The following is a 141,151-nucleotide window of genomic DNA, read 5'->3' on the forward strand; positions in this document are numbered from 1 at the left end:
GAGGAGAATGGCCAGACTGGTTCGAGACTACAGAAAGGCTACAGTCAGCCAGATAACCACTCGCTATAACCGAGGTATGCAGACGAGCATCTCCGAACGGACGACTCGTCGAATTTTGAAAAAGATGGGCTACAGAAGCCGAAGACTGTGCCGGACGCCGTTCCTGTCAGGTAACAACCGGAGGCTGATGAGCCAATGGGCCCCGTCTCACCGAAATTGGACCACACAGGGGCTGGACGACAGCTTTCGCCCTGCTGCGGGTGCTCCGATCTAGGCAAAAGGGGGTCCAACCCGGTACTAGCAAGGTGTACCTAATAAAGTGACCGGTGAGTATATATATATATATATATATACACTCTCGTTACAAACAACACTTCATAAATGGGTATAAAAGTCACTACAACTGTCTATTCTCAGCATAGTGTACACTGCAAATCAACATACAGTTGTACGATGGTATTGCATCACATGAAAGTGCTCTATAAAAGGCTCAAAACATTCTTCAAATATCTTCAACTTCCTTGGTTCTAAGGCAAAGAATCATTTGCTGCAGCCAAAGTCTGCTTTGGGTCGCGGTGTTAATTAAGAATTGTTTTTTTTTTACAGAGCTGTGTCTCAAAATCACACACTTATAGGTACAAAAATGAAATTGAAATACCCATGCTGCTATTGCCTAATGTTATGAGCTGACACTATTAAGAAATTATATTTATTTTCTGTGTGCAGGATATACATTTTCATGTACTTCCTTTAAGTTGACCAGCAGAAGTTGATAAATGATAAATAGGGGTCCATAATCATTAAACTCCACTACTCTGATTTCCCATGTCTAGGGCTCTGGCGACATTGTCTAGAGTGAGTATGCTGTGTGAAGCATTGCACTTGAGTGTGTGGGCTGTACAGATCTGTCCTCTACTCACTACACTTTTTACACAGATTAACTGGATCCAGCCCATGTCTGCTGGTCTTCACAATCTCCTCTGGAGATTTGTGGATGAAACAAAAGCTAATTTAAACCTTGAACTCGAAGCACAAGAAAAATCAACAAGTTCATAAATTTGCCTTCTTTTGGGAGGCAGGCAGACCTGTGTCTGGTGTGCTGAAAACCAAAGATGGAGGTACAGACAGAGAACATTCATCATTTTCAGACATTTTGAGCAAATTTTGTTTTTGATTTTCTAGGTAGTTCTGAGCAAGGCATGAAGCAGGCCACATGACCTGATCTCTGGAGGGCTGGAACAAATATCGACAAGTAGTAGAAACTTTTGACCACAGAAGAAATCTCTGGCGTTTTGGCCAAAATAAGGGAGACATCAAAGAGAATATTATTGCTCAAATTCAGGAAGTCCAAAACACGGAGTACAAAAAAAATCAGCTTGTGTTGATACTTAAAAATGTGTAAAAAGTGTTCGAAACGCTGTGCTGATGACAGAATCCTGCCTGTTCTGTCCGTTTGAGGGCAAGCTCGGCCGTCCGAAAGTTCGTGTACCTTTGGGGTGACAAGGCACTGACAAAAACAAGTCAAGTAATCAAAGACAAGCTTGCACGCTGGGCTCTCCTCCAACCAACTGCCACACTGTTTGGCACCTTCAGACAGAATACGGGTTTGTACCCCCAGTCTCTCTCTCAGGAAAATGGCGCCATTTTTGTCAGTTGTTGGTTTCAGCGCACCGACAGACGTGGCAGAACAGAGAGTTTCTGAGGGAGGTCAGCCAGGCTCGTAGCAGAGGAACACACCACCAGGAGCACACTTCACCTTTCTTCAGGAAGTCAGGAAGGCTTCAACGGTAGAAGAAGAGCAGAGGGACTTCAAAAACACTCTCACCCCTCCCCCAGCTCCTCAGCACTGTCCACTTCAACAGCCAGGACACGTCTTTGGCATTTTTAAAGCTTCCAGGTCCAATTTAAATGGACCATCTGGCCCAGGATGGGGATGTTATGATTATAATGTACCGGAGAACCCAGAATACTCTTCAGGATCTTTGAAATATGTGAACTAAACGCAGTTGCTGTCAGTTGGAAATGAACCCAACTGTCCCCCTTAGATTCTTCAAGCCCCATATCTGTCCTTTCCTCGTCTCATAATCTGCAGTTGGGCCTGGACTCTCTGCAGAGAGCCGTATCTTGTGTTCCACGGCAGTAATGGGAACAAGCTTTCCTCGCTTGTTTGTTTTTTGACCCTCGAGCTGCTTCTCTTGAAAGACAACAAATGTTCTGTTTCCTTTCCTCGGAAGTGTCCCGCCATCCAAGTTTCCCTCAGGCACCCCCTCCCCTCCCCCCTCCCCCCTCGTGTTCGGGAAGCTCTGCTCTTTCGCCCTCCCCAGTGGGGGCGGGGCAGGGGGGGCAGGCGGGGTTCAGCAGCTGGGCAGGGTGGCCATGGGGCCCTGCAGGTAGGGCTGCCCGTGCGTCACCACGGAAACGGGGAAGCTGAAGACGAAGGGCGAGGGTGGGACGGGGGGGCCTTGGGACCCGCGGGGGGCGCCCGAGGGGCTGCCGGCCCCCACCCCCGCCCCCGCCGAGCAGGTGGCGGCCAGCACCTGCGCCTCAAACTGCAGCAGCTGCCCCATGAAGCTGAAGTTGGGCGAGATGATGCTGCGGCGTTGGCGCACGAACTCGAAGGCCTCGTCCAGACGCACCCGCTTCCTCTTCATCAGGTACGCCAGGCAGATGGTGGCCGAACGCGAGATGCCCGCCTGGCAGTGCACCAGCACGCGGCCCCTCGAGTCCCGCACCGAGTCTGCGCCAGGAGGGAGGGAGAGAGAGAGGGAGGGGTGAGTGGCAGAGCAGCAAGGGGCGGAGCTAGCCTGTCATTCATACAGGCATGTGAGGCATGATGGGAAATGGAGCGTCATGATTAGAACAATGCAAAGGAAGAGCAAGTCCATTTCAAAGATACAGTACATTTCAACATCAACTCTGATTTAAAAATATATGATGATTATTATTTTTTAATGCAAACAATGTGCAATATTACTTGTCAACGTTCATTTAACTATGTTTTTCCTGATTTTGGCTGTAGTTAGTGTCTATGTTTGGGTAAAGTATTCTACACCAGGGATGTATGTTTAAAAAGTTTGCTCCTTGCCAAGCTGTGCTTTTGAACACACAACAATGGGACCGAACTGCAAATATCCGTGTAATTGCAGTAATAAAGGCATCGCATCCTGAGTCCGAGCAGAACAGGAAGCGCACTGGGCCCCCTGGGGCCGCAATCACAGATCCCGTGTAATTAAATTATCCCCAGGATTGCTCTCCAGCACAAATACTGCCCCAAGAAATGCCCCCATTTCAATGGAAATTACCACTTCTACACACTGAGATGAAAGAGAGCATTTCACAGATCCTGAACAGCACTAATCTAGGTCTGGGGGCCTCTCCATAGTCTAACTGCAGTCTGTTTTTTCCCTTAACTTGCAACAACAAAAAAGACCTTTAAGTTTTCTCTTTTTTACATGTCATCTTGCACAACATTTGTTTTAACTTTCAGTGCTCAGATTATTGTTGTATATGTAGAATCTAAAATCTTGTGTAAAGTTCAGCTTTGATTAGCACTTCCCAACAGAAGTCCCTCACAATCCACATTAAATTATTTATTTACTTTGGACGTGATGCTACAGAACGAACTGAAAGCTGCATACGGCCTGTATGGTGATGCCAGAGGAAAAGTAGGCCATGCAAGTATAACTTCTAATTAATAATAACTCCTGACCATCTGTCCCTCATTATCAACACACAGTACCCGAAGGCCATTCTAATGCCTCCCCTTTTACCGTTAACTGAGCGTGCACTCATTGTCGTCTTTATACAGTCAGGCAAACAAACAGGGAAATTCACAGACCTGCCGAAAAAATGGCAAAAATCACAGAATCCGTGACACCCGGGACTTCTGTGACAAACACCCAGTCCAGCCATGCTGATAATAAATCCAACTGACTCTGAATGACTGACTTGTGCAGTACAGTGCACACGAGGGCCCGTAGAACCATCACCACATTCCACCCCGCCCGCGTCGACCCTGCGGACACCTACCGATGTATTCGATGGCCTCGGCGAACCAGGAGCTGATGTCTGCTTTGTGGTTGTCTTCCACAGGGATGCACTTGTACTGGTACAGGCCCTCGAAGTGGTTCGGGCAGTTTGAGGACACGTTCAGCAGGGCTGAGATCCCCATGGCATCCAGCATGTCTTTTCTGGAGGCGTGATAGGCACTGCCAAGGAACAGGAAGGGAAGGATCTCGACCGGACCCCCCTAAAGGAGACACAAACATGGTATGTAACCAGAGGGCTGCTGGGTAAAATCCCAGGTGGGCGAGGGCTCCTGGCTTTTTGCATTCACAGAGCACTCTGGAACATTACAGGATTATGTTGAACTAAATTGTCTGTTTTTATTGAAAATGAGACTTTCTTGAGACCCGACAGAAAAAAGTTTGTGTACTTTCATTTTTTTTGTCATAATAGGCTACAATTATGTCTTGGATGACAAAAACATGTTGCAGTAAAAATATTTTCAAAAATATTATTTTATTTTTATTGAATGCTCCTAGTTTGTAGCGTGTTTCAGCATATGGAATATATGGTTCTGGAAATTCAGACGAGCCTCACGACCCTTACAGGAGACTTTGCAAGTAGTAGCTGATTACTTGAGAGGAAGAACATCATTCAGCAATGACATTACGTTATTTCGGTTAAATTATGTCAAGTGTTAACTTAAGGTGCCGTTTTTAAGAATCATTGACAGTATTGATATGTCTGACCACTTGACGCACTATATGGGGTTGTGGGTGAAATTTAAACGCTTTATTTGTAATGTATCATAAGACGTGACAGTTCATTTTAGCTTCTATTTTTGACGCAAATGTGTCTTGCCGTCAAAATTGTCTTTAACGTAGGAGGGAATGGTCAGGTAATTTAGATGTCAACATATAACATGATAGGTCTGTTTATTGATTGATGGTCTCTGTTATGTACCAAGTCTCCCGCGGGTTTAAACGGCAGGAAGCGGTCAATGCGTAAAATACGAATGCAGATGATTAGCCTACAAATACAGCAGGCGGTCAGTTATGGACTAGAGTCTCCAAGTCTCTTTAGAACAGTAAAAAAGAAATAACTGAAGTCATATGTAACCCCCTAATTCAGGTGTTGCTGTTTGAGATATTAAATTGACATATTCATTATTTGAACTCCACATAGAAGAGTTACCTGGTCGTGGTGATGAGGTGTACCACACGTTAAGCAGCTGGACTCGGAGGCATCGAAACTGGACGAAGACGTTGACAGCATTTTGGTTTTTAAGCAGAATTCGGGGTATTCGGAGAAAAATCTGTCATATCCTCCTGCCACACAAAACATAAACATCCAGAGAAGGAAATTAAAAGCGTGCAACAGTCCACATCACAAATTTCAGGCAATTGTGGGCTACTAGTCCGTAATACTATAAATACTTTCAATGCAAATATAGCCTACGTTGTTGTTACCCTTTCTTAGAAACATTGAACGTCTAAATTTTTCATGCGTTGTCATTGGTTTTTAATCCAGTTTTCACAAACGTTTTTCTTGCTGCGAATGTACAGTTCAGGCCAATGCTGCATGTTAATTGCGTGGTTAGTGAATCACGTAATCACGCAAACTGATTTCTTCAAAATGCATGGCCTTTTATTGTATTACGTGTCAAATTAAATACATATTATATTAAAAATATGTGTCCATACTACTGATTTAAAATTTGAGTAAAAATCCCAAGGCCTTGCATAGGATATTATAACAGAAACAACTATAAATCCACGCATTTAAAGCCACATTAAATAGGCCACCAGTCTATCCGAAAAATATCCTGTTACGTTTTGAATGTAACCCTCTAAGTGTTTATACATTTATTAGCCAAAATGTAGCCTACATATCTTTCATCTCAGATTAAGAATGTTTAAATAAATGTGATTTCTGTTACGTTTAATGACTATGATAATTCCCGGGTCTAGGTCTTGATGAAACAATATATTTTTGACAGTTATTCAGGCCTGGAACCGCCTCTGCAGAGCTGATTTGGTGTGGGCTAGAAGGACTCGCTGGGACATTACATCATCGTTAGCTAGGCTACTATGCGCATTGGTTTGGTGATTGACGTATTGCACATTACAAACGAATGTACCTTTTTCAAGGTATACGATAAGCCTGTTTGCCCATTGAGTATTTTAGGGCAGACTGAAATCTAAATTAAAATGAATTGAAATAAGATTTAAAGGCTGCATCGCCATTATTTGCTTTCTATATTATATGACGACTATACAGATAGACATAGACCCTAGCCAAAATTCTATATAGTACCCATATAATATTTTAAGCTAAAGTAGTACATTATTAAATGAAATATTATATCGCCTTCATTTTGTCAGAGACCAACATCAGACTATTGCCACGGTATTTACCTTTCAACAGATAGATGTCACTCCCAAAAGAATCTTTATACAGTGCATTTAGAACCAAAGTCATTGTGCTGTCGTCTTTTATTGTGTCCGCATGCGGCGTTCTCTCGTCGTACAAAATAACTGCAGAGTAAAGTCCGGATTTGAGTCGGGCTTTGACCTCGTCATCGCCCGACAGAATCTGGTCTAAGCTGACGGTGCCCTTCGCTCTCCTCCGAACGATCGTGTTACATCGGATATTCACCGAGCCCCTGATGTGCCCGGCACTGAACGCCAAAAAGGATCTGCAGTCCAGCACAAGGCATTTTTCGCCGTCTTCATTCAGTAATCGTTTCAAAACGTTACATTCCATTTCGTAAAGTTCATCCATTGTAACCATTTCACCCATGTAGGCTATTAATAGCGGCAAAAAATAAAAATGTTTGGGTTAAATGTGTACGGAACACACGTGAAACATCCAGTCGTTCATATAGCCGTTTCTACTCTGTGCTGAAAGCTGTTTTATTCTCCGGAGAGGATTACTATCGCAAGCAGTCACCTCTCCCTTTTTTATGAATGAGCTCAAGTCACCAGTTCCATAAAAGGAGAGCGGCGTCATAAGCACGCTGACGTCATCTGATAGTATCATTCATTGACTCGCGTTTCATTCATAAAGCCAATGTCAAATTGAGGCTGGAGTGGCAGAAAAGGAAGCAACCAATGTCAAGCATTCTAAATAAATTTGGTTTAGATTTGAGGCTATTTTTAATAGGTATGCTGTATCCCACCTCCGCGAGCTTGAGTAATAGGCCTCCGCTCGTACCACACAATATTAGCCCACTTGGATTTGATTTAAATATGTCATAGTAGTGTCATAGAACCCCTGCTCCAATTTCATAGCTGTTTTCCTGTTACTGTGGATGTGCGAACAGTGCCACATCTAGCTAAAAAAAGTAATCTGTTCATTCTCAACCATTGTTTAAATTGTGTTGACATTGCGACCGGAAAAATGTTTTTTTTTTTAATTTAATTTTTTATTTTATTTAAATATGCATTGATCAATTTGGTTACCTTGTTTGACAACTACAGACCTATGCATAATTCAAGCCTAAGCAATGCATTAGCATTCTAAAGGGAAACAACTGTGACATTGCCCTGCTTGCTAGCTGAAGCTGATGAGGGCTATGCCTGGTTAATATGTGGATAGGAGACCAAACAGGAAAAGGGCCAGTGAGGGACTAGTAAGTCTTCCTTCTGTATTGAGCAGAAAGCCAACGCCCAATGCAGCGATGGGGCACTGTCCCCAGGGAAACGCTTTCCTTTCGGACGGGACGCTAAACTGAGGGTCACGCCTCCATGGTCATTGAGGATCCTTTGGCTCTTATCTTTCCTAATTCCCAATATGGCCCTCTCCATCTGTCTGGCTAATCATGCCCCAGTTTCATTGGCTCAATAAATCCCTCTGCCCTCTCCTCAGCTGAAATGTGATTAGCACTCTGGCACAGAAGGAGGTGCAACACATGGTGGTGGTTTGGGATGGGATGGGTTGGGTTGGGTTGCGTACACCCCCACCCCCCTCTGTAAAACTGCTCTGATACACTGAAATTAGATGGTGGGTGATTGTTGTCTGTGAAGAAGATAGCATAACTATAAGAACAAACAGGAGAGGGAAGGAGGGAAACCTTCATGCCAACATCACTACCAACACAACGATGTCTACCAGCCAAATCTCAGGGTTTATTTATCTTTTTTTTTGTCCTGGGGGAGTGAGAAGTTGTGTGTGAGGGGGGTCTGGGGGGCAGGCCTGCTCAGGGAATAACTGAGTAACGTACCACCTTCACTGCATATATTTTGAAACACTCAGACTGGCTGTAGTGAGATCTGGATTAATGCATATAAATCCGTTGTTGGAAAAAAAATATAAGACTAGTTTCGTGGCTGTGAAATGGTTTGTGTGAGGACTGTGGCAGGCCTGAGCGATGGCGCTGGCGTATTTCAGCAGGGTTTCAGGTGATCCCGTCTTTTGGCTGTGTGGGCTCTCCTGGCACGTGTGTAATGCACGAGGGGCCGCAGGCCACGCCCTTCTTGGTTCGGCGGCGTATGATTGGTGGACCGTGCGCTGGCGGAGGGAGGGTCAGTGAGGAGAAGCCTCAGGGGTGTTATGGGAAGGCGCTGACGTCAGTCCCCCATGAGCGGCCTGGCGTCTGGAACAGCCCTCGGCACCGGGGAGAAGGAGTCCTTCTGCTGCGAACTTCTCAAACAGAAACAAGGGCGCGCTCTTTCCTGCTGATTGATTGGGCTCTCTTTAGAGTGATAAATAAAGTGCCTCGCAACCCCTCGGTGGAGGATGAGTCACTCCGTTCTCTGATGGAGGACGGGGCCGACGTCATCGTCCTCGGGAGATTTCGGCAGAAGCTGCTTTGAAGGCGCAGCTCTTTCCCGACACGGCTCACCCTCGCTCCACGGCTGCTGGGCCTCGCTGGGGTTCTGTTGGTGGGTCACAGAACCGTCTGTTGTCAGGCGCGGACGGGCCCCAGAGTCCGGGGTGAAATCCCGCCTGTACCGGTGCCGACGGTGGCTGGTAGCCCAGCAGGGTGACGCGTAATTAGCGGTAGCGCTGCCCAGGGTTAGGGAGGGTTAAGCTGGGTTTAGGATCTGCATCTCACCGCTCTCCAGAGGCCCCCTGCTGGTCATTGACCACCTGCAGGGTCTGGTCAGTTTTAGGAAGGCTTCTCTTCAGCCATCGTCTCCATGACAGCTAGAATGGAACATTATTAGGGTACTGCCTGCAAAGGCTGTTCACACTCAAGACTGGACTCTGGAATTGCTGTAATTCTGTCAAGCTCGTGTTCACACACACAACTGTGTTCAAACACTTCCTTTAGCCCTCTTCTTTATCATTTCATTATAAAGTATTTTACTTATCTGCAGCGGTTTTTGATAAGAATAAGTACATTTTCCCACGGCATTATCCCGTCTGTATTACTGCATTACATCATAGCCCAGCTGATCTAAAAGCACTGTCTGTACAAGGCAGCTGTTCTCAGAGATGGAGATTAGTCATTTTGCCCAAAGACAATATTTTATTCATGATTTCTATGCTCATAATTGCTTAACCCCAGGTGTCCCAGCTGATAGGAAGGATCCTCAAACTACGAAGGTTTGCTGATACTTCTGCTGAGTTTTCGCATTTAAAAAGCTGCTTTGCGCCAGTTTGTTACCAGGCAACAGGAGATCCTTCCTCTGTGAATGGAAGGTTCTCCAGGGAAGGGTGTGTGTGTTTGGGTGTTCACAGAGATCCGTGCTCTGTGAATGGAAGGTTCTCCAGGGAAGGGTGTGTGTGTTTGGGTGTTCACAGAGATCCGTGCTCTGTGAATGGAAGGTTCTCCAGGGAAGGTGTGTGTGTGTTTGGGTGTTCACAGAGCGCATGCTCTCACACACCCCTTCTCCGAGCGGCTCAGGTGGCTCAGGGCTCCTGTCCGTTTCCTGACGACTAACCGGAGAGCTAAAGAGCAACATCCAGCCTGGACTAACCGGTGGAAAGATCTGCTTGGGCACATCCTCGGTATTTCAGGGTAAATCCCCCATGAGCATTTATGTGTTTCACTTGACGGTTCCGTGTCACTTGGAAGATTAACGGGGGAAACGTGGTTCTGACGTGTACACGACTCACCGATAGCACCTGCAAAACTAACCGCACGTGTGCAAACCTAACCGCACGTGTGCCACGCTCTCCTAATGAAGCTAAGGCTCGGAGGCAGTGCTCAGGCACAGCACCTGCAAACCTAACCGCACGTGTGCCACGCTCTCCTAATGAAGCTAAAGCTCGGAGGCAGTGCTCAGGCACACACCTTCTGTGCTTTGAATACTAATCCTCATCTCCGCCTGTTTCATGGCAGGTGGTGATCATCTTTTCTCTCGGGCGTCATATTTCACGTGGGACTTGGCGGTGGCGGCAGGTTTATAATCTAAATGTACAGTTGAGAAGGAAGCTGTGTAAACTTCCCAGGTATGCGTTGGACTGTGTGCTCCTTAATATGACACTATGACCATGATCTCCAGAGGAAAAACTGCAGGGCAGTAAACTCCAGGCACGCACTTAAGCTGACCACACCAGTAACTGAATGTAAATGGCGAGCGCTGACCCAAAGCACTGGCATGCTGCTTGCAAGCTGTAAAGGTTGTCATTGTCAACATAATTTTGCAAATAATAACAATTGAAATATTGGGGCTACTGTGTGCACATATTACTTCATCTCAACAGAAGCTTAAAATATAATTCATATTAATTAGTTTTTGATTAGTGCTAGTGTAGTTCCTTTCCATTTTGCCCTTCTCGTCTGCAGTAATAGGGCTGTTGTGATCTGTGAGCCAGTGACCCTGTTTTTGGGTAAAATCATTAAGTCAAATGAAATTACCGTGTTGAGCCTGATGTGATGGAGGTCACATTTGGCCGCTCCCGTCTCTGCTCTGAGGTAATGACACTTTTCTAATCAGCCCTTAGCCGTTTGTCTGTGCAGCCACATGTGGTCTATTTGCTGGCTTCCTGTGGAGGGGATTAAACAGGAAGAGGGCTGTCAGCTCGCTGATATATAGATCAGTGCGTCATCGCATCTCTCTGTGTGTCATGTGACCAGCGGTGTTCCGAGTGCCTCCACAGCTGATGTGGGGAGACGGCCTGACCTGCATCTCTGTGGCCACACCCCCTCCCCTCTGTAGCCACACCCCCTGCCCTCCCCCTCGCTGGCTGGAGGTCACAAGGGACATCTGAACGGCAAATCCATTATGAAAGCTATTGGGTGTCAAAATATCGCAGGACCACATGATCTGAGGGCTTGCTGTGTGTGTATGTGTGTGTGTGTGTGCATCTCTATGTCTGTGTGTCCGTGCGCGTGTGTCACTCTTGCATTCTGTCACCCAACTCTGCTCTGTCCTCCATCTACACACACAGAAGGACACTCAACTCTGTGAGGCCTGCTGTTGACACGACGCAGCAATTTGCATCTCATGCAACTGTAATACATTTTGCAAACAGAAAATAGATTTTTCGGGATGAATGAATCTCAGATGAAGGTTATTTTCCGTTGAGTTCCCTGGTGCTCTCCCCGCGGTCCCTCTCTAGTGCGTGCTTCAGCGCCTGAAAGGGGGCAGTTTAGGTCTCAGCGGCCATTTCCGCCAGGCACTCGGGCTGTCGAGTCTCTCGTCACTGTCGGTCAGACAGTGTCATAATCATCATCAGGGCCTGGGGGTGGAACACGGAGTTTCTTTTTCTGCAGTATTTTTCGGGAACGGTGATTCTGAAACTTCCCGGAACTGTCTCAACTTATAATTTTTTTTCCCCCTTACTATGGAGATCCAATATATTGGCTCTCTTGATTTGGCTTTTTTTTGTGACAATGGAACAGCCATTTTGAATATATTTTCAGCATTTCACTACCCATCATAGTTAAAACATATCATAATATGAACATGATGTAGACAGAGAGCCCATCCTCTACAGGCCAACTTGGTGTAGTGGTAGAATGGATGTAACAGAAAAGTAATAAGGGATCTATCAGAGCAAATAAAATGTGTTGAGCAGGTCACAGTTGAGTAGTACCGATGCAGACCTGCCGGGTTTGAGCCAGCACTGCCCAGTCCCAGCCCTCTGTCCCACTCCGTTTCCCTGGAATTCTGCTTACCGGGGAAAGATGACGAGAACAGCCACGCAAAGGAAGTGCATCCGCAGGTCTTCCCACACAACAGACCAACATGCATCATGAGCAGTTCTCTGAACATGGAAACACAGTGTCAGAAGCTGAAGCAACACAAAAAAAGCCCAAAAAACAAGAATGAGTGCAACACTAGCTTTATTGTTAGTCATGGATTAAGAGAGCGAGAGAGAGAGAGACCGAGACAGACCATTTCCATTGTATTTCCAGTTTTAATACAGATCTGAATATCCTTTTTGCTTTATTATAGCGCTATTATACAAGTTGTATAAGCGCATGTATGATTTTTAGCGAGCTTCCCTTCCTCCGCCTTCCCTTCCTGTCCGTGTGACGGTGTGTTCAGCGGGAGGTCTGACGTGGCAGAGGCACTTCCTGAAACAGAGCAGTCTAATCCGGCGATTACCTGCCAAGCATGATAACACACGCACCTCACAGCTCCTCTGGGTAATCAATAGCCCGAATCCCAGAGACATTTCCAGTAAGGTGGAGAGGAGGTTAGCCATAGGAGGGGAAGTGGGGCGGGGGGGGGTGTGTGCACCCACTGTTTCCCTCTGAGACGTGTACCCTTCTGTTTAATCAGCAGGCCGTGTGCCTGAGGTATTTCCGGTGAGGGGGCGGTGGTGAGGGAGGGTGAGCGCAGCTCATGATTTCCATGGAGACGCACCTGAAATAATGAATTGCTACACAAAGAGGTGTGATCTGTGTGTGTGCGCGCGTGTCTATATGAATGTGCACGTATATCGCATGTGAACCTCAGTGTGTGTTTGTGTGTGAACACATAAATGCTCAGCTCCTGTGTTTCTGTGTATTCACATATTTCCTTGGATTAAGTGCATCTGACTGTAGCGAATGGTAGAGCACATATAATTGCCCACATTTAAATATTTCAGGAACACCTCTGATTAGTGTATTAATTACTGTAAAAAAAATAAATAATAAAAGCTTGCATCAGGCTAACATTATCTATTTGGACTTCCATGTGAAAGATTCATTTTCATTTTCAATGTCTGTAAGAGTTACAATAGTTATTTCAGAGTGGGTTTGAAATTGGCTGTAAGGTACCATGCTAGGAGAAACTGTAGCATAGCTGAGCAAGGTGCTCTGGGAAATGGAGTCCCACAAGGATCAGTATTGGGACCGGTTTTTCTTATTTACACAAATGCTCTTCATAGGGATGTTAGCAAATTAGTTGGATCTGTGGTTGATACTGAACTCAGGGGTCTAATGAACGCTTTGAAATTCCATTTTCTTTTACCAGTGATTTATAAATTGAGTGCAGTGTGTGCTATATTGAAAGGGTTTATTGCAGTACAAGTGATGAACGAAGACAGATTTGGCTTTCACAAACGAACGGTTGGATTAATGAGGCTTGTCATTCCTGTTCTCTTCAGCTCATTAACTGCTGGCTCTGTCCGGCGTCCCCCGGGTGATTTTAACAGGAGCTTATTTGTGTAACTGCAGTCTTTGCTAAATCAGAATTTTTTTTGGGAGGTCTGAGGATGCTCCTTGTTTACATGGGGACTATAAAACTAGTAAGAACATTACTGTAAATTACTGTAATGAGCCTCAACAGTGACCCTTGCTCCCCCCCACACACACACACACGCACACACACACACACACACACACACACACACACACGTGCACACACACACACGCACACACGCACACGCACACGCACACGCACACGCACACACACACACACACAGGTTTATTGTGATAGTGGCGGAGCTGGAGGTCCAGACGCAGGGCAGATTAATGCTAATGGCAGGGCTAAGAGAATAACACGCGGCCTTCGGCTGTCCCTGAGCCCTAATGGGCCTGTTTAATGGCATCCTCTGTGATGCAATGACTAGAAAAACAGAGATTATCCTTCGCGCAAGATAAATATTATGTTTCATTTATGGAACGGATCCATTAGAGACATCAGTCAGTGGGTCGAGCCGTTTGCTGAATAGCTTTGTGGAATTTTTGTTGAAACTGCATCAGTCTATACTTGAAGTTCAAACTCACAGTATACTGGCTGATGTAAATATCATTTCCTGCTTGAATTTAAGATAGAATGCTGAAAGGGTATCATTCTGTAGATTTGTGCTATTATATTAATTTACACTTCAGTTTATTGAGAAGGCAAGAGAGCACCCAGTCACAGGGGGAACGTCACAGGGGAAAATGGCGTTCCCAGCCTGGCATGAGCAGCGTTTGTTTCGTTTTTTTTCCCTTGGAGGTGCCCGGTGCTCTCCTCTCTGGCAGGCAGGCCCATTTGTTTTGGTGTTTCAGATGAACGGCGAGTTTCACCACATTTTTCCGACCGGCTCTCGCTGCTGGCACAGCACACATTTGGTGTTTGTGTGAGTGTTGTGAGGGTGCTCGGGCATGACTGATGAACCCGTCACTGAGCCGAGACGTACCTACGAGGACTGTAAATAACGTGGTGTTTCCACATCAGATGCACAGCAGCCTTACCACCTTTATTTACACTCCCATTATCTCCATAACATTTCACATTTGAAACATTATCAATTTCATGGGTGGTTTGATGGGAAAATGTTGTCAATGCAAGGTACAGTGGGTTGAAACTCAAATAAGTTTCTTAAGTGTGTGTGTGTGTGTGTGTGTGTGTGTGTGTGCGTGCGTGGGCGTGTGTGTGTTTCCATCCATAGGGTACAGTTTTAAGGTTAATGACTTTTCCATATCAAGCTCCAGGCCTCCAATCAAATATAATGTGAAAGGATCCTTGGAAGTAGTACTTAGAACTTAGATTTCCCTTTAACACCAAATTTGTATTTGTGCACCTTTTATGTAGTTATCATGTATGTTCCAGTTTTACCCAGAGAAATGAGAGCCATACCATTGCATGCACTGTTTTCCAAACATACTGACTATAGGGATCGTCTACGAATCATTGTTATTGATTGTAAACTGCGAATGTATTGTAACGGTGTTCCAAGAACAAGCACTTCCTGTGACAAATGACATATTTGTTCCCCATGGCTGAATGCTTCAGTATAAGTGGTTCAGAGTGACACACTGAAGAGGCTGGGAGGTAATGGACTGAAACGCAATGACTGGATGTTCTCCCGTGTGTTTTGTCGGCTGTGCGCTGTACAGAGACAGACCGCACAGCACTCTGTGTGCCTGCACAGAGCAGAGGAAAACATGACTTCATCAACACATAGTTTATTCCCGAAGGACGTGAGAAAAGAAATCCCTTATTGTGATGTCATATCTCCCTCTCATTTGGTACTCTGTATGAAAGAAAGGTATTTTCAAATTAGTAATAGGAATAATATTATGACAATGATTTGTTATTGGACTTGTGGTCTAATAGAGATATTGTGAAATAAATTGGATATTACTCAAGTATACCATTAACCAGATGTTAAAATAATGTGAAATACACAACTGATAGAATTATGCAGAACTGGGAGCTACCTTTAGTTAACTACACTGCTCACGTACAGATATCTGCGTGAGTCAACATCACTGGTTGACAGTGTGAGTGCTTACAGCTTAGGTAATGCACTTCACTGTGGTTGTGGTTCTTGCTGTTGCTAAGCAATGGCAGTTGCTAAGCAATTGCAAGTAAAAGGTGATCTTGGCGCTTCTCGCTGCAGTCCTGAAATTTGAGGTGTATTATTTAAGCTGAGATCGGGTGAGCGTTCACGGCAAAGTTTAAACAGCTAGTGATTCTGTTTCTGAACAGTACGCATTTACCTCTGTAGAAGCACCCGGTACACTAATCCCAGGATCTGCAGGTCTCATAGTATTTCAGCCCATTATACTGTTCTTCAGCAAACACATGCTGTATCTAGTTTATTATACTTTCAAATAAATTAATTATTTGCAGAGGTGCCACAAAAGTGGCTGTTTGCCAAAAAACATTTTTAAGGGCTTTTGTATTCACTCCTGCACGACAGAAATGAGATATGTAGCTTATCCAAACACACAAATTCAATCTGGCCGTTTGTTAAATTACTGTGTGGACATTTGCCCCGATAAGATTGGCTTTGAAGAATGAAAGTGATTTGAGCATTAAGGCCTGCTGTCTAAATGAAGCCTCAGCCACTGTGGGACCAGAATCCAGTCTCAGCCTTTTACTTCAGTGGAATGAGTCCACATTTTCAATCTGCCATTGCACATTTGCTGTGAGCTATAATATTAATATGAGAAAACAAAACAACTCTGTTGACTTTCTCACTATCTTTACCCTGCTTGCCATGTCTGTACACAAGTCATTTAAAACCGAATTTGTTTGCAGAGGAGAACTGCCAAAGAACTGGCTCATTAAGATAATGTCTTCTAAAATGGAAAATAAACTGAGTAAATCAAATATGTTCTACAAAGCTGTTATTTACAGTGTACATAAGTAAGTTTGTGAAGTTCCAGAAATACCTCAGATGTTCCATTTATTTCTGAATAGAGCACAAATGCATAACTTTCATACTAGAATGAAATGTAAATATTCTTATGATATTGCAAAGTATTCAATCAGACTTCAGCAACCAAGGATAATGCAGTCATAGTGTTGCAATCGCAGGAAGGCTACTGGCCCCTGACCCCTGATCCCTGACCCCTGACCCCCAGCCCCAGCCCTCAGCCCAGCGATACGCTGAATGACGCACCATACGCACCTGACGTCCACAGGAAATGAAACCAACATGAGTCTGCAGGAATTCCCTGGTGGGGAAACTGAAAGCTGAAAACTGTGAAGTCTCATCCATCACAGACCGGCCTGCTCACCCCCCTCAGGTTCCTGGACGAGCCCGTGTCAGTGTGACGTCTGGAGGCTCCAGGCGTTAGCGTTAGCGATAGAGCTGACCCACATTCCCGACGTCTTCAGCGTGTTTCTCTGATCTCTCTCACTCTCTGAAAAGACCACCGCACTAGACAAGAGCGCTCCGGTCCCCCTTCCACAGATCATTTCAGAAAGCGGTTTCACACTCTTTGCGTTTTTCACAAACTGTGGCGGTTTGGCGGATACATCGGAGTGATGAATGTTCTACGCGGCTTGTTTATGCATCATTTAGCGCTCAGTCCTGTCGGGTGCCTCCAGGCATGCCAGGAGCGACTTCACAGATGAGATTTTGGGGTTTGGTTGCCCTAAATGTGGTGCTTCAGGAGATGACATCTGTTCTATGTAGTTTTGATTATTTTCAATTACCAGAAAGTACAATAAATAAATAAATACATTTTTAAAATGAGCAGTAATGACTCGTGTCACCCGTTCTCACCCACACTGATTAACCAGCTCAGTGCACTCATCCATGATCCAGTAATGAAGTGATACCCTACAGGTCACACTAATATCACAGGGGACTTAGCGCTGACTGGGGGAGGGGCATATTGACAGCTTCTGGTAGGTCCTTGGTTTGGTCCTTGGCCCCCTCCTCCCCTCTCTGGGGTGTGTAAATCCCCCCCCATGGCCTGTCTGATCACTGCTATGCTGATGACGCACACGTTTTTCTCTCCTTCCTCCAACACACTGATCTCTGCATGCATATCAGCACGCCTCCAAGACTCGCCAAGGCTGGATGGCAAAACATTGCTTGAAGCTCATCTTGGCCAAAACTGAGTTGCTGCACTTCTCGGCCAAGTTAACTCGTTTGGCCTCCCGTTCACCCGGGATGGCACAGCAGTGTCAATCTCTCCATCTGCTAGGAATCTGCCAGGAGGGGCGCTGGACCGAAAACGCACTAGGAACACCAGAACCAAACAGAATCCCCCCTGTGTGCAGATTCATCTGCAAAAAGATTGCTACTGCATTGGGGAAAACATTATGCTGCCAAGTTATCCATATGGTGCTTTGATTCTCTGTCCGTGCCTGTGCAATACTGTGCATCTCCAAATCAGCATCTCATTTGCACGGTTCCACATACAGGCCTGTCGTTAACAAGAGCTGTAGCAATGAAACTCAAATCAACTACAAGGCTTTGTGTCCTTAAGCTGTGGCAGATTAAACATTAGGCTACTATTTGTAATGAGAACACACAGAGTTGACCTTGTCCTGCTGTTGTATGAATTAGACGATAAAGTCCTTTTTTTATTACATTACCAGGATGACAGAAAGTCATCTTGAAGTTGCAAACGTGTATTAGCAGTGATTTGATGTCTTCCTGTGCTATGGGGAAAACAGAATTTAGCATGCTGGAAATTTGCAACCAGTGCAAGTTTAAGCTTAAGCACCACAGTTAAATATGTCAGACCGCTATCAGCATCCAGCACCATTTAACTGATGTGCCTGAGTTGGGCACATCCAATCAGATTACAGTTTGCCATGCCAAAAAAAAAAAAAAAAAGGTTATTTTTTTCTCTCAGACTTTGAGTCTGTAACAGAGACTAATAATTAAAAGAAAAATGCACTGGAAAAGTAGACAAAATACCCATTTACACTAGCAAAATATGATAAGGTGTATTATTGAGCAGTCTTAAACCTACAGATGGTTGGATTTTATTAATATTCATTACAATTGTCGTGAACAATTAAATAGGCTTAGTATAACACTATCCCAAATCGTTGTAACTCAGTTATGAAATGAAATATTAAGATGAATTAAGGTCAAAATAAATGCGAGCATAAAGAAAAGCCTTTTAGAAAGTCTCCATTTTGCAGTCTCCTCCTGTAGCCCTGAAATGGCCTGTGGCCTGCAGCGCTACTTGACCGTTGAAAACGCAGCGAATGCCCCCAGCGGAGCAGCGTTGCATCATGTGACATGCGCCCGCACTTAATGCCTCATGTTATTGTGCCCCCTCCTGTTAATTTTAGATTCCTTTTATTCCCTCTTTTCAGGTCAAACAATTATGCGCTGTACATCTAGGACGTCATGTTTTGTTCTCTAAGTGTGTCTGTGAGGGCAACGTTTTTTTTTGCCTTCACGTATAACAGCGTTAACACAAAAGTATAATTGTAATATTATACTTACGCAAGAAAATAGAACGCATAACGCAAGGCTTGAGCACTTCAGTTTATTGGTGGCCGAGTTGGACCCTGCCAGGAAGCTGGAGTTTGAGGATGGCCTGTTGTGACCGCCTTTGCTTGCTGTACATCGAGGAAGAAGAGGTCTCAGCGTGAGACCTTTTATTTACGTCATGGTGGCGGTGTTTTGCATAGCCTCGTGTATAACTGGTGATGCTTTGTCTTTGCCTTTTGTTCTCTTCCTGTAAGCGAGTAGGCCAGACAGTGCGTGTTATTGCTACGAGCACAGCCCCAGCCACCATGCGGTTTCTCCACTGAGTCGCAATAAACCTGGGTGGTATCGTTTTATTTTGAAAGTTAGGCTACTGTGTAAATTATCTCAGTGGATTTGTTTGTGCAGACGACGCTGATTCTATAATAATAATGTTGACGTCAGTTTGTGTTCGAGTCAGTTGTTGGATGTGACTTAGGCCTAAGCAGTCCACAAAGCCTCTACTTCATGACTTCTGTTGCTGCTGCGACCGTAGTCCATGTAAATGCCTGGAGTTGATCAGGTTATTTGCTTGTGCTGCTGTGTGTGTTTGAGTGTTGCGTCTCTTCCAACAGGATTTCCGCCCCATCATTTCCCTAAATCAAAGCAATTCTAAAGTGGTTATTTTGTCATGGTGTCACATTAGCCATGCCACCTTGTTCAGTGCTAACGCAGTTCGATATTGTCTGTCCACTGTGTTTTTCACCAACCATAGAATGCGTGGGTGGCTTCAACAGTCATGATTAATGCAACAGTCAAAAGCCATGTGCTTACCTCTATAACTGCTGCACTACTGAAAAAGAACACCTTAATGGGAATGTTAGTGAGAAACAGCCAGGCTTGGAAGCAGCGCAACACTGCTGACACTGGGATCTCGAACCTGCGACCGCGTGCACGTTCTACACAGGAGAGAGACTCTTTGAGCTATTCCCGTCTGGATCAAAGGCAGCCTCCTCCCCCTTGGACTGAGAGAGAAGGAACGAGGCCTTCTCTTAAGCTGCCCCCTGCCAACATCAATGCCACGCTCTTATTTTAGGCACTGGCTCATCGGTTGCTCCTGGGAAGATGGCCGACTGTCTGCTGTATCACCACAGAAACACGTAAAATATGACATTTCGCAAGCTCACAAACAACCACACATCCATCTATCCATCATCTATACCCGATAATCCTGGGCAGGGTCGCAGGGGGTGCTGGAGCCGATAGCTCACAAACAGACCAAAGACGTTTCTGTGAAGACACGGGCCTAAGAGAATTATTGGGAATTTTAGTTTGGGCAACAAAGCTAAAAGAGGTACAAACAAAATATATGAAAAACCAAGTTAGACTGTACCTTCGAGCCCAAAGGGTCACTTTACTCCGCTCCTTCCTGTGGACCTGAGAGTGAGTCAGCGCCGTTAGCTAGGCTAATCTCTCACTCGCAGTATAGATCCAGATTAGTCCAGGGTCACTTTGTTACAGCAGCCTCTCTCGGCTCAGTCCTCCATTAGGTTACCTCAGCACTAAACCCTAATGATGCTGTTCAGCAGAGTGACAGAGCCTGGCTCGTGTCTATAAAGACCGGATGACTTCATTTCCAGAGACTTACGGTGGTGTGATAGGAGCTGATGTCCGGGATATTTCGTTAATGATATTGACTCAGCGGTGTGTTAGCCAGTCCTCCTCTTAGGAGCCCCCCTATGTCCCCCTCAAGACCGGCAGGAAATTTAATTACCTGTGTGAAGCCTTGTCACAGCCCTGGGTTCTTATTTACCTGTGTGAAGCCTGTCACAGCCCTGGCTTCATATTTACCTGTGTGAAGCCTGTCACAGGCCCTGGGTTCATATTTACCTGTGTGAAGCCTGTCACAGCCCTGGGTTCTTATTTACCTGTGTGAAGCCTGTCACAGGCCTGGGTTCATATTTACCTGTGTGAAGCCTGTCACAGGCCTGGGTTTGTATTTACCTGTGTGAAGCCTGTCACAGGCCTGGGTAAAAGGGCCAAACACACTCACACACTGACTGACAGCGGTCACACCGGATCTGCTAAGCCACCTGTGGAGAACATTAACCAAGACATCCTGCACAGACCCACAAGGAGCAATACTGCGGTTGGTTTTTCAACTTTAATCAAACCAAGAAAGGTTCTCTGAAGTCATCCTGGATAGGTTTCCACGAAACGTACAAATAAGTTAAAATTAAACCCTGTCACACAGCATAAATGCGATGATAGTTTTTTTGTACCCAAAATTATGCTAAATTCCTATCTGTCCTATCTGACTATTTATCTCATTTATGGAATTCACAGCCAGTCTAAAGGGGAAGCCCCCCCCCCCCCCCCCCATGCCCCCCCGTTAAATCTCAACAGCAGACACAAGTCCTCATGGAGCAGGTCACCAGTACTAAGCCCCTTTTTCTCTTTTTTTTTTTCCAGCGACAGCCGCATCCCTTCCTGTCTCTGCGAGCAGATGTTAATGTTTTATGCATCGCGTCCCTTACGAGCTCGCCAGTCAGGCCAGGTTCGGACCTGCGCTTCAGGTCCTCGCGAAAAAACAAACAAACACACAGCCAGCTGATTCCTGGAATCCAGTGGTTATGGAAACTTACCGTTGTGCACGGTGGAAAAACAGGTGTGACTTTTTTGACCTCGGAGTTAATGCTGCACTTCAGAGGTGCGAAAGCAGACGCTCAGAATTATCCAGACACACGTTCTGTTCCGCATGGAGAGGCCGCTCGGATTTTTCCATCTGCTGGTGAATCCTAATGATGCCAGACTCACCCAACAGAACGCTGATGCTTCTGATGCTTTCTCCTGTTGCCTTTTTTTTCATTCCCAAAATGTCCTGTGTGATTAGTGATGGGATTGATCCCCGTCTGACCACAAATCTCGATAACCTTCACTTTAGGAACTGTGACAATCCAAATTCCACGTAAGAAATCCTTTTGAGGAATTCTGAGCAACATTTTTATAGATTTCATATTTCTTGCATGTCATATGTGCCTAATTTTTATATAGTTGCCTCTGCCAAATGAAAATCAATCTGAATGTATAATCACAGCCCAAAACAGGCCTATTCTGGAAAATAACAGTTGCGATTTTGCGTGCCTCCATCTGGATACCTGTCACTTTGACAGCTCACTCTGCAGGATCTATTAATATTTATACTTGTTTTTCTGAAATGTGAGTCAGTTCTCTCTCGTTACAGCTGGACTAATTGCAACGCTTGTAAGTACACTTTCATCCTCATACTGGCTGCAGATTCACCCGCACATACCGCCTCGTTTACAAGACGATCTTACCATCAGAATTTAATTTAAACTGCGGCTTATGCAGAAATCCACGACCAAGTGGTTATTTATAAGATCAGAATGTGGTGTGCATGCGATCTCATCTCTACACAATGTTTACACCAGATGTAAGTCAGTTACCTGCTGGTTATGTCACGGTTGAGGGCTGTGGGGTGAACACTCAAAATGGGCTGTGCGCATGTTTAAAGAACAACATTGATTATCAATTTTTGATATGAAGAGATATCTTTTTTTTTAGTCCTTAAACATTGATAAAAAATGTATATGAGAAAAACAAGTTAAATTAGGCTGAGTAAGAAATGGTGAGTCTGTTGCATTACACTGAACAGAAAGGTTCAGTCTCATCACCCTGAATGAGTATCCACTGCCATCCCAGATAAAACTCGGCTTGGCCTCCTGCAAAGAGCTCGGAATAGCAACAGACACAACCGCTGATGTCATCACTTCCACTGCCCTGCCCTTGGACAGAGATCAATCAGCCACAGAGCGATCAATCGGCCACAGAGCGATCGATCACCCTGATGGGCTGATGGGTAAAGAGAGACTGAGGTCACCGCGAATGCGTGCCATCGCTCCCGGGTCACATGACATCTGAGACCGTGAGGAACAGGCCCGGTTTCCGCGGGTTACCGCTGCTTCCTGTGTGTCGATCAGGAATCAATAGGCAGTTGCCCACTGGGCTCTGTTCACTGGGGAAAAACAATGGCATGATACAATGGCCATAAAATGGCCGTCGCTGCATTAGTATGAAGCTATTGGCAGGAGCGTTAATTGCTTGTGCGGAACATTGCTGAAATAAGGCCATCCTCATCTAAATCAGCCCACATCCTGGGTGTTTATCGGTGACAGGTGGCCGCTGGGTTATTACACGAGTAAATACACGAAGAGTTGGAAAACATGGAGCTGCTCGGCTGTTTCTCCGCAACTCATTAACTTTTCACTGACTAATGAAAGTGGGCTGCAGTTACTTTATTCAGTCCTTTAATGTTATGAGTTCAGGATCTGCAGCGATTAACAGAAAACAATAGTGTACACGCTGAAAAAAAATTAACCAAAATTAACAAATGTAAAATATGAGGACCAAACATACAAGCAAAATTTGATAGTTGCAAAAAGTAAGAGCGTTGTTGGCAGGGTTGGAGCCAATTCCTGGTCAATTTGGGAAATGAATTGAAATTCAGTTAATGAAGGGATCTTTTAATTAATTACTTAAATTGAATTTCTGTTCGTTTCCTTAATTGTCTGGACTGAAATTAATGCTTATCTCTATTTGATTTGCAAAATCTACTATGAGGAGTGTGCAATGAAAAATACGTATGAAAAAAAATGTTTCTCGGTTTCTCAGCTAAAACTGGACCTTTTTTGGACTAGACTGGGGTTCCCTGTGTTGGGGTTGGATGGAAGCGTTTGAGTGAGTCAGTGAGGAGCTAAGGTGCAGTTATTGTTGGTAAAAATGGCCCCACGGTAAACCAACACGTTACCTTGTTTTTTAAGATGGTTCAATGAGAGCCTGTGCATGATCAGCACTCTCTGAAACATAACACATGCACTTCTACTAGTACATGTCATTTCCAAGAACCCTTGTAGCCTTGCGTTAAATCTTTAAAGGAGATCCACGCTGCGAGCAGGGTTCGAACCTGCGCGGGGAAACCCCATTGGATTTCGAGTCCAACGCCTTAACCTCTCGGCCATCGCAGCCCTGATGGTGGTTTCAAAGTAGCTCAAAGTACAATCTACCCTGTGGTATGTTAGGCTGACTAACTTACAGGTGCCTGGTGTAGTGGTTGTCATGTCTGCTTGACAAAACAAAGCCCTTAGTTCGAACTCCAGTGACATCATGCCCTTCTCCTACAGGAGGGCCACGCAGCTCAGGTCCTGGAGGGCTGGTCTGTGTACTGGTTTTGGTTCCAACCAATTATGTTAGCTTTAGTTTTCTGACATCTCTGTGAACTAAATTGGTTCACTCCTGTCCTTGAACACAGGAAAATCTTCCGGAAAAACGTGTAGTTTGTGGCTGTAGCGGGTGTTCGTACAAATGTCGGATTAAGGTATGATTGAGATATATAATTAACAGCATAAGTTGGCACGAGATCCTGAAATGGATTGACTCTTGTGCTCCCTTGTCTTGCAGTCAGTGTTACACGCGGAGACCTACTTCATGAGATCATGTTATTCAAGAAACCTTTAGAAGACGAGCCACGCTCGAACCTGCGCAGGTAAATCCCAGTGGATTTTAAGTCCAACGGCTTCACCACTCAGCCATCACAGTCAGCTGAGACGTTAGCTTGGCTCAATGAAAGCACGTGATTGATTGACATTCTGTTCACTTCTATAAGATCGTTAAAGACAGCGTACGCTGCGAGCAGGGTTCGAACCTGCGCGGGGAAACCCCATTGGATTTCGAGTCCAACGCCTTAACCTCTCGGCCATCACAGCTACGAGAACTGCACTGTTGTTTGAAGATGATCCAAATTACAGTCTGTATGGTGGTATGGCAGGACAGCTGGCATGCTGCACCCCTTTTCCAGCTATCTGTAGGTACAGGCCATAATGCAATCCCATGCTCACTAAACACTGTATGGCTTCTGAATTATTGTTATTATTACTGTACAGTGGAGAATCTGATCCATAAAAATACAATTTGACAATAAACGCACATTCCTGTTTGAAGGTATGTGTGTGTGTATGTGGTAAATTGATGCTTGTGAGCAAGGGTGCTAAAGTACTACTTTTAACCTATTTATGGCCCTGTGTTTTGCCTGATTCACAGATTCTACCCCACGACATCTGCTTGCTTGCTTATAAATTATCGGCATCTGAAATGGTGCATTATCCATGTTACCTGCTTTCTTGTGATAAAAATGAACTGTATCTGACTATCTGATGTAATTCAACCTGAAACAGACAAAAGCAATGCTGGATGGATTATTCTTATCTAACATGACTCGCTTTTTAATCACATAATGTGTGATATAAAAAGAGAGAGAGATTCTAGGCAGCTGGCCATTTCAGAGTACCTTTCTCAGTCCCAATTTCAAACTCATCAGCTTTACTTGTGCTTTAAAACAGAATGGTGATAGTGAGACAGGTATACATCTTTTTTGAGCTGTCACTGCCATCTAGTGGTGCAAAGCAGGAATGCATTTAATGGAATTGTATTGCATTTAAATGAAATGCATTCCTGCTTTGCGCCACTAGATGGCAGTGGGCAAATTAAAAGATGCAAACTATTCTTTTACGTTTACAATTAAGTATGGATTTACCTCGTCGTCATTATTTCATATTAAAATCTGGTTTTGGGATTTCAGGAAACTAGAGGAACTGAAGCCTGTGATTTGAATGTAGTTTGAGTGCACAGGACCACTGGCTCCCACATATTTGGACAAAACATCTCAATGTAGAGCTGAGCATTTCTACTAAAAACATCTTGACTGACTGAAAAAATCATGATGACTTCATTTTTGGACAGAATTTCCTTTAACTTGTCCAGACACTTTCTAAATGTTATGCCAAAGATAAAAGAGGCAAAAGCTTCAAATTCACTTTACAAAACAGAAGTATCACGTAAAATGCAATATTTACATATTTATTTGAAAACAAAAAATGATGCAGACAGACAAAACAAATCAAGTAACAGGGTTTTCAGAAGAGAACGGCACCAATCAATGTTGCCTAAAAGAATAAAATGTATGAACACCTCTTTTCAAGGGCCAGAATACGTACAAAGACTGGAGCATGCCCGAAGATTAAATCACAGGGTAAAAAAAAGTCTGGTTCTGAGGATAAAAGTAAAACTTTTAAAAGCTAAATATGCCTTCTGAGCATGCGATACAAACTCTGGAAATGATGTTTAATAAAATGGTTAAAAACTAACAGCAACAACTGAGAGCACATCTGAAAACAAAATGTTCATTTAAAAATAATAAACGGGTTCAAGCTGCTTTCATTACTGAACCTGAGAACCTCCAGACTCTGCAGCAATTCATCCCTGTATGCTTGCTTTACTTAAGAAACAGCAAACTCCTGCAGAAGCAGCAGAGCTTTTACACACTGCTATACCACTATGACCACAATTTGGTAAAAAAAAAAAACAAAACAAACCCCCTTTCCAATCACAATCATGACAGACGATACACTAATTCAAAATTCTCTCAAAGTTCTCTCAAAAAAATGATCATCCCTAAAAAAGCAAAGGCTAAAATAAATTATCATCCCTGTATTAGACTGACTCGGATAAAGGCACTTCTGAACTGTATTAGACTGACTCGGATAAAGGCACTTCTGAACTGAGGAACAGCGTAAGGCGGCCATCACAGGATGTCCTTGGCTGTGGAGTTCAGGATCGCGTCTCCGCTCACCTTCCTGGACAGTTCACTCTGAAACAGGAGGACACACACGGTTAAACTCCCATAATGCAACATAATTATGCATTTCTTCATTTCTTTTTATTTTGTTCTTAGAACTGCACACACACACACACACACACACACACACACACACACACACACACACAAATGCCACATGCAGGCACAAACACACACACAGACCTTTTTACTTCAAGGCAAGCACATTCACAATTTTACATTTTATCTAAAAAAATAAAAAAAATGACTGCACCTACAAACATCCCTACACACACTGTACTGGAGCAGTAAGAAGCATATTAAGGGCAGTTAAATTCGCACTGCTAATGCAGAACTCGGTTAGCAGAAGTGAAATACTGGACTGAGGGCACCCAGAGGGTGGGAGGAGGGCGGGAGGAGGGCTCACGGTGAACTCCGAGTAGCTGCCGACCCTCGAGTGCTTCTTTTCGCTGCTGAACTCCTGCAGGGGGGTGCGCTGGCTCACGTCCAGAGTCCTGTTCTTCTGCTGGGTCTGAGGAGGGGGGGGGGGGCACGGGGAAAGGCGTGGGGAGATCCACACATGACTCTGGAGCCTTAGGCTCGCATCCATAAGACACCAAAATCAAATGAATCCCCCTGATCCCCCTGTACACAAGGCAGACGCTCTGTGTCTCTCACGATGATCACGGGTTCCGTGAGGGACATCCTTCTGTAATGCTTTTCTCAGTTTAAAAAGGTTAAAAAAAAAGCACCAATTATATTCTTTATATTCAAAATGGAGCTGGTCTGAACTTTGAGCTAATGTAAAACTTCAATGTTTACACTGCTAGCGTAGGATAGCGTAAAGCTGACTTCAGTATTTACACTGCTAGCGTAGGATAGCGTAAAGCTGACTTCAGTATTTACACTGCTAGCGTAGGATAGCGTAAAGCTGACTTCAGTATTTACACTGCTAGCGTAGGATAGCGTAAAGCTGACTTCAGTATTTACACTGCTAGTGTAGGATAGCGTAAAGCTGACTTCAGTGTTTACACTGCTAGCGTAGGATAGCGTAAAGCTGACTTCAGTGTTTACACTGCTAGCGTAGGATAGCGTAAAGCTGACTTCAGTGTTTACACTGCTAGCGTAGGATAGCGTAAAGCTGACTTCAGTGTTTACACTGCTAGCGTAGGATAGCGTAAAGCTGACTTCAGTGTTTACACTGCTAGCGTAGGATAGCGTAAAGCTGACTTCAGTATTTACACTGCTAGCGTAGGATAGCGTAAAGCTGACTTCAGTGTTTACACTGCTAGCGTAGGATAGCGTAAAGCTGACTTCAGTGTTTACACTGCTAGCGTAGGATAGCGTAAAGCTGACTTCAGTATTTACACTGCTAGCGTAGGATAGCGTAAAGCTGACTTCAGTATTTACACTGCTAGCGTAGGATAGCGTAAAGCTGACTTCAGTATTTACACTGCTAGCGTAGGATAGCGTAGAACGCTCAGAGGGCTCTTACCTTCTGAGAGGACAGTGTGGGCCTGATGGACACACTGAGGAAGGCGCTGGGGGTGCTGCTGCTGGAGCTGGACGAGCTGATGCTGTTCGTACGCAGCATCGTCTGGTTGGGCCCCTGCAGGGAGAAACAGGAGAGCAGACTGTTTCAGTTTGAAAGGCAGCCTTCAAAATGCTTAACTGAACTAATGTGTGTAACATTTGGGTCTGGTAAAAGGAACTCAAATTTTCATATGCAAGTATGCGGCATTGGGTTAAAATGGCGCCGTCAAGAGATGCTACCTTTCTAGTTTTGCTGGGTGTCACACCTCCACTGGCTCCAGTTTGGGATCTCTTCCCCTGAGCTTTCACTGGAGTGCTCTCTCCTTTCTTTGTCATCTGGAATTAAACCAAAATTAAACCAAATTACCCTTTTCACAGAAATCACCGCTAGAGGAAATGAACATGGCCTTTGCCTTTCCACAGTAAAACAGATCACAGCAGGTTCTGTAACGCCATTTTGAACGGCCTGAACAGTGCAGGTTAAGTGGGACTCAGCTGGGCTGAACGCACGCGCTCAGTCTTCTCCTTCCCCCGCTGCAGCTGGAGCTCCTCCCACTGGCTGGTGATGCGGTCAGCGGCCCTCTCGCCCCACACCAGGAAAACCGTCCCATGATCCTTCTCCCAGGCCGTCGCCCCGCTCCTCAGCTCCTCCTCCAGCTGCCCAGGTACAGCCCCAGTATTACTCAACCCACTCAACCCATCACCATTAAAAACTCAACCCACTCACCCCATCACCATTAAAAACTCAACCCACTCATCACATCACCATTAAAAACTCAACATATAGCACGCTTATATAGGAGTCTATATAAAGAACTCGGTTTAAAAATATTATATCAACATGCATGGTTACTGTTAAAATGGAATAATAATAACTGTAGCACACAGGAAAAAGAAAGATACTTATTGTTCGTCACTTTAGATAAAAGCATCTGCCAAATAAATGCAGTGTAATGAAAGACAGTTGAGTTCTGTGGTACCTTGGGAAGCAGCTTCTGAACTCTCACCCTCTCCTTGGCCTCTTTGAGCAGAGCGCCCCCTCTGTTGGAGAAGCGATTGGGATCGGACGCTTTTTTCTATCGGAGAGAAGGGACAGACATGGCTACACACAAGACACTGCACCTACGCCACCTTCATAAGACCTGGTGTTATTCCACTCAAATTAAAACGGAGCGCTAAAATGTTTGCCAGCTAGCCAAGCTTTGACCTTTGCCCTTTGTACTGGCCACACCTCAAAATCGTGGAAGAGCACCCAGTTTTTGTTCCACCTCTCCACGGTTTCCAGCAGGGGGCGAGCTTTCTCGTAGAAGGCCTTCACTTTCAGCAGCTCCTCGTCGTGGCGGGACAGCAGCTCCTCTGTGAAGCTACCTGTGGGTCACAGGTGAGCGGGATCACACGCAGCAGTTTTAAAAGCAGCCAGCAGAGGGCAGTAGTGCTTGCAAGTGCGGCACTCACTGCTGCAGAAGTGGGTGTTGAAGGGCTCTCTCTGCTTGGGCCCGAACATGCACCGGTCCCACAGCGCCACCAGCTCCTGCCGAATCTTGTCGATCACCTCCTCCATCTTGGCCTTCTGCAGCAGGGCGAGCCGATCCACCTCCGTTTGCCACTGCGCGGAGATGACGGGGGTCAGAGGTCGCCAGCGCGCTGGGGCGTGGCCGGACTCAGGTGAGGTCACAGGTGAGGGAAGAGAGGCTGACCTGCGTAATCTCCTCAGACAGGGTCCTGGGGAGGGCGTCCCGAAACGCCCTCTGCTCCTGCTCCGGGCTCTCCAACCGGGCCCACAGGCACAAGGCCTTTCCCCTCAGCTCATCTCTGAGCGCCGTGAGCGACTTTCTCTTCATCTCCAGCTGTCCAAATAATACACACACACACACACACACACGTTAATCTACCTGGATCTGCTAATGTCTACAAGCAATAGCACAGATGTCCCACAGTACCACAGACGTTCCGCAGTACCACAGACGTCCCGCACTACCACAGACGTCCCGCACTACCACAGACGTCCCGCACTACCACAGACGTCCCGCATTACCACAGACGTTCCGCACTACCACAGACGTCCCGCACTACCACAGACGTCCCGCACTACCACAGACGTCCCGCACTACCACAGACGTCCCGCACTACCACAGACGTCCCGCACTACCACAGACGTCCTGCACTACCACAGACGTCCCACGCTACCTGGCACAGCAGCAGCTGCAGGGCTTTGATGTTGTCGTGCGTGAGCAGGAAGGTGTCGGTGTCGTCACACACGGCCTCCTTCTCCAGACTGGTCTCCGGCTCGTGGCCCATCTCCGCCATGACACCCCGGATGTCCTCCCTGAGACCCGAGAACACCACCACCCTGCTCCTCTAGGGGGCGGCAGAGGAAACAGTCCATCCATCAATCACGCTGGAAGGTAGCTAAAATCAAACTCTGATAAATACCATCATACTGGGATGCCAATGTTTGTGCACATGCAGGGCACACACACGCAGGGCACACAGTGAGCACACACGCAGGGCACACACTGGGCACACCTTCTCCTGGCCCAGGGTGTGGATGTGCAGGCGCAGCTCCTGCAGCTGAGCGCGGGTGGGCAGGCTGCCGGGGGGGAGGTAGAAGGGCGTGGCGCTCAGCTCCTCGCACAGCTCCTCGTCCTGCTCCTGCAGGGTCCGGAGCTCCCTCAGACGCTCGCCCCGCTCCTTCTCCAGCACCTCCACCCGCAGGCGCAGGTTCTTCTCCATCTGCAGCACGGTGAGGTCATCCTCCAGCTGAGGGGCGCGAGAAATGCGTCAGCGAAACGGACCACGCAGCGCGAAAACCGTCACACAACGCTAAAACAATCACACAGTGCTAAAACCATCACGCAGCGCTAAAACCATCACACAGCGGTAAAACAATCACACAGCGGTAACACAATCACACGGCACTGAAACAATCACACAGCGTTAAAAACCATCACAAAGCGCTAAAACCATCACCATTTCTGCCTTGAGCCGAAACAAAATCAGTCTTAACTTACTTCAAAAGGTTCCACAGACATCTCCATACTCAAGATCTCCAGCTGCTTCTGGAAAGTGTTGATATTGTTTCCAATGCGTTTCTTCAAATATTCCTCCTCTGAAATCATTTGATTCAGAAGACCCTTCAAGAAAGGCCAAAACGGGAAAACATTTATTTTAGAACTAACGGTGAAATGCAGGAAATTCTTCTCAGTTATGCAAAATAGAACATTTCCCATTCAATTTTTTTGGAGCAAGATAATCATCTAGGCTAAGCAGCAACAACAACAACAACAACAAAAACAAAGTATGACTGAAGACAAGAAAATGTTAACGTCTTCAGTGATGACAGGAGAAGGGCGAGCCGCAGCCGGCATTACTCAGACTCCGTATACATACTCTGCAGGTAATGTCAAACAAGAGCGCTTCCTACCTCAATGTGCTTCTTCACAGTCTGCATGCGCTCCACCCGCTGGTCCTCCATGATTCCGATGCTATCCCAAATGTCCGCTAGTCGTGCCATTGCCAGATTGATCCCTGACACAAGGGAAAATGCAAGAGCTTCGCTACAGATAGAGAATAAATACTAGGTTAGTCCATCGAACTTGCATTTCCCCTCAAATGAGCAGTTAACAAACCATTCATAAGTAACTATTTTATAGTCTATTTCTGACATATCGTAGGCCCATCCCGCCCCGACTTTGCTCGTACAGTTCACTTTTGATCTTAAAACGAGATTTGCTTGCTTTTAACCCGAGATTTGATTTGACGTGTACTGCTTATTTCAACTGTTACATAGTTAACCGCAACTAAACGCAAAAGTATCGTCTCGAAATCGTTAATGGTACACATCATCTGGTCTGTAACAAAACTAATCAAGTTAATGAATCAGTGCTCGTGCCCCTTACCTCTTCCGACCAGGCATAATAATAAGCGCCCGATCAAATGCTGCGATGGACGACAAACAAGGTAACTAATCTTCAGCGAAGAAAATATTTGGTAAACTTCTTATTGGTTTTCCCGGGCCGCTTTGCAGGCTGAAATGTTCCCAGTAGCCTACTGATCAGAGTTGTACGGTTGTCTCCGAGAAACTGGCACCTTTCTTTCCGCTTATTAACTGAAATTCTAAATGTTTGCTTCTTTCCGATCACGTCGACATCAAGGTGATTGGCTCATGGATGTCTCCACCTGCTGAACAATAGTACGACATAAAACCGGCGATCTGCTGATTGGGATGATGCGCGCAGAGATCTGCTCGTGCGTGCATGATTACAGGGGAAATATCCGTTAATACACATTGAGCATCATCCTAACCACATCATGCCAAATCATTGTTGGTGACCGTAGCCTATGCATCCCTTTTTGGCTGCAGTCTACCCGTTTGCAACGTGAATACGCTGGCTCCACGAACATGACAGTGACTTCAGTTTGCTTTGGTTTAACTGAGTGAAACTCTTCCCACACTGTCTGGGAGAAGTGGGCAAGATGTCACCCTGTTGCTCTTCGCCGGTGGTCGTGCTATCCCATGGAACGCTGTATCTTTGGAACTCAGGGCATTTCCAGAATCTGCGTTTTACACTGATTCACTCGCGTTCTGATCAAAGCTGTTTTAGCCCTAATATGTCAGCTCGCAAAAAATAAATGAATTATTAATTCAAAATTACAAACATTCAAAATTAAAGCCAGAATGCGTTCTTTTTTGTTTTTAGAATAACATCTTAAAGGCAAGCTTCATTTTTTGGATACTTCTCAATAAGAAAATGTTGAAAAACACCACAGAGAAAATTTTGAAGCAGGGCACGTCTTGTTCTACAGGTGTTAAGTGTTTCTGGAAAATGCAATTTTTCACAGAAGTCAAGAAGAACAAGATACCAAAATGCACAGAGATGTGCATTTGCGATAATGTTTCGTTAATTTTGGTTAACAATGCGGAAAAATAAATTCTGGCTTTTATTTTGATTTTATTTCTGCCCTGGCTATATCGAGAAATGTGCGACAAGCTAGAGCTAAAAGTTGTGAGCCTGTCACATGACCGGGTCACCTGATCAAGAAAGCAAGCGAGCCTAAATAGATCAAATGCGTGTTTTCCGAGATTTGTAGCTGTTGTTTACGTTTCCGTCCATTATGAAGAAGTTTTTATTTGGCTTGTGTAGAGAACGCAATCCGTTTTTAAAAAGTATAATATGAATGCATTGACAAATATACGTGTAAAGGAGACACCGTTTCTGATCAGATCACGATAGTTGCTACAGTCTCAAACCAGTGCACTTTCAGCATGGAAGTGACACAGCATAACATTGAATTGCTACTGCTGTTTTCGGTATTGTTTTCAACATATCCGAATGTTTCCGCAACTTCCTTCGTGATCACAGTGGACGCAAAAACTCCACTGAGGGATCTGAAACATTTTTGGAGGAGCACAGGGTTTTGGTAGGTTAGCTTTCCAGATGCATCTCTATTGCCAACCGTTGCCGTCTTTGTGGCTGCATTTTAAACTGTCACTAATCGAGCCAGGCTGTCTGGAATCAAATCTCGTCTGTCTGTGGCAACTCGCTCGGGCAGTTCTGCAGTATCGAACCGGCCCCATAGAGCAAGAGTGACTTCTCTGCTCAGTTGGACGTTCATATTCTGCCACATCAGCTAGACTGCACATAAATGGTACTTTTTCCGATGTGGGCGGACGGCAGCTTGAAAAGGAGCTGTTTTTTTTATTCCATACTTCTAAGCGATTATGGAACATACATATGGAGTGATGTCACTTTATTCTCTTGACATATGGGCACTTGGTTTTTTAAGCTGTTATTGATGATTAATAATTGCATTTAAAAAACTTGTTGTTTAAGCTGTGAGCCCTCCGTAAAAGTGTTCTGGTGTGCGTTTCCTTCCTCAGCCCTCCTCTTCCTCACACGCGTGCAGACCAGTATGACCTGAGCAGGGACGAGCAGCTGAACATGGCCTATGTGGGTTCGGTTCCCCACGGGGGACTCGAGCAGGTTCGGATCCACTGGCTGCTGGAGCTCCTCACAGCTCGGTAAGTGCAGGAGCTCCAGAGCTCCGGGTGATTCTGAAGTGCTGGGCTTTCGGTCCTGAACTACATTCTCCACCGGGAGTGAAACTGGAAGCATTATTGCTGCCTTACAGTTTGGTTATACTGTCATCATAATTTTAATTTTTCGTGTTTAATGAATGAATCCTTTTGTGCAATGTCTTTGCAGAGTTGTAAATGGAGTACCCCATTACAACTTTACAAAGTTGGACCAACTGATAGATCTCCTGTGGCAAAACGGACTTAGACCAGGTAACGTTGGCCTTGGAAGACATTTTTGATCTCACATCCAGGTGCTTACAACAAAATGTGTGCACCTGACTTCTTAACTTTTGACTTTTGGGTGTGTTCATTCATTTTGAAACAACATTTTATGTGTGTTTTTCAGGTTTTGAGCTGATGGGCAGTGTGTCCAACTACTTCACTGACTTTGAAGATAAGCAGCAAGTGGTGGAGTGGAGAAAGCTGGTTTGTCTTACTGCAAAGAGATATATCGGTGGGTTCACCATGGCAACATGCTGTAGATTGATCTGGATTCTGGATTTTCCCTCTCATGTTTAATGATGTGGATCACTTGAACTGCACGTTGAGTTTTCTTCCTTCCTTTGACAACTTATTGTGTCTGCTGCCCATGTCTGTCCTACTGACGCAACGTTCACGCTTGCTTGTAGAGAAATACGGCCTCGGGTATGTCTCTCAGTGGAACTTTGAAACCTGGAATGAACCGAACAATCATGACTTTGACAACGTGACCATGTCAATTCAAGGTAAACTCTGAAATGCCAAATGGCTTTGTGAACTTGGAATAACTGTAAAACTTGAACAACTGTATTGCATTTTTTACAATATACAGTACAATATTGTATCTGTGATCTCCCCAGGGTTCTTAAATTATTACGATGCCTGTTCTGAGGGGCTACGGGACGCCAGCCCCGCGTTGCGTTTTGGGGGCCCAGGGGACTCCTGCCACACGCCCCCCCATTCCCCATACTGCTGGGCCATGCTGGAGCACTGCCACAATGGCACCAACTTCTTCACCGGGGAGACGGGCGTGCGGCTCGACTACATCGCCCTCCACAAGAAGGTACTGCACCCCTCGGAAAAAGCAGGTCTTATACTGCAGCTCTCAGGTGCAAAATATAAGAAATACAATTTACTCAATGTGTTGAGACATTGTATTTCTATATTTATATGTTTCCATGTCTCCATGGAGACTTGTACTGAGAGAGCTTTTTTTTTTTTTTCAGGGAGGTGGCGGGTCCCTTCCCATCATGCTGCAGGAAATTGAGACGGTTCGGGAGATCCAGGAGCGCTTCCCCCGCTTCCGATCCACACCGGTGTTCAACGACGAGGCGGACCCGCTGGTGGGCTGGTCCAGGCCCCAGACCTGGAGGGCGGACGTGACGTACGCAGCCATGGTGCTGAAGGTGAGGAGGGGAAGAGTGCCCTTTACCGTCAAGAGATTAAGATTCTGCAATCTTAGTGCACAATATACACGTATTATTATTATTATTATTTAGGTGATCTCCCAGCATCAGAACCAGCTCATGGCTGACGCTAACAGCACCATAAACTACGCCCTGCTGAGCAACGACAACGCCTTCCTCAGCTACCACCCGCACCAGTTCACCCAGCGCACCCTGACCGCACGTTTCCAGGTCAACAACACCCGCCCGCCGCACGTCCAGCTGCTGCGGAAGCCCGTCCTGACTGCGTTTGGGCTCCTGGCGCTGCTAGGTGACTGTGTCCCGACATTTTTTAACTTCTGGTTGTTCCTGCTACATCATCCTTTCTTTATAGACTAATGCTGTTTCACTTTGTAGGCGCTGTGGTTTTCTTCTGTGCAGAATTGTACAAAGACCAGGACTACTGCATCTGACCTAATTAGTGATCTAATAATATATATTAAACATGGACTCTGGTTCACAAACAACCAGTTTATTTTTTAAACAGGAGAGGAACGACTTGATCATATAACCATTTTCAGACTGAAACACTGGAGGGCGCTGTGGGGCTGCAGTACGTTCCCGGGGAATAATAACGTTCTGTCTCATCCACAGGAGAAAGGCAGGTGTTTGCGCAGGTTTCAGCGGGGGGGAACTTGGAGGATGACACGGTGGGTGTCCTGGCCAGCGTCCATGAGCCCCTGGTCCCTGGGACCTCAGACAGCTGGCAGGCCACAGCACTGATCTACAGCAGCATGGACAACCGAACCTCAGCCTCTACCAACGATGTCACCGTCCAGCTCAATGGCTTCTCCAGTCAGAAGGGTGAGAGATTCATACGCTGTTATTCTTTTCACTGTAAACATTCAAAACGCATTATCTTTAGGAAGATTAACTTTTCTATCTGAGCGATGGTGTCACAACAAAACTATGTAATTTTCTCATATTGCTGAGCATAGAAAGCATTTGATGAGCAATACAGCGACTGTTCGTCCAGCATTTTTGCTCGTGTTAATAGAAGGATCCGGTAATCCTGGAGGCCAGTGTAACTGCTTCATGTTCGGTTTTGCAGGCCTGGTGTATGTCACGTACTACCTGGACAACAACGCCACCAGCCCCTATCAGCTGTGGGAGAGCTTTGGAAGCCCAGACTTCCCCACAGCAGAGCAGTTCAGGGAGCTGAGGAGGCAGGAGGTACGGTACAGCGAGCGGGCGCTAACTCCGTTTCCCTGCAGGAAGATTTAACCAGGGGGATTACACGTTTTACAGGCATTAGTCCACTCATCACTTATGCGGAAAAAGTGAGCGTTAAACAAATACAAGTGACTCTTTCCAGGGAAAAAGAAACAGGAAATGCACACCTCTCACTCTGTAACAGTTATTATTATGCTGTCTGTGCTGTGTGTCTCAGAAGGCCACTGTAGGCAGGGCTGGAGCTAAGGGGTGTAACATGGAATACATTCTCAGGGACTAGCGGGTGTGTGTGTGCGTCTCTCAATCTCACTCTTTCTCTCTCTCTCTGTCTCTCTCTCTCTCTCACACACACACACACACACACACGCACACAGGATGCCCGGGTGGCTGGACCTTTGCCCTTCCCGTCTGAAGGCACGCTGTCGCTGAAGGTGGTGCTTCCGGTGCCTTCCATCCTCCTGGTGCACGTGTGTGCGCTGGCTGCTGCTCAGCCCGACCAGGTGAGTGGAGAAAGGCTTCCACAACTGTCGGAATTGTGGGTAAATGCTCCCAGAATGGTCTAACCTGTTTGGAGTCTTTGCAAATGTGCGATGATTTTAATAGTGCAGATTTTAGGAAATTATAGCTGCCTTTAGCTCAGAAATTCAACTCCAAAGGTCAATATTAAATGAACTTATTTATTGTTATTGTTTATTACTGCATATGATATTGTGTGTTCACCCCATTTACGGTGTCTTTTTTTTATCATGCTAATAATGCAACTTCAAAAAAAATGGTTTGTGAGTCTACAAGTTGTCTTCAGTCTAATTCCTCCCATCCTAGGTAAATGGTTTGAACTTCATTGCCGTCACCCAAGGCCAAGTTCTGATAACGTGGAGCGATCATTGCGTTAATTCCAAGTTAGTATTAATTGCATTCAAACCTCTGATTGTTTAAGCAAACATGCACTTGACAAAGTTCAAATTGAAAGCATCCATTTATTGACCAGCCTTGTGGCCTGTCTGTTTTTCTTCAAAGATGTATAATAACCTATGAAGTAGAATTTTCCAATGGCCAGAACATGTTCCAAAGGATAAATTCTCAAGATACCATTTTTACATCGTATGTGTTTAGCCCAGGTAAGAATGCAAAGTTGATTATACATCAAAAAAATGATTTGCTGTAGTACTCATTTGAAACTCATAGTTTCATAGTTTGCACGTTGCTGATGGTAGACATTTGTCATTTCCTCACAGAAAACTTGGACGTTTGTGGGTTCTACAGAGTTCGAGCTGTGGATTACTGGGGAAGATCTGGAGAATATTCTCAGATTAAAAAGTACTCTGAAGAGTGCTGATCAGTTCGGTACTAATTACAGACTTCGGTGCTGAAAGGTACTCGTATTGTGTAAATATACATATTTTTATTTTAAACTTCTGGGTGTTATGCCAGAAGTGCCCCAGGGAATTCCATTGCAATACTGAAATTTTATAACGAGTGGCAAATCGCTTGTGTGTACGTGCAACCAAATTGCTCTCCTGAGTTCAATTTTCAAAGATGCATTTATAAATGTTCGGAGAACAACACTAGGAACCTTTAAAAACTTTTATAATTTTCTAAAATTAAAAACTATTCTCAGAATCTCTATTATTGCTGTTTTTTTTAATGACACATGGAACACTAAACATGACTTTTTCAGAAAAGCTTTGTGAAAGAGGGCCAGTGTTCTGACACTGAAGCAGGTCATATAACAGGCATGCATGTCCTATTCAGAGATTTCATTCATTTTGGATTTGATAATGGCTTACTTTAATTTTTGCAACATTTGTATAGCTTGATTAAATAATAATAGTACATTTTTGTGATCTACGTTTAGAGCTATTGGTAAATACAGTATTGCATATCCTTAGGATTTATTTAACCTGGATCCAGAAATATCAATATTGAATGTCTCTAGTGTTTAAGGCAGATTATTTCATTCTTAAATCTTTAACTCCATCTGTGCTCCAGTGTGTACTGGATCAAGGTTCCATACAACAGAGTGATGGAGGATTATGTCATAGCCCTGGGATGAAAAGTCATTTGTTTTGAATCCTTATTGTTTAAAGATAAACAAAAATGATAGTATTTTCAGATGATCCCCTTGTAATTGTTCTCTCTAATCTTCTGAAACAAGGACATGGAAAGGAAAACCTGGTGGGAGGGGCACCTGAGAAAATTCTGACTCATTTATCAAAGAAATTATCCCATTTTCGTAACGCCTGTTCTACTGTACAGAATGTACTGCACACAATTAGGCAGCCTCGTTCTGGCTCATGTCCCTCCCTCAGAAACTGGTTTCCCTCAAAGATTCTGCTTCTTGCCAGAATGACGCACCAGTCAGTGATTGTGCCAATTACTGATTGTACTGCAGAAATAAGGAAGGGACAAACAGGTTTCTTTAACCTCGGATGATCACACCCTTTTAATCAGACACACCCTCTTTCAATGTGACAGAGGCGGGAAAAATGAAGAACATAATATTGGACAATATGAATATACATGGAGAAAACTGAGAAAGCAGAAAGAGGATACATATTTATTGAAATATAAATTATTGATCCAGTGGTGATTTATTTCAGGATGGTGTCTTCATTGGCTGTTGAAAAAGCAGAGAGTTGGCCATCACATACAGCAATAACACTTCTTCACAATATGCATTCATCACTAAGCTAATGCCAAAATCATCTCTTCAAGCCATTCTCTTGAGGTCCACTGAAGCAAAAATACCCATATAAAATGCAAAACATCCACAACACCCACAAAATAAATGACTATATAAAGGCTCCAAATCATTAACAAGTGTGAGATCTAACTGACAGTGACCTTTATTTAAGCTTCAAATCTGTTCCCCAAGGTGCAGTGTATTTATGTTTCTGCTCTCAGTGATATAGTTATTTTCTGTAATGAGCTGTAAACAAAACTACTCATTTCTAATTCCAAAACTTAAATAACAAACTGCATTTATTCTTGCAGGAAAATATTAATATGCAAATGAACATTTGCTACAGTATTTGTCTGATTTCATACAGTATTGTAAGGTATGCAGCTACTCTTTATTACAGATTAATAAATATATTGTGCACATGCAGGAACACAGGTAAACAGGGATGGCAGATTTAGTAAGGGTTATGTGGTACGGAAGGTTCCAGACCCTACCTTCTGCCAGCTCCTTGGCGATGCGCTCCTGTTCCTCTCTCACCTTCTTCTCCGCCTCCTCTACCCTCCTCTCCTCCTCAGCGATGGGCTTAAGGTGGTCTGAGAATCACACCACAACAGACACAATGAAGGGGAAGACGTAATATTTATTATTTTCTTTATTTTACTTACCGGCCCACAAAATAGCAGAACATTCGTTATTTTACTCACTAAAAGTAAGCCTGCGGGTTGATAATCACAACTAACATTGCGACTCACCATATCTCCTTTTCCCGTAGATGATCCCAACCAGCAAGGCTGACCACCTCGCTGTCTGGAATTAGAAGTAGAAATGATGTAATATGCAAGAAAGCATGTAAACTGCACAGCAAACATCCCAGGGTAAACACACCACATAAATTTGTGCAAGTTACACAATTTCATTCTGTATTCTGACAGAAGCACTGATGGGCAGGGGATAGAACACCTGTGCGGATCATACGATATGTAGATGATGCAGGCTTCTGAGCCTCCTACTCCAGAGAATACAGTCTGGGGTATTCCTCTGTGTAATGTTACTATTTTTGCTTTAAGTCCGAACTCCAGAACACCAAACAGAGGGGCCACGCGTTGTACTGATTCTGAACTAAAATTATGAAATTATTTCAGCTTCTAGGTCATCATATTCATTTCCTAATATCACAGTCTCTATTGTGGAGGGCAAGTCCCACTAGAGCATGGACACTCAAATCTGGACCTCAAATTGTGCACCCCTGCCCACATGCAATCTAGTCAAGACTACTTGAGAATAAAACAAAATAATTAAAATAAAACCTTCCATGGTTCAAGCTGCAATGCAGACCTAAAAGTAGCTAGAAATGACCTCGACCTTTGTTAAGCGTTGTAAATACCCAATTGTAAGATTAACCAAATACTTCAGAAACTCCTTCAGAAAGCTCGTAAGGCCTTACAATCTCGGTAGTCAGTTAATATTAGACAATTTCCAGTTTACTATAAATGTTGACGGCAAATATGGAGTCCAAGATAGATAGCTAACGCTGACAGTGACCTTCATGCACGCCGCACAGAGCAGGCACATTGAAAATAGGTTTTTTTTAACTTAAGCTGGCCATTAGCGTTACCATATAGCTAGAACTGCTAACGGTGTGGCGATCGACTTTGAGATAGACAACGTTCAATTTGCCTACAACAACCCGCAACTTCGACTGATCAATAACTACAAAGAGTTAATATTGTAGTAAACAATTTATTTATTACTTACAAGCTGAAACTTGAAAGCATTTACCTTAATGAGTGGTGAGACTTGCACTGGAGGAACCATTTTGCAGAAGGACAGTAGAAGGTTGTGACGCAGAACGCATCACGGATATTATGTAATTCTTCTTCTTCTGCTTCCCATTTCAGACTGGTTGGTTGCCATATGGAAAATTGCTGCCTCCTGCAGTCCGGAATGTGAATTACAGCGTATTACACACTTGCCGCTTCATGGAAAGGTGTCAGTCGATGGAGGCTATGAAACTAAGCACTGCTTTTACTAATTACATGTTGATTCTCCATCGTGACTGCCTGTATTCCTTATTACACCCCACGAGGACACGTTTTATTGTTTCTGGCGATCCACACACTCCACACAAGTGCAGCGCTTTCCAGTACGTTCCAATAGATCGCATGCCAATCCACAGTGCCCAAATCTGTTCATGACTAGTTGGTCCTTGATTCCTGTCTCTGACTGCTTTATCAAATGCTAAGTTACACCAAGGAACGCTTACTCCCTGTTTACAAATGGCTGATTCAGCAAAATTTGAGCAAAAAGAAGGTTAGGGTAGAGGGCGAACTGCATGATTCAGCATGAAGAAGGTTGGGGTAGAGGGCAAACTGGTTGTGACATAAGCTTCCTAACAGGAAGTGATTATGCCCCCAGAGGCCATCCAGCAGAGGATTAGGGCTCGCAGTAATAACCATCCAGATGCCAAACAGAAATCATCCGTAGGAAATCTGTATCTAAAGAACAATAACTAGAGATTAACATGGTTCATTTTTATATGAAGCACTTGGAGATTTCTGAAAGCCAATAGGTCAAAACCCTGGCAAGCGTATATCATTTATCATGTGCAAGAGCACCCATATTAACACCCATAACTCATATGTAAAGTGTAAATTTACAAAAATGTACAAATGAAGTCTATAAAAAGCACAGGTATGCATGCTCCAGAGGTATGTACAGTACTTGCTATAGCGAGTAGTTGTAGAGCAATTTATTTGTATTCCACATACAAAATTTGTTTTGACTCGGTCTGTGCTGATGATTTTTGTTTTTGTTTTTAAGGATACAGCACATAATTTGCGCAGCTTGCGCATCTGTAGCATTATAAGTCTGGTTTGTTTCTGTGTCTTAAGGACAGTGCCAGCTGCTGTTGTGACATGATTTAATCAGCAAGCTTCCAGTCCAGTCTTTACTCTTGACCGGATCTAGACTCTCGGGCACTGCAAGGAGTGAGAGGTTAGACAGAATCCTGTTTTAGGTACAGTTAAAACACAATTACACAGCACGCCAGCATATGTGAGCGAGAGCTTTGTAAATTGTCTTTTAATACATGCACAGTAGTTTTCTATAATCCTCAGTCACTGTTGATAAAGATTCTTAAGGCTAGCTTCTAACATTTGATAATTATATGACACAAGCTTGCTTGTTACTTTACATAAAAATGACATTATATTCAGATTTGATGATGGCATATGTTTACACTGAACAACATAGGTTGTCAACTGGACCATTTTAAATCTTACAGTAGCAGATGCACTGAAAACTGTCACACCCTGAGCCACCATGGCGATTAACAGTGTGATATTTTGGCTGTTTGTGGTAAATGTGAGAAGGATGACTCACTGCTCTAATACTCATGAGCTGAGTTAAATATTTTATTTGTCTTTTTTTTTTTTTAATCCATTATTTCTTTTACAAATTAAGGATTTTTATTTTCTTTGTCTCTGTAGATATTTCTGTAGCTTTTCATTGCATGCAAATAGAGATCAGTTTTGATTCAGACGACCCGATTAAGTGAACATCATCCAAAGATTGTCATTTACATTTGTGGCATGGCAATGTAACACCTACTTACAACATGTACACCAGCACTATGTCTTTTTTTTTCATACAGTATTTTCAAAGTGACTCATCAGTTAGCTCTTATATGTTGTTTTTATTGTATCTGTATGTTACTAAAACGTTTGATGTGCCTGAGATGCAGACCCCTACCTAGTTCCCATGCTGTAGTGGTTTACTGCATAAAAGCGTAGCAGATAAATACACAAGACCACCATAAAGGAACATGTTGAATCAAATATGAATATGAATCCATCCAGTAATTGGCTGCTTTTTTGGTTATTTTTTTGAAATGATGGCAGAAAAGTGGTGATATTGAATACACTGTTGATCAGAGTTAGTTGTATATAAATCTCCTGCAGTGCTTTACTGTATGTGACTGTGCATTGTACAGTATATGACTTTATCCTCTAATCTGCTCTTAAGCACTGAAACATGTAGCTTGAGGAAAGCTGTTTATAAATTCATAAATCGGCTTCGATAATTTCAATCTTTTGCACACGCTCCTAGGCAAAAAGAAATAATTGAACCATTTTTTCCCCTAACATTCAGCCAGATGCTGCATCTTGTATCGGGATTATTTCAAACACTGTTTCACAACAGATCGTTTCCCTTGGTTATTGGGATTATTTCAAACGCTGTTTCACAACAGATCGTTTCCCTTGGTTCAAGAGGACATTTCTGTCCTCTTGACATATCAGTACAGTATGTTGATGGTTATGTGAAATTTCTGATAGAGATAATTGTTTATAAAGCAATCATAAAGCATTAATTGTTATGAAAGTGGTGATGCCATACGTTCCAATGCCTAGTATGAATAAATTCATGGAGCTTTGCAGCAGTTAAATGAAAGAAACCACTTTTCTGGCGGAGGAAAGCTGCAAGTCAGTCAGTTTTGACCAGAACGTGACCAGAGGGTTTATTCACTTCTCTTCACAGATATTTGGCAAAGAAACAAGACAATTATATTCTAAACACCATCATACAGTTAAATATAAATCAAAATAATTAAAGTTTTAAAAAAAGTCATTCAAAAAATAAGTTTACAATGATCTGGCTGAACTATAGAACAGGGTTTGAAAAGAACACAAAAAAAAAATCCTGAATTTGAATCAAGAAAATGAAATTCGTCCCACACACAGGTGAAAAATCCAGGATCAGAAACTAGATTTGAACTAACTTGTGTATTCAGCTGGCTGAGTTCATAGGTGGTAGAAACACAAGGCAGGACTTTAACTTTCTGACCTTTGGACTTTCTACCTCTGATCCCACCCTATGCTTGAACAATATTCCCCTGATATACTGGGGCAGATTTACAACTTCAGGCTATAGCTGAGTGAAAGCCAACAATGAAAATACTTCCCTCTTCTTATCGGACCAGTGGCACACAAAAGTTTCCCGGTTATCACGTTTGGCTCAGATTCTTTGTACTGTCTAGGCTTGTTATGGACATTGCACAACAGTATACTAAATGCAGCTCAGCTTACAGTCTATGTAGTGATAAAAAAGTATAGCATTTTAGTTATGCTTTCCCTTCACATACAGTACATTCTTCAGGAGAGCGGGGCGGCTGTTGATTGGTCAGGAGTGGCGAGTGCCCCCACAGCACTCTGCCATTTTCCTGGCCGCCCTTTTGGCGAACCGCACCTTGCCGCGGTTCTTGAAATTGGACATGCACTCGTTGGCCTTCAGCTTGGCGTAGTAGTCGGAGAACTTGTTGTACAGGATGGAGATGGGCATGCCGTTCAGGATGATCCCGAAGGATATGCAGGTGAAGGCGAACAGTCGGCCCAGGTGCGTCTCCGGAAACATGTCCCCGTATCCCACTGTGGATATACTGACCTGGGGCACAGGGGGAATTCAAATTAACCATGACTGCCTTTCCATAACCAAGCTCACCTGTGCACTATGTAGTGAGAAATGCACACACAAACATTACATTTCATTACATTACAGGCAATTAGTGGACGCTCTTATACAGAGCGACTTACGCAGCACTGTTGTCATTCTTTTAAGTTGTATATCATATGGAAAGTTGATCAGAACCTCTAGAAGAGATACAAGAGACACAAAGTGGCCTGTTACTTCAGATACAGCTTTACTCACCGCTGCCCACCACCAGGCGTGGGGTATGCTGGTGAAGTTGGTCTGGTGCACGTCATGCTCCACGGTGTAGACCATGGCGGAGAAGGTGAAGACGCCCATGGCGATGAAGAGGAAGAGGCAGCCCACCTGCTGGTAGCACTGGCGCAGGGTGAAGCCGAAGGCCCGCAGGCCCGTGGAGTGGCGCGCCAGCTTCAGAATGCGGAAGATGCGCATCAGGCGCATGATGCGCAGCACCTGGCCCACCTTGCCCACCTGCCCCACCGTCTTCAGGTCGCTGTCCTGCACCCCGTAGTCCTCGGTCTCCAGCAGCTCCAGCCCCACCTGCAGGTACTGCGGCAGGATGGCGATCAGGTCCACGGCGTTGAGCACGCTCCGGCCGAATCGGCGCAGGTCGGGTGTGGACAGCAGCCGCAGCAGGTACTCTACGGTGAAGAAGGCGATGCAGAAGCTCTCCACGCACTCCCCGTAGGTCCTCCCGCGCTGCCTACCAGCGGGCGGCTCGTTCTGCATCTCCTCCACCGTGTTGAGCGACATGGCCACCAGCGACACCAGCACGAAGAAGCTGGAGGCCACCGCCATCAGCTTGGCCTTGATGGAGGAGAAGGGCTTCTCCATCAGGTGCCAGACGGCTCGCCGGACCTGGCCCATGGCCATGTTCTCGAACAGCTCGTCGTTCTCCTCCATCTCCACCTCGTCCTGCAGCTCCTGCTGCACCTTCAGGTGGTCGTTGAGCTCGTCGTGCCGCTCCTCGAAGGAGATCCGGCAGCAGCGGTGGGCGTTCTTGATGCGGACGCCCCAGTAGTTGATCTCCTCCAGGAAGTTCCGGGGACACAGCTCATCCTTAATCCAGAGCATGCCCGTCCTGTAGAAGTTGAAGATGTTGTGGAAGATGTCCGGGTCCCGGTCAAAGAAGTACTCGTTGTTCTGGACGGTGTAGTCATCACAGAGGTCCAGCTTCCTGTTGTGATCTGTGTAGATAGCCAGCCGCCCAATCCTGGTTTTGGGGTACCTTGCTGCCTCCCTGGAGGAGATCTGGTACACCTTTCCCCCTACGTTGAGGTTGAGCATGTAATTCTTGGCAGGCAAGGAGAGTCTGAAAGGTGACTGGTTCTCCTCTTCCTCATACTCGGCGTAGATGTCGTAAATGTCCCTGCTCACATCCTCCATGGAATTCCACTGCTTGACCCAGCTGTCCTTAGCGAATGGGATGCTGTAGTCCCCCCCGGAGTCTCTGCCATCGCACGCGCTCAGCCCAACTTTGTAGTTAGGGAAAAGGCTTGCCCTCCTGCTCCTGAGGCTCAGCATTTTTCACTCCCGTTGGCTGGCAGAAGAAGCCGCAAAGCGTTAAGCAGGTGGGACCTCTAAATCTGGCAGCATTGCGTGTCTCCAGTACCGCTACACCAGAACGGAGGAGGCTAGCAAGAGGCAGCGCTGACCCTGTAACGCCACTGACTGAAAGGATCTGTGCACTGACAGGCTGTTTATACATTATTATCCTCTTGCATGCACTCTCCCGCTCTCAACTTCCTTTTGCCTTGTCTACGTAAATCTCCTGGGTGGACCCTGACATCCTGTAATACTGCTCTGATTGAAAATAACTCAGCAGTTGACAGGATGAACATGGTTTATATTCTTTTGTTTAAATATCGAATCTTAATATTTTGACGCCAAATTTATGTCCTTCCCCATTTCTGTTTCTGCCATAATTTTCTGGTCAACATTGCACATGAAAGAAAACAGATAAGAACCTTAGAAAACAACACCAATATTAATGGAAACAAGTGCCACTGATTTAGGAGCTATAGTGAAGATACGATACTTTTCTGTTGATGAGTTCTCAGGTGAGTTCTCATTGTGACTTAGTTCTGGTGCCCTAATCTGAATTGTACCCTTTGTGTTTTTAGGCTGGAGCGCTTTAACACTTCCTGTTCCTCTCAACCAAGGAGGTAGCAAGGAAACAGATTCATGAATATAAATGAAGTGACAATGCAGTGACAATTAAGAAAATTTGAATATAAACGGTTTTATCTCTCGAATGCAGCCAGACAATGACAAAGTCTGTTTATAAAGCTTCTAGATTGCATTGGTTAGTATACACTGAATTATATACGTATTCGCTAAATAAAAATGAAAAAAGAACATTGTCCTTGCCCTCTATACAAATATGTAGAAGTTCATTTTACTATCATTGATGCTTTTGCTAAAGGCATTGCCTTGGACAGGCGGGGTCCTCTTGCATATAGAATAATCTGTGGGTAATCCGTTATCCATTAAGAATAGGGAGATTAAGGCACTTTATCCATGGAGGAAGAAATGAACAATTACTGCAGCAGAATTATTTTTCATTGTTTATCACGAATACGGGAAAACATGCACAGTGAGGGCAATAAATATTGCTACTTGGGTGCTGATGATCAGAAATTAGACACAATAAATCCCAAGCAATTAAACTTTATGGGAGGGTGAACAAATCATTTGCATTCAATATGCTAATTTATACCAATGCAATTGGCATATAATTAATTTGGGTAAATAAAGGTATCATAGAATAACACATTTACAATCTCTGCAGGCATAATGCTTTAGTACAAGGTGCTTTGTTGTTACATGAAGTGCTTTAGATCACGAACACCTGAATCCCCAGTACCTGCCATTGTACAGCTGGCAGGTTGTCAGAAACTTCTGTGTTTAAAATAATCACTGCACACGAAAACTCTCTGTCCCAATTGAAAACACACGCCAAAGGTGAAATATTCCAAAGAAAGAAATACATAAAATAAAACTCTAGAAAATGAGCTATCCCTTTAACATCAAATGTGAAATGAACTCCAGAAAGTGAAATTGGAGTTGGAGTGGGCTTAACCAACTACTGTTCACGTCCACTACTTGTGGACCAAATTACTAACCTCATCGCATATTATAGGCTAGTCTTGCTACTTCTATATATTCCAAGCCAAGTCACGCTTTACCTTTAAACGCCTAGACTAATTACTTCCGCGGAAATATTTGGATGGGACACCAGCATAAAAATGGCTGCTTCTGAGTCTGGATGTGTCCATTATGTGCGCAGCTGTTTACTAAAAGTAAGGCATATTCTGTTTTTATTTTATGTACAAAATGCGTTCTGAAAAATATGTAAGCGCTGTAGTCTAGGCATATGACCAACTGTCGAGTCTAACGTTGTGCAGCGAAGTAGATCACTGTGGTATAAAACTACATAATGCTAACTACGTAGCTGGTGAACTAGGGAGTCTTGTAATAATTTAGGTCTAGTCTATGACATTTTCGTAACGTTAACCCAGTGTGTTGCGCAATGAGTTTATTGCTGCTTGCTAGTTAGGTAGACATTTCTGCACTTCTGTTGCTGGGAGCGGGTGTATTTCGCGTAAACACGTTAATAAGCTGTTCAAAAATGAGTCGCTAAGTTAGCTAGCTAATGTAACGGTGAGCTAGCTAAATTAACTGGGTACTCTGGAGTCTGGTAAAATTTTGTCTTGCGTTCTGCTAGCGTTAGCGTCAGAACTAGTAGCATGCAAAAGCAGAAAGCTGCCAGGGCTACGCCTTGCCTCGGAAAATTTTGAGGAGTTTACCTAGAAAGCTAGCAAGCTAACTCGTATGTTGTGGCTCATTGTCCGGGTCAAATTCAACAGTCAGCTCCAACATTTGTTACTTGATTTGTCGGGCAGACACAATGGTCAACGTATTTGATTATTTGCCAATTCGCATCCTTCATACGGAGGCAATGTAGCTGGATAAAAAGCAATTGCCACCCATGTTTTTATTTCCCTGAACAGCTAGCTTGAACTGCGAGGCTTACACCTAGTTTTCAGACACAATCAAAATCTTGTCTGCTCTGATCTTTTATTCCCATTGCTCTCGGAGAATGTTAATGTTCAGAAATTGTCTTGCTGAACAGGGTAATTATACTTGACACGTACGTATGTATGTAAATGGACTGCATTTATATAGCGCTTTTATCCAAAGCACTTTACAATTGATGCCTCATTCGCCAGAGCAGTTAGGGATTAGGTGTCTTGCTCAAGGACACTTCAACATGCCCAGGGCGGGGTTTGAACCTGCAACCCTCCAACTGCCAGACAATCGCTCTTACCTCCTGAGCTATGTCGCCCCTTGTATGTATTGGCTACCACCCATTGAATGTTTAAAGACGAGAGAAGTTATACAACTTTTGGATTAAGTTTAGTCATTTAAATGTAATTGGCCCGAGGTAAATTAATGGAGTTATTGTCTTCTGAAATATTCAGTCCCAAAGGCCAGGGCAGAGTCAGCCTTTAATTCAAAACGTTTCTTGATTCTTTGCCATGTCAGTATTTAAAGGCGTCGATGACAGACATTTCACCGGGCTGGTTGTGCCACTTTGAATAGTTGGCTGGCTGCTGTGCACTTGCAGTCCACCTTACGTTACACTCACAGGTGTTATGATTTGAGTTTGTTCGTACATGCAGCCTGTCTGGGTGCTCACTGAAAACTTGGGAGCCTCTGTGGTCACTTTGATTTGTCTGATTTAGGAATCGCTCTGAACTGAGCAGAGGCCATAATTTAGTCGAAAGATGGAGGTTTTTTGGTTGGTTGGGATAAAAGTGAGTCAAATCGCACAGTCTGAGATACAGGCTATAGTCTGAGTTTAGGCCTCTGGTTTAGGCCCTAATTCTAAATGGTTCGAGATAGGAAGTTGCAATTAAGGTTTACAATTATCATATTTTATTGAGGCCATGTTTTCAGATATAATTTCTTGTTGTGTGGGTGCAATAGAGATATCAGTCTCATTTTTATGGTTACTAAGTTAACCACTGAGAGCTTACAAATGACGAAACATTATGGTTCAAATGCAGTGTGCTTAGCTGGACTTAAACCCGGTTCTAATCGCTTGATTCCACCTGCGCTGTTCCAGGCTCCCTGCTGCGGGAAGTTCTATGTTTGTCGACTGTGCCACGATGCTGAAGAAAACCATCAGATGGATCGCTTCCAGGTTAAAGAGGTCAAATGCTCTGTGTGTAACACGGTCCAAACGGTAAGCTCTCGCTGCCGCCCCACACACAGTAGGGTCCTAAGAAATCTGTGTTTGCTGCTCAGTGACAATGTCAAAGTACAAAGCGAGGCTAAAGAGAGATATGGCTGGTATTCTAGGCTGAAGAGCAAGTCGTGTTCTGTGCTGAATGCCATCAACACAACATATAATGACGAGAACGTGCCATTCAGACCAACAATACTCGCCATTTTCCTTCCACAAAAGTGTACCTAGTGCTCAGTTTACCTACAAACGACAAGCCTGGTCTTGAATACCCCAGAGTTTCTGTCTCTGCTACATGACCTGGCAAGCTTTGTGACCCCAAAAAGTCACTGCTCACCTGAGTGACGTGTGTTTTAAGTTTTATTACAGATGAAGCTCTAAGGTTGTCAGCCTGGCTTTCATTACAGAAAAAAGGCAAAATATTGTATTTACTATTGTTTGTTCATTTAATCGCTTTGTGAAATCTGTTTTTACAAAGCATGCTCATGCATTTCAGTGATTCTCATTTTCATATTGTGCGGAAAAAAAAGAAAGTGTCTGGACAGTGGCTGGTTCAACAGCAAGTCAATTATCGTAGTTCATGGAGGGTGTTTACCATCTTTACAGGTCAGACCTCTTTGTGGAGCATACAGTAGCAGAGCTTTAAATACCACTTCCAGGTCATAGCTGTTTTGTTCGTTCAAACTGTAACTGGAGGCAGATTAGTCTTAATTCTTTAAAAGTGCCAACAAGCAACTTTTATGGCACAATAACCTTTTGTGTGGAAATCCTGGGATGACTCGGTCCAGCGTGCATTGCGCGTGCTGTTTCTGTTTCTGTGTAGCGTGTTGGTCAGTGTTCACAGAGCTGCCTCTTTAAACACCCAGTCTGACCCACAGAATGACCGCCGGGTACCGTGATGTGAAAACACCCCCCTGCAGTGTTGATGTGGCTTTCTCCTTTACCCGTGCAGGCACAGCAGACATGCCAGCAGTGCGGTGTGAAATTCGGGGAGTACTACTGCGACGTCTGTCACCTGTTTGACAAGGATAAGAAGCAGTACCACTGTCAGCCGTGTGGCATATGTCGGTGAGCTTTTCCCCGAGCCCTGCGGCTACTGCACACGCCTCCTTCCAGGCAGCTCCTTCTGTACCGTCGATCAGCAGGCGACAGTTACTTGGTGCTGCCTAATAATTCCTGGAAAGCATACGCGACAGTCAGAGTTACGGTGCATGCAGTGTGTGCACCGCTTGTAAACCAGCTCAGAAAGCCATTTGTGTGTGTTTACACCAGTTCTGTTTTGTTTTGTGCAAGTGGTAGCTCAAGAAGCTGAAATGGCGTGAGCTGGTAACATGGCTCTACATTTCACTGACTGTTTGTTTCTTTGAGTGTTTCAGCAGTGTTTTGCTAAAACATTTTTTTTGTCCCTTGTAAGGATTTCAAAAGTAATGTTTTAATCTTTAGAATTAGGCCAGGATAGATATCTCAGTTTGCATATACTGTCTTTTTGACATTTTCTGCTGACAGAATGAATCTGGGGTATAATTAGTTCTGCCACAAGCAGTTCTGTTTCAGCTGAAGGACGTGTCAAACAGGTATGGAAAGTGCTTTACTTTGCACCATCCGGATTTACCTGTAGTCAGCTTATTCATATTCAGAAGGATTTTAAATATTAATCCTGATTTTAGGGATCCAAACTGAATGTCAGATAACACCCTTTATTTTCTGTTTCAGGATTGGACCAAGAGAAAAGTACTTCCATTGTGCGAAGTGTAATCTATGCTTGGTTAGCGATCTGCAAGGAAATCACAAGGTGCTTTTCTGCAAATAATTTGTCATTATTTAAAATTATTTTCAGTGTGCATGTATGGCTAACCAGATCATTAGCTCCTGTATGTTAATGGCTTCATCCACCCTTATGATGAGGAAAAAAATAAATCAAAGGTACCTTTGCGTAAAAATAAGTGTCCTTGATTATTTGATAGTAATTATAATTTCTTGGTTTCAGTGTGTTGAGAATGTCTCGCGACAGAACTGCCCGGTGTGTATGGAGGTAAGCTTGGGCAATCCCACGTATCGATAGTAGTCCGTCTGTGTGAATGGCTTAGGCTCCTGTGATTACTGGTTATGTTGCCCCCCAAAAGTATTGCCTTGTATACATCATACAATATATACATCTGGTTTCAATTGAAGATCGGCATTCGAACTTTGATTGGACCCGGGTTTTACGCACAGATGAGACTGAGATACTCGCTCCCGAAACTTTGATAAAGTCAGAAAAATATGGGTGTCAATTACGGTCAGCCCTGTTTTCAGTAGTTTGTGCATCCTCCTGCAGGTATCTGCTCCAACCATACACTACACCACCAGATTTCACTAACGTCCTGAACCAATCAACGCACATCATTTTGGAGGGCACTCATCTGATTATGTGAAATAAAAAATGCGTGATGAAGTGTGTATGCATTCAAAGTTCTTAAAAGATGATATACCTTACAGTACTGTTAAGGCATTAACCAGATTTACAAACCGCACGTGTTTCTGAAGCACTAGGTGATCCTTTATACAGCCTGTATCTGAGGCTGTGTAATCAGTAACCAAGCCTAACCAGCTTGCACAGCAGAAATTGTGGTTTAACTGACTTGGCAAACAAAATTGACCGTGTAGGTATTTTTCCCCTCACAAGGGGCTTTAAATAGAAGGAAAATGTAGCATAAATTAACTGAGAAAATTGACAGGTTGACAAATCATTTAAAGCAGTTTGAATTATCCTGCAAGTGGGTGCCTCTGCACCACTTAGAGTTATCAGTCTAACCTAAATCTCTGTTTGTTTTTGTTGTTTTCAAATGAAGGATATCCACACCTCCAGAATAGGAGCTCATGTTCTTCCTTGTGGTCACCTTCTACACAAGTAGGTTTTTTTTTTTGTCATTACTGATGCAATATTGTCAGATTCTTAAGTCCATAGAAGCAATTGTTTGGGGAAAAACTGTATATTTTTACAGGTGAATGCAGTATTTGTTTTTCCAAAAGCTTCTTAAAGATGAGTATCTCGAAGCTTCAAAGACATATTCAGACCGCTCACTTTAATACCCTTAAAGAGCCGCCCTGTTTAGGCAGCCATCTTGAATACTCTACTTAACATTTATTATTTTTTTACAGAACCTGTTTCGAAGACATGTGTAAAACTGGGTAAGATTTACCACTTTTTTTTTTGTAGTTGGTGACTTGTTTCTTTTTTATTTTTTATTTTTGTACTGTAAAAATTATTCAAGGTTTTGCTTCCCTCTTGAATATTGAGTTAATCTATAGAAGGGGTCTCCAAACTTTCCAGATGATCAGTGTAATTTATACAAACAAGACGGTTAAATCTAAATGAGGGTGGATCACTTGTAAAAAGTAACTTCATGCATAATAACCAGTGAAGTGTTCAATTTGATTCAAGTGAATGTGGAAAGTATATATAGTACCATAGCTTGTGTGTAGCACCTGAGTAGGGTTGCAGTATATGGTGCAGGAAGTAGTATTTTTAACAGAAGTTCACTTCCTTTCCAGCGCGTACCGCTGCCCGCTGTGCATGCGCTCGGCCTGGAACATGGAGGACTGCTGGGAGGACATGGACAAGGAGATCTCCCAGACCCCCATGCCCAGCGAGTACCAGGACGCCACCGTTAAGGTAGTGCTGTGGACCGTCTGGGACGGGTCGTTCGTGGATGGTGGTGGGGTGGTTGGGGGGTGGGGGGGTGGGGGGTGGGGCAGTCTGTTAACCCAGACACAGGAGGGCTGTGACCCAGCCACTCCTGGAATATCCAGCTCATTGCACTCAAAGAAATGCATGCGTTGGAAAAGGACCGCCCTCCATGCTGGGGTTAGGAATTTGCCCTCTGACCTCTGGGAAGGGTCTGGCTCCAGCCATGTCACTTGACTACTGTAGCGTGTCAAAATAAGAGCTCGCTTTTACATTTTCCAAACCAGTTTCTAACAGCTGCCAGACTTATGTAATTGGTGTGACTAATCTTTATTGTTGGCTGATTATAAAGCGCTTTTGGCGGTGTTCTGACTGGTGTCCTCTGTGTGACTGCAGATCATCTGTAACGACTGCCAGTCACACTGCACAGTGCCCTTCCACGTCCTGGGCATGAAGTGCAGCAACTGCGGCTCCTACAACACTGCCCAGGATGGGGGGCTGGAGCCACGGCAACCGCAGCCACAGCAACAGCAGCAGTCGCCGTAGTGACACAGGAGGAGGACACGCCCGCATTCCGCTGCCTGCACCAATCCCGGACTCTGTTCCTGCCACCCAGTCTCCAGCTTCCCGGAGGAAGTCCCAGAACTTCAGGCTGCTCCAATTAATTTTGTTTGTTGCTTATTGTATACAATTGGTTTGTTCACAAGGGGTGATTTGATTTGTCAATATTACTAACTAAACCGTTGCTTATAATTGTGTTAAAGGACATTTTCACCACAGTTGGCTCTATCCTTTTGTTGCTACTTATGTTTGCTGTGGGAGTAATCTTTCAAATATTTGAATATATAGCTGTACCAAATATAGCCTGATTGGTATTCGTAAATTATAAATCAGATTTTTATTAAATTCTGTTGTGGTCTTCAAAAGGGGTCTTCCAGTGTAGCATTGTAGTACTGTTTCAGCAGCATCTGGTGAACATTGACGGTGATGTTGCAGTGAACTCTTTCGAGATGAAGCTGACGAGATGGGGAGCCTCCTGTTGACGCTGAATCGCTTGATTGGCAGACGCGTACCTGCAGCTTCACAGATGATGAAGATGATGGCAGGTAGCAGAAAGTGTAATCTTCGGCTGGCAGTTAGGGTTGCGCTAACGTGGGAGCCGTGTCATCGCATGTGATGTATCAGAATCTTAGGAGTACTCTGACAGAGTATCAAATGCATCACATTCTGGGTTTAGTATTGCCATCTAAACATGGTAAATACATTTTTGGGTGACTTCTTCCTTTATTATTTTAGTTGCCACGTGTCGGTGAAATGGAGCCTACACGTTTTAGAATGTGAAGTGTTCTGCATGGAGTCAGTCTCTCTGAGTCTACTCGGATTGATCCTTGAATATCGTTCTTTTAAATCCTCTTCCATCCGTGTCGGAAATTGCCTGAAATTTCACTTTCTCCGATCCGACCTTCGAATCGCGCCCATCTCTTGGGTTTTGAGTGCCTGCGGTGGTGTAGCGGTTTGTGTTGGTCCCTCGCAGCTGTTGGAGCTTTATTCTGCAATATTTCACATAGTCTTTCACAGAGAGCTTTTCGCCCAGCGTCCTACTGTAGTCTTCGATCCCGAAATGAAGAATCGTAGTGGTTCAGCAGAAATGCAGATTGAGTGGGGAGCGTTTCTGTCTGTGGGCTGGCTGGAGCAGTGGTGTTCGAACATGGTGGACTGAACCATAACCAGGGCGGTGGGGGAGGACCTACAGACTGGGCCCTCCCCTCTGGTCATGTGACCACCTGCTGTCTGCAATACTAACATTGGGGCAATGAAGGTGATTTAATTCACCACTCATTTCAGTTAGGATTCTTTCCAGCTTCTTTATAATCTGCAAGTATATATTTTTATTTACCTTGTTACAGCTTCTGTGTTGAATCATATGGTGGTCTTTACGTGCATTAGTTGCTTGTAATTTATTGTAATTTTTTCCATTCTCGAGAAACTCAGGAAAGTCAAGTATATATTGATATTAAATGTGTAATGACATGCAATCTGTCAAAATTACAAGTGTTGTTGAACTTAATTTTTGTTTGTGAACTTGCATAAAACCAAGCCGATTCACGTGACTTCCCAATGCAGCCTGATGACAACTAGTTATTTAATTAGCTTTAGCTAATTGAACCATTTTGTACAAAAAGTCACATTTGTATAGAACAATTATATTATCTCTCTTCCTGCTGGGCTTATATTGAACAACTTGGTATTGCTGAGAGAGGAATCGTAGACAGAGTGCTTCTTGTATGGTTTATTCTGTAGGTAATGCTTTATTTGTAAAAGAAAGACAAATGTAAATAAATGTTCTAGAGAGTGGTGATATTCTTATTGGTCTGCTAATTCCAGTGCTAAAATTGGCAATCCTCTTGATTGGTCTTTTTTTAATTTTTTTTTTTTACAGTGAACCACACACACTTGTTACAATTACAACACATAATCCTCTCTAAAGCATGTGAGAGAAGGTTTAGAATATGCACAAAATGAGTGCTGTAATTTTAGGTTTAGTCAAAATGTGTGAGCAGTTTGTTTTGTTATTCTATTCTGCAGTTTGTACTGTTCTACAGTAACGTGTAGTTGAGCTGGACAAAATGTGAATGTAATGTTGGGCAGTTTGGCAATTGAATACCATATAAATAACCAGGTGTATCTTAAACACACTCATCCAGACAAAAAAACATTTAAAAAAACTGGGCCTATAAAAATTAATTGTAAAATTGATCCATAGCAATAGCATTTAATCATGTTACCCAAAATCCCAAGATTTTGCATGTCATGAGCTATAAGCTATCCCCTCTACTCTCTGTAACTTTAGGGTCCCTTACCTTATCTGCTCTAACAGTATAACACAGCATAGTGACAGGCTCTGCCACAGCTGTTCTGCCAGCCTCTGTTTGACTGTTTGTCTCTGCAGTTATTGGTGCCATTGTTGTCATGACGACTGTGGGAGGAGTTCTCTCATCTGTAACTTCCTGAGGAGTGGTGTTGGCAATGAGAAGTCGAACTGCTGCCATGGTGATGGTTAGGGGCGGGGCTGTGTCTGCCACGGCTGGCTGAGGTGTGGTTTCTGCGATGACGGGCACCACTGTCCCTGAAAAGTCTGGGGGGGTCGTCCGATCTGCAGTGATCGGCTGTCGCGTTGTCTCTCGAACCAAAGTCTCTTCTGAAGAAAAACTTGAATCGCTGGATTCTGAGGATTCAGATAATTCAGATGACTCAGACGAGCTGCTGTCGATCGTGTTCACAAAATGGTATTTAAAACGGCGGACCTGTTGATGAGAAATAACAGACAGTATAATGGGCCCTGCTGCTGTCTTTTGTCCTGATATTCTGTTCTTGCTGTCATGCATAAGGAGTATGATAACAAAATAGTACCTAGTTGCCGTGTACTGTATGTATAGTGGAAAACAACCATTGACATTCTTACTGGTTTTGAAGATGTCGTCACTATTATGAAAATGACGATTGTGATCTTTAAAATTCTCATCTCTTGTATCTTCCTTTCTGGAAGACATCAAGATATACATATTATGTATTATGCTGAGACTAGTAATGTCATTCATCTTTCCATGGCATTAGTTATGAAAAAATAACTTCCGAAATATATATATATATATATTTTAAATCTCCACAAAATGTTAAATCCAACAATACACCATTTCAATCTGATTCAGCTTTAGAGTACTTCATAGCATATGGTAGCACTTTCTTACTTACAAAACATAAAACAGTGGTATTACCTTGTACTGATAGTATGTCCGCGTTTGTCCTGTAAATTGCTAAAAAGGTTTAATTCTATAGATGCTGGACTGTGAGAGCTGTCAGTGTCCCAGACTTCAGTACGACAGTTAGCTGAAGGCTGGAGAGACTGTCTTGCAGATGTTTATATGAAGTCTGAGCCGGATGTTGCTTCCTAATTTGGAAAGTTTTTTCCTGCATTGTTCAGCTTCAATCAATCAAAATTCATTTCATAATGAATTTAGACACATTTTGCTCAGAATCTTTGAGGACCTTTATTGTGGTTGAACAGGAATGCACCCCACACTCCAAAAGCAGACGTCAAAATTAAAGAGCTAAAACAAACCATCAGCGATCTGTTATGTCAAAACAAGCAGCCGCTAATTACAGAACAAGTGGTCCAAAGGAGGAGAGACATTTTTCGGTCTGGCAGTCTGGAAATATTTCGGAAGACTAAATGAGTGTTTGAATATTACAGTGTAATGTCATCGGAAGGTTTAGTGCCCTTAGCATCTGGGCACATACCTCTTAAAATAAGTCATCAAGCCTCTTAAGACACTGAACCAGGATGCAAGTGATTCGTCTAATTACAAACCTCTCTCAACCTTCCATTCCTGAGGTACTAGAAAAGGCCGCCTCAAACAGCTTACATTACGCACTCCAGTAATATCTTGGAAGTCTGGTTTTAGACCTTATCATAGCACTGAAACCCAGAGTACTCTGTGACCTACTCCTCTCCTGACAGATGCTGTATTTCCATAATTGTGCTCTTAAGATTTCAGTGCACCCATTGACAATATTGATCACCGCATCTGTTTTGGAGAGACCTGCAAGTCTTTTAGGCCCGAGTGGACAGTCTCTCTATTGGTTTGGTTCATACTTTTCAGACTGATAATTATGCACATTAACAATGTTAATTACACCATAGGAATGTAGACATCATTGTATTACATGCAGTACAATAACATGCATTACTTCAGCAGAGGAGAATGTCAGGATTTAGCTTAAAGGCTCACAAAGAAACAGACAAATATACCAGACTGGGCCATTCTTATTCCAAAACATTTTTATTAATAGTCATCATTGAAAGTACACTAATGTTTTAAAAACAAACAAAAAAAAAAAAAGGTAAAAAATGAACTGGATTAATTAGCAGAAGTAATAGGTGGATGGCTTTTGAGATCTAACTTAACTAGTGGAAACTGTCCAAAAGAATGTCCAAGTTGTAAATAAAAATAAACCATTTCCTAAACGGTTTATATTTGAAAACAGGATATGTAATATTTCAAGGCACATCAGAAATACCAAGAACACTTCATAAACACAAATTTGTTTTGGGAACAGAAATACCACAATGAAAGGCTATTGCACAACCTTTTTCTGCCCAATAATGAATGAGTGATGTCGTTGTTGCTCAAAACAATGAACAAGCTCAAACTCGTGTGCCTATTATGTACTTACACCAAGAATGTAAACATCATAGTTCACTGTAACAACAGAAAGGCATGACCACACTACCCAATTCTGGGTAACCTGTATTTAAACATACCCACCTTCCAGTGAGTACTCGTGTAAATGTGGGAAAAACCACCTTTCAAATGAAGTTAGTAGGCTCATCAACTGAGAAGAATATTTCTGAGAAAATGCTATAATCAGGAATTTGATGTAGAATACTGTAAAATACAGATTTCTCTTAAACTCCCTGGCAGCAGAAATGAATTATAAATAACAAATACAACAGATCTATAGCAAGGATAACTAACTCTCTTTGCACTTTTACTTCAGTGGCAACTAGTTTGTGGTAAATACACGGTTGAATATTTAAAAAAGTGATTTAATTGATGGGGGTTAATGTTTCTATGGGAGGGCAAATTCTGCCGAACTTTCAGAACGCAATGACACACCTTAGTTTTCCATATGGAATTCCTTGGCTATTGAGGTACTTAAATATTCCTATGCACAGCAACTGTGGCTTGATGATTTCATGTGGTTTCAGGTTTTTAAATTACTCTTCTCTTCCATTAGAATACCTTCCCATTTCTTTGAGCTGGAAGAGATTAAAACTGAACTTCACGTCCACAAGTGAAGGCAAGCAGCTGCGGTCGACAGGTTCAGGCACATGGAGATCAGCCCACCCTGGAGATCAGATCTACGCCACCAGGGTTGCAGAATTTCAGGAAAAATAAGAATCGGTTAAGGAGCAGGTATGAAGGCTCTTATGGACTGTAAACGCTGTGTGGTGTACAGTAGGACTGCACTGGCCCTGAACAGGAAAGCCTGGGGTGAAGTATTGGGTTCAGTCAATATGGCCCGCATTCAGACTGAATTACAGTATACCTGATCAGTATCAGCAGCGTACTGAATGGGGTATGTTCAGACTCAGTACACATGTTCATTTTATATAGCCTCTGTAGGTCTACATTTGGAAAGGGTATATGTACAAGACTATCTGCATTACAGCCTTAAACAAAATTACATTCAATATGATTTTCTCCACCTTTATTTATACATCCTACAATATCCAAGTGAAATTCTTTCAAAAAATTAATATTTGAACCAACCTAACCTCTGATAGACAGCCTCTAAATACACTTAAGAGCAGTCTCTGACCTTCCAAACCGGGAGAAATGATTGGAGAGAAAAGCTTTCAAGAACAACTTTCAATGCAATTATTGTGACCGCCGCAACCAGTTGTTTGAGCAATAGGCCTATGCATTTTTAGTTGATACACATGGCATCAATTTCTTACTACTAAACTGTTAATGGGACCTTTGGGACCAATATTTTAGTTCGAAGCAGCCTCAGAAATTATGAAATAACACCGAAGTTCTAACAGTCCCCCCCACCCGGCAAACATTTTTACTGAGGATCTATAAAGGACAGGGACTAGCAATGAGCCATGGCTCCTACATCAATGCAATAAACGGACTCATTTCTTAGGCCGACTCATCCAAGATCCAGCTCAAACTGGAGATCTGATACTCAACCATGAGTTCACAGAAAAACCAGACCGGTTATGCAAAAATCTGATTTATTTAATACAAAGGGTGCACACTTCAGGTGATGCAGAACTTCAGTCTACAGGGGAGGTAATTCCTGTGAATAAGGAATATACATAGTTAAAATATGTCCTGCTACATTGCATTCAATTACTTGCCTGACAGGGCTATGGTCTGCATATTAACTGAATGGATACTCCTTTACGATTATGAAGTGCACGTATCAGACAGCACTACCTCTGCGGGGTCACACGTGTCCTTTTTGCCGTTCTGGTTGGACGACGCCTCTGTCCGTTTCTCCATGTCCATCAAGCTGGTCTCCTTGGCAGCGGTCCTTGCCCTCCTGTAGACAGGACTCAAATGAGCATGTGCAAGAACAACGGCAAGATACGCCAATGGAAATTACTGTTTACAATGCGAGGCTCAAAACAGATGCTGGAACTTGACCAAGACGCAGCTGCTTTCAACATCTATGTGACTGCCTGCTAGCCTCAGGGTCATTAGCAGCTGCAGGCTGTAAGCAATTTGCACACTGACCACATCGAGAGCACGTCATTGGACAACGGAAAATTAACAGCTGCGGGTACCTCTGAGTCATCCTCCTCTTCCTCACACCCAGCACGACGCCGACCACGATGACGGCGGCGACCAGCGCGATGGCGCCGTAGGCGAGGGGGGTGCGGAGCGCGGCGAAGGCGAAGACGCCGTCCTGGCAGAACTCTCCACTGAACCCCGCCTCACACTCACAGACGGCCTCGCCGTTCTGGCTCACGCACCCGCCACGCCCGTTACACAGCCGCTCCCCGCACGGCTGTGCGTCCAGGCTCTCCACTGGGACACGCCCGTCCTCTGGGGGGGACGTGGGCATGGCTGGGACAGGCGTGGCCAGGACGGGCGTGGCCCCGGATACGGACACGGGGGGGAGCGTACCGTCCTGGGGATCGGCAGGTGTCTTCACTGAGCTGTTTAAACCTGCAGAAAACCACAGGAAATCTGTCTGAAATGAGTCTGGTTTCCTTCTGTGCCAATTAAAACCAACAGTCTTTTCAGACAAATCGTATATTAGTAATGACCGTTAAAATTAAAGCTGGCTAATCAACTAAATGCGCTCCACTACATGCTGGACTAGCTCAGAATTGATTATTAATATAATACGATTATCAATTCTACAATTTATAACTAACTGGAAATTGTCCAGTCATGGCCTCCCAACCCAGCCTGAGGCAGCACACAGAGGCAGCACACAGAGGCCGAGTTTATATTTTTTTAGTCAGTCACAGCATCGCTGTGGGGTGGGGGGAGGCTCACCTGACTCACAGTCCTCATCTGATTGGTCCGCGCAGTCGGGGTGGCCGTCACAGACTTTGGAGAGGGGGGTGCACGAGCGCCCGTCCCGGCAGGGTCTGGAGTCGGGGGGGCAGTCCGGCGCGCAGTCCGTGGTGTTGACGGGGCGATGGTCCTGAGCGCACCGGCAGGTTCGCCCCCCAGGGAAGGCCAGGCACAGGTGACTGCAGCCCCCGTTCTTGTGTGAGCAGCCATTGGATCCTGACATCAGTATGGGGGGGGAGTTGGTTGGGGGGGGGGGGGGGGATTAAGGACAAAATTTAGAACATCACAAAGCCACCAAAGAAAACATAATCCAAAGCAAGAGGAGTAAATTTTTCAGGGAAGGTCAAAAACAGTAATTTCACAAGGATCTCTGGATCACTGAAACAATAGCTGATGACTACCCTCCTTAATTTTCTGCGCACAGCTTCTCCTCTAGGCATCTTAGGCGGCTTGAAAAAACATGTAGGCGGCCTGCCCTAGGCATTTAAATGGTAAACACTGAAATCAACGTGTTTAGAACACAAAGAGAGCATCACAGTTAAACGGTGTGGGGTTGACACCACAGGTGTGAAATGAGTCTGACCTTTCTGACTGCCCTTGCCATAAGCCTTCAAACTGACCACTTCCGTCTTCACCTCGAACCACAGCGTTTTGGACTTCAGGCCGTCCCCGAACCAAACCTTGCTCGTGTCTGCAGAGATCAGGCCAAGAAACCTTCAGTCACGATCTGATAAACGCAGGTGAGCAGAGTTCAGAATTCACACCTTAGTGTCCAGACTAAAATCTGAATCACACAAAAAATATGCATTGCCTAAACATTCAAATATAGTCCTGGGGAGCTGGGATCAATCAGGTTTACACCTAATTTAAATCACCATCTGTACAAAGTAGGCAGTCCAATAATGAGCCACCTTTAATCAATTTGCATATCTGAAGACCAAATGCTGCATAATTTAAAAATGGCAGAACGGGAGCAATTGGTCTTCAGGTTAAAGTCACAGCACCATCTCCTGGCGTAAGAGGCTCATTGCACAGGGATGTGTGGGTTATAGCGAGCGGATATTCATGTTTTAGTCCGACAGAACCGTTGCGTGTGGCCCAGAAGAGCATCCCGTCTCCGCAAGCGAACGCCTGAATGGACCCGCCCCCAGTCTGACGCTCCCGGTATCCAGAACCATCGAGTCGGATCGAAGCGATGACCCCAGCATCTGCAAAATCAACCCACACAAGATGACTGAATTCAGGAATGCAAATTTGCAGTAATTTTGTACAACCTTGATTTAAAAAAAATGTGTAAGATTTTACTTTCCAATTCAGATATGTATATGATTTAAAGCATTTCGGTTGTGGTCCTGACTGGACAATATAAATGTCTGGTCTGAATAACTGATTTAAATTTGACCACTAGTTTGTAAGGAATTCCATCATCTATCTCCACTCAACCCGCTTGGTTCCAACAGCATCACTCTCACCCTCCCCAACTGCGTGTTAAAGCTGCCGTATGGTGCCCAATCTGGCAACCCTACTCAGAGTGTAGAGTGTTAGTGCAGAACAGGGTGAAGACTCCTCCTCTTCCTCACCGATATCGGCCCAGTAGAGCTGGGCTCCGTCGTCAGAGAAGGAGAGCGAGGTGGGCGTGGCAGCCCTCTTCCAGAGCAGGGTGCGGTTTCGCCCGTCCATGAAGGCACACTCCAGCCGGGCGGGGTCCGGGTGGTCTGGCCGGCCCAGGTCCACGAAGCAGAGCCAGCCGGAGGGGGGGTGCAGGGCCAGGGAGACGGGGGATTGCACCCCCTTGTGGAGCAGCGTGGCGCTGCGCCTCCCCCCGGGGGCGGTGACCCGTATGTGCGGGCGCTCGCTGCCGCTCCAGTACACGTTGAGCGTGACCCAGTCCAGCGCCAGCGCCGCCACCGTGTCGCCCTCCAGCTGCACGGCCACGCCCTGCGGCTCCAGCGCCACGCCCTGCGGCTCCAGCGCCACGCCCTGCAGCCCCAGCGCCACGCCCAGCCCGTACAGCCCGATGGCGCCCTGCCCCGCGTCCGCCAGGTACAGCCGCCTGTCCCGCACCGCCAGGTCCAGCGCCGTCGGCTCGTTAACGTGACCCAGCGACACGGCCCGGTGCTCCGGCCAGCCCTGCAGCTGCACCCCCCCACGCACCCCCCGCAGGTAGATCTGCAACACATTTACCCCCCCCACAAAATGACCCCATCACACACTTACCCCCCACTTACCCCCCGCAGGTAGATCTGCAGTGCATTAACACACATTTGCACCGTACCAGTGCTGAAAGGGTGTACCTGTGTGACTGCAGTGGGGGACAGCAGGAGCAGGAAGGACTCATCCTCAGGAGCAGGAGCAGCGCAGGTGGTCCCGTCGGCAGCCAGCAGGAGGCCGGACGGGCAGTGGCACACGCCCCTCGGACCTGGGGCCAGCAGGCACAGGTGAGAGCAGGCCCGTTCGGCACACGGGTCGCCCCTGTTCGGCTGCAGCAGCTCGTGGATCACCTGGGCAGGAAGAAGGGGTCCAAAGTCAGAGTCCTGGTTTCGGTCTGGCCAGGTAACCATTCCAATAACTTGAACAAGATCTTTCTATCAGGGATGTGTGAGAACGCACGTGTGCAAGAGGCCCTGCATTTGATGAGCTGCAGATGCTGAAAATACAGGGAAAATGCCATGCTCAAAAATGAGCATTAAACAGGCCTTTTTCCCCAAAAGCTAAGCTACACAAAGAATTGGTAGCTCTGTAGACTCCTGCATGGTACTTAACACAGAAGCCAAGCTCAAATATTTTCTTGTACAAAGAAAATAATTTTCAATACTCAATTGATATCCCCACAACCCTAGCGGTACCAGTACAAACAAAGCTAACTTGATCACATGACCATCCAAACCAAAATAAAAGCCAAAAGGGCCTTACCTTAAGCCCAAAAGGTTGCCCAAGCCGTTTGAGCAGAACTTCCCTATCCTTCCCAGAGTCCTTGTGAGCACTCTGTATGGTTCTTCTCTTGGTGTCGGACCAGTAAATCCTATCATTGAAAACCATGACAGAAAAGGGGCTGGACATCTCCATCAACTGGATGATCTGGTGGAGGGAGGGGAGAGAAGCTATGACCATGTGGGTTTCCCTCTCATTTTTGTCACAGGCTTACTCATTCTTGTTCATTGCCAGTTTCAGATTGGCATAATTTGGTGAAAATGGAACACATTTTCACAGAATCTTGTCCAAACCAATCACAGCAGGCGGATTCTAAAATATTTCCACCACCAGTTCCTTCTTTGCCCATCCACAAATGTCTGCTTCCCAGGTAGTATTAGGATTCCTTATCCACCCACCCCTTCTTCTCCTCCGTACCTTGATGTCTCCTCCGTCGAACGTGGCGGACCCGATGCACTTGAGCTTCTCGTCGGTCCAGTAGACCCTGTCTTCCAGAGGGTCCACAGAGAGGCTGGCCGGCCAGCTAAGGCTCCGGCTGACCACCACCTCCCGGCCCGACCCGTCCATTCCCGCTCGCTCTATCTGCGGCTCGCTCCCGATTTCAGACCAGAACATCAGCCTGCCGCGCGACACGCCACAAAATGGAAGATCAGCGTGTCCCAAAATACAGTTAAACTAACAATCTACCATTATCAAACCAATAATTAAAGTTTAGTCACTTCAAATCACCTATAATTTTAAAATGACATTTAACATTGCAGTAAAATGCCACAACTGAGCACCATGTGCATCGTAACTCAGATAAGGTCCTTTGCCCCTGCTTGGGGTAACTGCTTACCCTTTCTGTGGCAGTAGCACCAGAGAGTGAGGCTGCTCCAGATCCTCATCCAGAACCACAGTGAAGCTCCAAGCATCGGTGGCAGTGGTGTTGAGTCCAGTGGCAAGGATCTGACCCCCAACACCATCGGTCCAGTACAGGTTCCTTCCCACCCAGTCCACTGCAATGCAGTCCAGTTTGACGCCTAGAGAGGTGGAGACCATTCAGCTGAATTCATCAGTACAGAACAGGCTCTTACAAATCCACGCAATACAAATCGGGTAAAAAGCAGTAGCGCTGACCATTATCTGTTCTGAGTACTGGACTTAATTTAATCTAGTCTGAAGTCCGTTTTACTGCCATGGCAACCTACCATTAACCTCTCTCTGCCCTCCCAACCTCTCGCTTTGACCTTTAACCCTGCTGACCTTTGATCATGGTGCCCATGTGCCTCTGGTCGAGCGAGATCCACTTGATGCTGTCTGCGTCTCGGCTGACCCAGAAGACGGTCCGCTCTCTCCAGTCGTAGTCCAGGGAGAGGACGGCGCCTTTGCCCGAAGCGAAGAGGACGTCCAGGGTGGCGTTGCGGAGGCTGAAGAGCAGGAGCTCGTGCTGCACGGCTGCCAGCAGCCCCGGCTCTCCTGCTGAGGGAGCGGGGAATATTCACCTGGAGAATTTACCACTTCAACAGCCTTATGAAATGTCTCCAGGTTTATGACCATCAAGTTAAGGAATTTAAATAGAAATGTCTTAAAATGACGTGGGTGTTTTTTGTTTTGTTTTTTAAGTTATTAATTACCACCATATGATGACCAATACAGGTCCTGATATTTGGTTGTTTAAAGAAAGCTTGCCGTTGGCTGAGAACTCAATTCCCAGCTCATGCTTCAAAAGAGCCTAAGCAGGCAGCCTTCTTCCCAAACTTTAGGACATTAGACTTCCTGTACCTTATTTCTCCTCTATACCTGTGATCTTGCAGCTACGGGCATCGGGTTCCAGCAGGTAACCAGGGTGACAGCTGCACTCGTAGGACCCCTGGGTGTTGAGGCAGGTGTGGCTGCACGCCCGAGGAAGAGTCTCCTCACACTCGTTAACGTCCACACAGGACACGGCGTCCGTCTGCAGCCTGAATCCCGCCATGCAGGCACATCTCTGGGGGGAAGAAAAACAGTAAAAATGGACTGGTGCTCAAATCCTTTAAAACTGAAAATGTGTAATTTTACATTTTACCTCCCAGATTACCCACCATGCCTTGGGGCACGCGGTAGCAGTTTTGGGCACAGCGGGGTGCGTCTGGGCCGGAGCAGTTGCTGCTGGCGCAGGCCCCCCCCTCGTCCGAGCCGTCGGGGCAGTTTGAGGTCCCGTCACACACCAGGCTAGGGTCCAGACATTCTCCTGTGCCACACTGGAACTGGTGAGAGGGACACTTCACCCCCGGGCCTGCACACAGAACAGCACTCAGCTGGGAACGGCCCAGTGACAGATGGGGAGGGTAAACTTGGACAACACGATCAAATTCCTTACTCTGACCAGATCCATCCTAACACATGTAAATTTGGAACATTCTACAGTAAGAGCGTAGAGCAGAAGGAATGCAGAAGCTGGTTATGATGGAGATGATACGCCTGAGCTTGATTATGTTTTCAGCAAGAGGGCCTTCGGCTCACATCCGGTTTCATCGCTGTCATCCTTGCAGTCCTTCACACCATCACACCTCCAGGACATCGGGACACACTCGGTCTGAGAGGCACAGGACCACTGGAACTCTCCACACTTTATCTGGGCCACCTTACAGTCCTGAAACACAAATGGTGCACTTCAGGAATGATTTCACATAATCCCCCAGAAAACCACTTCGCTGTACGAGTTACATCATTTTTATAAATCAGAACTCTTATAAGCTAACGGCACGCTGCAGTGAAGTACTCTTGTGCAGTTTTGTAGAACTGAAAAACTGTAGTTGGACAGTTTTCAGGAAGCCAGTGCAGACAGTACTGAAGGCAGCAGTTTACCCATGCAGTCAGGGACGCAGGAGAGATTTCTGAAGTGGGGGGGGGGACCAAAATGTGAGCAAAAGAACGGTTTCAACTTTTAAGCTTATACAACTACCCCGATCCGGGGGGACGGATAGGGGTCTCTATGAAACTGGGCGGGGGGCGTATCCTGATTCTCAGAAAGCTGCCAGACTGAATAATCTGGGCCGTTCTACTGGCCTTCTCGTCGGTGCCGTCCCTGCAGTCGTCCTCCCCGTCGCAGATCCACTCGTCCAGCAGGCACTCGCCGCTGCGGGGGCACCGGCGCTGGGTGGGGCAGTCCGAGGCCCTGCCACAGCCCTTCTCGTCCGAGCGATCCGGGCAGTCCGCGTGCCCGTCACATTGCACGTGCTCAGACAGGCACTGGCCGCTGCCGCAGCGGAACTCTCCGCTGCCGCAGTCCTCGTCCGCTGGAGGGGGAGAAACACGCTAACTACCCAAACCGCTAACTACGCAAACCGCTAACTACGCAAACCGCTAACTACGCAAACCGGAAACCCGCGCAAGATCGCCATGACATCAGTGCATGGAGCTCTACAGAGCATCACTCTTACAGTCTCACACACTGCAGTCCACACACCGTTTCCACTTGCTGCTTCGTAAATGGAATTCCAATGGGTATAATACAGCAAAAATGACCCCATTTAAAACCACGGGGCCTCGGTAGGGAAAGCTACCAAGGTTTAATAAACTCTATACGTAATCTGGGCCCTTTATAGCAGCACAGCTGAGCCCAAATCTCTGCACTCTGGTTTAATATGGCAGTGGTGTGGGAACTCACCACAACTTTCCTCGTCAGTGCCGTCCAGACAGTCCCGTTCGCCGTCGCAGAGGAAGGATTCCGGGACGCAGCGCGTCTTGTTGTCGCAGCGAAGCGCGCAGGTCGGCGTGGGCTTCCAACAGTCCGTCTCGTCGGAGCGGTCCTGACACTGAGCCACTCCGTCGCACACCTCCGTCTTATCAATGCACTTCTTCCCATGAGCGCACTGAAACTGATCTGAAGGGGCACCGCATCATGCAACACGTTTTTACAACAGATGCCTTTTTAAACCCTTCAGTATGACAGCGTGTGAAGCCGCCATAAAGAGGATTTAACCTTCAAGCCGGAAAAGGGTCAAAGCCTATAAATTAAGTGAAAACCGCAACGGCAGTTTTATTTAAGCAAATAACATATCTGCAGAAATGCTATGATCAGATCTCAAATACTTCGGAGAGAAATGCTTAGGGGGCTACATTGTGCTCCAAGATATTTCCAATTTTACCTGTTTTAGGCAAATCATCTTGACACATACAAGTTAAAATTCAAACTTTAAAATCCTTAACATTGAAATACAATATGCACCATTTTGTTTTTGACACGTGCCAGGAGTGTTCCGGCTATATATGGACTCATTCGTTCAAATTCGAAGATCCAATAGCCTACCTTAATATTATCACAGCTTGTCGCATCTCTACTGTATCGTTGGGGCTTTAATGAACAGATGATGGCAAACATAATGCCACCGTGTAAAAACCTAACTTTCTTTCCATTGGTTTCGTTTGAGAAACTCGCCTGTTTCGCATCCTACTGAGCAGTCTTCCTCGTCAGATCCATCCTTGCAGTCTTCTTCTCCGTCGCAGAGATTTCGGATGAGGACGCACTCGCTGCCATCCTTGCATAGTTGAAAGCCAATGGTGCACCTCCGAGGCGCTGGTGTGTCCGCTTCCGCAGCTTCAGCCCCGTCTAAATCTGCGGACAGATTGGAGAACAGGTTTGTTTCTTCCTATTAGAAACCAAACCAAACAATAATAAACAAAGAACCGGCCCTTGACACCGTTACAAATGTTTACTTGGTAGGCTCTTAAATTGAAAGCGAAAGCGTTACAATGTCTTAATGCCAATTTACAAGTTCTTACGGCATTTTATTCTCGATGTTAACATGAACACTTTTAGGAATCACCCTATCCCAAACAAAAAAATTTGGATACTTGTCTGTAGTCCTCAATAGCCAATATCAAGATATGTTGCCGTTTGTTCGGTCAGTCTGAGCGGATTCTTATACTCTTGATTTTACATTGGCCTGTACACCAAACTAGATAGGGTAGCCTACATAACTACAACCTAAAAAGACGACCTATAACTGTGATTGGCGTAATGACTGTGTCCAATTAATTCTCAATTTTGACCACTTGTGCATTGCATGACCTTGTATTGTTTTTGGGCTAAGCAGTGATTTCCTATAGCTACCGATTATTGTAATTCCATTTGGGGGGAAAGACCATCTTGCCGAACGGTGCCCCACCTGATAAACCTCCGGAGTTGCTTAAGACTATCAGACATAATATTACCAATAAGTCCATGACCGCCGATAAAGTTGTGTCAAACAGACCCAAGGCCAAAGCAACGCATTTTATAAGCTTACCACGTGGTACAATTAAAGAAGCATTTACGCGATTAATTGATTTACGATGTGTGGTGTTACACTCAAGCTAGGACTAGGGGGCGTTGTTTTCCTTATCGAATGTTTCAGTGTCCAAACGTGGCAACTCAGCGCTCGATCAAACTGATTTATTGTGCAGAAGTAAACCACAAATATGTCGAAGACCTGGTTTTATTTCAGTGTAGTAAGTGAAAACCTTCTGTTTTCAACCTAAAATATAAAATTCGTTTCAAACAAAAGCTGACCACAGAACCAGGTTGCAAAGTCTTAACTGTGGTTGGCAAACTAAACGTAAATGTGTGGTTTGATAACAGTATATGCGTTCTTCTGGCAAGCCTTCCAAATAGCTTGTTGGGATGGAGGTGGTGTGTAATTGTAGTTTTGTAGACTTGGTAACCCCAACATGCAACCATCTTCTGCATTTCTCCATCTGTGATCCTTGGAGATTTTTTTCGACTCTTGAGCCACCCTTCTCACGTGCTTAATCATTTCTGTTAATAAGTAATTCAGTCATTGACACGTTTTCTTTTTGAGTTTTTCCCCTCACCCAAGCAACATAGCCTATTTTTAAAAAAAGTTTTCTCATTTTTGTGTTTACAGTTAGTTGCAGTTTACTTATCCTATAATGTAGACTGAGAAAAACAACAGCCTGTGAAGGATGTCAAGATGAAAAAATGTACAAAATTATCGTCATGATGGAAAAATAATACTGTAGGCTAGTGCCTACTCGTGTTTAGAGCCTAATTCAGGCCATAAGAGAGTATAGCCATCTCAACCAGCACGTCCAACATGCATTTCTCCTTGTCCAGAAAATAAGAACAAGGAAACCACGCATTTGCTCTAGGCCTAGTAGAATCTTAGATCTTGCTTCGGTGTGAAAACATATTCGGAATCAGCTAGGCTAAGTGTCCGCCGGTAGGCTATATTCAATGTTAAAAACACGATATCCCCCAATCACAATGGCGGATGTTACGGCCGCTGGACGACATAGCAGGGGCTAGTTGCAGATCTACTGATTCACAGACGGCTGTCTGTCGATCAAGAGCGTGTACAGATCAGTGAATAGCGTAAAAAAACAAACCCCGAAGCACAACCTATTCGTTCATGGGAAATGTAGTCCAGTAACCAAGCTGAAATAAGAGCTTTAGCCTTTTCTTTGCGAATTTTAGCATTGCATGATATTGCGTGGCCTGTGTAAAATGTATACAATAAAACATATGGCAAATAGACACGATAAAATATTAATTTTCTATTTTTAACTAGCTTAATTTGTTTGTCAAGTGTAGGCTATGGAAAAATCCGTTCTAGGAATTTCGCTTTAGTACGAGTCACGTGTAAAGTGACGAAAGCAGTTCGGTTCTCTATTTACCTCATTGCTTAGCGGAGCTGCATAAACTGCTGCAGTGTGCGGTAAATATTTTGAAATAATTCAATTAAAAAAACGGGACATCTACCCCACCCCGAAATTAACCGAATCTAAGACGAGCTCATAGATAAGTAATGCCTTTGTCCGGTCGTTAAGTCTACTGAGACTATTGACAAATCAGACCTCCAGTCCGCGTGTATGACAAAAAGATTGCTTGCGCACGAAACGGCACGATTGACATTAAATATTGCCAACTCAATACGGGAATATCGTTTTGCTCTGGGGATTGAATTACCGTCTGTATCCAATCAGAAGTAAGAAGGCGGGACTAATCACAGGAAAGTGTCGCGTCTGAGCATAGGTTGGTTGGTGTGTGCGAGGCCATTCGTCTGAAAGTGTATCAGGGCGACTCGGCGAAAGAAAAAAATAATCTCTTTCAAATTAATTCATAAATCTTGCAGAAAGAAACCAGGCCATTTCTTTCTAGTGAGCCTACGGTCCTTTATCGTCTTCGCGCGGTGTTTTGCTGTGTAAGGGGAACATATGCTTGTGGGGAGAAGAAGGGCGGGTTTGATGCATTTTACTACATTTTCGGGTTTTATCTATCATCTTTGCTAAAATTTGAAATAAAAAGCAAGGTAGCTTAGAGCTGGTCGATCATATCACTAGTTCTTACCGGGGCATACTCTTGTTCGGTGCTGTGTTGTTGAATCATGGGGGTGGCTATGTATTTTTGTCCTGGGTGTATTGTTTCATTGTAGCTTCAGAAGTATCAGCAATAAGATTGTGGTACTACATCGGCAGAATCAGATGAAACAAAAGGAATTTGATAAACTCAAACACACAGTACCATAGCTTGTTTCTCGGCGTACTTTTCTCGGTCATTTGAGGTGAGTATTGGATTTTCTTTTTCTTTTTCTTTATCTAGCCTAACGTGTATTTTTTTCAGTCGGCTATTTGTGTGCGTGTGTAGGCTATAATGCTCTTCAGGAACGGCCTGGCCTATTTTGTATACATAGCAAGATTCTTTGCCAACGACATTATGATTACGGGCTTCACTTAATGGTAACATTCACATATGCATTTTTATATATGCTAGCGAACTGCCGTGGTTATTTACGTTTGTAATATATTTCAAATTGCTCTGAAAAGAAGCTAGGCTATAGGCTATGCTTTGTTGGGTTAGTATGGCTGTAGGAGTACTTAAATGACGGTAACGGTTACGTAACGGCAATTGTTGCTGACAGTAAAGATGAGGAAATGAATAGGCCTAACTCAATAGATAACGTTAAGAACATACAATTATATCATTTTAATTGTGTTTTTGCCCAGTCGTGGAGAGCGATGCGACTGCATCATTCACCAGGTTATTGGAATGAGAAGAACGGTTCTGCCGAATGGTTAACTGGGCTCTTTTTTGTCCTGATAGAGAAACACTACTGAAGAGACACTTTCCGGAGAGGGAAACCTTTGTGTGTCAAATACCAATAGGCTGGTGTAGCCGACTCGTTGTAGGCTACGATATGGGTAACAGTGCATGACGATAGCCAATTAGGGGCTGAAAACATTTTCCGAACAGTTCGATTAATTGTTTAGTTTAGCTACGCTGAATATGGATAAAATTAAACCTCTCGATACATGGCTAGATACCGCTCGGTATAGGATGTGTTTGGAGTAACTGTGTTTTCAGGACTGGTGATAATTTCGGAGTAGATGGGTAAAATGTCGAGCGCTTGCGTGCTGTGTGCAAAATTGTAAGGTTTCACGCGCTAAATATTTTCTTTTGTTCGACGCATCACATGTCCCAGTTGGTGATGTCTTTTTTCGGTAGACAAAATAATTCCGTCAGTTCTCTTGTCGGGCACAATTTGAATAATGCATTGTTTTTGGGTGACACTGACTTATGACTTTAATGCAAACGTGTTGCACGTGAGGACCTCCCGTTGTGCGCCTTTATTGAAAAGTTTCAGATGGCGAGGTCATAGTGGGGTTTTCCCCGTAGCTTTGTTTATGCAATTTATGATCTGTTAATTGCATCTTTGTTGTTTTCCCTCAGTGATAACAACAGTTCACACCGTGAAAGCGTATTGTATTTGCGTTGCTGTTGATTTAGGTTATAATAAATCTGTCATTATTTTTGCTTCAAACTACTTGAGTCAGGTAGCTCCACCTTCCGTACGGAGACCCCTGGCAGGGAGAAAGAAAGTTAACACAGTGTACTGTGTGCTTATTTATTAAATGGAAGAATAGGCTATGTATATATTCAGCATTTTCCTCCCTTAGTTCATATATGTGTTTATTCTAAGACTCCTGTGTCTGTAACAGCACAACCCTAAGTCTTTCTAATGAAATCCGAGGTTTTGTGTACCATGCAGGTCTATGGGTGGGAGATTTAACTATTTTTTCTTTGTGATGACTCGATGAGTAGTCCGTCCTCAAGTAAGGGGTCACTGAGTCCACCTCCTTCACAATAATTATCAGGCTTTAGATTTAGTATTTATTCATTATATGGAAAACGCTCAGACATTAGATTCAAGTGCTTTAAGGTGAATACTCATTACAGGATTAAATGCAAAACAGTATTTCATTTAGCCTACTAAAATATCAAAACGATACATGAACAGTTGTGTTTTTCTTACAACAGTCGTACTTAATGAAACTCCATTTTAATTTAAGTGCAGTTGAGAGAACAGATTCTCACGTTGTCATGAGTTTGCTAGCTTTAAATTAGCCAGGCTGTGAAATACATTAAAACAACGTAGTCATCAAAGTCATGATAATGTTACTTTTGTCTCGAAATAGTTATATATTATGAAACAAAACTTGAAAACCATAACAAGATTCTCTCACTAGCGGACATGCTAATGACTAACGCTACTGCTGGGGTGCTAGTTAATCAAACAAACTATTGATAAAATATTGAAACACATTTTAATGACACATTCAGCATTGCAGCTAGGTGACAAACATTGCAATGTTTTGAGTGCTTGTGTCACATTTCTCACCTGCAAATAATTGAAAAGATTAAAGCCTGTGAGCTGGCCTGGGATATTAGCAGCTTGTTTACTGCTTCTGAACCCAGAACCCAGCTCCAGCTCCTGAACTTTACCTGCTGCTACCCCATAGCATGAGGGCCCCTTCTTTACAGGGCAGAGAGACATGATGCACTGAAATTAAGTTTAAATGGGAGTTGGGGGTAAGTCTGAATACTCCACACACATGAGTGGACATATATACACAGAAGCCTATGTGCTGCGTGTGCAGACTTACCAAAATTCAGATTTTATTTTTATAAGCGCTGAAGAATCTGAGGGCAAGTCTTGGTGGCCATATAAATATACAGACTGGTCTTTAAGGATGCCACCGCAGCGACTGAAACATTTGCAGTGTTACAGGTACATAAGGCTCAGGGAAATAACGTTTTCCTGTGCGTAGTTATGCTTTAAGAATGCTTGGGTAAAGCTTTGGCGATGTTGCTGGGTGTGGTACCCCCTATTGTACCATGCAAAGCTTTGGAATCCTGACGGTAAACCTTGGAAAGTCATTGTAACTGCGGGCATTTGCATTGGTTTGCATCGTGCTATTAGAACATACCAGATAAAGCTCAAGGGTTTCCAGACTTTTTAAATAAATAGATTCTGTAGATCACTCTGGACTTAGTGACGGGTGATGCAGTTTAAATTTGAGTTTTTCGAGCTTAGCCCTGCTGGAGAAGGAGGGCCTTGCCGGAGCTCTTTGTTAGGCTTGTTTGTCATGTGGATGCAGTTGACATGAAAGTGCAGTTCAGCCATGGTGACACATTACCCAAGAATCTGAGCGTAAGGGAAGCCAACATGAAAATCTTTTCCAAACTGGTTGGTCCTCCTGAATTCACCCTTTCTGCATCTTTCTGTCAAGCTGAAACCATTCAGGCCACCTGGATGTTTACCTGCTGTTTGAAGTGTGTTTGAGTCCAGAACACTGCACATGAGAGGAAACTCCAGGGAAATCTGAGCGTGTGCTGTTTTATTCAAAGCCAATCTAAATGAGAGAACCCTGAAACGTTTGACATGTGTGATCCCCTCCTTACTTTGAGTGGCCACGCTGCCAGCATAACCTGGTTTGATGGACAAGCTTAGAAATACATTAGCAGCATTTTAATCAAGAATAATTTTCTTCAGCAAGGACACTGTTTTCCTTGGAAGTTTCAGTCCCTGCATGCAGTGATGTTCTACCCACAAACAGGCGCTTTGGCTAAAGGGAGCATACCTGCTTGTAGAATCAGCTCTTTCATATCTTACTAGCCAACGCTGATGCACTAGTGTATAGTTTTGTTTACGTTTTTGGGGGAGGGATGTCAATATTGTTCTGAAATGCTGAACCATATCACTTAGCAAACACAGAATGCACTCAGATAACCTGTTTAAAGCCTTTAAAGTTAAGTTCAGTAATCATTAGTTGAGTTTTAGTCTGTGCTCCTCTCCGTACCTCAGGATGGGGTTCAGTCCCCAGATGAACAGTCCTGCATCCTTTAGTGCTCGATGCCCATTTACCTCGTGCTTCATGTCTGGCAGTGAGTGATGGATTAAGACAGAATCCCTGTGGTGGACTGGAGTGCTATCTACGGACTGTCCAGTGTTTTACCTTACGCTGCTTCTGTAAGACACATTTAAATTAACTTCAAACTTCTTAGTCATCCATGTCTGAGTTTAGCTTTAACTGAAAATGCCTGATCGGTGGAGTAATATGAACACGTTTCAGCTGAGATCTGTACGTTAATTTCCCTTTCATCTGAAATATGTCTAGTTCTGCCTCTATTAATCCATATCAATATGTTCCAATTGATAAAGGTATATTGAAGAAATATTACATGTGTATATACACACACAGTGCACACTTAGGATCCACTGTTTAGGCAAACATTTTTTCCAAAGATCAATAGGAGGCATTTCTACTTTATCTAGGCTACTGAATAACTGCCTGACATGTTACAGGCAAGCTTTTCACAGGATATTTATGTTTATAGGGTACTAAGCATGTACAAGTAAAACATTGCAAATGTAGTTGTGGAGTTTCTGGAAGCCTGTGTCGATCAGTGTGTCATTTTCACTGAAGCTGCGCAGTTTGGTGATCACACCCCATGTGGACATTCCACAGCCCGTGTTCTGTACCTGGATTACTGTATTCTGATTTAGGCGAGGGGCTATTATGAGGAAAAATAAAAGTATATTAGATGAAAAGAATTTGTAATATCATCACTAGTTTGTTATTGCTCTTTATGTTCTGTGCATTTGTTTAGTTGAATGCTATCATGTATATTTGCCGTTGAAATGTCATTAAGCTAATATAATGAATCTGTTTTCCTGATCATTCATGTTTTTTGCCTCATCCCTGCAAAAATAACACTATCTGTACTTTACAGATAATTGTAAGGTAAACTACCATTTCAGAGAATAGCCTTGAGTTGATTTGGTATGATTTAGCCTAATTGTTCCTAGGAATAAATAGGTTTGATGTAACCCAGTGACTGCAGTTTATTTTACACTAGGTGTATAGTCTGAATATAATGCTCTTTATTATTCACTTGGCCAAGGATATTGTATAATTGAATGACATCAGCCAGTCTGTACCATTACTGTGTGTTTGTTTAGTCTCTATAAACCAGTATGAGGCGACGGTAAAAGGATTAACTGCCAGCAGTTGTAAACTGCACAGGTTGCCTTGTGTAAAATGAAACAAATATGAATGTAATACAACGCCTCGCAATTTCAGACAGAGAGACCTACAATCCAGTAGGTTGTATCTGTATGTTGCAGTTATCAATGTAAAATGAATAAATGACTGTAATTGAACGGAAGGTAGTAATTAAGTGTTCAGATTGATAAAATGGCCGCCCTATATGTGGCTCGAACCCTTGCTTTAAACAAACGAAAGACCGAAAGGCCAACTCTAAAATAACGTTACAGTTGTCCTAAAATGCCTTAAAGTATTTGCTTTCAGGAACTGGCTGCTGACTGCTCATTCGGTCCTGCGAAGTGACAGGCTGTATGCTAACCAATCAGGGCTTAGTATGTTCTCTGCGGTGGGGGGGTTGAAGGGGGTGTCATACTGTTGCAGCTGATGATTTATAATCTTTTGAGCCTGTGTTCTGTGAGAACTGCCATCACAGACTTGTCGATTTCTTTTGTCTCTGCTCAGGTACCTCTGCACCCCCACCCTCCTTCTCTTGTTTCTCCCTCCTCCATCCCTCCTGTCCAGCACTCACTCAAAAAGAAAAAACCCAAAACAGACCCACCCCCCGGTGAGACGAGCCCAGGTTCGAGAGAGCGCCGCTCTGTGTTTACCGCCTCCCCCGCCGTTCGCGTGTTGCGTCTGACCCCCCCGAGGAGCCCCGGTCATGTCCTCCATCTTGCCGTTCACGCCGCCGGTGGTCAAGCGGCTGCTGGGCTGGAAGAAGTCGGCGGGCGGGGCGGGCGGGGCGGGCGGGGGCGAGCAGAACGGCCAGGAGGAGAAGTGGTGCGAGAAGGCGGTAAAGAGCCTGGTGAAGAAGCTGAAGAAGACGGGCCAGCTGGACGAGCTGGAGAAGGCCATCACCACGCAGAACTGCAACACCAAGTGTGTCACCATCCCCAGGTAGGCTGCGGAGCGCCCCCCCCCCCCCCGAGCCCCCCCCCGAGCCCCCCCCGAGCCCCCCCCGAGCCCCGGCCACGCCCGCACCTCGCTCACCAGCGCGTCTCAATTCTGCTTTTAATCAGGTGGCTGATGCATGCATATGTGTTGGGTGTGTGAGGGAGGGTGGGGGGGGGGGGGATCGGGGGCAGCCTAATTTATCTGTCTTTGATATTCTACTTCAGCAAATGGCTCAACAAAAATAAAGAACATTGCAAAATTTTTAGACTTTATGGCCTCTTTAAACTGCGAGGTGGTGGAGTTAATGAACCAGCAAAATGTGTGGAAAAGAGGGGCTGGTGGGGGGGGGGGGGGGAGGCCTAGAGGAGAGGGGATCTATGGGCACCAGCGTCCCCAAAATGATGATTTACTGGTTGATCTGTTCCTGGGGCATTAAAGGAGACCGCCAGAGTGGGTGATTGCTTGGCAACGATTATGTAGCATTCAAGCATTGGTGAGATTGCATTAACTCATTTATAAACTTGTGTCATAATCTCTTCGTTTTTATAGTTGGGTTTTATTTATATGAATAAAAATATCCATTAAGGGAGAAATGAAGTCTGTCTCAGAGCATTTAATACAACAATAAATAAAAAGATAACAGGCAAACTGAAGGCAGGGTATTATTATTATTATTATCATTACTGGAATATGTTTGAAAGGTGACGCATGTCACCAAAATAGCGGAAAGCGTCTGCGTTTCTCAGAATTGATCGTTCAGGTTTTCGCGCAGCCTGAAAGCTTGGCGGTAGATTGAATGGACCCCTTAATCCCAGTAAGTACTTTTGTTCTAAATATACTCCCGGCACATGCATAATCCATGCTGGAGTCGATCAGGAGCAAACTGTTTTGATTAATGTTGTGGTGAAACATCGTCTTCTGAGGAGTGTTTTTGCCCTGCAATGAAACGATTTCCTTTCGCTAAACGAGCGCCTCGTCCTGCGGACTCTCCTGCTAAAATGACGTTTCTCAGGTATGATTTTTTTTTTGGCGGGGCGAGGGGGTGTGTGTGGACAGTTTTTGGATTAAGTGAAACCGAGGATAGAGAAGCCTTTTCCCCAGTTTGCTCTGCAGTGGGCGCTCCCCAACAGCATTTAGATGTCAGGACACGTGACTGTTTTTCTGGCCTGGTTGTGTTGGTGAGAAATTGGCGCAGGGAGCTCCAGTAAAGGCCTCAGTGAGAGGAAAGCAGTGCCGTGTCTGTGAATGAGCGATGCTGCTTTCACAGACAGTGGCAGTCCCACTCCAGGAGGATCCTGTCCTGCTCCAGGAGGATCCTGTCCTGCTCCAGGAGGATCCTGTCCTGCTCCAGGAGGATCCTGTCCTGCTCCAGGAGGATCCTGTCCTCTCAGTCATCAGCACTCTCGTTTTTCTGGCTTTGTGTGTAAACCGTGACATGATGCTTTTTTCTGACAGTGCTGACGAGCCCCTTTCAGTAATTAACGTGAAGTGAAATGACGGAATCAGACTGCGAGAGTCATTTTCGCTTCCCTCACTTTCTGGCTGATATTAGACTGTATCCTGGCGGTGAAGACGCCGTCCCTGCAGCCTGTGGAGCAGCTTCTCTCCGTCGTCAGGTGACGAGCCGCCCGGATGGTGCCCGCGCCGGCCGTGGCAGGAAACGGCACGTGGCGCTGCGTTTTTGGCGGGATCTACGCGCACGCCGGAGCGGTTACTGCTCGTCGGGGTTCCCATGCCGTACCTCCCCGTTCAGCCGCACGGCCTCCTGGGTGATCTTTGGCCTCCGAGCCTCGCGGTCTCCCGGCCCAGTCGCTGCAGCGGCGTACCCAGCAGCCTGAGACGGGGAGGAGCCTGCGTGCTGACGTTACCCGCCCCAGCGAGCGCCTCAGAGAGCGCGCTCCTCCCTGCCCTTCTGCCTGTGGGAGGACGCTGCAGCAGCGGGACGCTTATGATCACGCATTCCTAACTGATGTTTTAAAAAATGAAAAACAGAAAAAGAAGTTGATTTATTTGCTTTTTTACGAGCACATTTTTATGAAACATGACAGATGTGTCGGCACGCAGTACGCACGGCCTGTTCCAGGTAGAGCGAATCGATTTGTGCCTCTCGCGTAGCGTTGAGTCTCGATCGATCCGAACAAAACGCTCCCCTTATTTCTTTGGTTCAGATGATAGCACAGTGATGCCGAATGATGGATTCCAGTTTGGAATTACTAATTCCGTTTTCAGATTTTGAAATCCACAGTCTGTGGATTCCATGGTTGTAGAAAAATGGGGTGTGCAGTTTCTGGCATGTTGACATCTTGAATGTAATGAAAGATATATGTAACGTGTGAACGGCGTACGTCCGTTCTTACTGACCTGTTCCGTCTGCGTCCCATCTCTGCCTCGCTGTCTGAGTGTTGCACAATGACGTGGTTGAGCTCTCCAGCCCTCTGCTGTTTACATCTGCTTATCTCTGGCTGGAGAGGAGCCCGGTTTAACACGGCAGGTTTCTAGCCTTAGGGACTCAGTAAAAGAGAGACGTGAGTCTTATTTGGTGTATTTAACATTACATGTGGTCTGCTGTGTCGTATCATAAAAAAATAAGTGTGCTTTCTTCCCAATATGCAGCAGATATTTTAGGAAGAGGTGCAAACTGGACCTGAGGTCCCAGGGAAACATAATTAAGAATGGGGCAGGCTCTGGCTCCTACCAAAACAAGTACTTTTCTTTGCTCTTTCCACCTGGAGGAATGTTTTCTCCTGGTCAGGGCGTTGTCTATGACTGCTGTCACTCAAATGCGCAGCTGAAAGTGGAATTTTCCCTGCAGTATTCCCTTTTGAGAATTCCTTTATGATACGGTTTATAAACGTAAAAAATAAGTGTTACACACCAGGATGTATACTGCAGTGTTTGTATTCTCCAAGTCTAATTCCCAGCTAGAGATGCTTTAGCCCCAGACTGAAAGGAGTAAACAAGTTGTACAATCCAGATGAGTTCATAAAAGTGCTATGGAGGATATTTTATTATATATATTTTTTTTTACCAACTGCCCCTCTTCTCTATTTCATTAAAAAAACCCTGCAATTAAAGAAAAGCTTGGATACAGTTGCTTCCCTTGGAAAGTAATGGGAACTTTAAATGTGAATTATGCTCCCAGTTCTGTAACATTATCCAGGGAAACATTTGGGGAAAATCCAGCACAGTTCCAATGCAACTGCTGGTGCATGGTGATCATCGCCCTTAATCAGATCACAGTGCTTAATTCAGTTCAGTTTTAAAAATGTTTCCTCTTCATTTCAGTGATGCTCTAGCGGTGCACAGCCATATTTCCTGAGGAGCCGGGATTAGGGAGCAGCCACTGCTGCGCACAGCTACACCTATGATGCATTGCACTTTAATCCTAATGATCTCAGTCTTCATTTTTAATTTAAAAAATCTGGAGCAGCTTGTTCGCACACCTTGCATAGGTTACATGCGCTTTGAGAAGAATGTGTCGTAGTGAAAAACTCCCTCGTGCTCTTTGTTAGTGAGCCTCACTGTTCAACGACCCAACGTTGGGGTCTGTTTGACCTTCATCAGCCCCTGTGCCTGTCTGCTGAGCTGCTGAAGGTTGTTTAAACTCCACCATTTTCCAGGCAAAGACATGGAAATATCCCTCTGAAAGTGGATGGATTTCATCTGAAACGCCTTAAAACAATATTCCCTCTGGGTCAGGCGTTCCAGTAAACCTGAGCGTGTGTGCAGCCCGTAAACGGATGTGCCGTAGGGTTCAAACATGGAAATGTATATTTTTAAATCGCCGTTCTTTCCAGTTTAATGTTTAGTAGTTTTTGCTCGTTTTCAATATCAATCGTCAGCTTATTGAACGCCCAGTCTTATGTGTAGCGCTTCTTAATTTCTTTGCAGTTGTTTTATGAGACAATTTTAACTTTCTGTGAGTAAATGCAGAATCACTTTTATTTTCTGAATGAGCTGCGAGACTTTTTTCCCCCATCATGGGTCGTTGTTCCGAAATTGTTGTCAGTTCGCAGCACCTGGACGTGTGACCTCATCCAGAGGCACAGGGAACACAGGGTTCCGGAACATCCTCAGCTGTGTAAAAACTCTAATGGAGCACTTCAAGAAGTTTATGAAGGTAGCATTTTACACTGCACTCTTAAAAAGTGCTTGACTTCTTGATGAGAGTTTTTGGCAATCATCTTGAGAAGCTTTAAGTCTTGATTTTATAGAAATGATGTCCTTGGAGACTGATTCTTAATCAGGCTCTGTGTTCAGCTGAATGTCAGGGGAATGGGTGCTGGTGTTAAGGAGCTCAGGCTTGGACAGAACGAACTGCTCGTAGTGCTTGTGATGCAGCCTAATGTGCAGGTTTTATGTGTCCTTGAATCTGGGCAGTCAGGAGCTCAGAAAGCTTCAGCGGCATAGTAACATGGGTTAGGATGGAAACGCTATGAATCAATTAAAATAAAAATAATCATTGATATTAAGTGGTGAATTCCATGCATGTGTGGCGAGGGGGATTAATCTCACTGAGCCAAAGAATAAACTACTCTGCTTAATGACCATGGCCTCATAATGGCTGAGTCAATCAAACCGCACAGGGTTCAGTGTCCCCTGGCCTGACGCTACTCTGTTTAGCGTTCTCTAAGAGCATTTCAGGAGGGAAAAAAAGCGTTTCCGAAGCTGACCCCCAACTTAGGCAGTAAGTCCTGCTTTGCGTTAGCATCTTAGCATGGCCTGTTTGGTCTCCTGGTCTTCATTCTGTACGCTGCGTGTCGTCTCTGCAGACAAACTCAAGCGCTCTGAACGGTGTTTGCGTTTAATACACATCCGTATGGAGACGATAAATGAAGTGTGTGGCTTTGGAAGCCTACCCGTCGTCTGTTCCCTTGTTTAGAGGCTCGGTCACGCGTTAATATGTATCCAGCTGGTGCTCGTAATTCCCAAAACATTTTGAAAGTCTGTTGTTGCGTTTCGTGGTTTTAATTGGTCAGCTAGACATGCCCATAGATGCTGCTTTTGTCGCTAGCTCGGTGGGAAAGGGAGCTATGCTGAGGTTAGAAATGAAGCTTACGTTGGTATGATGTCTCTGTGAAGGACAAAGCTTTTTATCTCCACAGAACACAAACTTGTGTTGTCTGATGCTTTGGCCTGTGATTGGCAGACACTGTATCAGAGCCTCAAAGCTGTGCGAGCTCTCGGACTCCTTCAGTATCCTGTGACCCCAACCAGCCGGGCCGACGGCCAGCAGTCAGGAGATCAGCTGCAGCGACTGCGTACGCTCTCCAGAGTGAGGATGAGCAGCAATCAGGAGATCAGCTGCAGCGACTGCATACGCTCTCCAGAGTGAGGATGAGCAGCAATCAGGAGATCAGCTGCAGCGACTGCATACGCTCTCCAGAGTAAGGATGAGCAGCAGTCAGGAGATCAGCTGCAGTGACTGCATATGCTCTCCAGAGTAAGGATGAGCAGCAGTCAGGAGATCAGCTGCAGTGACTGCATATGCTCTCCAGAGTAAGGATGAGTCTCCAGCACTTCAGCAGTGAGCTGGCCTCTGGGCTGAAGACGTGCTGAGGCAGAAGCATTGGGCTCAGTCTCTTTGCTCTGTGACAGATGTTTGCAGATTGAAACTGGGGAAAATGCTTTTCCTGCTGGTCAGCAGTGGGGACAGAAGCTGCAGATTGTGTATTGATTTAAGATGGAGCCTGTGTGAGGGCACTGGGGGAAGGTTCAGCTTCTCTCCTCAGACTGAGGAGCCTGAAGGTTAACTCAGAGTAGCATCGCGCCTCCCCACTCTCGCCCTATGAACAGAGACTGTGCGTTACAGCCTGCGTGCTAAGGCACACACATTTCCATTAGCTGGCTACTTGGCTAGCCTGATCACTGAGCTTATCGCGTGCCAGCCTCAGTGTTTGCAGTTGCTGGACATTAAAAGCTTGTGGCTTGCTCTGTACAGCAATTAGACTTTCTCACCCCCCCCCCCCCCCCCCCCCTCAGTCTGCTAAAGTAACATGAGTGAGATCGTTTTCCCTCCCTAATGTGGTATGCCCATTCATTAATGTAAATATCAGCGCTTATTGCTACAGCCTCTGCTATCGGTTCAGCAGAGCCCAGAAATGCGTGTTTTCTCCCCTGAAACATGTGAAGCTTTAGCGTGAATGACTCTGTGGTTTCAGAGGTTTTCACCTCGATGGTGGGATGTTTTAGTTTTACATTTGAATTCACATTCTGCCATTTAGCAGCCCGGTCTTCCTTTCGCTCAGCGACTTTCGCTGATGACGTTTTTTTTGTGAACCGTTGGTTTCAACTTCATGAAAAACGAACTTCAGATTTGCTGGATGTCGTCTGCGGCTGCAGAACTCTCCTTCCGCGCGGTCTTGACTTCGTAACAAGGTTGTTACCTCAGTCATCTTTTTTGAATTTCCGCATAGAAGAGTAGCAGAAATATTTTCATGTACATGCATATTTCTTACCCTGCTACTGAGCAGAATGCCTGAGGCATGTAAACAGAGGAGTAAGTTTTGGTTTGAATGGGCTTCATTTCTGAGTCAGCTGTTGTGTTCCTTGCACTGTGCAGCGCTAAAAATAGAAACAAATAAAACAGGTTAATTTAAACTTGTAACAAGAACTAAATAGTGCCTGCCAAGGCACTTCATAAAGACCCAGGTGCGTGCAGTGTTTAGGCTTTGCGACGTCCGTTTGTATTGCATAATAAATTCAGTACGAGTTGCCTCTTAAAACTGTGCAGCATGTTGTGTAGCAGATCCCTGGTTGGAAGGCGTGTGTAGACACACACACACACACACACACTATCACAGTGCTGCACAGAATGCAGTTAAAGACTGCCAAGTCCGAACCGCTGGGCTGTTCTCAAGGTAACGCTCATAATTTATACAAGACGTCACTGAAGTTTAAGGTCGTTTGTACCGCAATGAAGAGAACGGCACGTCTTGCGCGGGTTTGCTGAACGTGACAGCCAGCTGTGTGCGTGCGTGCGTGCGTGCGCGTGTGCATGTGCGCAGGGCAGTTTGTAGAGCGCTGGGTATGTGTGTGCGTGTGTCTGTGTCTGTGCGTGTGTGTGTGTGCGCAGGGCAGTTTGTAGAGCGCTGGGTGTGTGTGTGTCTGTGCATGTGTGTGTGTTTGTGTGTGTGTGTGCGCAGGGCAGTTTGTAGAGCGCTGGGTGTGTGTGTGTGTGTGTGTGTGTCTGTGCATGTGTGTGTGTGTGTGTGTGTGTGTGTGCGCGTGTGTGTGTGTGTGTGTGTGTGTGTGTGGGCAGGGCAGTGTGTAGAGCACCGGGTACTTGTGTTCTCTGCTCCTTATTGGCCGGTTCAGCTTGAGGAGGCGGCCCGTGCCCTCTGGGAGCTGTCGAATGTGATCTCTGTGCCAGACCTTTGGAGAGCCCCTCGCTCCTCAGAGGGGTGCATGTGATGCGTTTCCTGTCGTTGCTCATCAGTGGCTCTTGGGTCAGCCTCACATGTGTCTCTGAGCCCCGGTACAGAACCTGACGCCGTGAGGTGAAATGTGTTTAACACGTAAACGATGAGCAGGATTCTGTGAAGCTGGAGACCTAATCCTTTTCACTGAAGGGCCTGAGCTTATTAAAGGTGGAGGTTCGGTCTCTTCAGGGATTTAATAGCAGTTTCCTCCCCAGGGCAACCTTAAAAATATCTCTCTGAGATGCTGTGTGACTTGGCTTTCTGTGCTAAAGTGCCAAGATGTCGGTTATTCTGGAAATGTCTTTACTGTATTGGTTAGATTTTCGCTGGGACAGTATTGTCCACGTGTTTAAATATTGTAAACCCCCTGGTTGCTTTGTTGTTCTGATTCAGGTGTAGCCTGTTCTTTTATTGTCAGAGTCGGGTGGCGTGTGCGTTTCATTCTGTCCAAAGCTCATGACATACGCATTTCCAAACGATGCTTTCACCTCTTTTTCCATTTTGCTGTATGAGGCTGTGTGTGCCAGTCTCACTGCAGACTGCGTCCCCTGCTCTCCTCTTTGACTTGTTGTGAGAAGGCCAGTTCCAAAGGCCCCTCACGCAGGGAACGTTGTCCCAGGTTGATCCGAGAAGGTCTCGCTCTCAGATAAGCGGTACAAACAAACCCGATATTGGTGTACCGCTGAGAACTGTCAGGCTTCTATCTCTTCTGGTCACCAGAGAAAAAAAAAGAGACTTGGGAGTAGTGTCAGACCAGCTTTTGAATGGTGGCATTTTATTTATTTTTAAAATAAGATGCGGTATGTATGCGTTGGCGCTGCTTGTTAGAGGGGTGGAAACAGATGGAACCGTGGTCTAGCTGCAATAGGATCACCAGGAAGAGGACTTAACTCCCCCGAAAGTGGGTCACGGATCTGCAGCGGAGCCGATAGGCCGCTGGCCCCGGGCGGGGAGCTGGGCCCCGCCCCCTCCTCCAGGATGTAGATGTAATTATTGTTTATGGTGTGAGTGGGGGGGGGGGGGCACGCGGGTGAACTTCCTGTGCGGATGCACAGCCCCGTAAAGAGCGTCTCGGAAAACACGCCTGTCCTGGTGTGCTGCGCTAGAGTGTAAATTCTGTACTGAGGTCCGTCCCTCTGTCGCAGGTACAGTGTGGGGTCACGTCCCTCTGTCGCAGGTACAGTGTGGGGTCACGTCCCTCTATCGCAGGTACAGTGTGGGGTCACGTCCCTCTATCGCAGGTACAGTGTGGGGTCACGTCCCTCTATCGCAGGTACAGTGTGGGGTTCACGTCCCTCTATCGCAGGTACAGTGTGGGGTCACATCCCTCTATCGCAGGTACAGTGTGGGGTCACATCCCTCTATCGCAGGTACAGTGTGGGGTTCACGTCCCTCAAAACGCTCTGTTTCCGTAATACCTGATCACATCTGCACCCCTGTTTCAGTGCCTGGCCTTCCTTTGTCTGTTTAGGAGCACTAAGGCCAGCATGTTCTCTCCTGCTGTCTTTACTCTCTGTGGAGACCACCAGCTGAGCTGCACAGCCGTTGGGTTTCAGTGTATGTTATGCAGTCTGGTCCAGTTGGATATGGATCTGTGCACAGCCGTTGGGTTGCAGTATATGTTATGCAGTCTGGTCCAGTTGGATATGAATCTCGATCTGCTCTTGTACGATGAGATGGGGGATCTGTATTTTAACATGAAAATTCACTGGTTTTTCTGAGACCTAATGACTGGGCGTTTCATGCAGCATGCAGAGTGAACCCATTTGTTCTGGTGGCACAATGGTGAGGTCTACATGTGGGGTTAATTAAGGAGTGTGTACTTCAAATAACGACATCTGCACAAAGGATTCCATATTCCAGAGCCTTATCCTGTGCTTTACGTGGCCAGATTTGTGCCAGGCCTTATTTGAACCGGGGTGAAGTCAGGACATGGACAGAGTAGCTGGCATCGTGGACTCGGCCTGTGCCCCCGTGTGACCTGAGAGCGCAGGCCGGATACGCCGCGCGGTGCGTATGGTGACCTCGCCCGTCTTCCGCACCGTTCCCGTAACGCTCGGCAAAAACAACCACTGCTGGAGTTTCATAATCCAGATTAGCGCCAGTCTTGGGTAATCCCGTATTGATTTGGGTTAAATATTCAGCACTTGGACCTGATCTGTAACGCACACGCTTGATGCTGGTTTTGTTTGGTTGGTTAGACGCTCATTGTGACGGTGAGCACAGCATGGCCAGATGTGTTTGTTTGGGAGTGAAGCTGGTATCTGCATTGGGGTCTGCCCCCGCTTCAGTCAGAGTTGGCTTGTTCAGGAATGGATTAAATAGTTAAATAAATGTTTTAATGTTAGGTGAGATTGCAGAATTGCTGAGGCACCAACAGCAACAACTCAAAAACCTGATGGGTTACCAGAATGGTGAGTTTTGGCTAGTGTGCCCAGCCATTGTACCCAGCTAAGACGCTTGATTTTGGGGCGGTGATGACCTTGACTGGTGGTCAAGGTCAGAGTGGTACTGCGTTCAGCAGGGGGGCCCAGGGGAGGCGGAGTTTAGCTGGCACGGTGTTCCCATCGCGTGCTCCCTAAGGAACATCCCATTACACATTCCCATAGGAACATGCTGGGTTCCTCGCAGACTTTGAGAGACATTTTTTGTGGAACTTCAGGACATTTTGGTTGATTACAGAATGTTTCTTTTTTTTTCTTAAAAGTGGTACATTGCTTGCAGTTAACCCCTTCTGTAGCACCCCCTCTTAACACAAGCCTGAAAATATAACAAAAAGGGTAAAGCTTTACTGTCTTGCAAAATGTTTTGTAGGTTAAATGTATTGAATCACAGGTAGTCAGCTGTAGTAGGTTATCACGAGGTACCACAACTAAATGGATATGAATGCATTTTAAAGTCTAGAAGGTAGCTACTGAAATAAATTTTTTTAATATGGTTTAGCTATGCTAGTTTGGCTACATCAGAAATTAAGATAAACCTTAATAAAGATTAAAAAAAACTGATTTATTTTAATTTTAAAGTGTGTGTGCGTGCCTGCCTGTGTGTGTGCACTTGTGTGTGTAATTTGGAATTTTATTTAAACTTAATTAAAGAGTCAGTCCCATTTCAGAGGCAGTGACACTAGCCTTACGAATGTTGGTCCTCAGGTTAGGACTGGGGGCGGGGCTTCATTCATTGCATACCACATTTAGATGATACATGTTCTGTCATGTGACCATCAAAGTACGAGTTTCATTTTCCATTCCATGGTCTTATTTTGAAAACCGTTACACATTCTGACACTGTGTGCCCGTATGTGAAATTAAAATGTGTGTTGTGGATGCATTTGTGAACACTTTTCCAGATTCACTGTTATATTCATGAGATGATCATACTTCCTGTCTCTAATAAGCAGCCACAGGAAACTGCTGTGTGGCCATTTCCTGCTCCTTTGACAGTGCTCTGGGTTGATGAATACACTGAAACTGAGATGCATGTGTAGTGAAGGCTCGTCTCTGGGCCTCCTCTGTAGAGGCCTACAGAGCTGTGGTTTTCCATTGTACATCATTACCTGTTTTTTCCTTTGTTTCTCCATTAGAACGGCCTCCCTTATTCGAGATGGTGGGTCATAACGAGATCTTAAAATAATTATAATGATAATAATCATGGACTCTGCGACCTTCTCCTGTAAAAGAGGCCTAGTTTGTGTTTCCTTCATGTTCTAAACTCATCTTGGTATTTTTGAATGAATCATGCCCCATGTTTATATCATATTTTTTTCTTTTTGTTTTGTTTTTTGTTGTTTTGATTTTCTGTGCACAGCAATTGCTCTGAAATTTGGGGACTGAGTACACCAAATACGATAGAACAGTGGGAAACCTCAGGCCTATACAGCTACCCTGACCAAACCAGGTGAATACCTCCTGTCCAGTACTGCAGCACACAGCCACAATGGGGCAGGTACTCCACTGGGCTGCTGGATCTCTCCACCAATGTCTTTTAATGCTGCTTATTTTAACCATGTTTTTTGTTGTTTGTTTGTAAAGTGATTATGTGTGTGCATGAATTAACAATTAACATTCTCTATTGCTTTTTAAAAAAATTTCTTCAGATTAATAGTCCACGTGTTTGTCTGACCCTCTTTTGCAGTTTCATAGCTTTAAAACTATGGTATATCATTTCTTAATGGTAATAATAAGTTCCAAGCCAGTATTATTAAGCAGTTCAAGTATCATCAATGCAATCTGTTTGTGTTCATGATATTACAGTATAGCCTCAGGCCAACCTTTTAGCCATTTATTTCTGCTAAAAGTGATTTTCTGAAAACTTGCTCAGTTTGTAATTAAGTAGAAGATGCATTGATGGTACTTGCTAGCTGATAACTAGTTGTGAATGGTCCCATTCTGTCATTATGAATCCTATGTAATGGTTAATTTTGATAATTTCCTAGTTACACTATTTTACAGTTTAACTTAACAGTTCCTCTTATACATAAAAATAATATCAGTGAGCTGCTAACTGTGACCAAAATGGACGAGTATTGAATAATATGTACTTTTCTCTTGGCTAGTTGCATTTCATGACATACTCATTCCCTCTAAAGTGTGTTGCAATCTTCAGTTCTTGATTGTTTTCCTTTGGGACTTTGTGTCCAGCAATGCTAGCATTATCTACAAGCTCATGCGTTCATGGTTTTATTAAATCATTTTTAGTTTTTATTTTTTTCTAGAAGTGGTTGAATGTTCAGCCAAAGCATGCATGAAATGGACGCTTGCATTAGAGAGCGAGGGCACTGAAAGATTTATAAACGTTATAAATGCACTGAGCTGACCTTTCCACTGAGGCCACAGCACTGTTTACTTTCTCCTCCTCCCTCACACAATCTCTCTCTTACACCTCTCCCTCTCCTCCCCTCTCGTCCATCCCGCATCCACCCCCCCCCCCCCCCCACTCTGTCCCTGCTGCTCTGGTCGCACGCACCCCCCTCCCTGTTTCGTCTCTCCTCCCCCCTCCTCGTCCTCCTCCTCTTTCTCCCCTCTCGTCTCTCCTCTTCCTCCTCTTCCTCCTCTTCCCCCCTTCCTCCTCCTCCTTCTCCCCTTCTTCCTCTTCCTCGCTCCGCCAGGTCCCTGGACGGGCGCCTGCAGGTCTCGCACCGTAAGGGTCTTCCTCACGTCATCTACTGCCGGCTGTGGCGATGGCCGGACCTGCACAGCCACCACGAGCTGCGCGCCATCGACACCTGCGAGTACGCCTTCAACCTGAAGAAGGACGAGGTGTGCGTCAACCCCTACCACTACCAGCGGGTGGAGACGCCAGGTACTGCTCACTCTCCCGTATTAGCACTAACCCTAACCCCAACCCAACCCAACCCAACCCCTACCCCTACCCCTACCCCTACCCCTACCCCTACACCTACCCCTACACCTACCCCCAACCCCCAACCCCAACCCCAAATCCCATCCCCAACCCCAAACCCCATCCCCAACCCCAACCATAACCGCAACCCCCACCACTACCTCAACCCCAACCCAACCCCAACCCCAACCCTAACCGCAACCCCCACCACTACCTCAACCCCAACCCAACCCCTACACCTACCACTACCCCAACCCCCAACCCCCAACCCCCAACCCCAACCCCAACCCCAACCCCATCCCCATCCCCAAACCCAACCCAACCCCCAACCCTAACCCCAACCAGCGGATGGGGACTCCAGGTACTGCCCACGCACTCTCTCCTATCAGCACTAACCCCAACCCCCAACCCCCAACCCCAACCAGCGGGTGGGGACTCCAGGTACCGCTCACTCGCTCTCCCACCGGACAGCTTCCAGCAGCACACTTGTTTGTTTTGGGATTTTTTGTTTATTTTTTCCCTTGCAGTGCCCAGAGAGTTGTTGTTTGGATTTCACCAAACATCCACGTCTTGCCTCAGCTGTTTTCCACTTGCATTTCAGCCCTGAATCACTTGAGGCAGATTGTGGTTTGTGTGTGTAAACTTTTCTGTTGCTGCTGCATTTCATTAAATGAACAAATAATAATTGGGGCAGAATTCCTTTGGGGGGGGAAATGGACCATACCTTCCTGGCTGGACACACCACGTTTAGCACACCAGCGCAAGCTGGAAGTTTTCTGGCGTGTTTTATCTAGTCTTGCAAGAATATAAAACTATTTGTAATTTCCTTTAATTATAATTCCCAATTCTAATGTAACTCGTGCATTTTTTGTCTTGATTTTTTTTGTAACCTCATGACCTTTCCTGTAGCGCCACCATCAGGCCAAACATATATCAGAGTAATGACTGGATTGCAGGGACATTTGCCTTGGCACAGGTCTGCTCTATTGAACACAGTCTTTCTGGGTGAAAGTGTTAAGTTTGAATTCAAATATTCGATAGACATAATATCAGCGTGCACTTTCCATAGGTGTTCATATCAGGCGTTATTGTGCAGGATATAACTGGGTAATTGATGAATATGCTGGCGTCTGGATGAAAGTCCTTTAGTTGCTTTTTGACCCTATAATTCGGAGTGTTTGGTGATGAATGTCCTCCTCAGTGTAAAAGCAGACTTGGGGGATTAGAGGCTTTCTGTCTGAAGGGAAGGGAATCCCAGTTCTGAGAAACCTCTCTCTGAAAATCTCCTTTCCTAGTGCTGCCTCCGGTCCTGGTGCCCAGACACACCGAGATCCTGACCGAGCTGCCCCCCCTGGACGACTACACCCATTCCATCCCCGAGAACACCAGCTTCCCCGTCGGGATCGAGCCCCCCAACAATTACATACCAGGTTTGACCCCCCCGCACCCCGCGCCCAATCCTGCTGTCTCTGTGAAAATAAAGTTCTGTGTGTAACCCCCATGTTGAAGTGATTTGTATATCGGTATATAGATCAGAACTGAATGCAGGGTTGGTTAAAATCAGGGGATATGCTTGACCGTTGTGTGCTCTTCCTCCTCCTCATCGCTCCTCTCTCATCTCTCTGCCGTCAGAGACCCCGCCCCCTGGATACATCAGCGAAGATGGGGAGACCAGTGACCAACAGATGAATCAAAGTATGGACACAGGTACATTCTCTTCTAGCGTTAGGTAGCACGTTAGGTGCTTTTTTTAACATTAGGTAGAGTGAATGGGAATGAACGTCATGCTTTGCTGGATATCTTTGAGTAAAAGGAACAGGGGCGGGGCTGGCGGGGTGGGTGGGGGGCAATCCAAACATCATGTTCCTGAGTAGAGCCCCAGGACTCCTGGGGTATAGAGCGAGTGCTGTAGCCATAGTTTTGGGTGCCCTTTCCTGTCCTGTTTCAGAATGATATCCCCTGTGCTTCTTATAGCTCTGCTCTGAGTTGTAAAAGTTTCTTTGCTGCTCCCTCTCCAGGTTCTCCTGCAGAACTGTCGCCCAGTACACTTTCACCTGTCAATCACAGCATGGGTAAGGCTCTACCTGTTTATTATGCACATGCTAATAGGCTGTACCGTCCCGCTTAGAACCCCAAAAAGCCATAAACCCTTCCGTGCCATTAGCACTCGCCTGTGCTTCTTCTGTTTGGAACTCCAACCCTAAACCGACTCCCATCGCTGTTCCTGTCGGTCACTGTGAAGGTGAGGTTTGGAGGCACGCATTGAACCTGCTGTCCCACAATGATGAAATCCCACCAAACCCTGTAAATTGACAGTTATTTAGTCAGGTGTATCTCACACCCCTTTCCCCCTTCCCCCGCCCTGTTCAGACCTCCAGCCGGTGACGTACTCAGAGCCCGCCTTCTGGTGCTCGATAGCGTACTACGAGCTGAACCAGCGGGTGGGGGAGACCTTCCACGCCTCCCAGCCCTCCCTGACCGTGGACGGCTTCACGGACCCCTCAAACTCGGAGCGCTTCTGCCTGGGCCTGCTGTCCAACGTCAACCGCAACGCCACCGTGGAGATGACCCGCAGGCACATAGGTACAGTAGGCCCCGCCACCGTGGAGATGACCCGCAGGCACATAGGTACAGTAGGCCCCTCCACCGTGGAGATGACCCGCAGGCACATAGGTACAGTAGGCCCCTCCACCGTGGAGATGACCCGCAGGCACATAGGTACAGTAGGCCCCTCCACCGTGGAGATGACCCGCAGGCACATAGGTACAGTAGGCCCCTCCACCGTGGAGATGACCCGCAGGCACATAGATACAGTACGCCCCTCCACCGTGGAGATGACCCGCAGGCACATAGGTACTGTAGGCCCCTCCACCGTGGAGATGACCCGCAGGCACATGGGTACAGTAGACCCCTGTAGGGTGCACGGGCCCAACTGTCTGGGTTTCCCCAGATGTCTGAGTGTTCTGCAGGAAGAGGAGTGTAACTGTTTCTCTTCACAAGGCTATGAAAGGATGCATAGATAATATAAAAATATAATCTAAAAAAGTGGAAGTGATGCATGCTCCGTTTGTCGCAACAGGAAGAGGCGTGAGGCTGTACTACATCGGAGGGGAGGTGTTCGCTGAGTGTCTGAGTGACAGCGCCATCTTTGTTCAGAGTCCGAACTGCAACCAGAGGTATGGGTGGCACCCAGCCACGGTCTGCAAGATTCCTCCAGGTGAGAGAAGCCTGTGTCTGTACTAAAAGTGTCAATGTACCTGTGGTCTGTAAATCTTGGTTTCTGATGCATTCCATACAGAATAGGACAGGAACTCATTTAAACCTGCTGCCTCTACTGTACCAAAGTGTACAATCATTAACGCAACAGAGCTGAAGAGTGAAATGTGTGAGTTATGGTGCACATTAATTTCTTATCTGTCCGGTTTCTGTCTTAATGGTGATGATGGTGTTTCTCAGTACCGCCCACTATACCTGTCTGGGTTACACCGAATTTTAATAATTAGCTGTGGCTTCAAACACAGCAGATGCCATGGATTCACTGGTCTTACCATACGACCAGCTTCAGCTGTTGTTGAAGTGGAAACATTCCAGTTTGATGCATCTCATGAATATTCATGTCCCACTACTGTTGGCAGTGGAGTTCAGTCCTTGAGCACGCCTCTTCATTAATATTCATAAGCCGTAATATTGGACCGGAAACTCATTTTACCCACCAGAGAGCTAGGAGAGTTGGGAAGCACAGAGGACTGGAGAAAAACAGCAGATGCCTGTCCCGTTGATTAATGTAGGGAGATCAGACTGTTACAGCTCACTGTAGCATACGTGCCACAGTTTATATATTCTGTCTGAATAAACTGCAGTCCAGAGAACATAAACCCAGCTGGGCATATCTGAATGGGAGCAGATCCTGCCAATCGTGACGCTCGGTCAGTGATGATGGTGGAAGTTGAGGAGGACGCAGAAGCAGATTTAATCCAGCCTCTCTCTCCTCTCTCAGGGTGTAATCTGAAGATCTTTAATAACCAGGAGTTTGCGGCGCTGTTGGCCCAGTCGGTGAACCAGGGCTTCGAGGCGGTGTACCAGCTCACCAGGATGTGCACCATCCGCATGAGCTTCGTCAAGGGCTGGGGGGCGGAGTACAGGTGAGCGGGGAGAGGGGCATCGTGTGGGTATGTGGGTATGGGCATAATATGGGTGTAATATGGGTATGGGCATAGTATGGGTGTATGGGTATAATAAGGGTATATGGGTATGGGTGTAATATGGGTATGGGTGCATGAGTATAATATGGGTATAGGTGTATGGGTATAGAATGGGTCTAGTATGTGTATGGGTGTAGTATGGGTATATAATGCAGAACATAGTCTGGGGTGGTAGTAGTCTTCCTCCTGTGAACCCCTCGGTGCTAGTAATACTAAAGGGGTCTCCCATGAGAGATTGGCACTGCCATCGTGTTCCTCCTGCTGCTGTCATGGTGACTAGTATGTCCGGTATTGGGTATTGATTATTTACATTAAGGCTGTTTTTTTGTGGCTGTGTTCCGCAGACGGCAGACTGTGACGAGCACTCCTTGCTGGATCGAGCTGCATTTGAACGGGCCGCTGCAGTGGCTGGATAAAGTTCTGACCCAGATGGGGTCCCCCTCCGTGCGCTGCTCCAGCATGTCATAAACACCCCCCCCAACCCAACCCCCCCACCGTGACCATGAAAAGACAAAACGGAAAAAAGAAGAAAAAACTAAAAAGGAAAAAAAAAAAAAGACTTGCTATAACCAGTCTTTCATAGTACTTGTGACCCTGCCCCCCCCTCCACCCCCCCACCCCAATCCTGCCCTTGAACCCCAACCAAAACCCCCAAACCCCAAACGCTCACATGGACTTTCCCACTGTTCAGAATAGAACATGGCACTTGCTGAACACATCGGCTTCATGCACCTTGTTTAATTATTTTCCCAAAACCCTGAATATTAAGTCTATTAGTGGTACAGATGAAATATATCTTTGATTGAGAAGTCCAGGGATTACTTGTTGGAGACTCGGGGAGAGGGGGAGGGAGAGAGCGATAATGGAAGACATTTGATATTTGGCACAGTATTATAGTTTTGACAGTTTTCTGTTGACGGAAGCATCAGTTTTCTGTGCGGAGTGTGTGAACTGCACACTGTTGTATCATTTATCAGCTGGACCAAGGGTTACTTTGTGTTGCTAAATGTTTCACTCCCAAAATTAAATTCACTAAGAGAAGCCTTCTGCTTTGAGGCAAAGTTATAACGATTGCAGCCATGATTTTTCATAATCTTTTATTTCTCTGAAAGGAATGCAAAATTCAAGCCCGTCTCTTTAAAAAAAAAATATATATAAAAATTTCAAATGTTAAATTCTTCCCATTTTCTCCCCGCTCTTAGAATGTTGCCTTTTTATTCCAGAGGTGTGCTGTTATAAGACACACCTGTCCATGAACAGATAGGAATGTTAAACGACAAAATAAAGTACAGAAACAACCAGTCTTGACCACGAGCGTGTTTTGGGCCCTTGGCCAGTGTGTGGCATTGTCCCTTTTTCCAGCGCTCTCTCACTCTGTCCCCCGCTGGGCGTTCGGTACGCATCACACCCGTCACACGCCTCAGAGCCCCGCCCCATTTCGGTCAGAGGCGGTGTTCTCTGGACTGGGGCCGGACGGCGAGAATATCGCGAACGCAACGTTTCAGACCTTTAACGATTCGCTCTTACAGCTCGAAGGATAACGGAGGAGGGCCACGGGAAATATCATCTACACTGGCGAGATTTTTTTCGTTTTTGTTTTTCTTTAGCTACTTTTTGTATTCTCATGTATTTTTATATATAAATATATTTAAAATCTCTGTAGCTCGCTCACTTTTTATTGAAATTGAATATTTTTTAGACTGTCCTGTTTTTAAGAAGAGCCTCACGATCTGTAAAAGCACGAATCATTCCCAAAAAGAAAAAAAAAGTGGGTTCTCACTTTGAGTCTGGTTCCAGGAAAATCCGTTGCCTTGGTCAACACACTGCCCCTGATACTAAACAAGTCCTGACGTAATTATTTACATTTTTTAACGGAAAATATGTACGGGTGCAATAAAATTTATGGCCACTAGAACTTAAAATGCCTTTTATTCCAACCTCTATCTACATAGACTAGTTTTTTTACTCTCTGTGTAACTTTTGGTCATGTTGCTCATGAAGTACAGTACATTGCTTCTTGATTTTGTTGCGATGTGGCGATTTGAAAAACCTTTCACTCCACGCTCTTCTTACAAACCATTTTCCCAAAGCCTGTGGGTGCTCACTGGGGAACAAAGAAACAAAAAAGAAAAAGAAACAAAAATCAAATAAAAAAAAAAAATAAAAAAAATAAAAAATGTCGAATGTTCCGGAAACTCGGCAGTGTTCTGTCAGCTCGGATTGGGAATGACTAGTGGGAGGGGCCTGTGAGGGAGAACGGGACGTTTACACGCGCGCGTCTCTGTGTCTGTACAACATACTAACAACTGTCATCCAGCTCTGTCATTCTTTTGCATTTGACGGCAACGGCAGGGTTTGTAAACGTCTTTCTCCCCCCTTCCCGCTTCCATTTTGTTGAGTTGATCATCTTATTGCACTAGTGATTGTACTTTGTAAGTGCAGCTAGTGCGTTTAGATTCAGAGAGCAGAATGACGTGGCCAGTGTTAATGTTCTGATTGGGTGGCCGTATAGACACAGCGAGAGCGTCCTGCCTGCTATTGAAGACAGCGAGGAAAGGAAACCGAACACAACTGAACGTGGACCAGACATACATATGTGTGTATATAATTATTTTTAATTTTGGCAAAAGCATTTAACAGTTGGTGCGCTTGTTTTACCAGTAGAGGGATGTATTGGTAGAACAGTCGAATTACAGACTATAAGCTTTTCAGGTGTGTTGCATATGCAGACTTCATGAATACACTAATAAAGGTTTTTATTCTCATGACCTTGGCTGTCTGGCTGTTATTGTCTGAAGAAAGGAATGCTTTGACTAAAATGTGTTCAACAAAAGGGCTGGTTTTTACCCCCTTCAGAATCTTGCTTTTTTACTTGCCTTCCCAAGGCCAAACTCTTGGCTTTATTTAAAACGAACACCGGTAAGTAAACCCTTGTGTTGGTGAAGTACCAAAATGCACACAAAGCGCAATTCATTCAGATAAGATGAACTGTTGTCACTGCAAAACTTTCATATTAAAATAACTTTGAAATTCCATGTAGTTGTTCAATGCTAAATATAAAAAGGTGGATCTTTTCCATAATTGAATTTTGTAAACGATTACATACTGAAGTTGATGGCAAATTAAAAGACCGTTTTGCTTATTGCTCAGGTGAAAATAAGTTTGGAAAAGGATAAGTGCTGTGCAGTAAGACCATGTTCAGTAAGTCCTGCAAGTTTAGTGCCTACTGAGAAGCACTTCTATATATATTTTAATAACATTAGGGCTATAAAGTCTTATCCATTTATATATAACCATTCCATATTAATGCATTTAACATTTTACACTTTACCCATAAGTGTAGTTACAACATACATTACAGATGAAAGGCTGAAAACGTTTTCCAGAATGTCAATGCGTGCTTTTCCTGAAGCCAGGCTTGATTAGAACGTGTTGTTCTGTCTTGCGTCCACTAGAGGGAGACATCCTACCCACACTCCTTTAATGGGCTGACGACCGTTCTTTTGGTCATACAAAGAGGAGACTAATGCTTTATTCCTAAATGTCAAGTATAATTTAACGAGAAAATGCTATTTTGTCCATTCCATAGAGACAGACGAAGTTCAAATACTGAATAGCTTTATCTTCCTAAAACCTAAATGCTTCCCAAAAAAAACTATTTTTTTTTTAAAGAATATTTAGAAGATATAATGTAATGTAAAATGGTGAATTACAGGATGTTAATGATAGGTCAAGCAATGTTGTCAAAATTGTCGTCTTGAAACTGCGACTGGTTGTGAATATTAATGTTATGTGAAATGATAATACCACAAACTGTAAAATTTTATCTCACGTCTGCTCCAACTTTCACATTGCATTTCACATTGAAGATCAGAGGTAGCTACAAGTTGTGGAAGCTTAATTTGTACTTCGTTAGCTTTCAACAGGAATCAAATTGACCTAATTTAATTTGACAGCTGTTGGTCTGCATATGAATATTGATAAAATTGTTTAGCAGTCACTCTTATTGATTGAACCCGCACACGATGTGTTTACAAACCTGAAGAGCAGTAGTTTTTTTAAAAGATATTTTTTAAATAATGACAATGCATTATTTATGTCATTTCGCCCTATTTAACTAGAAAAAAATGTCGGTTTTCTTTAAACAAGGGGGGGCCTGATTCTCAAAAACGCAAATTCATGTTTTGGTCGCACAGTTTGTCCTTCTTGCAATGCCATAGCAGATAGCTGACGACACCAGTCCTGAAAAGACGGTGCCAGCATGGCGTTTACTTTATACTCCCTTATCCAGGCTGCAATTCTATGTGTAAATGCAATTGCAGTTTTGCACGAAGAGAGGTTCCTGAGTAAAGGTGTGTATGTAATGTTAATCACTGCATGTAGCTATGAATTTGTGTCTTGTTATTTAATGACAGAATGCTGTTGAGTCAATAACAGTATGCAGTGGTAACGTTCGCTGGCTGAGAGTGGAGGAAATTCTAGCTAGCTAATTACTAGCTAGAGAACGTTAGTTAAGAAGTATTAGGCAGCTGTTATGGGTCATTTGATTTGGTTATCGGTCGATCACGTTAACGTGAGGCTAGCCTCTCAGAGATATCTTCTAATACCTGTTTTATTCGCGCTAAGCTAGCAAGCTAGCTGGCTACACTTTTCCCAAGTCCACCCATGAAATCTGAAGTCGGAAGGGACGACAATTAGTTGACTGGTTATCATTAATATCACAGTGTTTGATGTTTATTGTTCTTTTTTGGTGGGAGATTGGGAACAGTTTTTTGTTACTGTGACAGTGCAATACAATAACTCGCGTCAAATATCTTTTTTTTCTGCTGGAGAAACGAAAGTACTGTTCTTCCTCTATATATAGCTGTATGGCCTAACATTAGCTCTAACGTTCGCTAGTTAAATGCCTAAAATATGTTTTGTTTTTCTTTCAGTTGGCTGGGGTGCGGACCAAGGCATCGGAGGGTTTGGTGATGAACCAGGGATTAAATCTCAACTTTTGAATCTTGTTCGCTCTGTGAGGACAGTTATGAGAGGTATGTTGCGGAACGGTGCTGGGGAAACTAAACAAAACCGTCTTCAAAACATGTAAACAGGACTAGGCCTCTAAGAAAGAACCATGCTTAATGGAGCCTTTTGTTTCCAAAACCCCTGCAAGCAAGATACTTGCGGTTGTTCATTGTCTGGTAGTAAGTTTTTTCCTTCCAATCGTTTATAATGGCAGTAATGCCGTTTAGTGGCAGCTATTGGTACTCCTGTTGCTAGTATTTTTGTGTAGAGTTATAGTATTGTTTTTCCTTTGAATTAAGTAGACTGACTATACAAATCAGCTGACAATTCGTTCCTGGTTCTGTTGTTTTGTAGCAACTAATATAGGTTTTCATGCAACGACAAATTCCTAAATTTCGGTTTTAATTATTATTCGTGAATTGTATAATTTCATAATCAAAATCATGTTTCTTTTTTGTTTTACAGTGCCCTTGATAATAGTTAATTCGGTGTGTATTGTCTTGCTGCTACTGTTTGGATAAAGAGACGGTGGCAGCAGCTCAACAACTCAATGGATTGGATACAGGAATAAAAACAGAAGACTTTGTAACCGCTGGAGTGATGGCATCATTGTTCTGTGTTCTGCTTCGTGTATCTAAGGAAAGATTTACCGAGCCTTATGTTTTCATATTGTTAGAAGTATTGTTGGACAAATAAGATATTTTCCCACTGGTAGACACACACATTGTATGTACAAAATAAGATAAATTGAAGTAAATGAAGACACAATCAAATCTGTAGTGAGAGCTGTAGTAACACATTCACCGTGGAAACGGTCCTCCCAAACCACTGACCAATAGCGGGACCACGCTTAGCCAAGTGCTCCTGGAGACTAGCAAGGCTTGGCCTGGAGGGCTTTGATTTCTGCTTTGCCAATTAATAAGAAGCTGTTTTTAAATTCCTTTTTGAGCAGCACAAGTCCACAACTACCCATATTTTCTAAGATGAATATAAAGTCAGCAGAACTATCAGTAGCTACAGGTGTCACCTGTATTGCAAGAGACAAATATAATACAGGGTGGTCCAAGTGCCAGACTAGAGGATGATTCTGAAACACACGTGGAACCAGTTTCCCAACCTGCAACATTTGAACCATGATATATACTAAAAGATTTAAAAATGCAACATTATTGTTGAGGAAACATTTTTGTAACTTTTTGTAATGAGCCGTGCTAGGCGTGCTATATACATTGATTCACATTTGATTCCCATTTTTCTTCATAACCAGCCCTTGTTATGTGATTGCTTGGTGACACAATGGCTTTTGTTCTGCGTTAAGTAGTTGTGCTTTTCCTGCTGGTGACACACTGACCGTGAGGGTCTAAGGCCACTGAAACAGCTCTCTGGAGACAGGCATGACCACTGGACCTTAACGGGGAACGCACCATCCGCATGCTGCTGGGTGTGAGCGCTGGCTGAGTGTTGGTGCGTTGTGCAAATTTGCTGCAGATGTTAACCGAGACATTCTGGATCATCGAGTATGTGACAACAACACCTTTGGAATATCTGTCCTGTTGGGCACAAGCATTACTGGACACCTGCAATATTGATCAAGTTCGTCTGAGGTGGACCCCCTGTGCCCCCCCCCCCCCCTATCTCTCTGTCCCCTCTCTTGTTCATAGACTTTCATAATAGGCATCTGCTTTAATGTCAGTATGTATATTTTTCTTACAATATAATAAGCAATTTGTACATTTTGTTGCATTTTTAATAGCTTTTAGTATAATGTATATCTGAGTGTAGGTTTTGAATGGACCTTCTCGCTCAAATCCATGCCCTGAACAAATATAAAACTGCAGGCTGTGAGGATAAAAATGTTTTTTTTTTTTTGCCATTAGATCATTTAAATTTCTCCCAGTGACTTGAAATGTTATAACATTGATTCTGACTGGCTGTTCTTTTTTTTCTTATTAGATATTTTATTTCTTTTTTTTTTTTTTTTAAATCCTGTTCTTGTGAATTGTTGAAATAAAAAATGTACTGCTGACAAAATGTCTTGCATAAGAAATGTATTCATTTGTTTTATAAAATAAATTGGAAACCAGAAATGATAGTACCTTGCAAGACACCTACAGCTTACTTTTGTAAATTATGATGTATACACTAGAATGCTGTTTGCTCGGTCTGGGTAGCTTGTGTCATTTTAAGTATTTTTTTTTACTGGCTGGACAGTACCGCAACCTTAAAATAACAGTCAGTGTAAAATGACATGTTTTGAGAATTAACAAATGAGGAAAAAATTATTTAATTTTCAGGTCAATAATCCTCTCATGTTTGTGAGGACTATTTTTACCCCTCAGGGTTTTATGACATGATGATCTGCAATGGTCCTGTTTCAATGTTAGATGTTTCTCTAAAGGAATTTATGCATTTAATAAAGTGTGTTGCATATCCTCGCATTCACCTTATTTTATGCAATTATCAACAAAGGAAAGGTAGATTTAGCATATGTTCAGGGATACAAACTCTTTTCCTGGTCATTTATACATGCAGCATTTGGTTCGTTGGCTCAATTGGTTCATTGGTTCAGTGCCCACCTCTCCCCAAAAATGAGTCCTTTTAATGCTCCCCTGTACTGTGGCAGAGGCAGTTTATCCATCTTAAAAACGTCTCGTGTCTTTTTTATGATAATATTCCGACACACTCAATGTGCTTTTTAAAGACCCCATCCTCTGCTCTGCTTCCTTCTGTAGCAAATAGGTGGCAAATGAACCCTTCTATAATAGTGCGTATAAAATGCACTTACTGTCCTAACTTTGGAGTGACTGTCAAATCGGAACGTTTGAAAGGTGCTCTTCACAGTTTTATATTTTACCGGTAATGTTAGCGTGGAATAGGTAACACGGTGAATGCGTGCGTACGGTTTTATGGACGATGTTTAAGATGTACTTCACTCCTCGTAACGAGACCCACTCTGGCAGTTCATGCTTTTGGCCGCCCCTTAATGGAGAGGCACTGCTTTTCAGAAATGAAGAATACATAATTTATGATCGAAGCAATAATGGTGTTATTAGATTTTGCGACACTAAAATAGCCATCAAAGTCTGGGGGTTGTTTAAGGGTTTCTTCATTTGAATGATACCCTGCAGTTCACCTTTTCAGCCACTTGGTGGCAGTGAATGTGCATTTCCTTAGTGATGAGCATAGTCTTCAGCCAGATGAGGTTCAGATGAAGAGCATACGAAGATATGAATCAGACTGTGAGTTTGCGATTAACTGTCCCTCAAATGTAGTAAATACACATCCTTTACATGTGCAGTGTGGGCACATTAAGGCATGTGCATCTTGAATGCTTCCATAAAAGCGGCTGTATAATTGTACCCTGTATCATTGTACCCTGTCAGAAACACCATTTTCACGTGCTGCAGAAACAATCCAGCGTTGAGGTTTTCCAGTTTAAAAGACCAAAGCAGTGGTGTCCCTTTTGAGACTTAACATTGTGGACTTCATAATACATCCATATTTTAGTCACGGTGGTTTGTTTACCCCATACAGCGGAATGCAAGTTAAACTCATAAGTATTCATAAGGTTTTACTTTTTAATGCTGCTTAAATTCATAAAAAAAGGATTACATTCAATTGGCATACTCCGCAGGGCTCATTAAGCCTTTAGAATTCAGTCAACAAAATACAAATATGCTGGAGGTTCATAGTGTGGATTTATTCTTTGATGTGCGGTCGCATCTGGTCTCTGGACAGAAAGTGTTACACCTTGTTATACATGAGCTAAGAAGTGAAATGTAATTACTTGAACAATCAGCATTTTGGTATTGTAGTGATATTGTGACTGGGACAATTCTTCAGAATATTACAGTGAATTGGTAGGTAGAGCTTCCTGCTTGGGTTTAGCTGTTAAATGGAATCTGAACGTTCCTATCCACCATTTAGTAAATCTTTTTGGTTAGCTACCAGAGAAAGGACAATTGTAACTGGTTGCCCATAAAAATTCAACCATGAATCTGATGTTTTATGGGCTCGTGTTTCCAATGTTTCTGCCTTCAGGCAGTATTTGTGTATTTAAATTAATAAAACATAATGATATCATGCATAGTGATCATGCACAGACCCAACACCCTAGTCCATGTCCTGTGGAATGACTCCTGACAGCAGATATATATTGTATATATATATATATGCTTGCAAAAAACTTATCAGACAGCATCAGTATTATTTGCTCAATAAAGGACCTTGAAAGAACCTTTAAAAACAGTTTATATTATTTTAAGATGTTGCAGTTCTCCAGTAAATCATTTGTCATTGCTCAAGCTCTTCTGTTTGGAGTGCCAATGACAGTGACCCCAAACATTTGTACTTTAATATTACCCATACTTCCCTTCTGCTGCCTCATGTGCAAAAGGAACCACATGGTAACTCAGCTGCTAAGACGACTTATTTCCACAACGCCCCAACAACAATTGTGACGTAATAAACAAACGTGGGGCTTTTTAAAGCTGGAAGTTATTTAGCAAAGCTGTTAAAATTTCAGTCCAGCTCCCAGAGTGACTTAATGAGATGCCGAAAAAGGGAAAGGAAAACTTTAATGCAGGACGCACGTCTCCACTCTTCACCGCAACGCATTTCCTCCCCCCTAAAAAAACTCGCCGTTTTGGCCACTGTCTTAGTTTTGAAACCAGGAACAGCCTGCATTGGTTTGGATAGGAATTCCAGGAGATAAGACTCATTAGAGGATTGGGTTTTGTTGGGTCATCTTTGCATAACAATTCCTATTCATATGTGTATTTGAACATTTACGTGTAAATTTCATATTCACTCCTAGTCTTCCTAGACCTGTCTGCTGCCTTCAGCATCATTAACCATCAACACAGTTTCCACAGCTACTCCTCACCACCATGATGGATCTGAGAATCTCTGGGCCTGCACTCTCATGGACCACTCCTGTCAGGTGGTATGGAGGAGGTCTTTTTCTTTACCAGAGACCCTCTCTAATGGGATTCCCCAGGGCTCAGTCCTAGGCCCTCTCTAATGGGATTCCCCAGGGCTCAGTCCTAGGCCCTCTCTAATGGGGTTCCCCAGGGCTCAGTCCTAGGCCCTCTCTAATGGGGTACCCCAGGGCTCAGTCCTAGGCCCTCTCTAATGGGGTTCCCCAGGGCTCAGTCCTGGGGCCTCTCCTCTTCCCATTTGTCTATCTCTCTGTCTGTCTGTCTGTCTGTCTGTCTGTCTGTCCATCCATCCATCCTACCTTCCCTTCCCTATGTTAATTCTAGTGACAAAGGATTACCTGATTCGCTGGTGTGTTGTGGCTCGGCCATTACACTCTCATTAACTGCTACTTGGAATGTTGGTGATTTGTGAATCTAGGCCTTTTTTTGTGCCCTAATTGTAAGTTTCTCTGGATAAGAGCATCAGCTAAATGCCTAGAACATAATTTAAATGGTCTTTAAAAGGCTTGTGCCTGAACCACAGCCCCAGTAGATGCAGTATTGTGCTAAAGCAAGGTAAAATGAGAGTGATTTATTAGATTTTATTTACAGCATAGCTGTTGATTGCATTCAGGGTCTCTTTTTTTAACTTTTACTGTTATTTAACCGGGTAGGTTTGAGTTCTGAAATACTGTGATCACCTACGGGAGCTATGGGGGGGGGGGGGGGGGGGGGGGGGGGGGGGGGTGGAGGGGTGGGGGGGGGGGATGCTCAGCCCTGTTCAGAGTGTCCAAGTTTCTGCAGCAAACCTGCCCACAGTCAGAATGCTCTGCGCAAGATGGATCTTTTCCACAATCATTAAGTGACAGATAGTCTTGGTGTTTATTTCAGATAAAAGGCAAGTTTAATACACACCTGGCTATGAGAATAAAAGCATAATATAACAATTTCTCTGAAAAAGAGTAGAGTGCTCTTTTATATATTTAAGGCACATTTATATTCATTTTCCCTGTGATGTGAGACATTTGCCTTAGCTTTGATTAGACCCTGTTTCCATGACGCTACCTGCACAGGGAGTAAGACGTGTACTGGACGTCTTCTACCTCTGTTTTGGATAAAAGCTGCTCCCTCCCATAACTACATTTTAAAATCAAAGAGTGCTCTAATCACACATTTAATATGCTACTGAGTTCTACAAAGACTCATCCCAAGTCCCAGAAACCATTGTTCTGGAGCAGGAGTGTCCAGTCTTAACCAAAAAGAGCCAGTGTGGGTGTGGTTTTTTGTTTTAGGGAAGTTAAGGGTGAAGGAGCAGGGTTTATGTTTCTCTGTCTCATGTTCACCCCAATGTTCCCCTGGATGAGGAACTGCTATCTGTGCCGAAATGTACAGATAAGATGATTCAGATTTAGTCAGAACTGCAGGCTTGGCGTGCAGATGGCACTAATCAGAATGTGCGGCTGCATGCGTTTGTGTTTTGAGTCTTCTCCTGTGCATTTGTCTGTTCTCAGAATATATTAAACTTCACCCAAAACAAACCCACCGAGGAAATTAATGAGCCAGCGTGTACACGTATCTAAAGGATCAGCACTGTCTTAAGTCCATAATTTAATATGCTGTATTTAAGGCATTAAATACTTACGTTCACAACTGAAAGACTTGCTCTAAATCACAGATGAAGCCCGGAACTAAGCCCCCCTCTCTTGTTAATGAGAGGTGTCTGGCAAATCCGCCTGAGGCATTAACTCACTGGGAGGATCATCGCTGAATCTCACAGCTCCCCCCCCCCCCCCCGATACCTTGAAGAAGGGGGCACAGGGGAACAGCTCTGTGGCCTGAAAGGGGCCCTGCAGGTATGGAGCTGGAATCCCGACAGAGGGCCCTTCTGTTTGTATCTTCTCCTCGTGTCCGTGCGAGTTTCCTCCGGGCACCCCGGTTTCCTCCCACAGTCCAAAGGCAGGCTAGGGGTAGGCTAATTGGAGGCTCTAAATTGTGTGCGTGAATGGTGTGTGGGTCCCCGTGATGGATTGGCAACCTGTCCAGAGTGCGTTCCTGCCTCTCGACCACTGCATGCTGGGATGGGCTCCATTTTTCTACCACTGTACATAGATTAAAAAAGTGCATTTCATTTTGTGTCATAAATTCAATATATTGAACATGGAGGGTAAGTAAAGGTATAAGATGAGAAGCCCAGCCAGTCTTCCTTCATTGTAGGAGTTAATCAGCCAGAGGAACCAGCCTGAATGTGTTCTGCCTCAGCAGCTTCCTACCTCCTGTCAGCTTTAATTAAAACCTGCACAAAGAGAAAAGAAAATAGAAAAAAAACCCATCTCTCATTTTCTCTGTTCCACTGCTTGTAGAATCAATAGTCTGTTTCACCCTTGAACAGTGCGTTCTCTCAGGAATCTTTCTTTTGAAATGTGAACACTTGATCCCAAATGTCAATTTAATTGCAACTTGTTTCACACATTCCTGAAATTTTTTTGTTAGGCCTTTTGAATTTTCTCAGCCCTCCCACCCAAAGGCGTTTGTGTGCCCCGGGATCAGTGGCTCCAGTGCCGTGGAGCCGGGCCGCGGTCCGGTCGGCTCGGCTGCAGACAGTGGCGGCATTGATTCACATGCAGGACGAGAGGGCATCACACAGAGGGCACGGGACAGGATGTGTGGTCCAGTCTCTTAGACTGCCACTCTGAATACGGCAGACTTACATGTTGAAATCTGTTAAAATCTGTTAAAAGAAACTTTCCCCCCCAACCAACCTTTACCCTTATTTTTTATTTTCTCTTAACTTGGAGTCCCCAGCTGCATTTGTTGCACTTTGTGGCCCAAAGTTGAGTCATGATTGACTGGAGGAACTTCATGCTAAGTAGCTCCTCCCCTGACGTACACTACCATAAATTAAACCAATTAACTTAACAACAGCCAAACTGCAATAAATGAACAATACAGAAAACATGATACCAATTACAGAAATAATCTATAACATAAGAAAATAAAATAAAGGCACCCTAAATTAATTACATGCACATTATACTAAATAAAAAATTCCCACCTGTCAACCTAGACTGCAGTGGTAGCTTCCATCTACCCCCGTGTACATTAGGTTGGTTTGTCCCTTGCTCCGTTTGGCAGTGCGTGGAGCTGAGGCGCGGAAGTGAGTAAAATTAACATTGTGTTTGCAAACGGTCAATGAAAATTGCTGTGATCTTTGTAATAGTCAGCCAAAAAAAACGTTAAACAGAAACATTTACACGCGAAACATTTAACACATATAAGCAGCAAAAATAACACAGACAAACGCAACATTACAAACGTGCACCAGCAGGCCTTATCCGGTATTATCAATCGGCATTTGGGAAACACGGAGTTTGCGCGGTCTTTAACAAACTAACGAATCACGTAGCCTAGCTCGCAGGCTCGTCACGGAATCGGCCCGTGACTGCGCCTGTGTCAAAGAAGCAGACTTCCCCCACAGCTAAAATGACCGGTCCTTCCTGCATAGTGATACAAGGGCTATCATGCGGACTGGAACCCTTCTTCTCTGGATGATGCTATAGCCAAATGTAAGCTATGTCACAGGGGTACTAGCCACAGTTGTTGCTGTGAAGGCTATACGGTGTTTCTCTGCTGAAAAAGTGTCCAAGGCAGATGAGTCACCAAGCTCCCCTGAAATATGTTTTTGCAGCAAATGACAGAAGAATGTTGCATGTGTTTAAAATGGAAACTTGATGGCCAATGGCAAAGCCTCTCTTCAGGGGAAGATCACTTGAGTCATGCCTGAAGTAAAGGGAAATTCGGCCGCATGGAGCTGCTGTTAAGGAATTGTTTCTGGAGGGCTGGTTAAGTCTGGAAAGGGTTTTGAGACGAGTGACTGTTCTCCTCTGTCCCGCTCCCTCCAGCACCTTCATTCCTGGGAGACTGAGCCACTTTTAAACCTCAAACCCCAAAAAAATTATGGATAAATATATTAATATGTTAGTGAGTCTACCCCACCCTCCAGTCTGATTTAGTCTTCTTTGAGAGGATTAGACGGGCGAACATAGCGCAGGTTTGTCTGGAGCGTGCTAAAAACCCCGGAATTAAAGCACCGTAACCTTGGCAGGCTAGCCGGCTGAAAAGATGGTAATTGTGGTGAGATGAGAGATGGTTGGGGTTTCGCAGTAAACAGCCGCTTCCACTGGGATCGTAGAGAAAAGAGTTTTATGTTTTCTCTCATTAGTGCTTGCTGAATTCATTTACCAGGATTTATGGGTGATTGGCCAGTTATTAGAATAGTGGGACGAAATGTTTTAGAATAGGACTCGAAGCTAGTTATTCTTCTAGCGAGCAATTTTTTAGAATAATTTGCAGCAATCAAAAAGAGGGGTGAACAATCAAATCCTGCTTTTACTGATTATTGCCGTTGGCTTATTTTCTTTTTCTTTTTAAAGAAAGAACTGATACTCTCTTTGATTTACTAGGAGTGAACAATCAAATTCTGCTTTTTCTGATTATTGCTGTAGGCTTACTGTATTTTAACTTTTTTCCAAGGAAAGAGCTGTCATTCTCATTGATTTACTAGTTTATGTAGAGATGTAAATATGTAGAGAGCTCGGTCTGTCTTCATTGTGTGAGAGGCATATGCAAGGCTATGACAGGTTATTGTTGTCACGGTTGGCACACAAGTCAAAGCTTTTTACTGATCAGCAGAATTTTCTACTGGCTATCGGATGGCCACACATCTTCAGTGAGTGCATATTGTACGCACACAGATCACCTACAAATGGATCTACAAAAAAAAAAAAAAACAGCTTCGCATTCTCCCTTCCCACTTCAGTTTGACTTTTAGACTTTTTTGGAATTGTTTTAGAAAGCGCCACTTCAGTAGATGCGAAAGGACTATGACCAATTTGAGAGGTGCTGCAGAGCTGGAAATGAGCAGGGCCTTAAATAAGGCTGAACGCACAGTGCGCACAGAAGAGGGGCGCACTGGAGTGTCAATTTAATTTGAGGGTGGGGTTTAAAAAGCTGTCGGGAAAAGACAAAATACAAGTTATTTTCTCAACACGCCCGTGTAATCGACCTCCTGTGGAACAGTAGCTATCTGGCACATTCTGTCAGCCACTTCTGTGCAGGCACACTGCGAATGAGGCGGTCATATTTCTCTTTTTTATTCCTTTTTAATAATGCATGCAAAATTAGGGAATAAAGTGAGCTCTCTACAGTCCTGTGTGCTGCTTGCTGTTGAAAACTTCATTTTGTGGAGTAAGAGAAGCATTTACAGCAAGTTCTTTGTGCGGCTGTGCTTAAATATGAATTATCTCGCTTTTCCTGTGGATGACAAGATGTTTTCTAATTATTTTAAGGATTTTTAATACGTTCATATTCTGAAAGTAACATTCTGTTTTTTAGTATTAAACTGACCATGCAATTTCTGGCCTTTTCTGAATCTATACCTTCTTTAGTATGTCAAAGGATGACTGAATGTTAACAAATAACTTCCTGTTTACTCTTCCTTGTATACTTGGTGCATTCAACAACGTATGTGGTGGTCAGTATAAGATTAGCATTTAATATGCTTTTGGAATTAAGGTATTTTAGGCAAAGGTGCTTTTCGTTGGGTTTTCAGGTCTTCAGTACTCCTGCCTCTTCTCTTTTAAATGTCCTTGCAAATCAGTCAACGATTCTCTGGGAAATTTGGGTGTGTTCCCGCCTAAATCGGCCCCCTGCCTAAGACCCTGAGAGGCGAGGTGTGTCAGGTCCTGGGAGTGGCGTACGCGCTGTGAGAGAGTATCGAGCTGAACACCGACGCCCGCTCAGCGCTGGGCGAAGGATTCGCAGCAGCAGCCAGTGAAATAAGCGTTCAGTACTGCGATATGCCAAAAAAAGGGATTGTTTTCCATCAGCTGTTTCCATGAGAACCACAGCTAAATAAATAAAACATAAAAAAATTCAAAAGAAGTGCCAAATTGTAAATGCACGAGGAAGTGGAATATGAGTAAATTTATTGGGCTGTGGTTTAGAGGACGAGAGTCTATTTTAAATTGCCAACAGGCTGAGAGAAACATTTGGTGACTTTATGTTCTGGTTTTTCTTTTATAGCACGCTGTTCCAGGAGTTTCTTTTTCTATTAAAAGTGAACATCTGACCCCTACGTTCAACACATAGTGCTTGAATCCTATTCGTTTTTGCTGGACTTTCTTTCTCTCTGAAGAAATTTTATTTATGTAGCGTCTTTTCAGAGCCCAAGGTCGCTTAACAAGGTTAAAAGAATAAAAAAAAGGAATAAAACAATTATTAGCTGCTCTGCTGCAGAACTGCTAGTCATCGTCAGGATCTGATTCCAGAACTACAGAGCAGGACGCTACATGGGCCTCATTTTGAGGCAAAGGTGCTGTACCTTACACAGATAAAAACAAAAACAAACAAAAAACTCTGTGAATGAGAAGCTTAACGACCCTAAATCCCTGCTGCATTCTGCGATTTATAAAATGGCTCTGGTCCAGGTTTGAGCAGTAATTATTGCGTTTTGTACTGTAAAACATAATTAGAACACTGTAATGCCTTTTTCTGTGAACTTAGTGAGATGGTAGTGCAGCCAACCACTCAGTTATATCACCAAAGTAAGACTTACGACGTACGTCCGAAATTGCATCTTTATTTTCTCCCATTTATTATGTCACTAGGCTGTTTGAACACATTTAATTTTACAGTATATCCAACTGTTTTCCTTTAACACTGATTTATGGGATCGCCAGCCTGTAAACACTGTGGACCACGCGACCCTCTTAACAAAGCCTTCCCCTAAACCACCGAACGGCTCTGTCTGCCCCTGCATCTAACGGACTTCTCCAACATTCTTCTCACAATGTAAAAATTCTGAGTAGTCATCATTATTTTTCAGTGTGGCATTTGAAGTGAAGTGAAGACTTTGCTGTTGCCAAGAAACAGCATTAAACGGTATTATCTCCAGTTTTATAAATGCCACAAAAAAGCACATTTTGCACACTAAGCATGGAAGCACATTTTAAACTACACGAATACATTTAATGAATAATGACAACCGGTATATCAGATCCTTTTGGGATGTAAAATCAGGAAGTCCGTTGTTATATTTCCAAACAATCCATTTTACAGAAAATAAAGAAATGGTGCCGCAAGAAAATCTTAAAAGCCCGGGGACATTATTTCTTTTACTGAGAAAGTCATTTCAATCAGGAAACTTTGTGAATGGGGAAACCTCCGTTATTATACTTCAAATGTGACTTTCAGCATCTCAGTATATTGGTTTATCTTTACATTTATCTTTAAGTGAATAAATGTATTCATTAGTTGTGTTTGTGGTGGTGTGGAAACAGGATATGTATCAAATGGAGTGGAATAGATTAAATGCTATGGAGGAGAAAAGGGTTTTATATAAATATTTTCACTCCATAGACCTCCATCTGGGCTGTGCAGTCATTATGTCAAAGTGGACTTCCTGCCCAGTGCTAACAAGCAGTTTGTTAGTAATTTGTCAGGTGTTCAGCTCTCCACACTGACGTGGGAAGCTCATTCCACCCCTGGGGGGCCAGATCAGACAGGAGATGTGACCTGGCGGTACAGGTGTGCGGGGGGGGAGGGGCCAGGCGCTCATAGGTAGCAGAACTGAGAGATCTGGCAGGTGTGTGGGATCTGATTGAGCCTTTGAAGATATAAGGCCAGCCAGAAGGGAGTTGCAGTAGTCCAGACAGAGCATGACCAGCGCCTGGACTAGGTTGAGTAGGTGGTGAAGGGATGAATTCTCCAGATGTTGTGCAGGTCTAATTTTTGTGATATTCTGCTCAAAGGAAGGGATCACTTAAGGGAGACCTCTACAGCCAATTTGGTGAGTACCAGTGATTCATTACCTGAATGATTATGCAAATGTGTGAAGGAGTAGCCATCAGTGCACAGACAGTGTGTGTGTAATTTTCAGATATTTTAATGTCTGCATAATATGTACTATTCAACGTTTTCATCGACGGACTCTTGGGTTAGCATGCATGGAGTCTTGCAGGTGACTAATTGGTTGGAATGCTTCCAGGTGTGTCTAATTGCGGCTCTATTTAAGATCGATAAGATCAATGAGCTGATTAATGTCCAAACAATTAAGTGTAAATGTCCTCAGTGCCTGCATGTCTGGCTCGTTTGTTGTCTTGAAGAATCAGCTGGCTTTGTGACACAATGGATCAACCAAAGCTTTTATTGTTTTATTTAATTGTTAATTAACAAAATGAAAGTCTCAATACCAGCCCAAGCCTATAATTATGCCATGCTAAAAGCTGATTCACAAATGAATCGGAAGCAAGTCGAAGCAACTTACCGACCCAGTTGTCGATGTGATGTCTCATGCAAATATTTCTGTCTCCTCCAGAATATGCATATTGTAGTATATTAGTAGTATTCTCTGCAAATACAGTTGTAATAAGCAGGGCAGCTGCAATAAAAATACGAGAAATGTGCCCCTTTTTTCTGTCTTTTGGTTTCAGCAAGCTTAACACATTTTCAGGTGTGTGACTTTGGCAATATAAAGCCCACAGTGTAGCTATTACTCCCCAGGTTCCGCACAGTGATCGCCACTGTCCTTAACTGCAGGGCGAGAACAATGCTGCATTTTCAGGTGGAAAATGAATCGTTTTAAAAAAGGTTACTTGAGGCACAATTTGGATTCTGCTCAGATAAGTATCAACACATATTGAATATTTATGATGGCTACACAGAGCATATTCCTGCTAATTATTCAGACTATTAGACAAAATAAAAATTCTCTACAGCTGAATTACGGGGTCTAACCACAGGCAAAGGGCAGTATAAGTATGTGCACTAAAATTATGGCTTTATACAGCATATGACAACATTAATGCAAACATTGCTTAGATCCAAACCTGGCTGGATCAGATACGAGTGTTGGAGCTCCTTAGAGCTGTAAATCAGCCTCACAAGTAATGAGAGCAAGGGAAATCAATGCAAATAAGATCATGTCATTATAGGTACCTTTTTTTTTTTTTACCAAGCCACATTTCTTCCTTCACAATTTAAATGGAACCTATCGCAGTGATTGTGCTGGCTTGTTTTTTTTTTATTAAAATCACGCAAATTCACACAGCTGGCCAAGGAACAGCTGAGAAGCTACAGTTGTCCTTTGTCATTACTTTTGGTCCCCTAATATTGGGTGGGGGGGGTGTATAAAAAGGGCTGTAATCCCTACAAGGATTACCTGATATGGATGTTAATACCCTCAAATTAAATCTGACAGTCTACACTTTACCCTTACATTCATTGTTTAATTTCAAATACAAGGAATATATTCTCACTCTCACTCTCACTCTATATATATATATATATATATATATATATAATGTATGTTTGTGTATAATGTATGTATATGTTCATTCACACCCATGAATGCACACACTTATATATGAGCAGTTGGTTAAAGCATTATGGTTCTCTAAGTGGCTTAACTGCTGCTGGGCTCTGTAATAAAGCCAGAGCTTTCCGGAAATAGGAAATTAAGTCAGTACAAGGGGCAATCAGCTCTTAATTAAAGATCTTCCCACTCTTCTTTAAAGATTATTCCTTCTAATGCGAGACCTTTCTGATAAAAATAAGCTCTTTGTGATAAATAAACAGAATTAATTGGCTTTGTTGCCGAGGCACAAGCTTTTCTGCATCACAGAACAGGAAAACTGTGACACAGATTAAGTTTAATGATTACTGGGGTTTCAAAGCAAATATTCTCAACCAGTTCTCTTCCAGGCCTACAGCTGGAGTGCAGTACATCTGTAATCTCTGCTTCTGGTCTTGTTAATATTATGGTGGGCAAACTTAAGTCTGTTTTATAACGACATATGTTTCCTTTTCTTAGGGTTCTATTAATTGCATGCATGCATAATGTCAAATAATTCCATGGTTCAAGTCTTCATGTGTAGTGAACGATTAGGAAGTGTATATGTTTGAGCTGGTATCAGCTGGAGAGGGTATCTTTGGTTAATGTAGGCTACTGAAAAATGAGCAACATGTATCTTTTTTTAGAGATTTTAATAATGCCAGACAGAAATGTGAATGAGCTCGTATACAACGGAAAAAATGCTTGGAGCTCTAATGGCAGCAGAGAAAATGAGCTGAATTTTCAGCTGCACATACAGGATGAATCTGCTTTTAAGCTGAATGTGCCTTTCCTTTAGTTAAGGAGGGAAACGACTCCATTTGCATCTAGGACCTGCGCCAGTTCACTGACTCTCACAGGACTCAAAATGCTCTGTGCATCCTGAAGTCAGAAAGAGCTTCTTGCAATAGGCCCAGCGTCTTGAATCTCGCAGAATGCCAGAAGCATCACTTAAGCGTGGAAGGAATATGGAACAGCAGTGGCATGAATTGCAAATGACTAATTAATCATTTTTTCAAATGTTAATGTTATTAAGTCGGTAACTGACGGCTCTCGAGGTGTCCAGGCTTGATTCCTCAGACAGTAATTAATTGCACGCAGTAGAAAAAAAGACCCTTAGGCTTTCTTTAACACTCCGTCATGCCTGCATTTTCCTTACATGTACTGTGCATGGATTTATCCTTTTATTTTGGGCTCACCGCATGATGTAATTGTGCAGCCGCGATTGGCTGAGCTTTCGGAGGGAAATGGAGAGTGAGATGGCGCACGTAATCACAGCTGGATTTGTTTGTGTGCGTGAAGCATTTCCGTTTGATTTGCAGACTCTCTCTCCAGCTAATGCTTTGGTTTTATGTCCTTAATCATGGGTGTAATGTTTGAAGAGATGCCAGGAGAGATTTTGTGTTCATGACTTGGGTATGTTACTCCTTTTTTTTGTTCTCTTTTCGGGCCTGGTTGTGTAAGTGCCTCCTAAAAAGTGTGGGGTGTTTGTTTTGCCATTCTCGCATGTACACACCCAGGTTAGAACTTCCTGGTTTAAGATGCTGTATGACTGATCTTGAGCTTGTGACCGTCTGGGCCGTCAAGCTGAAGTTCAGCGCCTGTCCTCCAGGGGTCACTGTAGGCACTGTAAGGCTCAGCAATCTTTCGGAAGTAAGCACAGATACGAGACTAATTATAAAGGATGTGCTCATCAGTGCAAAACAATAAAACGAGGAAGCATGAACAAACAAACATCAGGAACATCCTGAGAGTACCGTGCACACAGACACATTTCATTTATTTTGCACAAATTATTGTACAAAGAGTACAAGAGACTGACAAAAAAACGCTAGAAAGACAACCAATATCTGGCATGAGCTGCTGAAATGATTTCTATAAAGAGAACATCAAAGAACCGGTCAAAACAGTTGACATTGTGCCTGTTGTCATTGATGGATCAACAGATTCAAAGGATCACAGTGTTTTGCACATTTTGTTTTGTTTCACAGGAACAGTTATTCTCGGGTAATTTGAGAGTCATTCAGGCAAACACAGCTGTATCTGCACCGTGAATGACTCCTCAGGGATAGGGGGCATTGTCAGATGTTTAAATGCGTTTGTCTGAGGTTGGCGATAAGCAACTGGCGGTGTTCATCTCAGACAGAGTGAGCTACTTTGGCAAGACCTTCAATGGGACTCTGTTGGTCTAGTTGCCAAATGCAGTGCTTTTGGCGTGTAAAGCACAGAGTGTAATTAGTGCAGGGGGAAATATTTTCTTGAAAGTTGCCAAACTGGTCACCGCCATTAAAATGATTTTTGAAACCTTTCACAAATTAGGTAAACAGAACATCAGATAAATGCAAAGTTTTCTACTAATATAAGACTGCCTATTCAACCATGGAAAAAGCAGATGGAAACTTAGTGTTCTGCAGTGAGCTGGGTTGGAACATGCACATCCAATATAGCGTAGGACCAGTGCCTGGCAGAAGCCCAAATCAACAAGGAAAAACACCCTGAGGAAGACCAGTTTGGGTTGAAACATCGATGTTTTTGATTATTAAATGGGAGCATTTTTCATTAGCTAAAAAGTGTAGACAAATTGGGGGGTTTTCCCCCAATTTGGTGTTATGCAATGGAGAACCTTTAGACATACGGCAGATGTTATACACGGTTTGTGGAGATAGACGGTTCACCCTGTAGTGGTATATTAAAGGAGCTGAAGACATTGTTGGAAGAAATTCATGGTTAGACAAAATGGCTCCGTCATAGTGCAGCATTGACCCCATCAAGTAGTTCAAGAGTCGGTTCGACAGAATTCATAAAGCCCTCAATAAAGGAGGGTAGCTGACGAGTGAATGTCGAACGCTGGCATAACACGTCCCGAGCAAAGGTAGAACAATAAAAGGTCAACGCATTAAAACGTCGGCTATAACAAATATGACGGCTCACAAATTTCTGATGGGGACTGTCACTTTGAACTTCAACACTGCAAATTAAAGGACATTTAGCACAGAAGACCAAACGGGAAGTGTCAGTTCATATGGTTACAATCCAGTGCGATCCAGGAGAAGCACATTTTCAAATGGGTGGCTTTTCACACATGAATGCCGGTTCATGGAACAAGAATAAACCAGCCTACAATGATTATGCTTACAGTACCAGACATTTTACTTTACTTAAATGTATGACATTTGACTGCTGCCTTTGATTTTTATTTACACGCCCCTGTTGCAAGCAGTTTGTTTTTCATCTCAAAATATTTTAACACTGTATGGCAGGTCACTAATTTCAGGTCAGCCTTACCCCTCTTCCTAAAAGGAGCAGCCTTTAGTTTTCTTGGTGGACATTCATATAAATTGCTGCTGAGATGGTTTCTGCAGGGGACTGACTGATAGTTTGATATGGGTAGTTTGAAAGAGAGGCTTGTGGACCCCTTGCTGGTGAAGGACTACAGGACATACACGATGCAGCACAACACTCCCATGTCCTCTGGGTCCATGTCATTACGAAAGGATTAGGCTTTGGTTGGAATGAGTGAATTTATAACAATTAGAATGGCTTCAAGCATCTGATCACTGGTTCTAAGAGGTGCCAAACATTTGTGGGTCTTCTTGTGTGGGTCAGTGCAGATGTTCCTAAATAAAGAGTAGGTGTTCACTACACCTCCCTCCATTCACCCATTTATTTAAGAATTTTCTAAATGCTGTCCATTAATCCAATGACTCATACTGTTTTTGGAAATATGTCCTTAACTGGCATCTAGATCACCCATTAGAGCACTCTGTTTGCGCTTCTCCAGTGTCAGTAGCAATTTGTGTTCTTACATTATTTTTTTTGAAAGGCACTGAGCAGGAAACAAAAATCTTAAACGCGGAGTTTAAGTGGCTCCTGGCGTCATACTCATTGTATTACGTTGATTATTCTTCTTTGGTGGCGGTGTTTTTTTTGCTAAAGACCCCTTTGTGTAGCTGTTTTCAGCAGGGCTTGGATCCTCCCAATAAGTTTTTAGCATCAATGCGGATTTCAACTAGCTGCTTATCAGCACTGTTCAAGAATAACAATTCTGCTAACCAATAATACCCTGCTTAGGGAATTCTTCTGCTTGGGTTCTCAAGTGTTACCCCAGAAAATGGCAATGCACCCAAAACATTGCCTCACCCCCCCAGTGACGGCATTCTTTGATGGTAGAGCTGGGCTGTGCACCTTATTTTTAGGTGTACTGGTGTGAAATCCCACAATGCTATGTGGTTTCCCAATACCACTGTCAATGGCGTTTCACCCAGTGAATATTAAAATATTAAAAACCGCACATTGCAATCGCATGAGAGAATTTGTGACGTACACTGTTGGGTGAATTGTCTGTTTGGAAGGAAACTCGTATTTGAACGAAAACGTGATGACGTGATGGGACATAGCAAATGGTGCGTGCAAAGTTTGTGGAAACACATGATGGGGTTGGAGCCAAGCGCTCTGTAGTAGATCACATTACACAGGTACGAAAACAGTTATATTAATCTTAAAAGAAATGTAGCCCATCTGGGTCTTCCTGTCTCCTCGAGTCCTATCTCCGAGTCCTGGAAGTGTAAGGGTGCTGTCGGTGGACACAAAGCTTATCTCCACTCCGGTCCTGGGGGAAAAACAGCCAGGAAGATTCTGCTCGCACAGGGATTAGAAAATGTCTGAGATTCTCTCTCTCTCTCTCTCTCTTTGTTTATTTATTTATTTTTGGTGTGGCAGAGATTGGAGGGAACATACAAAGGCACACTCACAAAGCAAACCAACAACAACAACAAATGACCAGTACCTCAATTTTCAAAGTGCAATATAATAAATATTGCCCACATATTGGTTATTGGCCCACTAGCTTTATATTGGTTTTTGACTGGATATTGGCAGGCTGCTTTAATGTTGAGCCCTGCGCATGTGGTGCCATGATGATTCACTTTCGCACAGCGTTTCACAGGCTGCACAGTGTTTAACAGGCCTGTGGATCCAGATTTACAGAAACCCAACAATGCACTTGGATGCCAAACTGTGCCAGTATGCACAGGCTGAGTGTGCAGGAGAATGAGTACTATGGACAGTGCGTGCTATTTTCCGATGATACACTGTATCTGTCGGATGTTTAATTTTATTTACACGAATACGAGCGAGTTTGGCTATATGTGACGCGGCAGTATTACTCTCAGAACCCTGCCTGTTTCCACCGGTCGACCTTGACCACCGCAGAAATTTAATCATTAGCTGCAGTCTGGATTGCCTTTGAGCAAGAAAAGGCGAACGTGTCGAGTCCGTTCAGTCTAACGTCAGAACCGCACCGGTGGACAATGGCAGCCCAGGGTAAATAGCCGAGCAGTCCTGACACCGCAGTATTGCAGCATCAACTGTTATCCCAAAGCCGGCCACTGCCACGGGCTGCAAACGAAAGCGATGTGACTCGCCTGTGTGTTTGTGTCAGCGGCCGGAATTACAGGTGAAGGTGGTGTTTTCCAGCTGAATTAAATCTCAGCTCTCTTTCATCTCTGCAAGGTGCTCCTGCTCTAAGCCCTCCAGTCCAGGCATTCCTCTCCAGGCAGCGTGCTGCTGCTGCTGCTGTTATAGTTCATACTGTAAGTGTGTTAGCCATTTTACCCCAGGAGAAGCACTAATTATAAAAGTGACACTATGTATTTTGTTTATTTCCGTGTTCTTACAGGCGTAACAACCGTTTACCATTATATCTTTGATCTAGTTCATATCGAAGTTACAATGAAACAAGTTGGCAACATTTTTTTAAATAAGAAAACTACCCAGCTTTAGGACATCTTGTATGGGCATCTGTGCGATGTCGGATTTTTAGAACAACCTAGAAATATTTCTTAAAGCTCATCTCTCTGCTGCAGCTTGTGTTCGAAAAAGCTATGACTGGGCCCAAACAAATTGGGTTCTTTGAAGGTGAAACAAAGCTTTAAATGCTAGCAATACCCTAGACAGCAAAAGCTGCTACCTTACATATAGCATGCTTAGGAGGACACACTCTGATCACATAGAAAATGCCTTATTTGAAGCTCGCAAGCAGCTTAAATGTGCAAGTGCACTTATTTCATTAAACCAAAATATTGTGTAAATTACACAGAAAAAGATGGAATTAACACTCAGTGCCACATAGGCACAGGAACCTAACCACACAGGATGCACTGAAGGAGGTTCAATTTGTGTGTGTGTGTATATATATAAAACAAATAGCTGGAATGTTAACTAAAGGCAATGGATTTCATTAACTAACATGTTTTAGTAAAATTCCTGTAAGGCTGCTTTTAAGGTTCTCCCAAAAGCTAGAGGTCACAGAAAGCTGAAACGATTACTCTTGCCGTTAGACCACTGTGCAGACTTGCCTTGACTTCAGTGTTTTATTGCAATGGATGATGGTCTAAAACTGCCGAACACTTCCCTGGTTGACCACAAAGGCCTCCAGTGTTTCCCACTGCAATTTTCTTGTCAATATCTTTTGAGTTGACTGGCATAAGCTACAGATACTCCGTCTGCATTCAAATACTCGATCTTCTGTGACTGATACACTATAAAACGTTCAGTGTTAATCAGCTGTTCCCAAGTACATACAGTATGGTCCCTGTTGACTCGTATGTACTGTGTTAGAGTTAGTTTAACGCAGGATATTTTACTGTGTACTAAATTGCGGATTACAAAACCCAATGTTTTTCCTGGCAAATCACTTCAGAATTTTTAGCTAGCAAACCGCAAGCCATGGGCCACTCTTGATAAATCAAACTGACTGATTTGACATTGAATTCTGAGTTTGAAAGTACTTTGTGGAAATAATCAAGGGGAACAAACCCTTTAATCGTGTATGATTCTTAATTTTTTTTGTCCTTACATATAATATGATGAACTGTATAAAGTAACAAATATTATACCGTGTTCACATTTGAAGCTCTTATTAGGCAGTATGTCCATCAAGTGTTTGAGATTAAACCAAACCATTATGAGCCCCATCATAACACTGAGCACACAGTGTTTTTTATAGCATACTTCTCTAAGCTTTACTTTTTTGCTCGTGTTCCATTTTGTTTAATTCAAAAAATAGATTTTTTTTCGTCCCTGGCATTATACATTCTGAACCGAGAATCAGCCTTTTGAAAGAAGTGGCCGTCCAATCCGAGCAGGCAGACCGCGGGGAACTCTCCCGGTGGCCAGTGTGGGCCAGCAGTGCCATATTAAAACCGCTCCGAAATGCCCACACAGAGAAGCCGGCGCCCGGTGAGATGGCCGTCCGCGGCGGGCAGTGGCCTTTGCGTCTCCCCCGTGCTTTAAATCTCATCTGCGCATCGCGCCGCGCGAGCTCATTAAATTCGGTCCGTGTTCCCCGCGAGCCGCGGAGTGACCCGGGCGATCCTGTCAGAGGAGCTAAATGGAGCGGCGACCTCGAGAGCGCCTGCGATTTAAAAAAATCTAAAAAGGAAGGGAAATGAGGTCCTGTCCTCTCCATCATCACAGCAGCCCCCTGTATCGGAGCTCGCTGCCACAGGTCTGGGCAGCTGAACGGACAGACGGGCTGTCTGCACGCGCAGATGGAATCACGCATCCCCGTCCGTGCAAACTGTGATCCGGTGCGTAAACAGCCATTCACCGCCAGTGAGGAACAGTGTCTTTATCAGACTCCATATAGCATCATTCATCTGTAGTTTAAGCAGTTTATAGTTGGTGTGTGTTTTATTTTAATTTCTATTGGAAGAGAGACAAACTACTATATTTATTTGTAATCTGAATACCATAGAAATGTAGGGGTCTACACCCTCATGTCATGGCTTTCATGGAACATTCAACTGATGCAGGATATCACCTGTACAGTCTGTAATCTATTCCCGGTCTTCCTTGTCAGTATCTCTGGTCATCAGAACTGATGGTGCTCGCTCTAACACCGGTGGACCCGTGTTCATAACGGTTGAAAAGTGCATTTGAATCTATGGCATGCACCGCTTTGGGACTGCATAATAAAACCAGAGTTTAAGGACATTTCAGCAGACATTACTTTCCGGCTTTGATCGGGGGTAAAGTTAGAAAGTTTTTGCTTAAGCAGAACATTTTCATCCCAATCACATCCTGTGAAATTACAGGGCCCTCAGATGCCACTTCCTAGTGGCCACAGTGATTAAATATGGACTTCAGATGGAATGAGTTCAGATAATAATGAGACCCTTAACCGCTGCGACAAGCTGTTGTGCGGGCAGTGGGAATAATAATATTAATAACAATAATAACAGTAATAATAATAATGTGCCATTGTGTATGAACCCAAGGCTACAGACCCAGGGAGGAGAAGGTACAGTAATGACATGTTGCTCTTGTTGTGTGTAGGCTAGGCTAGCTGTTCAATAGGATCATTTTAAAAAGACAAATAATCTTTAATCTGGCACCATTCCAATGACCTTCCCAAAAAGACAGTCAATGTACTTGCATAAAATCCCAGATAAAATGTATTAATTATTTTATTTATATATTTTTCCCCGTTAAAGTCAATGGAGCAATTACCTGTCATGTAGACATAGATACCGCAGTTTTTGCTTCAGTGCATCTAGTTGGAAATTTGGTCTCAGTTTGCATCCTTACCCCCACCAACCCTGAAGCAATTTAATTTTTAACACTGTTAATTAAGCTGGGTTTCAAAAGCAACAGCTGTTGGAGCAACAGTTTGTGTGTATTACTGTCATTGGTGACAAATGTCATGCCAAAATCCAGCTGACAGAAATAACCGTTGGAAAAGAGCAGGGTGACTCACACCATTAGTTCTCTGAAGTAAATGTCTTGAAGCCACAGTAAAAAGTAAAAAAAGGTGTATTTCAAACATCACCTTCCCTTTCATGCAAATATTAGGCTTCATGAGGGAGAAATGTGATATATAGGCACAGAATATTCTTCATTCAGCACTGCATAAATGACAGATTTAAGATCATATTCATCTTGAAACCTGTGTGAGGACATTTTCTAAATCATTCATTTATTCTGTTTTATGTTTTGTGGACATCTGTGGCAGCTAAGCAGCTCTGCATTTCTCTGTGCCCTATGCAAGAGGCCATTACAGTAGCCCTAGTACAGAGGTCTTGGTAGTTATAGTTGATCGTTTTAAAATCTTATATGTTAAAGCTTTATTTTTTTACCTAGCTATTTTATTGTCCAGATTTATTGCTGAATATTGAATTTAGTTTTTTTTTTTCTTGGAAACTTGTACATTTTATTGAAGTCTATTTTGAGGTGGATGAAACGATCTATAAAAAAAATCCCTGTTTCTGTGGCATAATGGCAGTAAAGGAAAAGTGCTCTCTCTCAGAGGACAGAGACATGGAGGGGATTTTAAAGCATCCCTGATAATCCATTCATATACACTGACAAAACCTAAAAACATACTGCTGGCGTCACAAAAACCTTTTATCCTCACAAAAGGTATTCTAAGGAACAACAAAAAAACATTATTTCCTATTTACCAAGAAAACATTATCTAGTCGCGTGGGGTTTTGAAACTAGTTTATTAATTGTTAGGTAATGAGACATCTACAGTACATGGAGCTGAATAAGAATTTTCTGTTTCAGTTTACATAAAAATAAGAAAAGGTGGACATACAAAGTTTCAATGTCACACGGATGATGAGGCCAGTGTTAAAGAAGATCAGCTCTCCTGCAGAAGCAATCATTAATGGAGGATTTCTTTACGGAAACAGCTGGGTTGATGCAGGGACTGCTGCTCATCTGAACGTGTGCCTGAGGCCCTGGTGCACGGCTGAGCCACTGGAACCACAGCTGTCGATTGCTTCCTGATATTAAGCTAATTCTCCTCGCACGTGAAATAAGGAAGCAATAAGCCCGAAACATTATCTGGGACACTTGAGCATCTGCATTCATGAGCGCCATCTTTCCCTAATGTGCAATCTGCACACCGTGGGAGCTGTTTGTGCTGCTTAGGGACCTCCTGCCTGGTTTCACATCTGAAAGTACACATTAGCTCTGCAGCCTCCTAATTCCCTGTCTGTCACTGGGGCGGTGCCTGCGGCCGTTCTGCTTCCCCGTCTTCGCACAGACGCGTAATTCCACGGATAGGCGCTCCACCGTCAGCTGGGTGGCCTGCGCGCTGGGCGTGGCCCGCGAGCTGGGCGTGGCCTGCGTGGTGGGCGTGTCCCGCGAGCTGGGTGGCCCGCGCGGTGGGCGTGGCCCGCAAGCTGGGCGTGGCCCGTGCGGTGGGTGTGGCCCGCGTGCTGGGCGTGGCCCGCGAGCTGGGCGTGGCCCACGCGCTGGGTGGCCCGCGCGGTGGGTGTTGGCGGATTCACCGAGCCCACAGCCCGGAGGTTCAGAGTGGCAGAGGTCCGGGCCCAATCTGTCCCCGTCCGGTCGGGAACATGGGGGGGAGACTGTGCTGAATTACAGGGTTCGCACAAGTGGGTGATTATTTTTCTTCTTGTCGGTAATCACCTCCTTCCTATGCTCAGCCCGGGCAGCAGGCCTAGCTTGTAAGCGGTCTGGCTGGGCATCTGCGGGGTTTTCTCCACCCTGCCTCCTTGGATGGGAAGCCAGGGCCGCTCCCTGTCCAGCGGGGTGATATACTGACTGCCGCGCCTCTCCCAAACCCTCTCCGGCTGCGGGAACGATTTGCGGTGTCTGCAGTTTGAAAATTTCCTGGTGTGAATTCTTCCATGCCCTCCGGTTTTGACTTTAAGTGCAGAGTGTGTTTCAGCATATCATTTTCAAATTTGCCGGATTCAGATATCCCACACCCAATTTAAAATGCCAAGTGGTACTCCATCCACCGAGACCTCTCACAGAACTCGGCTGTCCCGTGGACATCTGTTGCATCTCCACCGGAAGATTTGCAGCTGGCAGATTTCTGTGACACATCAGTCATCAAAGCACTGAAATCGAAGAGGAATTCATAAAAGACCTCCTTCAATTATCATGGGGGTTCTTTTTACTGAATTTCTCTCATAAAAAGTGTTATATCTTATTATACCTGCTCCTAGAAGATTATTTTTTTTATTTCTAAGTTATGACTATACATCAATCACTTTATAAATCATATTTTGTTTAATGTGAATGTCCAGGGTGCTTTGCCTCCGTGTCTTTTCCATCTTAGTCTGATATTGCTCTGCCGGTGCCTGCGTAACTGGATAAATGCGTTTACTGAAGAAATAATACGTAACCACAGGAAACTCCCGAGCTGAGGCATCATTGGTGTTTTCTCTGTCGGGTGAAGAGCCGTTACTCACTGAAAGGATATTGTAAATTAAATGGTAACGCAGTGAAAACATAAAGGTTGTAGGCAGCCACAGGCTCTTAAAGTCGAACAGCTTGTGACTTCCCTCTGTGACTGAGAGTGCATCTAGAGGCCAGCCTTCAGAAGTATATTAATATTATAAGTGAATGCTGATTAACAGTATAAGAATGTTTATACAGCCGTACCGCACTACAAGGCTGAGCAGCTACTTTAACATTTATTTGTGTACATGCGACTTATATGTGGAAAAAACTAAACTGACCTGTGTGACAGCTTGGAGGTCTGCGAAACTGCATTGCAATTGTGTGATTGAAGCTGATAAAGACTTTAGGGTGAGGATGAATAATTGTGGGTATTGTAGTTTAGGTAATACGACTCCATGGAGACGACACCTCTTTTCAGTTTTTATGTCTTATGCCTTGATACATTATTCCCTTAGCCTATATAACAAAACTGCTATAATGTAGAAATGTTTAAATTGATTCAGTTTTGTCCTTTATTGTACCAAGATATTTTTTCAACATATGGTTTCGTATTATTTATGAAAGCAACCAGACTACAAAATGTGTGCCTTACGAGTCGTAGCTACCAAACAGGCCAGCTCTATCACATCTGGGTGCGTCGGGAGCATGAAATGGAAAAGAAACCAAACGATAAGGCAGCTTTACCTCCATTAAGACTGGTAGCAACCTCTGGCAAGTGGTTCTTTTCCCACAGCGGCACAACATTCAGGTCAAAGCCCACAGACCCGGCGCTACAGACCGCAAAGCCCACAGACCCGGCGCAGCCCTAATTCTCTCAGCCTTATTTACAGACGAGACGAACGCGAGCACAAACGTGCGCAGGAGAGCGAAGGCCAATCAGAAGGGTCGGGCTGCGGTTACCGGCCGAGGAGGAAAATAAAACGGGCGTGAGCCGCGAGGCCGGCGTCCAATCACCAGCGGCGGGAAAAACCTCTTCACTTTCACTTTAGTAGTGAATGCCCCTGGAGAAAAAGAGCTTTCCGTTTCAGTGTGTTTTACATTCGACCGAGGTCCAGCATTTCCAGAATAGTTGTTCTGCTAAAATGCGACAGAAATTCATCACGCATTACTCTGATGTGCTGGTATTCCCACCACAACTATGGGCTTCTCAGTTGTCAACTGTGGCAAAGGTTAAATTGCTTCCGGTATAAAGCAACATGTTTAAAATTCCCTGAGAATCTTCTTGATGCTGCTGTCCCCTTGTTGGAAAATAAATATTTTCAGTGGGTTGCTGTTATGCATACAGTAATATAACTGGAGCATCGTGGGGTATTCTACATGCGGCTGGATGTGTGAGCTGGTAAACGTTTAGACACAGCTTTTGAATGCAAACGGGAAATGCACAAAGAAATATGCAAAAGCGAGCTGCTGGATCGTTCGCTCACTCGCCGAACCCGTGCGGACTGTGCCCCACCGGAGCAGTGCATTATGGGGATGCAGTCAGTAGTGAAAAACCTTACTAATCACCAAGGAGGACGACTGCAGTTGATGACAGACGAGTCCTAAGAGCTGTGAAGAAAAACCCTAAAGCAATGGCCAGTGACATCACCAGCGGTCTCCAGAGAGCAGGGTGAAAATCACAAGCCACCGTACGCAGGCAGCATTATAGAGGCTACACTGCACCCCTTCCATAACCCTATCTGTGTCTAAACATGCAATCCTCTCATCAGCAGCAAGAGTAAAAAGGCCAAATTACAAATTCACCCAGAAAATAGTGTGACAAGTAGAAAAGTTCTGGAACAAAGTTTCATGGGCAGATGAGACCAGAATATACCTTTACCACAGCGCTGGAAGGCTGAAAGTGTGAAAAATGGAAGGAACAGTCCATGATCTAAAGCACGCCCTCCCCTCATCTGTGAAAGATGGGAGGTAGGAAGGTAATGTCATGGTCAGGGCATGATTGGCTGCTTCTCGTACAGGCTCACTTTTCTTTATTGATGATGTAACGGAGGATGGCAGCAGCAGAATGAATTCAGAAGTGTACAGACGGATTTTGTCTGGCAAAGAAATTGTACAAAGAAATTCCTCAAACATCATTGGGCAGTGCTTCACACTGCAGAAAGGCAATGACCTCAAACTCTCTGCCTGTGCAACCAAAGCATTCATCAATGGGGGGAATGGGGAAAGTTTTGCATTGGCCACGTCAGCCACCTGATTTAAATCGAAACGAGCGTGCATTTCACCTGCTGAAGAGGAGACAAAGATCAAACGAAAGTGGCTGCAGCGAAGGCCTGGAAAGGCATTTCCAAAGAAGTTACCAAATGATTGGTGATGTCACTGGGTCACAGACTTGATGCAGTCATTGCAGTTAATAGCTATGCAACCAAATATTAGACTATTGCTTTGCCTTACTTTTAAGTTAATCTGTTAACTTACCATTGCACAGCTGAAAATGGGGGGGGGGGGGGACTCAACACAAAAAGAGCTGTTTCTGTAAAATGGCAAAACATATATATATATATATACATACATTTACACAGTTTAATTTAGACTTTCAAATAAAATAACCATGGTTATCAGTATTGTGGTAACTGGAATTGGTAAATGTTACAGATACTAAAGATCCATAATACAAACACATCATGATTTAGACTTTAGATTTAGAGTAAAATTAGCACTCCATTGCAGATAATTTTATTGAGGTGGGGGTCCTCTGACAGAGAGAGTAGTCATTTTTGGGGGCTTTAATGTTAAGAAATTATCGAACCCCGGCAGTAGAGCACTTCTTGCCATTCTGGTTTAAAAATGAGAGGCAATTTCAGCTTGTAAAGGTGAAATTATATGTGAAGCAGATCCTGAATACTAAACATTAGGTTCCGAGTCTCAGTAGGGTGCTCTGCACAGACTGGTTTAGTGCCATGTCCCGCTGCTAAGAATGGCCTTTTATCTAGCTTTACAGTTAAAACATAATTTCTTAATGCTTTCATATTTATAAAAGTACATTATTTATCTCTTCGTATCTCTTTCTCTATGTGTGTGTGTATATATATATATATATATGTGTGTGTGTGTGTGTGTGCATGTGTGCTTTAAATTTGGTTTGTTGATAATAAAGTATGCTTATAGAACAGATAACTGCTTACTGTTCAGTATGATTCTGTCACTATATATAGGACCTCCTAGGGGCGACATAGCTCAGGAGGTAAGAACGATTGTCTGGCAGTCGGAGGGTTGCCGGTTCAAACTCCACCCTGGGCGTGTCGAAGTGTCCTTGAGCAAGACACCTAACCCCTAACTGCTCTGGCGAATGAGAGGCATCAATTGTAAAGTGCTTTGGATAAAAGCGCTATATAAATGCAGTCCATTTACCATTTACAAATTCTCCTGATGTCATAATGCAATGTCCATGGATGGCATTCATACTCAGCCTTTGGTATTAACAGTCTGGCGAAGACTTACAGAATCAGCACCATGAATTCACCTTACCCCCTAGAGCCAGAACAGAGCTTATTTCCAAAGTTACAGCTTGTGTAGACTTGTTATTTTTGCTTTAGACACGAGAGGTGGAAAGAGCGCATGGCTCTTAGTTTGCCCTGTCTCTAGATATTTCCCATTATTCTAAGAGCAGGGCACCCACATTCCACAAATTATCTAAAAGCAAAAATACTTCACTTCCTTTTTAGAATAGGCATTCAACTTATGTGATTTGGCTGAACATGTTTTCCACTGTTAGAACTCGGTTACACACGGTTATACAGAGAAAAATAGTCGGTGACAGCTGGCGATAATAAAAAAAAATAGACTTGAAGCTGCTCACCTTTTGACACTTACAAAATGGGAACTGGATAGGGAGAAAAAATTGACGTTGAGTGAGGTTATATTTTATATATGGAGAGAGAGGGCACAGGGCAAATATGAGCGGTGTAATGAAAGAGTACGAGGAGTCTGGAACAAGAATACTAACCGCCGGTACCTGGCTTACAGTGGAGACGGAGAAAAACAAACACAGACCGTACACAAAAACCTTCCCCCAGGAACCAGACACAAAATAGATCACAGCCTTAAGAAATAATGAATATGTCCGCATTCAGTCACGTGCTAAATTTTACAGGAGGTAACCGATTTAAAACTAACAGACTGATAGTGTGGCCTACAGTATATATCATGCCGGGTTGCATTCATACCAAAGACTCTGCAGGTATTGATATGTTTTGCAAATTATCTTTAAAAAAATTTCATGTGAAGTAGTACATAAACGTTTTAAAAGGATTGCCGTTTCAGTTGAATTTGCTATGTCGAAAGCCTAATCATGCATTCCATAGGCTGTATATATAGTATATATGTAAATACTCCACTAAAAGTTTATATAAAAAGTTAGATTATACTCCTTTTTTCATACTTAAATGGAATTAATGAAGTCAAATTAATTCATTAAAATGCCACCAGGAACGTACATGTTAGTACAGCTTCAAGCTCTCAGTGAAGTTAAGCGCATTTTAGCTTGGTTGGTTTTGTGGAAGTAAGAATCTGATATCTGGAACACAGTGTAACATCTAACCTGCATTTTGAGGTTCGTCTTCCTGCTCTGGGGACTGAACCTTTATTTTTATTTCGGCTGGTTTTAGAGCTAAGTGCGCCGCGTTTACCGCTCGCTCCCCACGCGCTGCAGATCTGAGATCTCCCAGTTTCAGTGTTAGCGCGCAGCTTCCCGGCATTAAAGACGGCGAAACCGCGTGAAATGAGCAGAGACGCCAGCCGGCACGCCTCTGGGGCTCTCATTTAGTTTTGCCGCGACTGTCCGTGGAATGACACATTAAAAGATGTGCTTTGGAAATCTCTCCCCGTTGGTTCGTTATGCTGCTCGAGGTTGAGCTGCCTTTGGTTCGGGACACGGGGTAATGCCGTGTGAATACAGACAGTTGATTTTGTGAATCCATCACAAGCGCAGTCATGAAAAGTGATGCCGCCGCAGTCAGACCGTTCCTCTGACACACAATCTTCTGTTCTGGGCAAAATACATCAATTTCATGCATTCAGAACTTGTCTTTTTATTCTGATTTTTTCTTTTATTTTTCTCCTCCACTGACTGCGTTTTATATCGTGAAAAGTTTTCCAGTATTTATCTTTATTACCGCATGGTACGTATACCACAGGTAAAGCTGCAGTAAGCACCTGATTTGACGAAAAAATTGAAAAGTGGCGCCAGTTTAATTTGATCACTAAGAACCAATAAAAAGAACAGTCAGTTAACGTTCTTTTTTACATGTAGGATCTGGGCTTGGGACTACGGCTGTTTTCAGACTGGGAATGCATTGATCATATTTGGGTAATGTGACCCCGTTCTGGTTTTTGAGACACTTTATATACCTGTCTTGAATGGATTTAATAGTGGCTATTTCTATCGTTATCATGAATAATAATTTGCACTACTGTGTCAAACCCCCTCACAACAGTTCCTTTTGGTGCTTTCTGGCTGTCAGAATTTTCATTTTTCTGCTCTTTATCATGCAAATGAAGTGGGGAAAATATAGTGCCTTGTTTAAGCTCTATTTTGTTTGTTTAAAAAAAAAAAACAACGTATCCCTGGGGGAAAAAAACAAACTCTATTTATATAACGCTTTTAATGATCTCAAGCCACAACATAATGTGTTGCACCATTCTAAGGGGGTAATTAACATAGCATTAGTGTCATTCTCCCACAGTGTTCAAATCTGGGACTTGTCTGGCTTGACTTTTGGTAGCCATGTTAGCAGGGTGCGCTCAAGAGAACTGGTTGTTGTAGAAAGACTACCTCTTGACCTCATATGAAGAAGTGCAGTGTTGCTGCCTCATTGATGTGCAATTAAACTGCTTCAGTAAAGCACGCTCACGTGCACGCATTTAAAAACTCAGGGTCTCCAGCTCTCATGCTTCTGGCGTGAGACACACACGCACACACGCACACACTCTCACACACACACACACACACACACGCACGCACACACACTTTCAGGGTCAGCCTCATGCTCTCACTCCACCCAAACACATCTCACGCCAAAAAAACAAACAAAAAAAAAAGACTGCAACTAAAACATTTTTTTTTAAAAGCCAGTCCCTGAATAACCGAATTTTCCTGCCTGTCTATCAGCTTGCAGGGGAAAGTAAATTTCTTTCAGCAGGACTGAGATTGGTTTGAAAACATTACAAAGAGACTGTCGATTGGCTACCTATTTTGAACCAATCAAATTTCTGCTGGCGCTTAGCGGGGTCACAAGGTCATAGCAGCAGACGACTGGAATATTGAGGTTATGTGAGAGAACCCCCCCCCCTCGCCTGGTCCACAGTCGCAATCTCCCTCCAGCCAGCTGGCCAAAGATGGCAGCCCTCAAAGCAGCAGCTTTGTAAATCTCCCATGTCTGTACTCCCAATAATTCCGCTCAGCATGTTTACCTAGATAGTTGTTAAAAGAAACTTTCACATTGCAGCAGCCAGCGGGGCTGTGCCCAGGGCTCTGCTCCTGTCCCGGCTTTATGGACCATCTGTACAGGAGATGGAAGGATCGGCCACCATCCGTCCTCTCCTCTCCTCTGTCTCATCTCCTCTCCTCTCTTTCCTCTCCTGTCCTCTTTCTCCTCTCCTTTCCTCTCCTCTGCTCTGTCTCCTCTCCTCTCCTCTGCTCTGTCTCCTCTCCTCTCCTCTCCTCTGTCTCTTCTCCTTTCCTCTCCTCTGCTCTGTCTCCTCTCCTCTGCTCTGTCTCCTCTCCTCTCCTCTCCTCTGTCTCCTCTCCGCTGCCCTGTCTCCTCTCCTCTCCTCTCCTCTGCTCTCCTCTGCTCTGTCTCCTCTCCTTTCCTCTCCTCTGCTCTGTCTCCTCTCCGCTGCCCTCTCTCCTCTCCTCTCCTCTCCTCTCCTCTCATCTCCTCTCCTCTGTCTCCTCTGCTCTGTCTCCTCCTCTCTTCTCCTCTCCTCTCCTCCGTAAGCAGTCTCAGTACTCTATCTGCAGGCTGCTGTCCTACTCCATGGACACAGCAGAGTAGTCTTCCTAGCGGAGGCTGTATCCACTGTTTGCTGGTTGGAGACGAGCAGCCTCGGTGGACAAGCCTGTAAAATCTGAGCTGCCCTCGCGTGACGCTGGTGCTTGTCTTGGTAGCTTGCGTGCTACGTCATAAACAGACGGGCTGCCGGCCACAGGCTGGTGAGGCACGATAAGGCCGGAGCGTGTAACTCACGCTGAGTCCACTTTCCCTCCGCCGTGCGCCTCAGCGTTCTGCACCCCGCCAACCGACAACTGCTCCCCGTCTTCACTGGGCTTCCTGGGAGGAATTAAACAGAAGTAAATTAAAAATGCGTACGCACACACACACACACACACACACACACGGGTGCTGCTGGGCCCTGGGTGAGAAGGCGGGGCACTAGACAAGGGCCCTGACACTTTTCATGAGTTCTGAGTAAAATTGAGTTTATTTTCACATAATTTCAGTCATTTTTGGGGGCAGAAATGTCTCACTGTGAATAAAAATAAATAAAAATGTTCCAACCTGCAGTTAATCTACAAAAGTACATAGTTGCATTTCTGGCGAAGGGAACACCCAATTTTGGGATTGACCTTATATTCCTCAAGTGCGGTTTTGGAAGGATTTTTGTCACATGATGACAAGGAACTGAATTTGGTCAACAGAATGTTTGTAAAAACAGCCTGTGTGCTTAATGACAACATGAGAGGCAGCTTGGCTTTGGTGGTTCTGAAAGGCTCTTTTCAGAAAGAAATTACAGGATCAAAAACAAGATTTATCTGTAAAAAAGGGGACTTTGGATTTAACAGTTCCAGCAAGATATAATTAGTTTTTCAGCCTGGACCTCCCTTGCTGTTAAGTTGGCCTTTGCTCACCTTGACGTGGAAAAGATAGCCAGCATAGGCGAAGCTGCAAGGTGAAAAGCCTGAAAGAAGCTTTGAATAGCCGTACATGTCGAACATTGAGTGGAACTTTGAAATGTGGCTTTTATTTGAAAAAATATATGTTTTTACATCTTGCCTATGGAAATATGTATTGCACATACTTGATTACAAAAAAAGAAAAGAGTCCTGTAATCCTGCTTCCATCTCTTGTTTTATTTATGTATTTTACTAGCGTGTGATCAAAGGCAGAGCCTTTTTAAGCTGGTCTGAACAGGACGAAGAGACGTGTGGGGGCTAGGATCCGTAATTTGAGGGCACATAATGGCCACACTATGCTCAAATCTTACAGTGGCAGTTACATTAGCACATTATTGGTTCTTGGAGTGGTGCAGAAAGCAAAAATAGTATATACATAATAAAATTTAAAAAATAAATAAATAAATAAAAATAACAGTTGCGCTGCGATTTGTATTTTCATCGTTGCTTGTCTTTGTGTTGAGGCCAAAGTGCAATATATCAAGATCTTTACATTACTAACGAAAAGCAGGGATATCTTAACTTCATGTAAATGGCCGACACAACACAGAGAACGTGTGGCTGAAGACCGGTCAGTCTAGACTCCTGAAGATGGTAATACTATTTTTGTGTGCTAACTATATGACAGTGGATGGACATGAGGTTTATAGTAGAAATGAAGTCTTTATTAAAATCATACAGTAAATTGTAAATGTAAATGAGTCACAATGATGGATGAGCACTAATGATGTTTTCTGTCTGGCAAGGGAGGCAAAACCAAGACAAAATGTGTCAGAGCTAACGCCCTTAAAACCATTAATTCTGTTATAGGCCAAAGAAGACCAAGCTGCCAGCTAGCTTCTTCTTTTAACAAAAAGAGTAATATGCTTATGTCTGCTGAGAGGAGAGTCTGTCTGGCTATTTTGCCCCAATCTGTGTGCATTTGACACAGATTTAGGAAAATGGCCCAAATTAGCTGTTGGTTTTTCAATCGCACGAACGCGGTGTCAGTGACAGTCCAGCCAAGTTGGCAGAAGGAGCTGCTGCCTGCTGTCTGGTTTGAAATCACAATTACGTCTTTCGCAGGCGTATAGTAAACTGCTGCTCCTTAATTCCTGTCCCCAGGGAAGCAGGCCATTACTGAACTGCTCTGTGCGTCTGAGAAAGTTAGAGGACCGTATCCGAGACACGCGCAGCAAATTGGCGCTGTGCCCCTGTTTCAGCGCCTCAGAACGATCTGCTCATGGAAAGATTCTTAGGAACTGCAGGCCTTACGATCAACAGAAATTCATACTCCCATGTCAGATGAACCTGGCAACTAGCTGTCCATCCGTCCATTATCTAACCTGCTTATCCTGGTCTGGGTCGCTGGAGCCTATCCCAGCATGCATTGGGCGGAAGGCAGCAATACACCCTGGACAGGTCACCAGTCCATCGCTGGGCACACATACCATTCACTTACCTACGGGCAATTTAGACTCTCCAATTACCCTAGCCTGCATGTCTTTGGACTGTTGGAGGAAACTGGAGTACCAGGAGGAAACTCAAGCAGACACAGGGAGAACATGCAAACTCTACACAGAACCCAGTACCTTCTAGCTGTGTAATTCAGTGTACATTTACGGGTTAAATCAGAAATGGGCTCTGGGAGATGAAAATGCATCAGTAAATTATTTAGCAATTACAAAGCAATGCAAGTGAAGCAGTCATTACATTTACATTATGGGCATTTAACAGATGCTCTTATCTAATGAAATTTACACCACTTTCTCAGTGACATTGCTTCTATTTATACAGCTGCCCATATGCTCAAGCAATTTAGGTTACATATTTAGCTCAACAACAGTCTGCCTACCACTTATAGAGTTATAGGGCCCTGCTCATTCTACTATACTGCCAGTGTATAAATAGGGATGTGTGAGTACCTGAAGTGATTATATTTATACAAATAACAATATATTTAAGATGACACTTCACATCAGCCAATACTGCTATACTTGCCAATATATTGTGCATCCCTACTTTTCATGTTTTTTTTTTCTTCATAAAAATGGTGGCACACAGCTAGCTACTTCGCTGTTTGGTACAGCATGGTGGTAATTACAGCATGTATAGGTATAGCAGATGTAAGAAATAATAATAATAATAAACATTTGCACACAAAGCACATTTTAACATATATAACTATTCATTTATATTAGCATTTCTAAACCCACAAATCTTTCTCCAGTGTTTGGAATCTACTGTCTTCTGTAATAATTTAAATTTAAGAATATGTTTTGTGTTCAGTTATGTTTGGAGGGAGTTTTAGATGTAAACATGTCCGAGTTACACGAAGAGCCATTCGATAAATAATGCAATCACTCCGGAAACAGCGAGCAAATTAGTATTCATTATTGTCAACATAATAGCTTTAATCTCAGACGTGTAGCGTTTTGAAAGGCTAGACAACGGCATGTGGAGAATCTAAAGTACATTAGCAGGTCTGGGCAATATGTAGGAGTCCATTCTTCCCCCATGTGGCCTCAGATCAAACAGCTAAATGGCCCTCCATCCTTTGACTACAATGCTTTTATGGATGATGGCGGTTGACCTCCCGTGGCTTCTGCAGAAAGTTCAATACAGTAACGGCGCTGCGCTGAGCAGCCTGACGCATCCGTAATTCAGGTCCTCTCAAAGTGCTGTTAATTAGTCATCCATTTTCTGACACTGTGCCGCGTGCCTGGTTTTTAATTACCCTTAATGGAGAGCTGTCACCTTCAAAATAAATTAACCAAAGAAGTAATTACATATTTCATTAAAGCAAATATTGAGCTTTATTTTTACAGCCTGTACAGAGAACAAAACATTTGTACAGACGCATGCTGAATGCCATAAAACATGTTTTTATGTGGAAGTGGAGAGAGTTATTGAGTGGTTATTTTTTTCATACAACATTGAAATGGCATGTAATGGCTTTGACACATTTAACGTTTGGAAAGCCGGGATGCATGGTGATCTGCAGCACTCCACAAGCTGATCGTGCTTTTCAGACCCAAACACCTTATCTTCATGAGGTCTCCAGTGTAGCAGGTGGGAATGTGAATATTAAATTTTCCTGAAATATATATATATATATTTTATTTATTTATTTATTTATTACTTCAGGATGTCTCAACTTATAATACCAAAAAAAATAAAATAAATAAAAATCATCTGAAAGCAACTGGATGCTTCCATGTTGGTAGAATCCTGGTGGCTGTCTCTACCAATATATATCTCATATATATATATATATATATATATATATATATATATATATATCTCAAAATCAAGGGGTTATCAAAGTCTGTGGTTGCAGGGTAAAGTAATTATTTTCAGCTGAAGATGGTATAATGCCTTTCAACATAATTCTGTAGAACACATGATTTGACTCTTGTAACATGTAATAGTTATTTTCTTTCTCAGTGATTAATACGACAAATAATTGCCTGCTAAGCCTACAGATAGCAGAATGCTCATGTTGCACAAAACTGTTGCAAGCAGAAAGGTTAACTAATTATAAAGGTGCTTTGGGAAATGAAACACATTTTTTTTTTCTGAATAAAATATGGCGGTGTGTATCATTTTGTATTTTACAGGATTGAATCCAGCTATGTGTGTTGCAGTGCCACTTCTTGTCTAAATAAATGTATAAGAAATATAAGATTCTGTTTCTTTCTCTTTCACATCACAATGGAAAATTAAGATCACTGAACATGCGATTGATAAAAGAAACAAAATCACAAGACTTTTTTTAAAGCAGTTCTCAATGGTTTAAATGTTTTGGTTCTGCTCTGTTGTATATCAACTAACCAATGTATCTAGCATGCCACACTTCCTTTATAGATTAATAATTCCTATATTTTTTGCATACCAGAGGGTTTATGAGGTGAATTAACTTGCAAAAATTTGATTGGAAATTTCGATGCTGCTTGGTCTACGGCAACCTCCTTGGACGTCAAATCCATCAATCTTTCCTCCCCACCACTTTTTCCCCCTGAATGCACATGTCCTTTAGAACAGCTCAACACGGGTTGTCCTAACGTAACACCAGCTGTGAATAAAGGAAAACCGGAGATACTGAGCAGAGCGCATTGATGGATAAGCTGAGAAGAAGGATTAATATCAGAGCTTAAAGAACAGAAGAAATAAAGACCAGATGCTGAGATGGAGCTCGAGTGGAGGTTGGAAAAACATGGAGGCCAGCAGAAAACTTGCCTGGCTGCTTTCCAAGAGCCAAAATCATTCACAGAGCTAATGTTAGCTAGCCTGATGCTGCGAGAGCCAAAATCATTCACAGAGCTAATGTTAGCTAGCCTGATGCTGCGAGAGCCAAAATCATTCACAGAGCTAATGTTAGCTAGCCTGATGCTGCGAGAGCCAAAATCATTCACAGAGCTAATGTTAGCTAGCCTGATGCTGCGAGAGCCAAAATAGTTCGCAGAGCTAATGTTAGCTAGCGTGATGCTACGAGAGCCAAAATCATTCACAGAGCTAATGTTAGCTAGCGTGAAGCAACTTCTGATGTGTGGCAAACGTTACATAGAACAACCGTTTTTTTCAGTTTTATAAGTTTCATCAACTGCCATTCAATTATTAATACTGCTGCTAATGAAGCTCAGAGTGTGCCATTCTGAGGACCAGAATTTAAATTGTGTTCTAAAGCTTAAAAATATACAAAAGTTTATTTAGATTACTGTTTATGGTGAAGGCTGCCATGGTGACGTGATGTCAGATCAGGGTGTGTGGTGCTTGCCACCTAAAAACATTGTAGTAGAGTGCTGTAGAGTTGAACCAGGGGAAATATTGCAGTGCGTGTATTTATATCTCTCAGGATCCTTCTGCTGAAGTAATTGTGCTCCTGTCACAGGGACTGTGATCACTATGCGATACACAGAGCAAATGACAGCCTGTAGCCTACATGTCCTGTGGAGATGTAAATTAGGTTTCCTGAGGAACCAATCTCCACCACCCATATTACCAATTAAAAACCACAACCGGGATCATCTGAGGACTCTCTGCAAATAACACCGCATGACCAATATTTCTCAGAATAGGCTGGGGTGATTGATTGAATGTACAACCTGGTTGCTTTTTATTTTCATCATTGTTGTATTGATCTATTCAACACTCTCTATCCATAAAATATTTTAATGTCTAAAAGAATAGTGCACGCTGAGGTGATATCAATTTTTCTGTATATTAACAAAGCTGAAAAAGGTTCCATATTTTAAAAACAATTTCCATTTCAGTTTTATTGTGAGGCAGTTAGACCAGCAAAGTGTATTTGGACACGACGTGACCATTTACATCCCGCTTTCAGTCAAATGAAACACTTTTGTGCGTATGACAAGCGATAAAGTTATGGGTTTTGTGTGTTCTGTGGATCAAAGTGTGTGAGGTCACCAGGAAGTCAGGGGGATTCTGGGAAGAGGAGACAGTGTGACCAAAGACAGATTTTCATTTTTCATTTTCTGTTTTCCAGAAATTATGAGCTGGAGGGCGGGGTTGGAGGGCATGGAAACGTAGCTGTTTTATATCGGAAATGTTCTGTTGAAAATGGCTTTCCTGAAGGTACTGTTTGGTGATAATGCTGAGTTCAGACTCTCAGCCAACGCAGGGGAATGAAAAAGTCATAATTGTGCCGCAGAGGTTTGAATATTAATGAAATCCCTCATAATGTGGGACAGGTAATTGTCCTTCAAGGACAGAAGATGAGTGCAGAACATTTGAATTTGAAAGCATCAGTCCTATTTTTTTGGGCATCCTTAATGTGGATATAGTTTAATGAGGACTAGCTGGCAAGGTGTGGATTTGAGTGTCAAATCCTTTTGGTTAAGAAATGTATTATCTGCCAAGAGATGTTCAGAGTGAGTTGTTCTTTGTTTCCAGAGTGGCATTTGTAAAGTTTTATAAATAAAACAATAAAATGTGAGACAATAAAATGAAAAAAAAAAGTTAAAAGCATTATTTCTTTTTTTTATTTATTTGCTGAATTAGGGCATGCTCATACTTGCATTTTCATTAAAAACCGTGCAATAGCCTGGCTCAATCCAGATTTGTTCTCTGAAGTGTTTGATCATAAACACAGTAAGTTGTGATTTAATTCATCACAAAAAATGTTTTATTTTTTATTTTTTAATGCAATTTGTAAAAAAATAAAAGTCAAGTCAAGGCCAGTTTCAAACTGTTCTGTTTTTCTATTTATTTTATTTTTCTATATCATTTGAATTATATTTTTTATTTAAAGTATAGTTTATTTGGAAGTTTGGATGGTATATGTTTGTTGCATGCTGTGACAGTAGTGTGGACAACTCTTTGAGGGTGAGATAGATGGATGACCTTGAGAACATCCACATTTGTAAACTTGTGAAAAATGTGTCACTTCATGTGAGAAATGTTAATTGAGGCCCAGGAGAAGTGCTCTACCTTTGGAGAAATACCTGATGCTGGATGTCTATTCGAAGGGGAGATTTAAGGTAACAGCAGATTTAGGGTAATTGGATTTGATCCAATTAATTTAATAACCCGATATTTTTGCTGAAATTATTTATTATGTGGTGAACTGGAGAGAGGGATTCTGTAGAAAGAGTTTTACTGCTGTCAGCACTGAACAGTTGCAGGAGGGATCTTGTTCTTATTATAATGGGAGTGATAAGTGACTCCATAATGATTGCTAGTTATAATGGAGATAATGGGCATCCTTGTCTTATACCTCTGACTAGGGTGAAGTGTTTGGAGATAAGCCCATTAGTAATACAACCGGCTGAGGGGAAGTTGTAGTGCATCTTTATCCGCTTGAATTAAGGGCAGCCGAAGCAAAGTGGTTTGAAGTTGTGAACATGAAACCCTAACCCTAACCCAACCAACATCGCCCGGAGCTTTGCAAGGGATGCAACTGCTGCTGTTGATAAGTTACTGCTTTGTGATGTACTGATTTGATTAAGGAAGGGGAGCAGGGCCGGATCTAGAAGTGGGCAGGGGTGGGCAATGCCCACCAAAATTTCGGCTGTGCCCACCCAATTGGTAAACTTTATTCTGTGCCAATTTTGGTACCGAAAACACTAGGAAAACAGCTTAACAATGTAGTATAGCCCACTGTGTGAAAAGGTGCCCACCCCAAATTTCTAATTGCCCCCCCAATCTGAACAGTCTAGATCCAGGCCTGAAGGGGAGCGATGCTCACGGATAGGTTTCAGCCTGTAACAAACCCAGTCTAGTCTGTATTTATCTCAGAGAAAACAACAGCTAAATGCAGAGTGGAGTAATTATTCACTGGTATGATATGATGAGAACATTCATGTATGTGAGAAGGAATCGTGGCTGTGGCACGAGTGAAATTCAAACATTAAAATACTTTTGGCATTTTTGACATTTGGCCGTCTGCAGGTTTGCTTGATAAATAAGGATTTTTTTAAGAACCCCCCCAACCTCTTATCATGTTTGGAATTGATGGAAACCGGACTACACTGCTGGGCTGGTGGCTATAGGGCTCAGGCTAG

At 44.0% G+C, this 141,151-nt stretch overlaps 8 protein-coding genes, 2 long non-coding RNA genes and 2 other non-coding genes across 21 annotated transcripts in view; 4 read left to right on the forward strand and 8 right to left on the reverse strand.

Annotated features, from left to right (window-relative positions):
- Positions 1–6,967, reverse strand: part of LOC118206818 (dual specificity protein phosphatase 4-like) — a 7,502-nt gene extending 535 nt beyond the window's left edge. The window contains exons 1-4 of the mRNA XM_035379905.1: positions 6,423–6,967; positions 5,200–5,333; positions 4,030–4,249; positions 1–2,737 (exon numbers count right to left, since the gene is read on the reverse strand). The exon at positions 1–2,737 is cut by the window's left edge and continues 535 nt beyond it. Of these exons, the coding sequence (XP_035235796.1) occupies positions 2,355–2,737; positions 4,030–4,249; positions 5,200–5,333; positions 6,423–6,807 (1,122 nt within the window). The 5' untranslated portion in view covers positions 6,808–6,967 and the 3' untranslated portion in view covers positions 1–2,354. The remainder of the gene's footprint in view (positions 2,738–4,029; positions 4,250–5,199; positions 5,334–6,422) is intronic.
- A 16,992-nt stretch (positions 6,968–23,959) lies between these two features.
- trnas-cga lies at positions 23,960–24,041 on the reverse strand. The gene has a single exon. It is a non-coding gene; the product is annotated as a tRNA-Ser (tRNA).
- A 656-nt stretch (positions 24,042–24,697) lies between these two features.
- On the reverse strand, positions 24,698–24,779 carry trnas-cga. Its single transcript has one exon. It is a non-coding gene; the product is annotated as a tRNA-Ser (tRNA).
- Positions 24,780–25,913: 1,134 nt separating this feature from the next.
- Positions 25,914–32,826, reverse strand: LOC118206865 (protein regulator of cytokinesis 1-like). 2 transcript variants are annotated; one of them, XM_035380003.1, is made up of 14 exons: positions 32,119–32,826; positions 31,644–31,747; positions 31,231–31,353; positions 30,746–30,979; positions 30,407–30,577; positions 29,917–30,066; positions 29,675–29,825; positions 29,451–29,587; positions 29,200–29,295; positions 28,730–28,876; positions 28,460–28,555; positions 28,182–28,295; positions 27,114–27,218; positions 25,914–26,719 (listed from the first exon to the last, which is right to left on the reverse strand). In XM_035380003.1, the coding sequence occupies exons 2-14, from the start codon at positions 31,731–31,733 to the stop codon at positions 26,654–26,656; spliced, it is 1,680 nt and encodes a 559-aa protein (XP_035235894.1). In that variant the 5' UTR covers positions 31,734–31,747; positions 32,119–32,826; the 3' UTR covers positions 25,914–26,653. The 2 variants fall into 2 exon arrangements, with proteins under 2 accessions (XP_035235894.1, XP_035235893.1); XM_035380002.1 differs by having other exon boundaries at positions 31,644–31,776.
- On the forward strand, positions 32,078–38,521 carry idua (alpha-L-iduronidase). 4 transcript variants are annotated; one of them, XM_035379998.1, is made up of 14 exons: positions 32,078–32,179; positions 34,101–34,241; positions 34,426–34,508; positions 34,645–34,752; positions 34,928–35,023; positions 35,138–35,340; positions 35,504–35,683; positions 35,777–35,993; positions 36,317–36,526; positions 36,774–36,895; positions 37,270–37,395; positions 37,718–37,794; positions 37,913–38,013; positions 38,131–38,521. In XM_035379998.1, the coding sequence occupies exons 1-14, from the start codon at positions 32,094–32,096 to the stop codon at positions 38,229–38,231; spliced, it is 1,851 nt and encodes a 616-aa protein (XP_035235889.1). In that variant the 5' UTR covers positions 32,078–32,093; the 3' UTR covers positions 38,232–38,521. The 4 variants fall into 4 exon arrangements, with proteins under 4 accessions (XP_035235889.1, XP_035235891.1, XP_035235888.1 ...); XM_035380000.1 differs by lacking the exon at positions 32,078–32,179 and adding an exon at positions 32,815–32,832; XM_035379997.1 differs by lacking the exon at positions 32,078–32,179 and adding an exon at positions 33,248–33,640.
- A 788-nt stretch (positions 38,522–39,309) lies between these two features.
- On the reverse strand, positions 39,310–41,473 carry LOC118206866. The gene is made up of 4 exons (XR_004761258.1): positions 41,358–41,473; positions 40,331–40,385; positions 40,073–40,171; positions 39,310–39,512 (listed from the first exon to the last, which is right to left on the reverse strand). It is a non-coding gene; the product is annotated as an uncharacterized LOC118206866 (long non-coding RNA).
- Positions 41,474–44,234: 2,761 nt separating this feature from the next.
- Positions 44,235–46,709, reverse strand: kcnv2b (potassium channel, subfamily V, member 2b). The gene is made up of 2 exons (XM_035380029.1): positions 45,282–46,709; positions 44,235–45,017 (listed from the first exon to the last, which is right to left on the reverse strand). The coding sequence occupies exons 1-2, from the start codon at positions 46,584–46,586 to the stop codon at positions 44,757–44,759; spliced, it is 1,566 nt and encodes a 521-aa protein (XP_035235920.1). The 5' UTR covers positions 46,587–46,709; the 3' UTR covers positions 44,235–44,756.
- A 1,505-nt stretch (positions 46,710–48,214) lies between these two features.
- rchy1 (ring finger and CHY zinc finger domain containing 1) lies at positions 48,215–56,335 on the forward strand. The gene is made up of 9 exons (XM_035379867.1): positions 48,215–48,364; positions 50,194–50,313; positions 51,266–51,381; positions 52,027–52,105; positions 52,301–52,345; positions 53,145–53,203; positions 53,455–53,484; positions 53,848–53,968; positions 54,377–56,335. The coding sequence occupies exons 1-9, from the start codon at positions 48,311–48,313 to the stop codon at positions 54,524–54,526; spliced, it is 774 nt and encodes a 257-aa protein (XP_035235758.1). The 5' UTR covers positions 48,215–48,310; the 3' UTR covers positions 54,527–56,335.
- LOC118206793 lies at positions 56,169–57,954 on the reverse strand. Its single transcript, XR_004761249.1, has 3 exons — positions 57,757–57,954; positions 57,444–57,520; positions 56,169–57,285 (listed from the first exon to the last, which is right to left on the reverse strand). It is a non-coding gene; the product is annotated as an uncharacterized LOC118206793 (long non-coding RNA).
- A 2,814-nt stretch (positions 57,955–60,768) lies between these two features.
- Positions 60,769–70,250, reverse strand: LOC118237195 (very low-density lipoprotein receptor-like). Of its 4 annotated transcripts, none has more exons than XM_035435675.1 (19): positions 70,146–70,250; positions 69,416–69,592; positions 68,645–68,860; positions 68,044–68,270; positions 67,498–67,627; positions 67,077–67,270; positions 66,796–66,982; positions 66,259–66,474; positions 65,852–66,035; positions 65,431–65,632; positions 64,996–65,160; positions 64,377–64,583; positions 63,663–64,251; positions 63,168–63,290; positions 62,666–62,773; positions 62,062–62,298; positions 61,341–61,725; positions 60,991–61,096; positions 60,769–60,850 (listed from the first exon to the last, which is right to left on the reverse strand). In XM_035435675.1, the coding sequence occupies exons 1-19, from the start codon at positions 70,201–70,203 to the stop codon at positions 60,833–60,835; spliced, it is 3,729 nt and encodes a 1,242-aa protein (XP_035291566.1). In that variant the 5' UTR covers positions 70,204–70,250; the 3' UTR covers positions 60,769–60,832. The 4 variants fall into 4 exon arrangements, with proteins under 4 accessions (XP_035291566.1, XP_035291567.1, XP_035291565.1 ...); XM_035435676.1 differs by having other exon boundaries at positions 66,259–66,471; positions 68,044–68,273; XM_035435674.1 differs by having other exon boundaries at positions 68,044–68,273.
- Positions 70,251–71,982: 1,732 nt separating this feature from the next.
- Positions 71,983–97,986, forward strand: smad2 (SMAD family member 2). Of its 3 annotated transcripts, none has more exons than XM_035436343.1 (11): positions 71,984–72,539; positions 77,827–78,261; positions 89,484–89,573; positions 90,784–90,977; positions 92,312–92,446; positions 92,649–92,711; positions 93,035–93,088; positions 93,387–93,599; positions 94,096–94,233; positions 95,014–95,158; positions 95,563–97,986. In XM_035436343.1, exons 2-11 carry the CDS (start codon positions 78,026–78,028, stop codon positions 95,684–95,686), a joined length of 1,392 nt encoding a protein of 463 aa, XP_035292234.1. In that variant the 5' UTR covers positions 71,984–72,539; positions 77,827–78,025; the 3' UTR covers positions 95,687–97,986. The 3 variants fall into 3 exon arrangements, with proteins under 3 accessions (XP_035292235.1, XP_035292234.1, XP_035292233.1); XM_035436342.1 differs by having other exon boundaries at positions 71,986–72,539; positions 92,649–92,723; XM_035436344.1 differs by lacking the exon at positions 89,484–89,573 and having other exon boundaries at positions 71,983–72,539; positions 92,649–92,723.
- A 1,427-nt stretch (positions 97,987–99,413) lies between these two features.
- ier3ip1 (immediate early response 3 interacting protein 1) lies at positions 99,414–101,194 on the forward strand. The gene is made up of 3 exons (XM_035435636.1): positions 99,414–99,570; positions 100,153–100,254; positions 100,694–101,194. Exons 1-3 carry the CDS (start codon positions 99,480–99,482, stop codon positions 100,747–100,749), a joined length of 249 nt encoding a protein of 82 aa, XP_035291527.1. The 5' UTR covers positions 99,414–99,479; the 3' UTR covers positions 100,750–101,194.
- The last annotated feature ends 39,957 nt before the right edge of the window (positions 101,195–141,151 follow it).

This window comes from Anguilla anguilla, chromosome 10, assembly GCF_013347855.1.
Source record: "Anguilla anguilla isolate fAngAng1 chromosome 10, fAngAng1.pri, whole genome shotgun sequence".
Classification (NCBI taxonomy): Eukaryota; Metazoa; Chordata; class Actinopteri; order Anguilliformes; family Anguillidae; genus Anguilla; species Anguilla anguilla.

Bases quoted from the DNA above. Each gene is read 5' to 3' on its own strand.
- LOC118206865 (XM_035380002.1), bottom strand. The intron at 30,067-30,406 runs GTAGCGTGGGAC...TTATTTGGACAG, and splicing joins TGCAGCTGCTGCTGTGCCAG to CTGGAGATGAAGAGAAAGTC. The intron at 29,296-29,450 runs GTGTGGCCAGTA...TCTCTCCGATAG, and splicing joins TGCTCTTCCACGATTTTGAG to AAAAAAGCGTCCGATCCCAA.
- idua (XM_035379997.1), top strand. From the start codon at position 33,486: ATGGAAGTGACACAGCATAACATTGAATTGCTACTGCTGTTTTCGGTA. The intron at 34,509-34,644 runs GTAACGTTGGCC...TGTGTTTTTCAG, and splicing joins GCAAAACGGACTTAGACCAG to GTTTTGAGCTGATGGGCAGT. The intron at 35,994-36,316 runs GTGACTGTGTCC...TCTCATCCACAG, and splicing joins TGGGCTCCTGGCGCTGCTAG to GAGAAAGGCAGGTGTTTGCG.
- kcnv2b (XM_035380029.1), bottom strand. From the start codon at position 46,586: ATGCTGAGCCTCAGGAGCAGGAGGGCAAGCCTTTTCCCTAACTACAAA. The intron at 45,018-45,281 runs GTGAGTAAAGCT...CCTGTGCCCCAG, and splicing joins ACGCCTGGTGGTGGGCAGCG to GTCAGTATATCCACAGTGGG.
- rchy1 (XM_035379867.1), top strand. From the start codon at position 48,311: ATGGCTGCTTCTGAGTCTGGATGTGTCCATTATGTGCGCAGCTGTTTA. The intron at 51,382-52,026 runs GTGAGCTTTTCC...TTTCTGTTTCAG, and splicing joins CAGCCGTGTGGCATATGTCG to GATTGGACCAAGAGAAAAGT. The intron at 53,204-53,454 runs GTAGGTTTTTTT...ATTTTTTTACAG, and splicing joins TGTGGTCACCTTCTACACAA to AACCTGTTTCGAAGACATGT.
- LOC118237195 (XM_035435674.1), bottom strand. From the start codon at position 70,203: ATGGACTTATTGGTAATATTATGTCTGATAGTCTTAAGCAACTCCGGA. The intron at 64,252-64,376 runs GTACACCCTTTC...AATGTGTTGCAG, and splicing joins CCCCCACTGCAGTCACACAG to ATCTACCTGCGGGGGGTGCG. The intron at 62,299-62,665 runs GTCAGACTCATT...TACTGATGTCAG, and splicing joins TGGCAAGGGCAGTCAGAAAG to GATCCAATGGCTGCTCACAC.
- smad2 (XM_035436342.1), top strand. From the start codon at position 78,026: ATGTCCTCCATCTTGCCGTTCACGCCGCCGGTGGTCAAGCGGCTGCTG. The intron at 92,724-93,034 runs GTACATTCTCTT...CTCCCTCTCCAG, and splicing joins GAATCAAAGTATGGACACAG to GTTCTCCTGCAGAACTGTCG. The intron at 94,234-95,013 runs GTGAGAGAAGCC...CTCCTCTCTCAG, and splicing joins GGTCTGCAAGATTCCTCCAG to GGTGTAATCTGAAGATCTTT.
- ier3ip1 (XM_035435636.1), top strand. From the start codon at position 99,480: ATGGCGTTTACTTTATACTCCCTTATCCAGGCTGCAATTCTATGTGTA. The intron at 99,571-100,152 runs GTGTGTATGTAA...TTTTTCTTTCAG, and splicing joins AGAGAGGTTCCTGAGTAAAG to TTGGCTGGGGTGCGGACCAA. The intron at 100,255-100,693 runs GTATGTTGCGGA...TTTGTTTTACAG, and splicing joins TGTGAGGACAGTTATGAGAG to TGCCCTTGATAATAGTTAAT.